The 137,205-nt window shown below is 51.6% G+C and overlaps 9 protein-coding genes and 3 non-coding genes across 18 annotated transcripts; 8 read left to right on the forward strand and 4 right to left on the reverse strand.

Moving 5' to 3' along the window:
• Positions 1-3,411: 3,411 nt before the first annotated feature.
• On the reverse strand, positions 3,412-7,056 carry Ush1g (USH1 protein network component sans). Its single transcript, XM_055592638.1, has 2 exons — positions 6,893-7,056; positions 3,412-4,633 (listed from the first exon to the last, which is right to left on the reverse strand). The coding sequence occupies exons 1-2, from the start codon at positions 7,054-7,056 to the stop codon at positions 3,412-3,414; spliced, it is 1,386 nt and encodes a 461-aa protein (XP_055448613.1).
• A 1,528-nt stretch (positions 7,057-8,584) lies between these two features.
• Otop2 (otopetrin 2) lies at positions 8,585-16,871 on the forward strand. Its single transcript, XM_055592632.1, has 6 exons — positions 8,585-8,888; positions 9,703-9,839; positions 11,317-11,375; positions 11,762-11,895; positions 13,631-14,505; positions 16,453-16,871. The coding sequence occupies exons 1-6, from the start codon at positions 8,585-8,587 to the stop codon at positions 16,621-16,623; spliced, it is 1,680 nt and encodes a 559-aa protein (XP_055448607.1). The 3' UTR covers positions 16,624-16,871.
• Positions 16,872-19,503: 2,632 nt separating this feature from the next.
• On the forward strand, positions 19,504-30,409 carry Otop3 (otopetrin 3). Of its 4 annotated transcripts, none has more exons than XM_055592031.1 (8): positions 19,504-19,620; positions 23,036-23,116; positions 23,712-24,125; positions 24,223-24,359; positions 24,933-24,991; positions 25,146-25,264; positions 27,896-28,710; positions 29,720-30,409. In XM_055592031.1, exons 3-8 carry the CDS (start codon positions 23,732-23,734, stop codon positions 29,888-29,890), a joined length of 1,695 nt encoding a protein of 564 aa, XP_055448006.1. In that variant the 5' UTR covers positions 19,504-19,620; positions 23,036-23,116; positions 23,712-23,731; the 3' UTR covers positions 29,891-30,409. The 4 variants fall into 4 exon arrangements, with proteins under 4 accessions (XP_055448006.1, XP_055448007.1, XP_055448005.1 ...); XM_055592032.1 differs by having other exon boundaries at positions 23,039-23,116; XM_055592030.1 differs by lacking the exon at positions 23,036-23,116.
• A 797-nt stretch (positions 30,410-31,206) lies between these two features.
• On the reverse strand, positions 31,207-49,727 carry Hid1 (HID1 domain containing). 2 transcript variants are annotated; one of them, XM_055592501.1, is made up of 19 exons: positions 49,536-49,727; positions 43,797-43,946; positions 42,610-42,780; positions 41,919-42,032; positions 41,233-41,339; positions 40,903-41,019; positions 39,268-39,490; positions 39,029-39,085; positions 37,914-38,054; positions 37,652-37,742; positions 37,287-37,438; positions 37,100-37,178; positions 35,532-35,696; positions 33,988-34,215; positions 33,587-33,693; positions 33,043-33,123; positions 32,403-32,494; positions 32,125-32,283; positions 31,207-32,028 (listed from the first exon to the last, which is right to left on the reverse strand). In XM_055592501.1, exons 1-19 carry the CDS (start codon positions 49,599-49,601, stop codon positions 31,965-31,967), a joined length of 2,364 nt encoding a protein of 787 aa, XP_055448476.1. In that variant the 5' UTR covers positions 49,602-49,727; the 3' UTR covers positions 31,207-31,964. The 2 variants fall into 2 exon arrangements, with proteins under 2 accessions (XP_055448476.1, XP_055448477.1); XM_055592502.1 differs by lacking the exons at positions 31,207-32,028; positions 32,125-32,283; positions 32,403-32,494 and adding an exon at positions 32,524-32,855.
• A 14,052-nt stretch (positions 49,728-63,779) lies between these two features.
• On the forward strand, positions 63,780-77,887 carry Cdr2l (cerebellar degeneration related protein 2 like). 2 transcript variants are annotated; one of them, XM_055592695.1, is made up of 5 exons: positions 63,780-63,858; positions 71,092-71,204; positions 71,507-71,655; positions 73,428-73,592; positions 74,575-77,887. In XM_055592695.1, the coding sequence occupies exons 1-5, from the start codon at positions 63,780-63,782 to the stop codon at positions 75,467-75,469; spliced, it is 1,401 nt and encodes a 466-aa protein (XP_055448670.1). In that variant the 3' UTR covers positions 75,470-77,887. The 2 variants fall into 2 exon arrangements, with proteins under 2 accessions (XP_055448670.1, XP_055448671.1); XM_055592696.1 differs by having other exon boundaries at positions 74,578-77,887.
• Positions 77,888-84,718: 6,831 nt separating this feature from the next.
• Mrpl58 (mitochondrial ribosomal protein L58) lies at positions 84,719-91,349 on the forward strand. The gene is given in 7 exon segments (XM_055592644.1): positions 84,719-84,923; positions 87,569-87,605; positions 89,911-89,948; positions 89,950-89,971; positions 90,529-90,611; positions 90,698-90,867; positions 91,093-91,349. Coding segments are annotated over 7 exon segments (621 nt in total). The 5' UTR covers positions 84,719-84,737; the 3' UTR covers positions 91,178-91,349.
• Positions 91,350-93,567: 2,218 nt separating this feature from the next.
• Trnar-ccu (transfer RNA arginine (anticodon CCU)) lies at positions 93,568-93,640 on the forward strand. The gene has a single exon. It is a non-coding gene; the product is annotated as a tRNA-Arg (tRNA).
• A 163-nt stretch (positions 93,641-93,803) lies between these two features.
• On the reverse strand, positions 93,804-93,876 carry Trnar-ccu (transfer RNA arginine (anticodon CCU)). Its single transcript has one exon. It is a non-coding gene; the product is annotated as a tRNA-Arg (tRNA).
• A 289-nt stretch (positions 93,877-94,165) lies between these two features.
• On the forward strand, positions 94,166-94,238 carry Trnar-ucg (transfer RNA arginine (anticodon UCG)). The gene has a single exon. It is a non-coding gene; the product is annotated as a tRNA-Arg (tRNA).
• A 1,778-nt stretch (positions 94,239-96,016) lies between these two features.
• On the reverse strand, positions 96,017-101,073 carry Atp5pd (ATP synthase peripheral stalk subunit d). Of its 2 annotated transcripts, none has more exons than XM_055592171.1 (6): positions 100,988-101,073; positions 99,249-99,379; positions 98,694-98,790; positions 97,517-97,588; positions 96,333-96,395; positions 96,017-96,200 (listed from the first exon to the last, which is right to left on the reverse strand). In XM_055592171.1, exons 2-6 carry the CDS (start codon positions 99,368-99,370, stop codon positions 96,069-96,071), a joined length of 486 nt encoding a protein of 161 aa, XP_055448146.1. In that variant the 5' UTR covers positions 99,371-99,379; positions 100,988-101,073; the 3' UTR covers positions 96,017-96,068. The 2 variants fall into 2 exon arrangements, with proteins under 2 accessions (XP_055448146.1, XP_055448147.1); XM_055592172.1 differs by lacking the exon at positions 100,988-101,073 and adding an exon at positions 100,854-100,983.
• Positions 101,074-101,118: 45 nt separating this feature from the next.
• On the forward strand, positions 101,119-111,550 carry Kctd2 (potassium channel tetramerization domain containing 2). Its single transcript, XM_055592170.1, has 6 exons — positions 101,119-101,636; positions 103,154-103,262; positions 105,579-105,670; positions 108,633-108,728; positions 110,468-110,593; positions 111,284-111,550. Exons 1-6 carry the CDS (start codon positions 101,298-101,300, stop codon positions 111,311-111,313), a joined length of 792 nt encoding a protein of 263 aa, XP_055448145.1. The 5' UTR covers positions 101,119-101,297; the 3' UTR covers positions 111,314-111,550.
• Positions 111,551-120,916: 9,366 nt separating this feature from the next.
• On the forward strand, positions 120,917-130,307 carry LOC129665662 (E3 ubiquitin/ISG15 ligase TRIM25-like). Its single transcript, XM_055592463.1, is given in 8 exon segments — positions 120,917-120,969; positions 121,076-121,119; positions 121,408-122,060; positions 124,057-124,152; positions 124,350-124,583; positions 125,354-125,516; positions 125,709-125,771; positions 126,614-130,307. Coding segments are annotated over 8 exon segments (1,872 nt in total). The 3' UTR covers positions 127,180-130,307.
• Positions 130,308-137,205: the final 6,898 nt, after the last annotated feature.

Consider the following 137,205-nt stretch of genomic DNA (forward strand, 5'->3'; position numbering starts at 1 on the left):
TAGCCTAGAACCACTGGGTGGTTGCTAAGCAACCCACAGAGCAACTACATCTTAATATACCTTTCTGATTGGTGCCGGGAAAGGTACATCATTAGGAATGGAACAGATGACCCCAGACTTGGCTGAGAAAGCAGAGCCTACTGCCCACACATGGGAAGACATCCTTGAGAGAAGAGGGTACCAAATCTGGCACCCCAAAAAGACTTAACAGAGATGGTTAAGGAACTTGAGACCCCAATTGGAGAGTCTCTAGGGACGAGAGAGCTCAGGTCCTGGGTGACAGGCAGAAACCTCAGGAAAATGGCCATTTGCCCACATCCAAAAGAGCCCAGATGGGCCTGGTGGGAAGAGACAATGCCATCTTGCCCTTGCTGCTGCAGGTTTTGGGATCAGAGCATAGGAGGACAAGTTCCCAGAATTCTGGGAATGAGTCCTGCAGAGGTGGCGGGCTCACGGGCTCCTCCAACGAACAGACTACATATATGCACACCTTTCACCCCAAGCTCTCCATCACCCCATTCCCATTCCTCTCCCACCCACTGCCCAGTGCCCACAGAATAGAACACAGGCATGACAACGGTGTAGAACGTGCTATACAAAAAAAAATATATAATTAGCCTGAGGGAAGGGTTTGGGATACAATGGTGGGGGTCACAGCATCCGGCCCACCCCAGTGCAAGGAGAACCAGGCGGGGCTGAGGCAGTAAACAGTCAGAGGAGGTGAGACACAGCAGTACCTGGGGCCCTGAGAAAGACGAGTCGGCACTTGGAGGTGGCCCCAGGCCTGGGCCCAGAAAACAAGAAGGCTGGGGGTAGACTCAGGGTCCTGCTGGGAAAGAAGCCACCTCCTCCACACTCAGAACTGGGTGTGCATGGAAACGGCACCTCCAGATAGAAGACAGAGGTCTCTGGGGGGGTCTTCCCTCTGCCAAGTCAAGGGAATTCAAGGAGCTAAAGGCATTCTCCCTGCTCTCCAAGCTGAAGTCTGGGAATGGAATCACTGCTGACAGGAGGGGCATATCTGTGGAAGGGTGGATGTGAACCTTGTATGCACGTGGCTTCTAAGGGACCTAACTACACCCATGACCTTGGAAGAACTGTGGAAGAACTGTGAGGACACATTCTGGGGACCTCTGGGCTAGCTTTTGCTGCGGTTTTCACCTCTGTACCATCACAGGACTGGACACACAGTGAGTTCTCATTTCCTCATGATCCATGCACAATCAAGGGCAGCCCAGACCCCTCCAGACCCTAAGGGAATCCTCTGACCAGAGAGAGGAAGGGAGAGAGAGGAGGAGGAAGAGGAGGAAAGGAGAGGAGAGGAGAGGAGAGGAGAGGAGAGGAGAGGAGAGGAGAGGAGAAGAGAGCTCCTTGGAGCCTGGGTACAATAGGGACCTCATGTTCTTTACAGCCTCCAGGATCATCCTCACAGAACTTTTCCACACTGGGCCTGACAGGCCCCTGCCTGTCTAAGCCTGGGAGACTCTGAGGCAGTTAGCAGATGCCATTCTGCAGCCAACTGTGACTTCTAGGCCTTGAGTGGGGAATGAGGGCATCATACTGATAAATCTTGCATCTAAGCCTCCTGAACCTCTGGTGACCCCGGTGAGACCAGGCTGCATAGTGGAGTTGGGTGAAGCTAAAGGAGATAGTCTGGGCCCCTGGAATGACTTGGAAAGAGGACTAGTCACACCAGCCTGGCTTTCCAGCTGTGGCCATGGCCAGCGGGTAAAAGAGAGGGGGCTGGCCTTTCATGTGAGGGGATGCGCTGGGGAGTGAATGTTGGGGCATTTGGCTGAAGAGTCTGGCTGGGGAACCTCCTTGGGTATATGGAGAGGTATCCAAACTCTTCTAGTACAGTAAGCAGGAAGCAATGTTTCCAGCCTGAGGAAAAAAGAGCTATCACACACACTCACACAGGCACACACTCACACATATCCAAGAATGCTGGAGAGGACGGGCGGGGGAGGGGGGGGACTGCAAGGGCCCCCCCCCCCCCCCCCCCCGCTCTATTTCTAACTCAGCTGTGATGTCATCTGGTCTCCAGTTCGTGATCTCCTTCCAGGGCTGACCTTCCACCCGTCCTCTTGCAATTGGGGCTTTTCAGTGAAGGTGGCTCAGGGGCTCCAGCACGCCTCAGAAGCGATGCTCTGGGATGCTGTGCTCCGCCTGGTGCCTCTGCTTCAGGGTGTGGACAGGGTTTTGAGTGGAAAGACCCATGTGCCCCTTACCCCTGGAGAAGGGGCTGCAGGGGTGGCAACTGTGAGGACCTCTCGGCCCCACCATGGGTTGTGGCAACTTGCAATTCATTTGGTCTGAGGAGAGGAGCCCTTTCATCTGTGGAGAAAGAGACACACAGAACCTGGGCTTAGAAGACAGCCTTCAAAGACTTCATTTCCTTCCAAGACCAGCCACCCTGGTGGCTTAGCCACCCCTCTCTTCCACAGGAATGGGGGATGCTGACTCCCCTATCCCCTGAATCAGGAGCCACACTGCCTTCCCACAGCCACCCCGGCCCTAGGCATTTGGAGTAAAGGCCTTAGATACCAAATGGAAGGTCAGCGGGCTTGCGGGATGCTAAAGTGGACAGGAGACGCAGGGAAGTATTCAGGCAGCTATGGTTGCTTTTCTATGAATACAACTGTGCGCCCAAGGCTGCTGTTGGACCTGTTGGCGCAGAGACGGTGAGTGACACACATCTGCCTTGAGAATGTGGGCAAATGAGATGGATGCTGTGCCATGCGCTCCTTCCCGGGGCAGCTGTCTGCTCCCCAGGCTCTAGAGCCAACCTGATCGACCCAAGATCAGGTCATCTTGGCACAGAGCAGCGGGAAGGCCTGGGCTGCGCCACCATCTAATCCCTGACCCTCCACTTGCTCACTGGGAATGGACTCAGGATTCAACCAAAGCGCTTGCTCAAGAGTGCTGAAGAGTGGCAGAACTCAAAAACACCCCAGCCTTGAGGCTGGTGGTGTGTCTCAGTGGGTAGAGAGTGCTCCTCAGCACGCACCAAGCCCTGGGTTCAGACCCCGCCACTTGGAAGACGGGGTAAGAGGGTCAGATATTCAAGGTCAGTCTCAGCTACACAAGTTCAAGGCCACGTTGGGCTACATAAGACCCGTTTATAAGGCTTTTAAAATCCTAGGCTTGATTACTATAAATGTATCCCATCCATACTAAAATGTTCGTTTTCCCTCATTTGGGTTACCCCAGAACCGAGTGTCAACTGTGATAAGAAAGTGTCCAATTATTAAAAAATTGGCAGGTTCCTTCCTCCCCCCCCCCCAAACTGGTGATAAATACAACAACGGGGCCTCCTGTAGTTGGTTACAGCTTGATTTTTATGCAATATGATGTTAAGCCCCCTCCCATTCCTGGAAAGGTCGAGCCCGCCCTCCTCCAGACTGACACTCACAGCTCTGTGTCCTCCAGGGCCAGGGGTCGCTCCAGCGCCTGCCTGCGCCTCCTCACGGCCCCCAGGATCTTCTTCCGAGGCCCCAGGGGCACGCTGATACTGCGGAGGTCGAGGTCGGAGCACAGCATCAGCGCCTCCAGGTCAATCTTCTCCTGCCGCAGGAGGGAGGCAAAGTCCTCCATGTGCAGCGAGGCCAGGAAGGTCTCCAAGGGGCTGGTCTCAGGCTCCAGGTCCTCATCCAAGCCCAGGTCTAGTTCGTCCCAGGGCAACTCTTCCCCGCAGCTGCGCTCCTGCAAGCTGTTGGCACTGCCCAGGCTGTCGTCGTCCAGGCTAGGGGAACTCTGCAGCCGACCCCGCGGCGTGCCTGCCCCATCCAAGCCCCCGTCCTCTCGGCCCAGCCCGTGCAGCCCGCTGCTCAGGTAGTTCCTTCGAAACACCATTGTCCCCAGGCCGGGGCGGGTAAACAGGGAGTCGTGGCCTGAGTCAGTGCTGACCTCCGAGTGGGCAGGCTCGGCAGCCAGCGTGGCACGGGAGACGCTGTCCTCGTCCGAGAGGAACATGTCCCTGAGAGGGGCACGGCCCCACTCCTTGGGGTTGGCGTAGGTGCCCTGGCGCACGAACATCACGTCACTACCCAGCTGCAGGCCGGAGAGCGAGCGCACGCTTTTGCGTCCGTCCTCGGAGACCTTGAAGGTGCCCTCGCCGCCCTGCTTGCGCCTCTCCAACTTCTTCTGGATCTTGGCTTTGCCCTTGGCCGTGCCGTGCAGCGTGGCCTGCGAGTAGGGCAGCTGGTTGGCCAGCGTCAGGTGCTGCAGCCGGCGGCTCAGGGTGCTGGACGTGAGGCTGGAGAAGCTGAGCGTGTCGGAGCGCTCGGCCAGCTCGCGCCGGTAGCGCCGCTCCATGCGCTCGTGGTGCTTGCGCTGCATTTTGGCGCACTCGCGGATTCGCCGCTCCGCCTCGCGGAAGGCCTTGTCCTTCAGCTTGCCCACCAGCTTGGGGTTGAGGCTGCTCTGCTTGGCCGCGATGGAGTCCAGATAACGCACACACTCCATGTGGCCCTTCATGGCAGCCATGTCCAGAGGCGTGTGGTAGTCATTGTCCAGGCACCAGATGTTGGCCCCGAACGACACGAGGAAGGACAGGCAGTGCAGGTGACCATTGGAAGCTGCCAGATGCAAGGGCGTGTTTCCCCAGATGTCACACTTATCCGGGTCGCCCCTGGAGAGAGAGCGTGGAGAGAAAGGATGAGTCCTTTTAGCAAGCCAGACCGTGAGCTCTGATTGGAGGTGTAAGGAATCTGGGGACGGGATTGGAGGGTAGGGGTGGAGATGGGGGAGCGGGAGGGTACCCGGAAAAATGAAGGAAAGACCATAGACGCGTGAGCTCCCCGGACCTGCGACACAGCATCCCCTATAGCAGAGGTCCTCAACCCATGGGTCACAACTCACAGGGTCATAGATCAGATATCCTGTGTGCCAGATTTCACATTACGATTCATAACAGTGACAAAATTACAGTTATGTAGTAGCAACGGAACAATTTTATGGCTGGGCGTCACCACAACATGAGTGACCGTGTTGGGAAGCTAGAAAACCACTGCCCGAAGTAAAACACCATGGGGCTGAGATCTAGACTGCAGAAAACCAGCCGGCCTAAACCAACAGACCGTCAGGATTAACCCTAGGGCTTGGGGGCGCATGGCCCAACCCACGAAGGGGCGGGGCTACCTAGGAGGCGGGGCGGGGCGGGCCTTCCCCTAGAGAACGGAGGGCTGGGAATCTCAGGGGATAAATATTTGATGCGCTGAGAGAAAACAGTGAATTATTCATGGGCCCTGTGGGGAGCTGGCCCAGAGAGGCGGTGGGCCAGGCCTGAGTCTGGGTCTCTAGGCAGGTGCGGTGGTTTGTGAAGCCACATGTTATGAGGTGACTGTGTAAGAGGACTAGAGGGTGGTGGGCGCTGGGCTTAAGCCTGGAAGGGTGTGAGAGGGTGCCTGCTCGCATGCAGTGGGCACCGCCATGTCTGCAGGGAGCGGGGCCAGGCCTGGCAACGCCAGTGTTAGAGCAGGTGTCGGGTCTTGGCCTGGGCCAGGAGGGGACTGTGAGGACAGCCAGAACTGAAAAGGAAGAGAGCGCGACCTGGCTGAGCTGTTCTCCCTTGTTCAGGTTGCCCTGTGAAGCCGGGTAGCATCGCCCCTCCCACAGCCATCTCTAACCCTCCACATCTGACTCCAGCCCATAGCCCAGGTCCTGCTAGGAATCTTGCTTCTCTCTCTGGGTCTATCACGGGGTCCTGTCCCACACTAATGAGGCCACAAGGCCAGCTCAGGTCTAGGGGAAGAATCACTCCCTTGTCTCAGCACCTCCCCCTCACACCCCTGCTCAGCTTTCCCATCTGATTGCTGCGTCCTATAGGATACTGTGGGAAAGGGTAGCTCAGCAACAGACCCTCTCTCACGAGCACAAATCCTTGCCTCTGTAGACTCCTGCATGGGACTCCCATGAGTCTCTCTGATGGATAGGAAGTAGTACTGCTGTATGCCCTCCTAGAGAATCTTGGCCTCCAAATGCCTCAGCTGTCTAATCCCACGCTGTTCCCACCAGCTGCTAAACCCAAAGAGCAGTCACGGAGGGAGAGGGAAACATTTCCCCCACATCTGCAGGCACTCCAAATACCAGTGTCAGCACGGTTCCTGCCCCTGTCCTTGACCCCTAGAGCCTGAGATATTCACATGAACCCTCTTGGAGCATCCTTGTCCTGTGAGGCCATCCCAGTGCCGGGGCCAGCCAGCCATACCAAGTTGTTGATGGGTAGGTTATTGGCAGTTACGGGATTCAGCCCACCTCCCCCAACCCACTTCAGTGACCCTGGGTCCTACATGGACTCCTCCTCCAAACCCCTGGACTCTGCACCCACCCTCCGTCCCAGGATGACTCCAGAGGGAGGAGGGGAGCCACCCTTCCTACACACCATGGCTCCCCACTACTGAGTCCTGCAATGGGGGAGGGGCACGGAGGGCTAATCACAGGCTGAACCAGTGACATTTGGTAGTGTGGACGGTGACCATAAATCCTAGGAGTGGAGTGGTGGGAAGGCACGGGTCAGCGTGAGACCCAGCCGGTGGGAGCCATTGGTGCTGTAGAGACAGAGAGCCTTTTGGCTCCCAGGTTGGGGAGCAAAAGTCTCTCCATCACTCTTGCTCCCCAGCACCCCTAACTGAGAAATGTCTTTGATTTTTAATCACTCCGCAGGCCCCATCCCATAATCCTGGACACCCCCCAAATCGCAGTTCCTCTCCTCTAAGCCCTGCGTTCCATCTGCAGGTGTGAGAGCGCGGCTGTATGGCAGGCTGCACAGCCCCACCCTTAGGGGCTGTCCGTAGGGGAAGAGGGCAGCTCAGGAGAGAGGGTAAGCCATGCCATGAGGTCTGGGACCTCTTCCCTGGTCCCCTGCTGGCTGGGCAGAGGACGTACTCACCCGCGGCTCACAATGAGGCGCAGCGACTCCAGGTTGCCATGGTAGGCAGCCCAGAGGGTGGGAGTCATGCCATCCTCGTCGGGGGCATTCAGCTCCTTCCGGGTGGCCTCCTTGAGGAGCTCCAAGTAGCCATCCCTGGCGGCGCGGTGATACTGGTCATTCATGGCCATGGCGCCAAAGGGCACAGAGAAGTGTCCCCCGACGGGGAGGGCAGGCCAGGTTAAGACTGAGACATGGGGTTGAGGGAAGGGGCTGGGCAGGGGCCTGGGCCGCCAGCCCCTGCGGCCGCAGCTGGTGGATGCGGAGCGCCAGGGCCACGACTACAGCCGACTACAGACTACTGGGACATCTGAGCCGCACACCCGGGAGGGAGGGGGGAATCCATCGCTGTCCGGGGAGCCGCCCAGGAGCTTCCCCTGGGTCCTAAACGCCACGCTTTTCAGCACACAGGCGCGACTCAAGTGAAGTCCAGCTCTCTCGTGCCAAAAGCGTCCGCTCTGGCGTTGCAGCCTTCGAGGCCCAGCATGGGAACATTTACTATGTCCCCGGCAGAGCTCCGAGCCCTGGACTCCCTGGTTTCTCCACCGGTCAAAAGGAAGAGGCCAGGGGTTGGAGAACGGTGTCTGGGGGTGGGATTAAGAGGCCGTTCTGGTCCGGAGGATAGTGAGCCTAGAGGCGCCAGGGGACCCGCTGCAAGCCTGGCCTAGAGCGGAGCGCAGCGGTCTGTGCGGAGCGGGCCTACTCGCGTGGGGTCGGACGACAGCTCTCCAGCAGGGGGCGCGAGACGACTGCAGGCCTGCTTGCGGGCGACCGCGTGGGAACCAGACTTTGCGGCATCCCACAAGCATCTCCGGGCAGCAGTAGTAGAGATACTGGAAGACCGAACTTGGATGGCTCTGAGGGCAGGTGGGGAAAGGGAGGGAACTGTTGTCCCGATCTCGGGGCAGCAAGCAAGATCCAAGATAGAGGTGGCTCCCGAGCTGCGGCGGTGTCGAGGTGCAAGCAGGCACGGTGGGGTGGGGGTCAGCCCTGCGGGCTTTGATCTCTGAGCACCAGGTTGCGGTGGACGCTGGGGGCGGAGGACCCTCTGGGTACCGCTGTATGGGGCCGCGCCCGAGAACCCTGGTCCGGGTAGAGAGACAGGGTGAGGGGACTCTTAACAGGTAAATATAAATCTCACCTTATCTGGCTTCCCCAAATTCAGCTCGGAGAAAAGATGGATCATGTGAGTGGGACTGAGAGGTTTATGGAGCCGGGCTCTGGTGGCTGTAAATCACTCTGCCCTCTCCGGTATAAAGCACCGGTCCAGCCCGGCGTGGGAGAGAGGAGACGCTCGCTGCCCCTTGACCCCTAACTTGGTGTCGGCTCCCGGTGCAGCCAGGTGCGTGCCCTGCCAGGGGACTGTCAGATTTGGGGGGGTGGGACCTGTAGGGGGCCCGGGCAGTGCTTCTTCTTTCTGTACTGTATTTCCGGTCCAGGTGGGAGAGAGAGGTGCAGCCTTCAGTTTTTCTCCTGTTCCCCAGCGCTTGGCCCAGCACCCTTGGTCCCCACATGCCGGGCTCCCCAAATCCAGGGGTCATGTGGGAGGAAAGGAGAGTCCCCGGGTTGACTTGGAATCCTATCCTTCCCCCTCCCCCGCCCGCCCCGCCGACCTCGCCGTGATCCCTTCCACCTCCTCCAGTCGCCCCCACCATGTCGGAAGAACACCCCAAGGAGAGCCTGCCGGGGCCTCGGGCCAGCCCCCGCGAGGTGTGGAAAAAGGGCGGCCGCCTGCTGTCCGTGCTGTTGGCTGTCAACGTGCTGCTGCTGGCCTGCACGCTCATCAGCGGCGGCGCCTTCAACAAGGTGGCTGTGTACGACACAGACGTGTTCGCACTGCTCACCACCATGATGCTGCTGGCCGCGCTGTGGATTGTCTTCCACCTCCTCCGCACCGCGCGCCGTCAGGACGCAGTACCCTACCGGGATGCGCATGCTGGCCCCATCTGGCTCCGAGGTGCCCTGGGAGGTGGGGACAGCAGTGGGGTGGGCAGGGTGCGGAGCTGCAGTCCGGGGCTCACGGAGGGCCCGCCGCGCGCGACTTTGGGTAGACAGGTGTGAAGTCCCCTGGGAACTTCGATGTGGTGGAGAGTATGTGAGAGCTCATTGTGGTGAGATGCAGTGAGGGGGCGGAGGCAGGGAGAGGGGTCCCAGGGGATATTGGAGGTGGAGGGAGCCTCGTCGGCCACGAGATGTTCATAGAGAGATTTGACTGTGAGCAAAAAGCAGAAGACAATAGCATCTGACAAGTTCTCTCTAAAGGCCTTGCCCTTACCTGTGCCGTGGAGGGCACACGTTGGATGTCCATCCCTCTTTCTGGTCAATCACGCATTCATTTTCCACCCACCCATTCATCTTTCAGCCCTTCCGTTTGCCCATTCACCTATCCACCATCCATTTATCTGTCTCTCACCCTCTTCATTCATTCACCCATTTATCCATCCACTCAGTAATCTCTCCGTCCATCCATTTGTCCATTAATCACTCATTCATCCTCCCAACCTCTCCACTCATCCATCCACCCGCTCACTTATGCACCCAACCTCCGATCCACCCATTCGTCCATCTTTCAGACACACAGTTGCCCATCCATGTATTCATCCGTCCATTCACTCGTCCTCCCAACCTCTCCACCCAATCCATTCCTCTATCCACTTACCCACCCGCTCCCTAGTCTCACCCTCCCAGCCCCTCACCTTCAGATCCTACCCTCCCTGCAAGCCCTGCCTCCTGCCTATCTGAGACACTGCCCCGCTGGCCCCAATTCCCAGGCGGGCTTGTGCTGTTCGGAGTCTGCACCGTTGTCATGGATGTCTTCAAGACTGGCCACTACTCCAGCTTCTTAGGGTGCCAGTCGGCCATCAAGATCCTGCACCCCATCATCCAAGCTGTGTTTGTCATCGTCCAGGTGGGTAGAAGGAATGTCCCCAAGTGGAGGAAAGCCTGATGCTTAGCAAGCAGTTGGGAGAGCTGAGCTCCACACACACCGCCCCCCCCCCCCCAGCAGTTCAGTAAATGGAATTGGACTGTGGCAGAGATCATATGAGCCCATAAACAAGGAAACACTGACTCGTGACTCGGCGGCTAAATACGAGCTTCTACTTAGGGGGGCCACAATTTTATTTCAGCCTAAGTGGTGCCAGTAATTAACACCGGAGAGGTGCTAGTTGTGACAGCCAGCCCTGTCTGATAGAACCTTGAGTGTCCATGGAGGGCATCAGCCTCTGCCTACCATCAGGCTGTGGCCATGACCATGGCTGTGGCTTGTTTGAGCTCAGCCACAGCTCCGTGTTTGATATTTGCTTAGGAGGCAGGGCATCCTGTAACTTACAGTTTTTCAGACAAGTTCAAATCAATTTCTTTTCTTTTCTTTTCTTTTCTTTTCTTTTGTCCTTTTGTGACTCACTTCATGCAGGCCAGACTGGCCTTGAACTCCTGCTTTCACCTCCCAAGTATGGGAGATTTCAGGAGCGAGCCACACACCTGGCTCTCAGGTTTTTTGTTTTCATGTGTTGTATGAAGACCATTTTGAAAGAGCTGACTAAGCCGAGGCAGGACTGCTCTGCATGGGACCAGAAGAGAAGCTCACTCTCTAGCGTAAGCAAGATGGCCACAGGGATGATGCTGTGCCTTGAAGCACTCCCCCGCCGCCACCGAGATGTCCACAGTGCCACACACGTGTGGCTGTGGCACTTAATGTAACTTTAGTCTTTTACATTTCATAAGTTTGAAGAGTGCTCAGGGAAAATGAAAACACCTCCACAGCATTAAGTCCCATGGCAGGAAGTCAGATGGGGGAGACGCCTTTCCGATCCACGAAGGAAGAAGATAGCAGAGATGTGGAAAAAGCATGCAGAGGTGTGGACAGGACAATCTGGATTTCAAAGTTCCAGGCCAGCTTAGTCTACACATGAAGTCCCAGGTCCCCCAGGGCTGCCCAGAAAAACCCTGTCTCAGCAACAACAAAATCCTCAAAGACTTTTTTTTTTTTTAATACCTTGAGAGCTTGAGCAGGACCTAATCGGAGGCTGACCTTGCTTCCAAAAATACATCACTTGGTAGCCAAGACTCAACTTGCCCCCTCTGTCACTCCAGGCCCCCCAAAATCTCATCAAGATGAAAATGTCTTACAGGTGACATTTTCCCAACCTTTAAGGAACAGAGAGAGAGAGCCACTGTTTTTTGTTGTTGTTGTTGTTGTTGTTTTAACAAGTTGCAATCAAAAGAAAAATTATTCATTCTCCTTTGTAAAGCTAACACAACGCTGATCCATTAGTACAAAGGTTCTTGGGGTAGAGAAAATGTCATACGGGGTGTAGGTGGGCACTGGGCTCTAGAGATTGGCCCACACACACCAAACTGAGACTGCCCCTCTCTCCATGCAGACTTACTTCCTCTGGGTCTCGGCTAAAGACTGTATCCATGCCCATCTGGACCTGACCCGGTGAGAACACAGCTCAGCATCTCTGGGCCAAGGGCTCACCTGGCAGGAAAGAGAAGGCTTGTCATCCTGGGTGTGGCTCTTCTTTTTAAGTCCCGGGTGGGGTTTCATTCACCCCTTCCTCTTTGTCATCTTATCTTCCACTGATTGGATTGTGCCCTTTCCCCTCCTGGGGTCTGAGCCTCAGGACACCCACCGGCCCTCTCTTAGCTGACATCCCATCAGCTTCCAAGTTCAACTCCCCTGTTCATATGGACCCATCTGCCTTCCCACTCCACAAACCCCCCTCTCTCAGGAGGGATCCCAACCCTGCCTTGCTTTGCCAGGGACCCATAATGAGTCTGAAACTCATGAGCCTTTTATTCTCCTCGTCCATCACTCTGAAACAGGTGTGGGCTCATGTTCACCCTCGTCACCAACCTAGCCATCTGGATGGCAGCAGTAGTGGATGAGTCCGTGCACCAGGCCCACTCCTACAGTGGTTCCCATGGCAACACCAGCCACACCCGCCTCGCCCCTGACTGTAAGTTCCCTGTTAGCACTGGCCCTGTGGCTGCCAGGCACTGGACAGTTGCTTTGCATATTCATAGTTAGTCAACCGTGCCTTTGCCAGGGCATGGTGGTAAAGGCAGAAGCCGGGGGCCTCCTCCCACTCCAGGCACTCCCTCAGAAGTGTGGGTAGAGGCAATAAGGAACAAGAGCGTATAGTGTTTCCTCATCCTCGGGGGTACAGTCTTGGCCATGCTGTCCAGGTCTCCATCCAACCATGAAGAAGCCTAGGCTTCCAGAGGAATGGGCAAGTGTAATGAAGCTGAGGAAAGGGAGGAGAGGCAGAGTGGTTTAGCCTTTCCAGCTGGGAAGGAGAGGCAAGAAATCACCACAGTGTGATGACATCACTTGGACATCTGACTGCCCTCACAGTGCCTCAAATGTTCTATTTAACAACTTCCCTTTGAAGATGAATACCATCTCCATCTCATAAAAGCAGAGAGGTTAAGTAGTTGCCCACGGTCAAGGAGCCTGAAATTGAAGTGTTCAAATGCGACTTTGCTCTCAGCCAGTGAAATACCCTAAGAAAGAATATCCTTCACAGTCCACTTCTCCTCTCTCCAGGACCAAACTAGATAATTAAGACACCCGCATATACACGGAACCCCTACTGTCACAAAGAAGGATTCAGAAATTGGAAGCACGGCCCTGGCCTGCAAGGAGACCCCAGCACAGAAAAGCTGATAAGGGGCTATGTGGTGTGTACAGGGCGTCCTGATGGGGGAGAGCACAGCCCTAGGCAGAGCATCACCTTAACAGATGAAACTAGAGTAGGAGAGGCTCACCCATTACAGCTCTCAGACCTCACTGGGCCTCAGCTTCTTCATCCATAGCCCCAGCCGGGATAGATCATGAGCCAAAGGAGCCAAAGGAGCCATTTGTGGAGGCCCAGGTGTCCAAGACAGCAAGTTCTGAATCCCCCTGGGTGTGGCACAAACTGAAGTGATGGGAATCGTGGTGGAGGCCTGGACCACGGCAGCCGGAGCTCTGGGCTGTCAAGTGTGGGAGAGCCGGAGAAAGCTAACCTTGACCTAGGGAGAGTGTGTCCTTCTGTGCGGGCCAGAGCCTGCCTATCTCAGGAAACAAAGGGTCATCGTGGGTAGAGGAATGGAGGTGGGCAGATTTGCAGTTCTTGTAGTGAACTTTGTGGTGAGTATGTGTGTGTTCCTGGTGTGTGTGTATGTGTGTGTGTGTGTGTGTGTGTGTGTGTGTGTGTCTGTCTGTCTGTGTACAGAGGTCAGAAGACAAAGTTCAGGCGTCGGTCACTCAGGCCACCAGCCTTGGTGACAAACACCTTTACCTGCTGAGCCACCAGGCTTCACCTTACTTTTTGAGACAAGTTATCTCACTAAACCTGGACCTCACAGCCTCAGCTAGACTGGCCGGCAAGCCCTAGGGACCCCCTGCCTCTGCTTCCCCAGCACCGGAACCATGTCACCCCCAAGCTTCTTCCGCGGTGCTATGGAGTCAGACCTAAGTTCTCGTGCCTGCAGGAGACAAGCACTTCCCGAACCACCGCTCCTCCCAGCCACAGATGTTTATTCTTTTATTCTTTTATTTTTAGCGCCGATTTGTCTTGAAGTGTGTAACACAGTCAGTAGTTATGGAATGGCGGGAGATGCCAGACACCAGGAAGGCCCCCGGCCTCACTTGGCACAGACTAGAAGGGGAGGCTAGAGCCCAGCCCTGTGTCCCTCTCTCCACAGCAGCGCCTTCGGGTGGCACCACCGGAGGAGACCCGTGCCCCTGCAGCACGGCCGTCTGCCAGATCTTCCAGCAAGGCTACTTCTACCTGTACCCCTTCAACATCGAATACAGCCTCTTTGCGTCTACCATGCTCTACGTCATGTGGAAGAATGTGGGCAGGCTGCTTGCCTCCACCCACGGCCACGGCCACGCCCCGTCCAGGGTCAGCCTCTTCCGGGAGACCTTCTTCGCCGGCCCAGTCCTGGGCCTGCTGCTCTTCGTCATAGGCCTGGCCGTCTTCATCCTCTATGAGGTCCAGGTGAGCGGAGAGAGAGGCCACACGCGGCAGGCCCTAGTCACCTACTACAGCTTCAACATCGTCTGTCTAGGGCTCATGACTTTGGTCAGCCTGAGTGGCTCGGTCATCTATCGTTTTGACCGTCGGGCCATGGACCACCATAAGAACCCAACACGGACCCTGGATGTCGCCCTGCTGATGGGCGCTGCCCTGGGCCAGTATGCCATCTCCTACTACTCTATCGTGGCTGTGGTGGTCGGCTCACCCCGGGACCTGCTGGGGGCACTCAACCTGTCCCATGCTCTGCTCATGATCGCCCAGCACACCTTCCAGAACGTGTTCATTATTGAGAGCCTCCATCGGGGACCCCCGGGGGCCGAGCCTCATGAAATGCCTCCCAAGGAGCCCTGCCAAGGTATCACCTTCGCCAACCTGGATGCCGTCCACACCCTGCCCTCCTGCCCACCCACCCCCAGGCTGGTCAGCCCCAACCCAGAAAGTCCTCAGGAAGCAGTGGCTATCATCTCAGGGCCCACGTGCCACTGGAGACGCCGGTGCCTGAAAGACATCTCTCTGTTCCTCCTCCTCTGCAATGTCATCGTGAGTAGCAGAGGCGTGTGGGGGTAAGCGGGGTGGGGTTGCCCCTAGGCCGGGGGAGAACTGATGATCCCTTAACCTTCTCTGTGTTGCCCCAGGCTCATTCTAGACTCTTACACAGGAGCAGGTTCAGAGAGGGACAACTGCAGATGTTAGGCAAACAGCATTTCAGGGCCCTCTGGCATGTAGGCAGCTGATGGAGGGGTCCCAGGGAAGGCTGGCATGGGGGCTGGGTGGAAACGAGAGGGAGCTGAGAGCTGATGTGGGGGGGGTGACGGCCCTCACCCCCGGGTGGGAGGTGTGACTGCTCCCAGGAGCTTGTGACCTGCTTGCTTCTCAGAATAAGTGGGGCGGCCTCAGGAAGTCGCAGAGATCGGCGTAAGTGTGAGCAGTCTGTTGGCAGGATGCAGCGGAGGGCAGGCTTACAACAGCTGCCCTCCTCCCAGGTGACCTGGCAAAGACAACTACAGAGAGTGAGAGACTTCATCCTTCTCTGGAAGGAAACACCCCAGTACAGAAGCCCTCGTAATAAGAGGACACCCCCAAAGGGAAACAGTCCTAGCATAGCCAGACATAGCCATGACCCAGTGTAGACATGACCCCCAACACAGAAGTATCTGAGACAGAAATGTGCGCCCGTGGGGACCGCAAGCCCCATGTCCCAGGATTTGCCCAACCCTCAGATGGAAAATATTAGAAAAAAAAATCCAATCATATTGAATGCACAAGTTTCTTGTCATTATTCCCTAAACAAAACAAAGTACCAACTATCCCCATTACGTTTGCATATTGTGAACACGGCAATGTGAAGTATACAGGAAGTTGTGTGTAAGTTATTTTATGTTAGGGACTTGTGTGCTGGTTCCCTAAAATATCATTTCCAGGGTGAATTCTTTAACCCCCACCTACACCAAATGATAACTGTGCATCTTAAGCAGAAACAAAACAAAACAAACAAAAAAAAACTGTAATGAAATCTGACTCCATACAGAAACAGCCGTTTGACTATATCATACAATAGAATATCCCTAATACAGAAACACCCTTAATGCAGGCATATTCCAAGGCTGAGAGTATGACATCCTCTACCCCCATGCAGACTTCCAACAGTCAATTTGACTTTAAAGGAAAAAAAAAATCAGTCATCAAGCCCTGCCCTCACCAGTAGAAGCAGTAAGGCTCAGAACTTCATTGTGTCTGGGGCCCGCTTTGGTACACTGGGCCCTCTGCCCCTGGCCCCCACTTTCAGCCTGGCCTTTCTATTGGGAGCTACCAAAAGGCTGCTCTTGCTCCAAGTATCTGAGTCTGAATCACTCATGCCAGCGTTCTCCCCATCTCTCATTTTCTAAAATAGAAACAGAGTCAGGAAAGGATATGCTATCCTCCAAGAATGGAGTTAGTTGACATAGGGGTTAGGCTAGCCTTGAATGTATGGTCCTCTGTCCCATATCCCATACCCCTAAGGTCTGAGTTCCTCTCTGGAGGTGAAGCGGGAGACTAGCCTTAGACTTCTCCCATGCATGGAAGGGATGGGGAAACACAGGAGTAGAGCTCAGGGGAAGGTTGGGGAGGGAGGCCCTAGGCTTGACTGCTTCTCTTCCACCGTCAGCAACCATGCTCACATCTCCCCACTTCCTTCTTCAGCTGTTAGCATCAGTTCCTTATGTCACCCATTGAGACTTCCATCTGCTAGGAGGGCAGGATAAGAGGGTGGGAGGAGTGGCTTCAGGTGGACACCTAGCCCAGAAGTCTGTCCAGTTAGACACACTTCTCCAGCTCCTCAGCCAGGCCCTGTCCATGATGCTGGAGGCCAGCCCTGGTGACAGTCCCTGATGGCCATCCCAGCCAATTAGAAGGCTGGGATCCCTTTCTTTCATGCTCAGCAAAGCCCACAGAAGTTACAAGCAGGCTCCTGATGCACACCTCTCCTCTCTCCCCCACCCCCCACAGCTATGGATCATGCCTGCCTTCGGCGCCCGCCCGCACTTCAGCAATACCGTGGAGGTGGACTTTTACGGCTACTCTCTCTGGGCAGCCATCGTCAACATCTGCCTGCCTTTCGGCATCTTCTACAGAATGCATGCTGTGTCCAGTCTGCTGGAGGTCTATGTATTGTCCTGAAGCTCTACACAGAGACAGGGCCCAGGAACACCAGCACCTGGCAGTGAATCTGGCTGGCACTCACTCCCTGCCTGCCCCAGACTAGAATTTCCACCAAAGTATATTTTTCCAGGATGAGTTTTTAAATCAAAATCAAAACATGCCTATTTGTTCCTGCATGATCCTGGAGCCTGGGGAAGCTGAGGCAAGGAAGACTACTCCCTGCAGCATTCCCTAGGACCACGCGGGGTCTGGAAATACAGTCTCTGGCCCTATCTCTAATCCCAGCCACGTGGCCCGTCCACTGTCTGGACCGAAGAACCAATAAACCTACAAGCATCCCTTTGTCCCCTCTTCTTGTCTTAGCTACCTCATCTTCGATGAGGACAGGAAGTCAGTCAGACATCCACCTTTTCAGTGGGTGAGCTGAGTCCACACTGCAGACTTCCTAAACAGTGGATGACAGGGTGACGGGGAGGGAACCAGCGGAATGCCCATGAGTGGGAGCATCTTTCTTACCGTGCAGGAAATTTAGGGAGGACTGATTTCATCTAATGCCCATGCTTTGTAAAGAAGGAACTGAGGCTCATAGATATAAAGAACCAGAGCCTTTCTGCCAACAACAATAATTTGTCAGCTGTCTGTACGCGCCCACACAGGCGTACATATGTGCAGGTCAACCTTAAGAGCTCTCCACGTTGCCCCCCCCTTCAGTGTGTGTGTGTGTGTGTGTGTGTGTGTGTGTGTGTGTGTGTGTGTGCGTGCGTGCGTGTGCACGCATGAGGACATACAGAGGCCTGAGGTGATGTCAGGAATCACTCCTGGTTCCACTTTCATCTTATTCCTTGAGGAAGGGTCCCTCAATCAAATTCAGAGCTCATTTCATATGGTTAATCTTGGTGGCCTGCTAACTCTGGGGATTCCTCATCTGCCTTCTCAGGCTAGAATAACAGAGAATGGGCTACAGCCATGGGGTTTACCATTTCCATGAGTTCTGTAGATCCGCACAAATGCTTTAGCCTGTGAGCCAGCACTGGCTTTGCCCGCACATACGTCATCAGATCCTGTGAGATAGGAGCTACAAACAGTTGTGAGCTGTCACGTGGGACCTCTGGATGTGCTCTTGACTGCTGAGCCATCTCTCCAGGCCTGATCATTTAAGACAGGGTTTCTCACAAGGAGCTCACCCTAGCCACTGCGCTCCGGAGGTCCTCCTGTCCTCTGCCCGGCCCCTGTATTCTAAGTGTGCCCCCACACTCCAGCTCTTATGTGGTGCTGGAGAGCCCAGTCAGGTCCTCACTTTGTGACAGCGCTTTGTCACTAAGCTATCTCCCCGTTCTCTGCTGCTCCTATGCTTTGTTTTGTTTTGTTAAATTATACACAATTCTCAGAGTGGCTTTTCAGATTCGAACACTGGCATATTGGGTGCCTTGGACAGAGGTCCTGGTGTTCTGGGAACGTTCACAGTCCCCTCTGCTTGCTGGTGTGAGGTGTGGAATGGACCAGTCATTGCTATCCTCCTGTAGGACTATGGGAGGTAATCTTCCACCTGTCTGAACCGAAACCCATTCACCCAGAGCAAAAGACACGTTTCCTTCAAATCATCGCAGGAACATGAGCACAGGTGGGAACACAGTATGGATACAAGCAGATGCTCCCGACCTAAGAGGAGTTGGGGTCCTTACCCCAGGGACCTCCCTCTACTTCCTCACCTTGGGGTCCCGAGGGCCCTGTCCAAAGCCACAAGACTTCTGCTCTGCCACAGCTGTGCATAGAAACGAAGGAGGCAGGAGGGACAGCAAAAGCCAGAGGGTCAGGGCTGGTTTGGGGTTACGATGCCTTGGTTTTTTTGAGACAGGGTCTTGTGAAGTCCAGCTGGCCTCTAGCTTCCCATGTAGCCAAGGATGACCTTTAATTCCAGATGGTTGTACCCCCCACACACACACACACCTGAGTACTGGGATTGCAGGTAGCATCATTCAGCTTGTTTTGATTATTTTTAATATTTTATTATAATTTAATTTGAGTGTCTCTCTCTCTGAGTGTGTGTATGTGTGTGTGTGTGTTCACCTGCTGTGGTGTACCAGTGGAGGTCAGAGGACAATTTTCAGAATCAGTTCTTACCCTCCACCTTATGGTGAGCACTGAGCCAGCCAGCCAGGCCTTTTTTGTGATAGTCAGAGATTGGAATGCAGGCCTCACAGCCGGAAGGGAGGGAGAGTCAGACCCGGATCGGGCTGAGTACTGTGGTGGGGGTAATGACATTTAGGGGTGAGGACAGTGACACTTAGCTCAGGAGACATCAGAGGAGAGAGTGCCTGGCCTCTGTCATCAGCGTGGGGTCCATAGGTCTTTGGGACTGCAAAGGTTGGGCCTGGTAGGGATGTGAGGCAGAAAGGGAAGGGGACGAAAAGGGACAGACCACAGAAGATCCAAAGGACTACTGCCTCCTCTGCTTCCTAATTCCATCTCCCACCTTGGGGTCTCTTCTATGAAAACTTCAGTTGTTGATCCTGAAAGGTCGCTTTGGTGTTAGGTCAGCTAAGTAGGGTGTGGAAAGTGGGTGAGCTGAACCTGGAGAGGAGAGGGTCCCATTTGCAGCTCAGCATACACAGGCAAGCATGGCCTGAAGCCAGCAAGTTCTCAGTGCGGGCCTGAGGACAAGCCACCCCACTCCACCCTAGGGGCTGCCCGGACCCAGACCCTGCATCCGGCATCCGCCCCGCCTCCCGCCACGCCCTCCCGCCCAGCCGCTCTGCCATTGGCTGCCCGCCCTGTGCCGGAGTCCCCCGGCGGAGTAATTAACGAGGGATTAATGAGATTCCCAAAGTCAACAGGAAAATCGATGGGCCTTGGAGCCCGAGCGGGCGGCTGCGCAGTCTCGAGGGGGGGGGTGGGAAGGGGAGGAAAGGGCATCGAGACATCTGTCCCAGGGAGCTCGGGGCCTCACCTGGACGGCAGATCGGCGCTGCAACCCAAGCGCTGGAGAGCCCGCTATGATGGCTTCGCGGACTTCAGGTAGGGCTCCCCAGCTCGACCTGGGACCCCGGGGACAGCTCACTGAACCTTTCCTGGAAACCCATCCTCACGCTCACTGCTCCAAAGTGGGGTGCCTGAGCCGGGGGCTGCAAGGATTGGAGAGGTCAGATTGAGTGGGCTGGCCGGAGACTGTCTCCTCTGTATGCGCGCCTAAACCGTGGCTCTGCGTCTCATCCTTCTCCCCACCTTACCCCCTCCCCGGATGAAGGGTCCTCACAGCCCAAATAGGGCGCCCAGGTCTAAAAGAAGCCAGAAACCTGGGTGTATGATTGGCTAAAAGAATCTAGTGTTGGGGCTGCCTAGACCTCTCTCCTGGGCTCTGAACGAAATCCCCAAGCTTCCCTGCCGTCGCTCCGCAGCCTCCCTTGGAGCTGGCCCTGCCAGCCCTGTGGCCTCGACGGCTGTCTTCTTTCGTCGCCCGCCTCTGAATGCAACCCATAAACCAGTTTGGTGTCTAGGACTTCCCTGGGACTGGCGTCATGCAGAGAGGCGTGCCAAGGGTGGTGGAGTTCTAGTTGGTTCCAAGCACGTTGGTTCTAGCTCTTTTCCTGGACCCCTCCATGCCCACCCTAACATCTCGCCTGGCATTGAACCGTATCTTGAATCTGACATTGAACCCCTTGATAGCCGCTGGTGGGGCACTGAACCACAGGCGTGGGAACTGCAGGAAAACAGCCGAGTATGAACCCTTTGAAGGGAGAGGACCTGGAACCTTGTTCACAAACATCGACCAGGCATGACTCTTCTGGTATTTTCATGTATCAAATCACTAAACTCTGACAAGACTCCCGAGGAAGGTAATCGTGTATCCATCCCTCGGGTTATTTCATTCAGCAGCTTGTGAGGCGGAGATGTGGCTCAGTGGTACTGCCTCAGTCCGGCTTGTGCAAGCTCACACCGAGTGTGAGCTAGTGAGGCTTACTGAGCTCCGGGCATACTCTTCCACAGTTGCTCTTTCATATCAAAGAGGGATGAGGACACTGACTGCAGAAACTGAGGAGCTTGGCCAAGATCACAGAGATGCTAAATGCCATCCGGGCTCTTAATCAGTCAGGGATGGGGAAGAGAGGGCAGACTGTGGGGAAGGTGAGGTGGAGCCACCAGGGCTGGCAGAAAAGGAGCAGGGAGGTGTCCTGGGAGTCTGACATTGCTCAACCTGGGTGAGGGTTGCGGAAGATCACCATCTGGAGCGCCTCTTTCGCTGCACCAGGATGGAAAGGGTTAAAGGGTATTGGGCAGGGTCTCCACTAAGGCGCTGAAATCCCCCCCCCCAAAAAAACAGCCAGAGTCTAGGGCGTATACTGAGTGGGCTTTAGGACTGTGCTAGACTTGGAGAGATGAATGGAACAGGGCCTCATCTCTGCCCCAGATCTTGAGGGACCAGCCTGTGATGGTGCTCTCTCATGCTCAGCAGAGCAGTGGCCAGCCTAGCAGCCACTTGTCTGCCTGGGCGGAAGGAGGGCTTCCCCATGAAGAGACTGAGTGAGGGGCGTTCACAACAGAAAAGAGAGAAAGAGCAGCAAAAGAGACATGGGAAAAGTGGGACACAGGGAACATGGGAGTTTTCTACCTGGGCTTGAATGGATATGAGCAGCCTGGGGTGTGGTCAGGAGTTGGATAGGGAAGAGGTAGAACTGGCCCATGGGTGACAACATGGACCGGCAGAGGAGAGAGAGTTGTTTATAAAATCTTGAAAATGGTCCAAGTTTAATTCTTCACTGTCCCACAGAGAACAGCAGGGGCTATCAGTTCTCAGTATCTTTCAGGGTGCGTGTGAGGAAATAGGGCCCCAGGGAGGCTGTGATTAGAGCTGGTTTGGTAAGAGTCCTGAGCAGTGATTCCTAACACCCCTTTGGAGTTCGAAAGACCCTTTCACAGGAGTATCCTAAGACCATCATCAGAAAACACAGATATTTACATTATGATTCATAACAGCAGCAAAATTCCAGTTATGAAGGACCAATGAAAATAATGTTATGGTTTAACGTGAGGATCTGTATTAAGAGGTCACAGTGTTAGGCATATTGAGAACCACTGGTCTTAAGGGACAGACAGAACAGAGCTCCATTAATGAAGATAAAGCATGCTGGGCAATGCAATGAGCAAGGAATGCTGGGAATGGTAAGAAGGGACCGTCACCCAGCCTGGGTAAGTCCTAAAGGACCAACTAGAGTCACCAAAGAGCAAGGGGTGGGGCATGGATCATGGATGGGGGCATGTGCAAAGACAGGGAGGCAGGTAGAGTAGGGGCCATGGGAACTATAGCAAGATGCTGCAGCCCATGAGAAGGGCAGTTAGGGTCTGAGGCTGTGCTGGGGAGGGAGTGAAGGCAGGAGCAGGAAACAGGAGCAGGAAGCAGCAGCAGCCACTGCTCCTTGAACACTGTGTGCACCGGGCCTCTATTAGCACACACTGTCTCATTTTACTTAGAAAGGTCCCATAAGTCTTGGACTTTAGACTGAGGGCAACTGGCTGTCTTTGTAGGACTCTCAGTAGGGGGCGGGCACCATGAGCAAGAAGGCCAGTTCAGGAGAGAGCAGATAGGCTCCAGACTAAAGTAGTAGTTAATCTAAGAAGCCAGGGAGGCATAGAGGAGCAGGTATAATCCCTGCACATGGGAAGCAGCAGAGGCAGGACAACTGAGAGTTCAAGGCCAGCTTGGGCTACAGAGCCAGTCTATAAAGAAAGCTAACAAGAGAGAAACCAAAAGGGAGAGAAAGAGAGACATGAAGGGAGGAAGGCAAGCAGGCAGTGTAGGAACTGGGATGAACAGGTCTGGGTTCTGAGGGGATGCATAGTCTGGACAGAAGCAAAGATGAAGCTGAGCTCACTGCTAGGAGATGTGAACCCAGAACCCCTCTGGGATCATGAGCCTTAGAAAGCAGGAGGTGGGGTCAGTATAAACTGAGAGCTCTGAGGCCAAAATGCCTGGTGGCAGGGGCTCTCGGGGAGCCACTGGGGCAGCAGATCTGGGAAGCATGCAGGAGCGGCAGAACCATGTTACTCTGCTTCGACCCAGTCCCCCTGGGGAAGAGCAGTGCCCAGGGTGTCCCAAAGGGACATCACTGCAGCTATTGGGTGGCCCAAGATTACGCCCCAGCAAGTGGCTAGCCTGAGAGAAAGCTTCCGATGAGCAAGGAAATGGCAAGAGGCATTCAGGAAAAGAGGAGGACAAGACACTGTCCTGTTGCATTATACGACAGCTGGGAGTAGAGTTGGGGCAAACAGAGGTCAGGGCAGAGCAAGTCAAGCACATGGCATTCATGCTGATCCTACCCATCCTGTACACAGGGCAGACATTGCAAATCAATCACAGAGCTTTTCTCCCAAACCTTTAATGAGTTTTAAGATAAATTTTGGTTATACTGCTAATTGTTTTTAATTGTCATTTAAGAAGAACACTGGAGCTAGAGGGAACTCTCCGCTCTTCCAGTCCCTTCATCCCTCCCCCAGAAGAAACTCCATCGTGAACCCAGTGAGTGTCATCTAGACCTTGCCAGCATCTGTAGATACTCCAGTGTACCCGTAATAGAGTATTATTCCAGCGTTCTTTCCCACCAAGCTCAGGCTCAACCTCAGGATCCTACTCAACACAGCACTGTGGACTATCAGGGAGACCGCCCCTTACCCTCCCTCCTGACTCCATGAGTGGCATTCCTCCGTAAGTTAGCAGGTTCACACTGACTTTTGCTGATGAGAAGTCTCAGCTCTGAAAAAAGCCCAGTGACCGAAAGTACTCAAGTGACCCTCGCTGCCTGGACAAAACCGTTGTCCCACTTCAGGACAAGGCGTTGAGTTGAGAAGTGAGGTGGCCTAGTCATGGTCAGGGAGGGAAAATGGCCCTGGGTGTATTCAGAACAATCCTTTGTGCATATGTGCAGCAAGAAGGGCTTCTGTAAGTCTCTTGGTCTGTCTCAACCTTGGGTCCCATAAGGTATATGGGGCTGCGCCAGTGTCCCCCCTAGAGAGGTTCCATAGTGTGTTCTCATCATACAGACGTTAGGAGCTGGGATGGACGCCAGCCCAGGGCCCCTTGCCAGCTGACCTATTTAATCTCTCTCCCCCTCCAGCCCCTGCTGAGGCTGCACCCATGCCTTCTTCAGAGTCAGAGACCGCGGAAGCAGCATCTACCTACGACCAAGTAGACACAGAGACCAAGCACACAGGGCCCCCGTGCCCCCCAGAGCAGAAGTCCTGGCTGCTGCGGCATTTCTCGCTGCTGTTGCGGAGAGACCGGCAGGCCCAGAAGGCCGGGCAGCTCTTCTCGGGGCTCCTGGCCCTCAATGTGGTGTTCCTGGGTGGGGCCTTCATCTGCAGCACGATCTTCAACAATGTGTCGGTCACCCTGGGGGACGTGTGGATCCTGCTGGCTGCGCTGAAGGTCCTCTCGCTGCTGTGGCTCCTCTACTACGTGGCGGGCACCACACGGAAGCCCCAGGCAGTGCTCTACCGGGACCCCCATGCGGGACCCGTTTGGGTGAGGGGTGAGTGCTCTGTGCTAGGTGGGTGGAGAGGGCCGGGGAAGGAGAACCTGTCCAGAAGCAGGCGTCCATCCCCACCTGCCCATCCTCTCCTGACCAGGCTCCCTGGTGCTCTTCGGCAGCTGTACCGTCTGCCTGAACGTATTCCGAATGGGCTATGACGTGAGCCACATTCACTGCAAGTCAGAAGTGGAACTCATCTTCCCAGTCATTGAGATCGTCTTCATGACTGTCCAGGTGAGGGGGCTCTCACACCCCCATACCTGCAGGGACGCACATACCTCCCAGCCTATACTATAACCAGCCACATGGTAATGTCTCCTGGCCCCAGGGCGTAGACACGTCCATCACAGCCCACCTCCGTGTATCCACACCTCCACACACACACACACACACACGCTCCTCTGCACACATGCACCTCCACACACGCCTGCCTCCCGGATGTAGACATCTATAAGCACATTTGCCTACACATACCTGCATACACTTAAACTCAGCTCCCAGGTGTCCCTGCTTCTCCAGCTGTTGACTCTCTGCTATGCTATGTTTACATCACCCTTAGCCCTCTCACCAAGCAGGTCTCTCCCTCTCCTCAAGCAGTAGCTGAGGGAGCTACAGCACCGAGATGCTCACCACTGACCTAATACCAGCCAGTAAAAGGAAATGGCAGAGCCAGGATTCCAACCCACACTTCCTTACGGGGTCTTCCACTGCAAACACACACACACACACACACACACACAGCTGAAGTGCTTCTCCGATGCCCCGACACACCACCAGCCCCTGGGCTCACGGCCCTGTCTCTTTCAGACTTGGGTGCTCTGGAGACACTGTAAGGACTGTGTTCAGGTGCAGACCAACTTCACCAGGTAAGATGTCTCCCTGGCAGGAGTTTCCCCAGACAGGAGCCTGCAGCTGTGGGTTAGGGTGGGACGCATCCCGAGGGACACCTCAGGGCAGATGGTGAGGAGGGGCCCTCGGAGCTACTCAGGTTGTGTGAGCAGAGTGTGGTCCTTCCCTCAGGTGTGGCCTCATGCTGACCCTGGCCACAAACCTGCTGCTGTGGGTTTTGGCTGTGACCAATGACTCCATACACCGTGAGATCGAGGCTGAGCTCGACGCCCTCATGGAAAAGTTCTCAGGTACAAAAGGGACTAGAACTTTCCCCATCACATTTATGTGCACACAAACACACACACACACACACACACACACACACATATGGGAAGCACACAGAGTTGGGAGTACACTCAAGGCCAGGTAATTGTTAAACAGAAAAGTATGGGCTATCGAGATGGTTCTCTATAAAGTGCTTGTCACACAAGCAGAGACCTGAGTTTGGTCCTTAGAAGCCTACATTTTAAAACACACACACACACACAAAAAAAAAAAAAAAAAAAAAAAAACAGCTAGGCATAGCCAGACACCGTAGCTTGAATCTTTAGTCCCAGCACTTGGGAGGCAGAGATAGGAGGATGTCTGTGAGTTCAAAGCCAGCCATGTCTACATAGTGAGTTCCAAGCCAGCTAGGACTACACAGTGAGATCTTATCTTAAGAAAGAAAGGAAGGAAGGAAGGAAGGAAGGAAGGAAGGAAGGAAGGAAGAAAGAAAGAAAGAAAGAAAGAAAGAAAGAAAGAAAGAAAGAAAGAAAGAAAGAAAGAACCAGGAATGGCCTGACAGATCAATTTTTGGGACTCACTGGCCAGCCTAATTGATGAACTCTAGGTTAATGAGAGACTGTCTCAAAAGAAAAAAAAAAAAAAAAAGCAGATAGGATACTTCCTAAGGGATGATACTGTCTTGGGTATCTTCTGGTGTCTGTTTGCCTGTGCACACATGTATACACACACAGTTCATGTGTCAATGGTCTCCTTCATGCTCCACCAGGGCCTGGCACCTGTCCAAACCCTGCAGCCATGTCGCTGTCAACAAGCCAGCCATTAATCCTGGTTGAGTTGGTCACTGATCAATCTCTCAGGCGTGCACCCAACCCATGATATTTGTATTTTACTTGTAAGAGACTAAAAAGCCTTTGGGGCTGAAAGGAATGTTGTCCTAATGCAATCTTAGTATCTAAACATGTCAGCAGGGAGAGGAGATTTGTGGGTAGAAAACTCCCTACATTATCCCATCTGGCCAGTCCTGAACCTGTATGGTCTGCCCTTTGAAGCAACATCCCATAAATCCACAGGAGGAGCTGGCAGTCTGTAGGACTCTGCCCCACCCATGTGGCTGCCCCACCCACAGGTGGCATCCATGGCCTGTGTGCACCAGCTCTCCTGCATTCACACACCCAGCGCATGAATCATGCCACCATGCCTGTCTGCTGCGGCCATCTCTCACTTTCTGTTTGTACTTTGCACAAAAAGTGCAAAGAGGGAGCTTCGGCCAAAGTGACATCATCGATGCGTGTGCGGATGTCTGTGGCTAGGGGTTGGGACAGAGACTCATTCATGCCAGGCAAGCACCCTACCACTGAGCCACACCCACAAGGCATTACTATTGTGCGGTTCCAAGGGCCCAGGGCCAGTCAGTTTAGCTGACACCTCGAACTCCAGGCTCAATGAAAGACCCTGTCAAAACATTAGGTGGAAAAGCAACCGAGGAAGACAAATCAACATCAAATCTATATGCATACACATGCATGGGTGAGTTTTACAGCACACACACACACACACACACACACCAAATATGCAATGTAGTTGATTACATTTTTTTTTTGAGGCAGGGTCTTACATAGCCAAGGCTGACCCCAATTTTCTGATCTTCTGCCTCAGCTTCCCAAGGGTTAGCGATACGGTTGTGAGATACTAGTTCAGGTTTGTTGGTTGTTTTTGCAGTGTAGGGGTTCAAACAGGGCCGTATGTTAGGCGAGTACTCTACCTCAGAGCCACATTCCTTTCTGAGGCAGAGTTTAACTGTGCAGCCAAGGCTGGCCTTGAACTTGAGATCCTTCTGCCTTGGTCTCCCAACCCCTGGGACTGTAAGTGTGTGTCACCACGCATAGCACTTTGGTTAAGATTCTATTTTAGTAATTAATTTTATTCTTTATAAGTTTTTGTGTGTGGCTATGCGCGTGAGAATGGTCTGTGCACACGAGTGTGGGTGTCTGCAGAGGCAGGAGGGCGTCAGATCCCTTGGAACTGGAGTTGGGCGTGTGATGTGGGTGCTGGGAACCGAACCTGGGTCCTCTGCAGTGGCAGTCCGCTAACCCGTTTCTCCAGCCTCCTTTTAAGGTTCATTTTTCTTAACGACCTTGACGTTTTCTATTTGTTTCCCAGTGATGGCTTTTAGCTCCGCCCTTCCCCCTGAGGTATGGCCCAGAGTTTGACTTGGATTCAGTTCAGTCAATCTGGCACCCACGTGACACTGTGCACTCATCCAGAGGGGCTGACTTCTAATTCCCCCAGTATGTGCTGCTGAGGCGGCTCACTGTGTTCAGGTGCGCCAGCCCAATTTCTTATTGCAAATGCCCGGTCTGCTCCGCCAACCAAGCAACACGTGGAGGTGATGATCGGAGTCAGCCACAGCGCATCTGAAATGCTTTACTGAGGCTCGGCTTTACCTAGAGTCTCGAATCCCTTTGCGATCACTTTGTGATTTCCGATCTCTATGCTCCAGCCTCAGATGTGTCTGTAAAATGAACATCTGGCTGGGTCCTGTCCAGATCCAGCGTGCTCCAGGAGGTGGGTGAGAGGGATTGGCGCCACTGGCTTCCTCGGCGCAGGGGCCTGCCTGAGAAGCCGCCTTCTCCCTCCCCGCCCCCTCTCAGGTAACGAGACCAACACGTGCAAGTGCCTCAACGCCACCGTGTGTGAGGTCTTCCAGAAGGGCTACCTGATGCTGTACCCCTTCAGCACCGAGTACTGCCTCATCTGCTGCGCCGTGCTCTTCGTCATGTGGAAGAATGTGGGCCGCCGCCCGGCAGCCCACCCGGCTGCCCACCCCAACAGGCCGCCCTTCCGCCTGCACGGGGCCATCTTTGGGCCGCTGCTGGGCCTCTTGGCACTGGTGGCTGGCGTGTGTGTCTTCGTGCTCTTCCAGATAGAGGCGAGCGGCCCTGACATCGCCCGCCAGTACTTCACCCTCTACTACGCGTTCTACGTGGCCGTGCTGCCCGCCATGAGCCTGGCGTGCCTGGCAGGCACAGCCATCCATGGGCTGGAGGAACGCGAACTGGACACCCTCAAGAACCCCACGCGCAGCCTGGATGTGGTGCTGCTGATGGGCGCCGCTCTGGGCCAGATGGGCATTGCCTACTTCTCCATCGTGGCTATCGTGGCCACGAAGCCCCACGAGCTGCTCAACCAGCTCATCCTGGCCTATTCGCTGCTGCTCATCGTGCAGCACATCACGCAGAACCTCTTCATCATCGAGGGCCTGCACCGCCGCCCCCTCTGGGAGCCTGTGCTCCCCGGAGTGATGGAGAAGCAGGGTGCTGAGCTGCCTCGCAGGGGCTCCCTGCGGGAGCTGGGCCAGGACCTGCGGAGAGCCTCCAGGGCCTACATCCACTCCTACAGTCACCTCAACTGGAAACGAAGGGTGCTCAAGGAGATCTCCCTCTTCCTCATCCTCTGCAATATCACGGTGAGTGTCTGGGCAGAGCCTCTCGGGGAGAGGGTGTGCTGTGGGGTGTGGACCCGGAGCCCCTCACTCAGGAAGTCACTCGTCTCTTTCCAACTAGCTTGATGCTGCTTGAGAGCCGGGAGTTTCTCCAGCAGCTCCCTGCAAGCTGCCTGGCTTGCACCTAATGGGCTCAGCACCTAGCAAAGATTCTGACCCCCGAAAGCTTGCAATCTAGATGGGGGAGATGCCACGTGGCTGACCAGAAAATGAACCCTGAACTCATCATCCATTGAATTTGGCCAAATGAACAGCCTAGAACTACTTATTTTCTATTAACCCCTAGTGGAAGAGGTTAGTGCTGATCTCAGCCTCTGGTGGCTGCTAAAATTGAGGCTTCTGTTGTCTGATTGATCCAGCTCTCAGAGCCTGGAAGTGGCAGATATGGGACAGCTGTGGGTTGTTTAGCTCCAAACCTCTCAAAGCACGGAAAACATGCCTCAGATGTGAAACAGCTGGTCCATGCAGAGAAGAAATGATAAATTGGCTTTAAACTGTGTCAGGAGTTCAGAGACGGAAGTATGGGTCCTAAGAGCCAAGGCAGGTTTCTGGGAGGTTGATAAGGTCGGCCTGGGCTTTGGAGAGTGGGTAGCATTCTCATGAGAGGGCAGGAGGGGATGCAGGTGGCTCTAACTAGCAGAAACAGTAAAGCCTGAGCTCGGGGCTTAGGGCACAAACAGTTCAGCTTGGCTGCCTAGATTTCTAGCTGGGTGGTCCTGCCAAGTGCCATGTATAGAAGCAGCCCTCTAGGGCTCAGCCTGGACTCGGGGAAGCCGAGGTAGCCAGGGCTTTCTGTGTCAGGGGGTGAGAGAGATGCTAGCGCTGGATGGACACCTTGCTTGGAAAGCCCCAAGATGTTGTGGGAACAGCGAGTTGCAGACACGGCTAGTTCCAGGTCAGCCTCCCCTGAGCTGAGCGCTTTAAGATTTAGGAGAGGCCCTTCTTCGCCCAGCAGCCTCCTCTCTCTCCCCAGCTGTGGATGATGCCGGCGTTTGGCATACACCCTGAGTTTGAGAATGGGCTGGAAAAGGATTTCTATGGCTACAGGACCTGGTTCACCATTGTCAACTTCGGCCTGCCTCTGGGGGTCTTCTACCGCATGCACTCTGTTGGGGGACTGGTGGAGGTCTACCTGGGGGCCTGAGTGCCAAAGGAACCCAGTCACAGCAGAACCCAAAAGTGCCAAGACAGAAAAAAAAAAAAAAAAAAAGTTGGAGAATCTGGGCAGACACATCACATCAGGAAGTACAGAAACCTGCCAGGGGTTCCCAAAGTGACTTTCCTCAACCTGACTGAGAGGAGAAGGGTGTGCCGGGAGCTCAAAGGGCAGAGCTTGGAGACGGAGCCTGAGCACCACCTGGCCAGAGCCTCTTCACAACAGTCCATGTAGTCAAGGATGTCCCCCAGGGGACAGGCAAAGGCTACTGTCTGTGATGGTCAGTATGAAATCATGGAAGAGGCTGATTCCTTCTGTGGAAGAGACTCATGGACATCCTGGAGGCTCAGAACTCCTCCTGGGAGCTCAGAACCCAGCACTCCAAACTTGGCAGGCAGCCCTGCCCCTCTCCCTGCACACCCCATCACCTAATGAGTTCATTAATTAGCTGCCAGGCAGAGCCCAACAGCTCTTTCCTGCTTTCATAAACCCTGTTTGTTCAATCAATTCCATTTGACCTTTGTGGCATTTGTTCCTGGGGACAGAACTGCTGCTCTAAGTGCAGGGGGAAGGATGGTCCTCTCAAGCAAGACAGTCCCGTTCCTCAGCCAGGAGCGGTCTACACCTGACCCTCTCTGTCTGATCCATGGACAAGCATGAAGAGATGGGCCTGGGCTTGCATAGCCCTGATCCTCCACCCTTCCACAGTCTCTTAGAGCCTCGGGGACATTTTTGCAACTGGCTCACTATGGGTGGTCACTGTGGCCTCTGCCTGCCCAGTGCCCAGGCCTGCCTGGTCCTCTGAGCCACTGGGTGGGGCAGGAAGGTGAGCAAGCAGACGACAGCGCTCCATCCATCTCTCTGAGCCCAGAACAAATATGTCCAGGGCGAGGCCCCGAGAGTGCTATGCTGGCCCTGCAGCCAAGTCTCTGCCCTTCCTGAACTCCCCCTGCTCCCATGAAGGCCTCACACTGTCAAGCCCCGGGATGATGACCCAGGCCTCCTCAACACTGGTTCTGGCTACCTGAGGCCATACAGAGAACTTAGAGTCAGGCCTTTGGCTTCTCCTGTGTGGGCTTTTCTCTGGGTAGCCACAGTCAAACCCTGGGTGACAAGAGCCCAGGTAGTTTCACACACACACACACACACACACACACACACACACACACACACCAAATGACAGATGATGTTTCAGTCACCGGGTAAGAGTCCTCAGGGGATGGACTCTGGGGTACAGAGTCCCCAACTGCCCTGCAGATGGGTGCCCTAGCCAGATACCTCCCCCAACTCCAGGCACAGAGGCATAGCACAGAGAGGGAAATTTTATTGTGTGAAGTATCTGATTGTACAGAGTGAACATTGTACTGACACAGGTGGGCCAAGAGCGACCCAGAGGCCAAAGCCGGGACTGGTAGAATGTGGCCCCACCACCACCCAGGCAGCAGGCAAGGCAGGGACACTGGCATCCTTCAGGCCCCACCAGCCAGGCAACCTCCTAAGGTCAGCAGCAGGAGGCCCTCAAAACCCCACTCCAAGCCCCTAGGGGCACACTCTCCAGTCTTGCCTTATAAGCTGTCAGCCTCCTCAGCCAGCAGCTCAGCCACTCTCCCCAAAGAGCCCCGGCAGGGAGAGGGCCTAGAACAGACGTCTCAGGCTGGGTGGCCAGGACTCCCAGTCACCATGACCAGGTGCCCCATGGGACAGCACTTGGCTCCTTTTGGGGGAAACCTACTGGGGCACAGTGACCTGGCATCTTCTGGGGGGCAGGCAGCACAAGCGCAGGTCTTGAAGGAGGAGCCAGCGTGGGCAGGGACTGTGGTGGGGCTTGAATCTCTGGAGACAAGAGGCTCCTGGGAGAACAGCCTAGAGGGCAGAGGGGCACTTTTCTTTTCTCAACTCCCTCTTGTCTCCAGCCGCAATGGGCATCTGCCATCCAGGACCAACCACTCTACCTGCCGCACACCCTGATTGATAATGGGCCTTTAAAGCTCAGAACACTGGGTTGGGGGAGCCCTGGGGACTAGGACCGGCCCTCCTGGTCCTGTCCCCTCGGTCTCCATCTTCACACCCGCTGGATCTCAAACAGCTTCACGTCAGTGTCGTACCAGATGGGCGGGTCCACGTTCCTACAGAGGGAGAGGGCTGTCACCTTCTACAAGGCTGTACCTTGTGGAGCACTCCCCTCCGCCGGATGTGACTTCCGTACCCCTTGCCGGGCCCACCTCAGGTAGATGACGCCCCACATGTAGGTGCGGAACCACATGGCGGTGCCTGAGTTCGCCTGGTACTTGCGGATGAGGATGGGGTGGGGTACAGGCAGAAGCCCCACTAGGGTGCCATGCTGCAGGAACCTCAGGATCTCAGACTCATCCGTCAGACCCCTAGAAAAAGAGATGGGGCCTCCAGCCCGTTCACGCATGCTCCCTATCACACCCACGCCAAGCCTGGGCTGACCCCTCTCTAAGCCCCGCCCCCGGCCCTACCCAGCTTCGGGACTCACTTGTCAATGCAGATCTTCTCCACCTGGGGAACTAGCACCTGCAGCAGGCGCATGATGGTCTGCAGCGGCAGCTTTGACTTCCAGGACAGGATCTGTGAGAGCCACACCCAGAGCTATGGGGCAGGCTTGACCTTGACCCAGAGCCACGGGCTCCCCAGGCGTGACACTGCCTGCGTACAGCATGGCCCACACTGTGAGGGGCTGCATGATGCAGAGCTGCTGCTAATGGGGAGAGCCCAGGCCACGCGGAGCAGTGCCACGGGCCAGCTGCTGTGCCTTCCGGGAGGCTGTCCCCTCTAATCCTCACAACGGCTGGGCGGCACGACCATAAGGGCATTTATTATGGTCATCCAGGGCAATCAGCGGGGCTCCCAGGAAACACACAGGGAGTGGAAGCGATTCGGGGAGGGACTCAGCAGGGGTGATTGACAGAGGCCTCAGTCATATGGAAAACTGCTGAGAGGTCAGACACGAGGCAAGGTCAGTGGCTGGAAGGACCGTCCCTCAGCCTGGCCGCTAGGCCCAAGGTCTTTGGTCCCTCCTAGCCTCATCCTTCCCTGAGCTGGAGCTCTGAGAGCCCCTGCCCAGTGCTGCTGCCCAAACCCCAGCTCCCAGCTCCTCCTCCAGCTGTGCCCCTCACCCAGTCTGACGTTGGGCTCCACTGGCCACTGGACGATGCATTGGACAATCGCCGCTGCTCTCTCCATGTTTGGCTGGACTCCTGGTTCCCAGAAAGGAATGAAAGTGACCAGGGAAGGAATGGGTACAGGGTTCAGCCATAGAGAAACAATAAGTCTCCTCTGGCCCCACTACAGGGCTGTGAGGGAGGTTTGCTGAGGGTGAGTTCAGACCTGTACCCTTTGCCCTGGACCCAAGGTGCAGCCCAACCCAGCCCAGTGACAGGTTTAGGGCTGGGGGCTGACAGAGAAGGCAGGGTAAAGGCCAGACTCAGATAAGGCTAGTGGATGAGGAACCCGGAGTTCACAGGGCTTTACTGTGACGGGTAAACAAGGGAGAGAGGTCCGTAAATGGCCGGTCCCCCTGGCTCAGCAATGCCAGACCTGATTCCCCTGTGCTAAGACAGTGACCTCAGAGTGTTCCGGCCTTGCCCTCCTACATTCAAGGGTTCAGAGAGAAAGGCAATGAAGTTACAACACCAGCCCCCAAGTATCTCCAGTACCTACCCCTTCAGACGGGCTGCCTTCTGCTGAGCTTTGCTGGGATTCGGGCTCTAGAGACCGCAAGGTGCCATCCTCTGACACCTGGGATTTCTCTGTCAGCTTGTCGATGCCTGAGGGAGACGGGAGGGGGGGGATGTCATAGTGACCCCTGGCCCAAGAGGCTGTGTGCTCCCCAATCACAGCAGAAACAGTGTGTCTCTCTTTTTCCCTCCCAGAGCCACTTTCAGCTCTGAGCCTGGTCCTTGTCCCTCCTCCCCAAAACCCAAAATAAATACTTCCACCCCACATGCTGTTAAATTCCTTCTCAGGAACGACAGGAAAGACACCCCAGAGATCACACACACACCCCAACAATGCTGCCCCCAACCAGGCCCCACACGCTCCCAGCCTGATGCCATCCAGACCTGGAGTGGCCACCAGGCTGGTCTTTAGGGTGCCTGGTTCCGCGGGGGCGGCAGGGCGGGAGCCCTCCATGGAAGCACCCTCCTGGGAGCCAGCACGGGACAGAGGCTCCGGCGTCTTCCGCCGCCGCTGAAGTGCCTTGTGGATGGAGGGTGGGTCAGTGGGCAGGTTGGCCAGCTGGTGGAAGACCCCACGCTTACGGATGATGGCGTAGACCAGGTTGGAATTGCCTGCGGGAGGAACGAATCTGTCCTCAGCCATTTTGCTTCCCAACCCATATCTGGGCTGGCTTCCGGGACTAGAGAGCAGTTTGTTAAACCAGAAGGCATCTTCCCCAGGGACAAGAACTGTACAGGGTACCCAGAGAGGGAGTGGGGCAGGACCAGCCATAGTGGCTGGTCAGGCTATGGGAGATACCAAAAAGTTAGATTTCAGGGATGCCTGGTTAGGCTGTGGGTCATGCCAAGAAGTTACGCTATGGGAATGCCTAGACATTAGGCTATGGGGATGCCCAGGTGTTGGGTTATGGGGAAACAGCTCTGAGCTGAGCTCCTCAGTACCCTTCTTATGGTGTCTTGAGAACCCCTTGCAGCTGAGCACTACTGGGGTGTCATCTGGCATGGTAGGGTGGCCTGAGCCCTACCATACCAACCCAACACTAAATATGTACCCCTCTCAGTGAGCCACAGAGAAGTCCAGGAGAACACTGCTGTATGCCCTGTCCTCCATCATCTACCTCCGAGTTCCCGCAGCTGTCAGGGGAAGAGGCACGGCTTTCGGGAGCCCCCTGAGGCCCACCTACCTCCCATCCTGTGTCACAGCACACTACCTTTGGCTTGACATCCACCCCAAGGCCTTTGCACACGTCCCTTGCAATGCTTTTCTGCCTGCCTTACTCTCATTCATCACATAGATAGATAGATGATAGATAGATAGATAGATAGATAGATAGATATGAATTTTACTTATTTTGGAAATAGTAACAATAATTGCTAATGTTTGAGTTGCTGTGCATTTTATGTGAGTTAGTAAGCTTCCCAATATCCTCTAAGAGAGTTTGTTTGCTTGTTTGTTGTTTGAGACAAGATTTCTCTTTGTATCCCTGGCTGTCCTGGACTTTACACTCTAGACCACGCTGGTCTCCAACTCAGAAATCCATCATTATGAGCACCTCACAGATGAGGAACCAAGGCTCAGAGGCTGACTTTCTCATGGCCACAGAGCACATGGGTGGCCAGGTCTGGATTTGCGCCTGTGACATTGGTATGGTGCCCCTTGTGACAGCCGGCAGGCTCTTTCTACTCTGAGCTTTCTAGCCGCCCAACTTTCAATGAACTCTTTCGTCTAGCAGGTCAAGCTGCCGGTCTAAAGTCTTCCTCTGTGACTCCATGTCTAGCTGTGAGCTGCAGGAGGGACGAAGCAGACCTTCTTTAATACCCCCACTGCTTCTCCCTATACCCCGGTATGCTGCAGGTGCTCAATAAGTGCACAGGCAAGATTCCTGGGCCTCGGCTTCCTTAGGTAGGGGCTCAGACCAGTGCCTCACCGTCAAACTGGTACTGGATAATGTTGTTGAAGACCTCCAGGAGGAAGAAGACCAGGTGGTGGTTCTGGGAAGCTGAGAAGAGGAACCAGGTGGTAGAGAAGGCCTCCAGCAGGTGCAGGAGCTTGTTGGCAGTCACCATGGACAGGCTCTTGAGGTAGGGTGACACTACAAGGGAGGAATCGGCTTGTTCTGGGCCATCCCTGCAAATTCCAGGCCAGTGCAGAACAGCTTACCTCAACCAATTCCCTCTGTCCCCCGCAGAGCCCCACCCCCCACCTATGAGGCTCGTGTCCCCACCACCCCCACAACCTCAAAGGCACATTCAGCTCATCTCTCCCAGGCACCTCCCCAACCCAGAGGGAGAAGGACAGAGACAAGGATGTAGATAAAGAAATCGGGGTTTAGAGGGTGTTATAAACTGAGCCCAAGTTCCCCATCAATAAAATGGCAGGGCAGGGCTGCTGACCTGGGATGTGACATCTTCCAAGAGTGACAGGCTGTGTCATTAGATATGCACTCCTTGGCACAGCTCTGTAAGTGGGAATCTCACTTTTGTGTGGGGGCAGGTCTATGGGGGGTTATCTTGATTGTTTAGTCGAGGTGGGAAGAGCCACGGTGACTGTGGGAGGTACCGTTTCCCAAGCTGGGCCCCCAACAGTTAAGAATAAAGAAAGCTAGCTGAGCGTACGCAGCCAGCAAGCCAGGATCTGTTAGTTCCTCTGTTCCTGGCCATGAATGCCACGTGACTAGCTGCTTCCGTCCCTGCCTTGACTTCCTCTTTCTGCTCAGGGATAGGCTATAGCCTGAAATTATAAGCCAAATAAACTTAAGGGTATTTGTTACAGCAGCAGGAATATAAACTAGACCTGTCAATGACCCAAATGGCCAAAAGACATCCCCAAAGTCGTTCTGCTCCAGCCTGCTGCTGCCTACCTCGTCTCCAACCCCAGACAACCTGAGCCCTCCTGCCTCCATTCCTAGAGAGCAGCCCGAAGGCCTTGATGATTCTGTTGATAGCCCCACACCATGACTCCAACAGCCCAAACCTTTACTGCTCAATAAATAGCCAGCAGGCCACATGTGGCTTTTAAATGCTTACAATACAGCCAACCTCAACTGAGATGTCCTGCGTGGACCAAACAGACACAAGACTTTGAAGACTGGGTATGAAACAGAAAGTAAGCCACCGCGATGATTTTTACAGTTTGGAGGCAGTATTTTGAACCTGGTGGATTGGGTAAAGCGTATTCCGACGCGATTTAGAAGTTGTAGTTATTGTGTGCACGGCATGTATGTGTGTGTATGTGTCTGAGGGTCACAGGACGATTTGGTGGAGTCTGCTCTGCTTCCACTTCCACACCAGCCTTGCACGGCAAGAGCTTTTACCTGCCGAGCCATTTCAACGGCACTCTGAAGCTTTTATCACCTGCCCTCGAGCCCCTTACACTGCACTAGAAAACTTAGCGGTAACGCGGCCAGCCATGAAGCCAGGGGACTGGTAGCTGGTTGGCCTGCGGCCTGGCGCCACCTGCTGGTGATCACGGGGAAGTCAGTCTCTGGGCCCCTACCGTTGACCACAATGGTGAGCAGGCAGTCAAAGAGGGGTTGCAGCCGCTGGTGACCACTGGTGATGATTTTGTGGAATACCTGCGCGGGAGAGGGAGAGGGACGGTGTGAGTTAGCCACCACTTCCTGACTCAGCCGAGAAGGCAACGTCACCCCAAGCCCCCAGGCTGGCCATGCACACCCCCGTACCACAATGAGCAAATCTGCGTGTGTGCCTGTGAAGACGGGAATGTCCATGGGCACGCGCACTGAGTAGGGCTTGTTCAGCCGTACCCCAAAGTTCCTCTCCCCACTCAGAAGCAGCAGGATGAAGACCCCGATGTGCATCAGGCCCACTCGAGCTGGGGGGGGGAGACACAGGAGGCACCACACTGGGGGCGGGGGCAGGGGAAAACTCAGAGCGAGGACGCATCTTCAGGGGCTCACAGGAAACCCCGTGTGGGAGGTTAGGGCACTAGGCTTAAGCTTCTGGGAGGCACGACAGTCTGGCTGGACCCCACCCGAAATCAAGACCCCATATCTACCCCAGCGTCACAGGCCCGCCACTGTCATACATTGATCTGCCCGGGCGTCGTTGAGAAAATAGAGGATCGGGACCAGGATATCCAGCACGTCACTGCTCTTCAGCACAAAGAAGAGGAATTTCTGGGAATGAGAGAGGGGAGAGGTGGGCTGGGTCAGTGGGAGGGCTAGCCCTGCCCCACCTTCTCCCCGGATGCTATCCTAGTCCTTGGATTCTGTGGACCCCACCAGCTATGCCCCCCCCCCCGCGCCCCGTGTCTGCTGCCCTCGGGCGGGCCCCTGGAGCCCACTCACCTTGTTAAAGTCACAGAGTTTCCAGAAGAGAACGAGCAGCTCCTGGTGGAACTGGATTTTCTTTGTAGAGTTCGGAAGGTAGGTCTGGAGCAGGGGGTTGGACAGCAGCCGAGCTATCCCCTTGAGGATGAACTGGAAATCCTGGGAAGGCAGAGCAGGAACCCTTCCAATCCAGCTCCCTCTGGCTCCAGAAACCCCCTTTAAATGCCTCCTCGTTCTCCTATCGCCTTGTCAAGCTCCAGAACCCGGGTGTGGAGGCCCAGATTTGGACATCACTGCTAGCACCCTGAAAAGTTCAGCCCCTGCCCCACCTCCAGCGGGTCAAAGGATTCCCTAGGGCAAGGATGCAGCTCCCTGAAACCCCAGGATGGACCCCTGCATGAACCCTGCAGGCTCTCTGACCATCTAGATTCCGTGTAGATTGGTGCTGTCCTTCTGCCCCACCCCCAGCCCCCTCCCCATCATGCAGGGGAAGTAGTCCCCAGTTCTCATAGAATGGTCGCTTACTGAGCACACACCACAAGCCAGGCTGTGCTCGACTTCCTTCATGGGGCGGAAGCACGCTCAGTTACAGTCCCTCGCTATGCCTCTGCCGAACACTTCCCCTCCACTCCAGTCTGCCTGGATATTAGGGCCACAGTTCCCTGCCATCCTCCCACCTCCGAACCCCAACATCACAGCAACACCCCCGCCTTTGGGAATCCTTCTTGGTTACCCTGGCCCAGCTGAGGCTATGAACCCTTTGTTTTCTTTCCTTCTTTCTCGTATTTATTTGCTTTTAAAGACAGGGTCTCCCGTAGTCCAGGCTAGCCCAGAACAACTCTAAGCTTCTGAACCTCCTGCCTCCACTTCCCAGATGCTGGCTTTACAGTCATGCCCCTCGACGTCCTCGGTGTGTTGTGCTCGAGATTGATGAGGGCTTTGTGCACGTTAGGCAGGTGCTCTACCAACTGAGCCACACCCGCCAACTCCATCCTAGTGAAATCTCCCAGACGCTGCCGTCAATATCTTACTTAGAAAAGCCATGCTCCTTCATGCAGGGGGCCAGGCCTCCTCCAGCCCCCACAGAGCCACAGCCATTGTGGAAGCTGGGCCGTTAGAATGGCAGGACTCACCTCCTCACGGTGAATGCGAGACAGGTAGTTCACAAACAGGTTCTCCGGCCCTGGAGGCTGCCAAGGGGAGGAGCTACGGTGAGATCTCTCACTGTCTGCCTGGGTAGCAGCAGTGAGCCTTCCAAAGTTGTGTAACCCCCAGGCACACCACAGGAGACACCCCGGCCCAGGGCCTCTGCTGAAGGAAATCCCATCAGCACCCAGCCTCCTCCCCCTCCTCCCCCTCCTCCGGTCCTCACATCAGCATCATCCATGGCAGTGCCCGTGGTGGTCCCATCCACGGTGGGGCTGGTGCTGGTGGCACTGTCATGGTCCAAGGTGACGATGAGCACCTGAGCAGCCTCCTCCACCAGGGGCTCCCGGTAGTCCGAGAAGAGCAGGTGGTTGTACGGGATCCCGTAGCCCACAGGGTCATAGGCACACACGGTGTTGAGGAGCGAGGTGAAGAGAGGCAGTGCATGTCTGCAGGGGAGAGCAGAGCAAGGCTGCGGGCACGCTCCCCCGGGCCGACCTCTCCACACACAGGGGCGAGTTGCCGAGCCAGGCTGTAGGCTAGGACCCAAGAGGCAGAAAAACCGAGCGTCTCTTCCTGAATAGAAAAGGCCCTCCCAGTCCCTGCATGCAGCTGCCCCTGACCGGGGCCAAGCAGAGCCAAGAACAGAGGATTCTGTTACAGGAGTGAGGGGCTCCTGGCAGAGAACGTGCTGACACCCTTTTCAGTTCTTGGGGGGCATGCACCCTCCACTGGAGCCACAGGCTGACTGGAATCAGGTCCAGAAGATGTCAGGGGCCTCCAAATGCCTCCTCTTGCACGTGAGGAGATCCCAGAGGTTAGGTGAGTGTGAGCGGCAAAGGGTGGCAGTTTGCCTGCTGCAGCTATGAAAGGAAACTCTGGCCGGGCTCAGATTGTGGCCGGTGTTGAAGGGTCACCTGGGAGCCCTTCTCTTCTGGGGATAAAAAGAAGTCCAGCAGGGCGCTAGCAAAACCCAGAGGAGGGAGCCAGGCCGTGCAGGGGTTTAGATTCCAGAACCAGGAGGGTTAAAAGTTTAGGATGCTAACGCCTGTGTCAGCCGCACAGCGGCTGTGCAGAGCTGGGGTGTACGCTTCAAACACTGTCCCACTGATGCCCACATGTACCCATAAGTGTCCCCGTATTCCTCAAGTGCCCTCCCCAGAGCCCGTGTGTAGCTTGTGCTTCCAGCTTGCTTCAACTGGACTAACCACTTAACAGTACTCAGTAGCCGGCCACATGTGGCTGTGGTTGCCCTTTGGGACAGTGTGTGGAGAAGAGGGTCTGAGGACCTCCCTGATAGATGGAGGAGTCGGGACCACGGGGAGGGCAGCATGACAGAGGGAAATGCGAATGATCTTGATAGTTCTATATACTCATTATAAATTTAATACTCACCTTTAAAAAAAACATACTGAGTTAAATAAGAGATATAAATGTTCTTTCTTCTTGCTTTTGAGACGGGGTCTTATGTACCCCAGGCTTGCCTAGAACTCACCCGTAGCCAAGGATGACCCTAAACTTCTTGATTCTTCTGCCTCCATCTCCAGAATGCCGCTGGGATTACAGCCCTGTGCCACCACACCCAGTTCGCCCCGGGTTCCATGCATACTAGGCAAGAACTCTATACACAAATCTACATGCCTCGCACATCACATTTCTGCTAAAGAATGTGACTCTAGATGGAAGACCTGGACTTGGCCACCCAGGGTCCCCAAGAAGGTTTGAGGCCCTATGGTTTAAAGGTGTGGCTAAATTATAGTTTCATACCACCAGGGGGCAGCACGTCTCCTCAAATAAAACCAACAGGGCCGGCACTCAGTGCCTGCAAAAAGACCAGCTAGGCCAGCAGCCTCTCTCTCACCTGTTCTCTGTGGAGCAAAAGAACTGAACCCAGGGGTTGGTACTGCCACTTTCTGGCGATGGCGGCAGGTACATGGCCTCTGAGAAGCAAGTCAACAGAAGCTTCAACAGCTCCATCCTGCAGGAAGGACAGGAAAGGCTACATTCGGACCCCAGTCTCCCTCTAGGAGGTGCTGCCAATCCAGCCCACCACCCTGGCCAAGGTCCACGGGGAAAAAAAATGACCCCTGCTCCTCCCTGTAAGGCTGAGGTTGCATGGTTAGTGGGCTGTGTCTTCTTAAAGACCCTGTGGGTCTCTGAGCTATGCAAAGGCCAGCCCGGTCCAGCTCACCGGTTCATGTCATGGATATAGTTGGGCTGTGGGGAGTGAGCAAAGCCCACGCCAGCCTCCCAGATGTATTCACAGCTGTCCAGGGAATGGACATCTTCTGCTGACTCCTAGGAGCAGGGAGTGATTATGGAATATGGGATGGGAATTTCACAGCAGTGAGAGGGGGTCCCTGACTACCCAAGCTTCCCACTGTCCTCAACATATCCCAACATTCTCCTAAGTCACCCCCACTCATGCCCTAGGCCCTAATATACAAGGAGGGAAACAAGCGCTGTCGGATTTCTTTTTAAGCTCATTTTTCTTCAGTCTTAACTGATTATTTTACTGGCTGATTCCAGTCTGAGGCAGGGAGAGGAGGGAAGGAAGGTTGGGGGGATGGGGTGTGACAGGCTGAGGGGAGAAAGTATTCCTTGTGGAGTCCCAAAGTAAAAAGGCAGGCTTCCTGGTTCCAGCCCGGCCTGTGCCCCTCCCACCTCAGGCAGAGAAGACAATAGATGCTTGTGCATGGCTGCCTGGGAGACAGGGGCAGGCTGGACACCAGCTGGCTCCTCTCCAACAGAACAGCCCCTACCCCACCTAACTGACCTGCTCTCCCTACTCCTGCACCCTGCATTTAGGGGTTCGGTAACTGTCCTAGCCCCAACAGGCCCAGAGCCCAGCCTGGGGGTGGGGCGGGTTTGTCTCACCACATTGCTCCTCCGATGGTTCTGAACAGTGAAGTCTGGGCAGAAGAGCAAGTCAGCGATGGCCAGGAGCAAGGACTCAGCCAAGGGCCGAGCATTCTCGTCCTCTTCCTCACCCTGCGAAGGAGGCAGGCTGCTCAGTGGAGGCTCGCCCAGGACGGGTGGCCCCAGGGCTTGTGAGTGTACGACAGGGAATGGCTCTCAGCTGGCACGCATAGACAGAGGGAGAGAGATGTGTACACAGAGGAGGTGTAAGAGAAGAGAAGATGGATTCCTGCTAACCCCAAACCACCCTTAGCCAGAAGAGGGCAGGGCAGAGATGAAAACTGAGAAGCGTGAGGGAACACCCCCCTCAGGAGGGGTGCTGGGTACCAAGCTCAAGGGTCTCAGCTCTCTTGGAAATCATGAAGTCTCTACCCTTGGTGCTTGCCTGGAGATAAGCCCAGAGCAGATGGGGTCTGGGAGAAGGCAGCATGGTCCCATGGTAACTCTAAAGACAGAGTTACCAGGCCCTATCCTTGCACCCCTGCTCCAGGCTATAGGAGAGAGGGGCAAAGGCCCCTTGGGAGGGAAACTGAGGGTCTGAAAAGTTGGTAATAGTTCCTATCCCCTCAGTGGCACCCCACCCCCACACTTCCTAACCAGCAGGTGGCCTTGCCAGGGTCCTCCCACCCCCCTGGCCAGGCCCACAGACCCCTCCACGCCCTGCCCCGGGCACTGTGGACCAGAAGAAGCCCCTCCAGTCTGGGTCCTCGAAGATGTAAGGGAGCACTCGGGTGAGTAGCCGGCTGCAGTTCAGGACGACCTGTTTCTCCTTCTCTGAGTGGCAGCCACTCTCTGCTCCTTGCACCAGCTTCTCCACAGCCTGTGGGGACAGACAGCAAGGGAGGAGCCTGTAAAGTGGCCCTTTGGGTTCAGGCCACCCAGGCTTCAGAGGTCAGCTAGCTCAGGGGGATTACAACGTGGGGGGAAAAAACAGCTGAGAGCATCAGAGCAGAGTCCGCTCCACTGCGTAGCCAAGACCTCTTCTGTGGTACCCTGCCCTTAAGGAATGTGTACCCACATTTTACTCTCTTCTGAGAGCCTCTTTCTCTCCTCATCCGTGTCTAACCATATACAAAAATACCCTTTTTAAAAGTTAAGACAAAACACAAAGGCTGGGGCTGGAGACACATCTCTGCAGTTAGGAATAAGTGCTGTTTGACGGGACAAAGTCAGCCCTTAATTCCAGCACTCAGGAGGCAGAGGCAGGTGGATCCCTCTGATTCAAGGTCAGCCTGCGCTATATAGCAAGTTCTAGGGCAGCCAGGGCTATGGAGAGAGAACCTCAACAAAACAAAACAAACAACAATAACAACAACAAAACCAACATATTGTCCTTGCAGAGGGCCCAGGATTCAGGTCCCAGCACCTACTTGTTGGCTCACAACCATTCATTACTCCAGTTCCCGGGGATCCAATGCCTTTCTTTCATCTCCACAGGCATCAGGCATGCATGTGGAACATATACATACATGCAGGCAAAACACTCATACAAATAAAATAAATAAATATATATATATACACATATATATATATATATATATATTTTTAGAAGAGCTCATCTGTAATAGGGAAATTAACAACAGCACCTCACAGGGAAAGCAAAGTGAGCTAGTGTGTGGAAAGTGGTGAACAAGACAGCATAAAGCTCTCATAACTGGTGGCTGCCATGATTACTTTCCCCTCATCCTCACCAGGGAGAACTCGAGGCAAAGGGATAGGTCCTCTAGGACCTGGGGAGGGGGTGTTACAAATGAGTGTCCTGTCCTACTGCAGATGGGGCCATCTGGCTACCCTGGAGAGGAAGGGAACAGCAGGGAGGGGCCAGACAGCCCTTACCTTGTAGCACAGGGTGGCCAGGTTAGAGGGTGACTCCTCCCGCACAGCTCGGATCTCTGCCGCCGGCACCAAAGCAAAGACATCTTGCACCGCGGTGGCTGTGTCTGCCCAGAACTGGTCCCAAAAGGCATCGTCAGTGGCTTCCACGGGCTACGGTAGAACCCAGTGTCCAAGTTACACAACCTTTACCAATAGAGTCACAGACGCACCCTGGCAGGAAGGCCATAGCCACTGTCCTCCATTCCAGGCAGCCTCCCAGTCTGGATGAGGGGCCTTGTTCAGCTGCCACAAGATGGGGTATGCACGGTCAACGTCGGCTAGGTACTAAAGCCCAGGGTCAATCCTGGGCCCTCTGCAAGAACCAATAAGTTGGGTTGCGTTGTTACTGTGGTTTGGTTTGGTTTGGTTTGGTTTGGTTTGGTTTGGTTTGGTTTGGTTTGGTTTGGTTTGGTTTGGTTTGGTTTGTTGAGGGTCTGTCTACATATCCCTTGCTGTCCTAGAACTCACTATATAGACCAGGCTGACCTTGAACTCATAGAGATCAGCCTGCCTCTGCCTCTTGAGTGAAAGGTGTGAGTGCCCGAGAGTTTGTGCAGCCCTGGCTAAGTCCTCACCCTCCTCTGAGAGAGAAGCTGACATCCTCCCTAGGCCACATCCCAAGGCCACACCAGGAGGTCAAGCATCTAGGACCTAGACCAAGGCTCTTCCCCAAAGGACATATGCATGCCCGCTGTCTTCCTCCTGGAAGCCGTTTCTCAGCACATCCGCTAAGTGCCAAGGCCACTGACCCTTCTCCACATGCTCCTCTCAGCACTCACTGCTGGTCCAGTCACTTTCTGGGAGCTCCAGCCTCATACACACCCCCATGCGCCAAAGCAAATGGCCAAAGTTACAGCACCTTCACATAAAGGCCTCTGGGGCTCCCCTCTGCCTGCTGGATCAAGTCTAAACATCGGCTCAACATTCAGTCAAGATCTTAAGCACAACGCCATTGCCAGTGCACAAAAGCCGTGGAGAGGATCTCCAGCACCTCATACATCAGGATTGGTGGTGAGGGCCTGTAATCCCAACACTTGGGAAGATCAGAAGTGCAAGGTCATCCCCAACTACATAGTGAGTTCAAGGACAGCCTAAGATTCAATGGACGACATCTCAAAACAAAACACACACACACACACACACACACACACACCCCTGTATTTACTACCCCTAGACATGACCCCAGTAAATTTCTTCTGTTTTGATCAGGCTGTCCCCATTTCCCAGCATACTCTTCTCATCCAACAGTACTTACAAAGTCCTACCGGTTTGGGGCTTGAGACATGGCTCAGTGTTAAAGGGGCTTGCCACCAATCCTGATGCCCTGAGCATTGAACTCAGGCTCATCTACTTATCGGAGGGGCGAACCAACTCCCATAAGTTGTCCTCTGACCTCCACACATGTGGCTTCCACCCAATGAAAACCTTCCTCATATACACACAAGCACATGCACACAAAGGTGGGTCCTTTGTTTTTGTTTTTGTTTTTTTGTTAAATTTTAACAGCTGGGTTTAAACCCAGCACCTGGAAGGCAGACACAGGCTGATCTCTGCGAGTTTGAGGCCAGCCTGGTCTACATAGTGAGTCCCAGGATAGCCAGGGCTACACAGAGAAACCCTTTTTCAAAAGAAAGAAAGAGAAAAGAAAGGAAAATGCCTCCCTAAAATCAGGTTGTAGGCAAGCCTGCAAGGCGTATTTTTAAGCGGTGACTGATGGGGCGGGCCCAGCCATTGTGGGTGGTGCCTTCCCTGAGCTGATGGTCCTATAAGAAGAGTTCTAAAGAAAGCAGGCTGAGCAAGCCAGGAAACGGCACCCCTCCATGGCCTCCGTATTAGCTCCTGCCTCCAGGTCCCTTCCCTGCATGAGTTCCTGCCTCGGCTTCCCTAAGTGGTGCAGTTAGTGGTGCACTGGAATCGAAAGCAGAATAAACCCTTTCTTCCCCAAGTTGCGTTGGTCGTGGTGTCTTACTGCTATGGACAGGCACACTCCCACCTGGAAGCTCCAGCCCCAACCTCTGTGCATCACATTCTTCACTCAGGTCTAACGTCTCACAGCCCAGCAGCCCAGCATGGCTCCTGCTCTTGCAGGTAAAGCAGATGACAGGTGCTGAAGGGCTCATGAGCCCTGACAAGGCTGAGTGCCAGGGGGTGATAGCTGAGTGCTATCAGGTCTGCCCACTATAGCTTCACCAAACTGGCCTCCTCATTCCACTCTGGGGAGCCCCAGTGTAACTTGTGGCTGCACCCTCAGTCCCAGAACTGGTAGAGCAAGTTAGCTGGAGGTAAACAAAGGCCAAAGGAGAGGCCCTGGAGCTGGGGTTTGCTGAACCTCAGCCTCACAGGCCATCTGAAAAACACTGAAGTGGAGGGGAGGGGGGTATCACAGCAGCAGGAGACCCCACTCCTAGTGGCCTGGAGCCAGAGCGGGGTGAGAAAGGACATCTCACAGGAAAGGCCTGTGGAGCAGTCCCTATTGATAGCACCTCTGGAAATCTGCCACCTCTAATACTCAACCAATCTTTCAGGTAATCACCACCCCTTAAAGGGGCAGAAGGCCTCCTTCCCTCTGCACACACACACACACACACACACACACACACACTTAGCACACACTTAGCACAAATGGACCTGACTCAGACCTATTTCGCTAAGCAAGCATCACCTAGGGACTGAAACCCAAATCAAAAACAAGCACTTATCTTTCTGCCCACCCCTACCTTTTTCATGTAGCCAGAGCTAGCCTGGAATTCTCTGTATAGACCAGGCTGGCCTAACAACCATAACCCTACAGCCTCCATCTCCCAAGACCTGGGATTGCACCATACCAGGCTATGGAAATCAAACATTCACATCTTCACACCCCCCAGCCTCCCTCATGATGGAGACTGAAGCTACAACCGACCTCATGACTGTTCATCTCAACATGCACCTCCTCCTGTGACCCCACTATGCCTTAGACATTTGCCCTGGCTGAGGGACCAACTGTAGCTTGAAAACATTTCTTAATTTTTATTTACATGTATGTGTGTTTCTCTCTGCGTGTGCACAGGTATGAGGTGTGCCCTCGGAGGCCAGAAGAAGGTGTTGGATCTCCCAGAGCTGGAGTCATAGGTGGTTGCGAGCCACTCAATGTGGGTGCTGCAAACCAAACTCTGTTCTCCGAGACTCTGAGAGAATAGGGAGCCCTCAACCACTGAGCCATCCCTCCAGCCCCCAGCTGTGGCTTTAACAGTCTTCTTCTGAGGTGGGAGTGGCAAGGGTCCAAATCAGCAGTGATCTAGTCTGATATGATGATATACCCAGACAGGTGAACAAAGCATTCTAGGCCTACACGTGTGTGTGCATATGAACACACCCTGTCTGTCAGCTCTTACCCTGGTCTGCAGCAGAACATCCTCCAATAGGCAAGATCTGGAGGAGAGTCTCTGACCCAGTAATTCCCCACTCTGGGGCCCCAGCCAAGTAACAAAAGAGTCAAGAAACACTGGCCAGTGTCGCTGGCCTCAGAGTTAGGGTTAAGCCCTGCCCAGGGCTGGCCAACAGGCCAGGAAGAAAACAGGATGCAGGGCAGGAAGGCAGGGAAGGCTGACCCGCGAAAGCTCAGGCCCAGGCTACAGGAAAGGGTCCAGCTTGTCTACTGCCAAAGCACGACCTCTAAGGGCCTAGATGTGAGGTCATCCTGTGGTCAACACACCTGCAACACCTTGAGGACACTGAGTGCTGAGATCCAGGAGAACCATCTTAGACCAGGTTCTTGAACCCCAGCTGCCCAAAGCTCATCACTACAGAGAGTTCAAGGCTTTGTTCCCCTCCCACCCGTGAGAGTCCCGGGCTTACAGGAAGGCCCATGGACTGGCGAAATGGCTCAGCAGTAAAGCACTTGGTAAAAACGCCTGGTAAATGCACTTTATGCTTGCTGCCAAGCCTGATAACCTAAGTTCCATCCCTAGGATCCACATGGTAGAGGAAGAGAACTGACTCCCACAAGTCCTCTGACCTCCACAAATATACCATGTGTACACACACATACATATATATGTACATATATAATATAACTTGAAAAGAAGGAGACAGATGGGAGAGGAGGAGGAAAAGGAGAAGAGGAGGGAAAGAAGAAGAGGGAAGAGGAAGAGGGGGAGAAGGAGAGGGAGAATAGCCCAAACTGGGTTTCCAGTTCGAGGCCCTGATCCAAGCAACTGACTATCTTCAGCTAAGGATAACAGACCATATCAGCCAGGGACAGACAGACTGATGCAGTATTCTTGGGAGTGTGCCTAAGGTCCCCTTCCGCCTTTTTGGATCTCGTTGGGCTCATCTTGCTCCCAAGGGACCTGCTGAGTCCACCACACCATCTTCCAGCAAGGCAGCTCATCCCCAGGCAGGTAAGCATGGGGGACTCCCTCCTCCCTCCCTGTCTCCCTGTACTATGCCAGATGCCACATGCCACCCTTTTCTGCTACCCACAGACCTAGTGTCTCATCTGTGAGGTTCTGGAACAAGCTATGGGGAGCAAACAGAAGCAGCTCTGGTTTTCATCACGTGCCTCTCAGATGGAAATCTAGAGGCCGTGGCATTTCTGTTTTCAGCCTCTGACTTTTCCAAGGTTCGTAGCAGAGTGTAGGAGGAGAGGTCTGCCCTCTGGGACTGGGACTGGCTGCTTGTGGAACTCCTCATCCCACTCAAACTAGCCAAGAACAATACAGAGCTCTGAGAAGGGCAGGATGGGGGTGGGGTTCCAGATGGCAGTAGGTCCAGAGCCCTCTGACAGTCGGGGACCTGGAGAGGCATGGCTGAGCATCTCCATGACCACAGTAGCCTTATTCCAGCAATAAGAACTGAGGAGAGGAGAAGGAAGGAACCTTGCTGGGTCAAGGGGTGTGTGCTGGGTACAGGAGTCTCCTGTGACACTTGTGGACTCTTGTGGAAGATCTGGGAGCATTGATTGGGCTGGACTTACTCATGTCTCCTTCACCAAAAAAACAAAGATAACCTCCTCATCCCTGAATGAGGATACCGGGTACCAGAAAGCACAGCCAATCAGCTCCACCGGGCCTGGAGAATCCCCTGGAGCACCCCTAGCTGGAAAGCCGGGTTCTTTAGGCCCGAGGACAGCTACCCGGCTGCCACTGCCGGCCACTCTGCGAGCTCCCAGGAAGACCTGAGCCTTCCTTGCCCCCAGGCATCAACCAGGGCCCAGAGAGGCCGCCGCTGCCACCGCGCACCAGCTGTTTTCCCCGACCCGGGCAGGCGCCGACCAGGCTTTGTTTGCGTTGAGTCAGCCGGGGCTGTGCATCCGGGACTGTGGGCACCGAGGGGCAAGGGAGGAAAGCGGGGCGATGGATGGGTAGGTGGGAGCTGGAAGAGGCTGGCTATGCAAGGCTGTGGGCACTGGGGGGCGGGACAGGGGGCGGATAGCGTTGTCGCCGCCGGCTCCGGGAGTAGGCACACGTCAGCCTAAGGTGGCAGCAGCAGTGCCCGGGAGAGTGTTCCCAGGGGAGAGTAGGCTTAGGGTGGGCTCCCAGAGGTAGGGATGGAGCCCTAAGGTACACAGGAAAGGTCCCGTTCCGGTGCTGGTCCCAGCATTCCCCTCTGGACTAGCCGGTCACCCCATCCTCTGTAGAGCCAAGTTCACCCAGCCCCCGGCCCTGCCCTGCCCCCCAGCCGGGCAGGTGGATGGAGAGGCTGGGTCCCTGGGCGCACCTGCGTCTTGGTGGTCAGCTGGATCACCGCCTTCCGGAAGTTCAGCTTGGAGTCTGCAGACCCCATGTCGACGGAGCCCGCTCCGGCCCGGCCCCGGGTTCCGACTCTGCGGCGGGCTCCGGCTCTAGCTCCAGCTCCAGCCCGGCCGCCCGGGGTTGCTCTTGGAGAAGCGGAGCTGCGAACCCCGCCCGCCGCCGGCGTCAGCCCCGCCCCTTGTGGTCCCGCCCTTAGGCCCGCCCCTACCAGGTCCCGCCTCTGCACCTGCTGTTCAGGCCTCCAGAGCAGAGGTCCAGAGTTCCCCATGGAACCCAACTCCTAGTCCTTCCTTTTGCAACCGAGGGCTGTCCTCGCTCTGTCTTGCCCTCCTGTCACTTGGTCCCCAAGACTAACACTCTCCTGGCACCTCAATCCCTACCTCCCCCTTCATTCTTCATTCCTGCTCCATCCCCACAGTTTCTCCTCCAGCCATCTCTGCCTGACTTCCATGCTCCTCTATTGTTGTTGCTGTTATCTGGCTTTTGTTTGTTTGTTTGCTTGTTTGTTTGTTTGTTTCTCTTTCTGACCTGTCAAACCCATGTGTCCAGCCCTGCAGTTATTCTAACCTCAGCGGCAGGCTTAGCTCTTGCTTGTGTGGAAGGAGGGGCTGACTCAGTGTCCCTATTCTAGGAAGGCAGCTCAGCACCTGGCTGACGGTAAAAGAGCACTCCGCTCTTGACCCCTCTCTGGTCCCCAGGCTTCCTCCATAGCTAAGTGCAGAGGATCTGGCAAACACATCATGGAGCCTGCTTTTAGAAGAAAAAAGGCGTAAACCACGGTATAACCCAGTACACTTTGTTTTTCGAAGTTTGTCTTAGGCTGGCTTCGAACTCGCTGTTACTGTTTATGAACTTTTAATCTCCCAGGTGCCAGGGTCACACTTGTGCACAGCCATCTTTGGTATTATGAGTGCTGCAGATCAAACCCAGGGCTTCTTGCATGCTAGGCAAGCACTCTAATTATTAAATTAGGAATAATAATAAGCCAGGCACGGTGGCAAACGCCTGTAATCCCAGCACTCGGGGAGGAAGAGGCAGGTGAGTTCCAGGCCAGACTGATCTACAAAGCAAGTCCAGGACAGCCAAGTCTACTCAGAGGAGTAATAGCTGGCTACATAATAAAAATAGCTGGCACACATCTGGAATCTCAAAACTCAGGACACGGAGGCAGGAGGAACAGAAGCCCCTGCCATCCGTGGGAAATAGTGAGGTAGAGAGGCCACAGTGTCACCCCTTCCCAGAACAGACCACAGCCTTGGATAGCTCTAGCTTTTCTCCAAAGGTGTGTTGTCCCTTCCCTAGGCAAAATCCTGGGCGTGCTTCGGGCTTTTCTTATCACTCTGAGATAATGAACGGTTTCTTTATTAGGTTAAAAGAAAGCCCAAACCACCTACCCAGGTATAGTGGCATAGGCCTTTAATCCCAGCACACAAGAGGGAGAGGCAGGTGGATCTCTTTGGGTTTAAAATCCAGCCTAGCCTATTCTACATCGCTGTTTTAGGCCATTCAGAGCTGCATAGGGAGAATCTGCTACAGACAAACCAAAAATACCTGGGAATCTTGGACAAGATATTCTGAGGACCAGAGCAAGCGGCACCAATGCCTCCGGCCTGTGGGCTTCCCAAGAGGCTTCCAATCAAGCTGTCAAATTCCGATTTTCCAGCTTGCCCTGAGATAATAGGAAATTATTCTGCCTCTTCGGCTTCATTAATTATTGGGATCAGCTCTTAACTGATTACCTGAAATTAAGTTATTTTGTTTCTTTGTTTGCTTATTTGGAGAGAGGGTCTCATGTAGCTCAGGCTGGCCTGGAATTCCTTACGTACCTGAGACTGGCCTTGAAGTTCTGATCTTCCTGCTTCCACCTCTTGAGTGTTGGGATTACAACTTGTGCTGCCCTTCCTGGCTATAATAAACTCTGTCACTCATAGACATTCTGGAAACAGTGGAGCCATGGGAGCAGAAAACAAGCCAGCAGTGGCCGTGAACTAGATGGGTGAACTAAGAAAGATAACGAGGGAAATTTGTGAGGCAATGAAAACCTTTTGTTTGACTGTTCTCATAACTACATGCCTCGAGGGAGTGAATTTTACTGTATGTAAATTGCACCTCAATAAACTGGACTTTAAAAAATAAGGACATGGAACATGGGAGGTAGCGTAGTTGGTAGACTGTTTGCTTTGCAAGCAGAAGATCCTGGGTTCCTTCCCCAGCCCTGCAAAAATAAAGGAAAATAAAAGCTGTTGCAGCAAGGAAACTCAACACACTAGGTCTCTCCACCACTGTATGCACGTAAAAAGAAAAAATCGTATAGTAAATGTTTTAAGGAAACAGTCTGTGTGTATAAATATACCGTCAATAAATAAAATAGCACCTTGAACACTTACAGGAATTACTCTTTTCTTACCAATGTGACAGTCTTCTATAAGGTTCTTGGCTATGAGAAATCAATGTTGTATCCTTGTTTTGTGGCCAGAATAAAAGACTCGCTGGTCTGTGGTTCCTGTAGCCCTCCCTGGAGTCCTTTATCAACCATCATTCATCCAACAGACATTGACTTAGAGCCTGCAAAAGCCAGGTACCGTTGGAGGGGCTAGGGCCTAAGCCATTCGTGTTTCTACTGCCAAGAAAACAAGACACTGAGAGCCATGGCACTGAAAGTAAATGTCTGCTCGTGGCCCTTGTAAAAACACGCAAGGGGAAAGGTGACAGAGCAGGGGAGTCTAGGCTGAAGCTTGGAGGGTGATTGAGAATGTTAGCAAGGGCCCCAACTGGAAACAGATAGAGGACAGAGGACTCTAAGAGTCCCCAAGAGGCTATTTACAGGGAAGCATTATGGGGTCAGAATGGGTTACTGAGACCCTTAAGGAGCAAGGGAAGGTAGTTGCCAGCACCCAGGGAAAGGGAGCCCACCGTAGGAGAATTCCCCCAGAAACTGTAGTCTCTCCAAAGAAAAGGAGAGAGGTAATGGGCACTCCACTTCACTCTTCTTTTGCTTCCAATTTGCTGCCAATCAGGTGAACCCACAAAAAGCCAAGGATGAGAAAACCCGCTGATAGGGCCCAGGAAAGCTCAGCCATCCGGATATGGGACAGAGTGAAACAGACAGAAGGAAATTTACACAGACGAGTGGAAATTTTTCAGCTTCCAGCTGTTAGGGAGAGCGAGCAGAAGGAAGGCCTGGAGCATAGAAAGCCTCATACCCAGAGACATGCTTGGAGGGAAAACAGAGACTGTGAAGAGAGATAACGTTTGAGAACTCCCCGGAGCTACATACAACCTGAAAAGCTTTAATTTTAGTGCACGGCCAATAAAAAGCCTCTGAAGTGGAGAAATGATGTCATCAGATGACATTAGGTCTTAGCGAATTGTCTTGGCTGAAGCAGTATAGAGACAAAGTGACCTGAATGCAGAGAGTAAGTGGGGAGGTGAGCTGATAAGGGCTGAATCAAGTCAGCAGCAGGAGGGATATCGGGAAAGAAAACATTTGGAATCCCAGAATTTGGTCCTCAGATGGGTGTTTTAGGGAGTATTTCCACGAAACAACTTCCCACCGAATGACACAAAACAGTAGCCATTTTCCTGTCTCCTAGATCCCCTGGGTGGGTGATGATTTTGGGATTGGGCTGAGATGGCTGGTCTCCACTCCGAGTGATGGCTGGGTCTCAGCTGGAAAGGCTGGAGTGGCTAGGCAGGGTTTTCTCTGAACAGCTGAGGATGCAACCACCTGGGAACTTCTTCTTTCACACATCCGGGCCCTGGGCCGGGAGAAGCCCAGAGACTGGACACAGCTAGGTCTGAAGATAAAATTAGGGACACATGGGGCTGAGGAGATGGCTCAGTGGCTGAGACTGCTTGCTGTTCTTCCAGAAGACCTGAGTTCAGTTCTAAGCACCAATGGTTGGCAGCACACACACACACAACCTGTAACTCCAGCTCCAGGAGATCCAACAGCCTCTTCCCACCTACAGCATACACTCAAACACAGACACATAAATAAAATATTTTTTAAAAAATATGCTGACATGTGGCCTTGCTGTGTGGTTGGACCCCTGCTGCAAGGACACTGAGCTTAGAAAGGACACTCCAAAGATGGCCAGAGGATGTTCCCAAAGAACTAGGAGAAGCTACAAGGCCCATTAGGACTAAGCCTGGAAAATAACATACAAAATTGCTGTACTATGCTGTATAGACTAATAGTCACAGCCAATGTACTCAAAAGTCAGGCCGGTCATCTCTCCTCCAAGAAGGGAGGGAAAAAAAAAAAGGCCAAGTTGGGGGTGACCTTAAACTCATAACCCTGCCTCCATCTCCCAAGTGCTACCATTACAGGCATGTGCCACGATGTCCCAACTCTTGGCTCCACATTTAAGAGTACCACACTGTATGCCAGGCACATACAAAAATATTTCTAAAGCAGGTTGATAATCGCAGCTTTTGGGAGGTACAGACAGGAAGATAAAGAATTTAAGATCAGCTGGGAGTGGTGGCACACGCCTGTCATCCAGCGTTTGGGGAGGCAGAGACAGTCGGAGAGTTTGAGGCCAGGCTGGTCTACAGAGCCAGTCCAGGCCAGTGAAGGCTACACATAGAAACCCTGGCGGGGGGGGGGGGTGTCACATTGTTGGCAGTGTGGCTAAGTGTGATCCCAGCACACAGTGGGCAGAGGTAGCTGGATCTCTGTGAGTTCAGAGCCAGCCTGTCTACATGGCACATTTCAGGCCAACCAGGGCTACATAGTGAGACCCTGTCTTACACACACACACACAGCTTTTTCTTCATGGCAGCCTTGTCAGGCCCCTACCACAATCTCCACAGCCTGAACAAACAGTCCGAGCCCTCCTTCTGCCCTCTCAGCTGCTGGTTCCCCAAGCCCACACCCCTGTTCTTGCACAGGCCTCTGTGCAAGCTACTCCTAATGTGCCATACACCCCTCCTTCCTCTGTTCCTGTAGATGCCCTCTTCCTCAGCCTTTCACATCTCATCTTAAAAATCTTCCCCCAACAAGAGATGGCCCATCCCTCACATGTTATTTCAGCCCCTAGCATTTTTTCCCTAAAACTTCAGCCACTATTTTTATTTTGTCCTATTTTTTAAAAAATTACGTATATGAGTATTCTGTCTTTATGCATATCTGTACGCTAGTGCCTGTGGGAGCCAGAAGAGGGCGTCAGACACTGTGGCCACTGAGCATCGAAGCTGGGTCTTCTGGAAGAGTAGTCAGCACTCTTAACCACCGAGGCAGCTCTCAGCCCTTGTTCCTTATTTTTATTTATTGTTTTTGAAACAATAAATAGAGTCCTCTGTAATCCAGGCTGACCTCAGACTCACTATGTAACCAAGGATGGATTTGAACTCCTGGTTCTTCTGCCTCAGCTTCCCTGTTACTGAGGTATGCACTCTGACACCTGGATATAGATTAGAAATATATGTTTTGGGTGATGCTTTGTTTTGGCTAAGATTTATTTATTTATGTTTTTGTTTCTGTTTTTTTTTTTTTTTTTTTTTTCAACTCGGGGTTTCTCCATGTAGCCGTGGCTGTCCTGTCTAAGCTCTCTGCAGACCAGGCTGGCCCCGAACTCACAGAGATCCACCTGCCTCTGTCTCCAGAGGGTGGAATTAAAAGCATGGACTACATACACATTTGTTTCCATTTTAGTTATGTGTATATGTGTGTGCCTGTGTGGCCCTGTGTGAATAAATGAGTGTAATACCCACAGAGTACAGAAGAGGGTTCAGGATTCCTAGGCCCTGGAGATACAGGCCGCTGTGAGCTGGCCAACAAGAGCTCTGGAAACTGAATTCGGGTCCTTTGGAAGAGCAGGATGCATTCAGTCTGAGCCACACAGGCATATATCCGCACAATATGTATATTGCATTTTTGTTTTTTGTCTGTCTCTGCTTTTCTACTTCCATCTTTAATTTAAATTTTGCACCAGCAGAAACTGCATCCATCTTGTTCCCTGCATCCCCTGCTCTCCAGCACACAGAGAGTGTTTATCAGGTATCGGAAGGTGATGCCTGCTTTTATGAAGGGTTTTGGGTAATTTGCATTCCACTTAAGGCAATGGGAAAGATGCATTTTAACCAGCTGTTTCAAAGTCATCTTTCATTCTCTTAGGAGTTTTTCAGGTGCCCTGGGGTGAAGCACTTAGGGGCACTATAAAATGTAGAATTAGAGTGTCACAGGGAGAAGGGTGAAGGGGGCCAAGGAATTCGGTTCTGCCACAATCTTTAGAATGCTTGTTTGGACTGGGTACCTGCCATGGGCCACCAGAGGCCCTGACCTTGGGGGGTTTTCTGTGTCTCAGACAATGGTACAAGATGCTGTGGTGTGACTGGGTATGAGGTAGTGGGTGTCAGGGCAGCCAGAGTGAGCCACTGTGCTCTGGGGCTTCTCCACATGTCTCTCCTTTAGGAGCCCACGGCCTGACACTTCATTCCACACATCCCCACACAGGAGGCAAGGTTTCTGGGCCGGCGTCCCCAGCCAGCTGCCTCAGGAGTCCTACCAGAGTGGGGAGTGAGGGATCACGAACAGCTTTAAAAATACATCAATTAGCTGTGCACAGCGGCTCAAACCTGTCATTCTAGCCCTTGGGAGGAAGGAGGATTAGGGAATTTAAGGTTGTTCTCAACTACACGGTGAATTGGCAGATAACCTCAGCTGCAGAAACACACACACACACACACACACACACACACACACACGGCTGTGGTATAGCTCAGTTGGTACAGTGCTGCATTCACAAAGCCTCGGGGTTCAGTCCCCAGCATACAGCAGGAATAATGGCAAATGCCTGTAACCTCAGCACTTGGAAAATAGAGACTCAAGGATGAAGAAGTTTAGGGTCAACCTTGACTACAGTTTGAGGCAAGCCTGGGCTGCGCAAGAACCTGTCTCCGAAGAAGATAAGTAGAACGAGGCAAGGTGGCCCACATCTTTACTCCTGGCAAAGTGTCAAGCCAGCCAGAGCTTCATATGAGACCTTCACTCAGAACCAAACAAAATATAGGTGGATGATTGACGCAGGTGATGTACATAATTCTAATATCAAACACATAGCTCCAGTTGTCCCAGGACCTGTCCTGGTTGTTGGCTTCATAGTAGGTCTTTGAATTCTCCATTAGTTGCCTCTCAGTAAGGATGGATACTGTCTGCATTGGCACCCTACAAGTCAAGCCTGGAGGGTTTGCACTGTAAGGAACTGAGGCAGGCACATGGACGCTCTTCCCGCCCAGCAGGACTGTGAAAATCTGAACTTCTTTCAGGATAGACAGTTGTCTAGGACAAACTCGGATGGGGCGGGGAGAAGACAACCAGATGACCTCACCCATTCAGATGTACTGAGTGCTTTACTCTGCCAGGCGCTGACCTCATGCCGGGGAAAGAACACATAGAGATCATTGGGTGACATTTCCCCTTATGTTAGAATGATGGGGAATGGGAACACTAAGAGAGCACCGCCTGCAGGAGGGGTGGGGACGCAAAAGAAAGATCCCTAGCGCCGCCTCTTTCACTTCAATCCAAGATTCAGCGTGGCTGCTGGCACAAGGAGGGCACCGACAGGCGACTGACACGCCCTCATCCTTTTCCAGGGAGGCTGCCGTGACTACAAGCAGCCGGACCGTCAACGTCAGCGCTGCCAGCGTGCGCGTCGTCATTTCCGGCCAGCTGTGCTGTGCTGGATGCGGAGGTGGAGGGCAGAGGCTAAGGGCTGAGCAGTGGCGCGTGTGTGATTCCAAGCTGTCAGATGGGCTTCCAAAGCCTCAACCCCAGACATAGCTGGGCTGGCAGCTAGGGAGTTCCATTCTAGGGAGGCTCTGAGGTCAGTGGCGGTTGGTGTTGGTGGCCCATTCCGCAGTTAGGATCTGGACTCGCATCCCCAGGACCTGGGTTTGCATCTTCGGGATCTGAGTTTGCATCCTCAGGTTTCTGGGCGTCCAAAGTACGTCTTGCTATTAGGAATCAGCACAGACCTCTAAGAAATTCTATTGCATAAGATTTGGGAAGGCATTGAAGCCTACCCAAAGGCTCTGGCTGTAAGTGCTGCACTCTGATGGCCCCAGGCATTGGTTTTCTGATGCAAATATAAGATAAAAGGCTCAGAAGGTTATCCAGGTCAGGAAATGTATTTTTGAGTCCATCCCCCGTCCAATGCCATCAGGTCCCCATCCTATGTCGCGTCGTGCCCCTCCCCCTTCTCCCATCACTGGTATCCACCTGGTTTTGACTACATGGCAGGGGCAGGTCTGAAGCTGATCCCTGAGCCTAATGGGTGGTAGCTAATCAAGACAGAGGAACTTTCTTCCTGGGAGGTAGATCTATCTCCTCACACACTAGTTTAGAGTTGGAAGTGTCACCACTCCCAGCTCTGAGCCACACTAGGTAATGGACATATCACAGGCTTGGCACATATCCTGTATTTTCATTTCTGGAGCCAGCTCACATCTCAGAGTTTCCTGTTCTCATACCCTCTGTGGCAGAGGGGCCCAAGAGGCACCCTGGCCAGCTCAGTGGTCCAGCTTCCAGCCTCATTCATCTTCGTGCCAGCCCCCTGGGATGTATGCTGAGAATCCAACTTTCTTTTACCATCCTCAGACCTGGTCCCCAGTCCTTGCTTGCCTCTGGCACTTCCAGAGCTCCATGGGGCAGCTCTGGCTCCTGGGTACCTTCCCACAGAGCTACAGGTTGACGACATGATGGGTCGGGGCAGACTGAATCTGTGAACACTCAGTGAGTTTGGGCACCTGACCAGATCCCTTTAGAACTCAATCTCAGTCCCTCAGACTCACCTCTGAATGGCATCACCACGGCCCAGTTACTAGAGCAAGTCTGTGTGGGCATCGCTCTGACGCTCCACTCAGCTCATGTGCCCGTCCAGTCAGTTAGGCATCACCTCCACCATCACCATCTCTCTCCACTTCCCTTCCCACAGCTTCATCCGTCGCACAGTTACCGCCATCCTAGGCTGTTGCAGAAGTCCCTGTGCTTGCCCTGCTTCTCCGCAATCCCATGTTGCCAAATTATCAAGCTGATATTTCACAGATGAAAATAAAAGGCCTTTTATTGGCTCATGCAGGGGTTGGCTTCTACAATTCTGACTCTAACCTCACCTCTCTGCTCACTCCACTCCAGCCGAACTGCACTTCCCACAGATCCTACTGTAAGCCAAACTCTTTTGTTCTAGGAGCTTTCGCTTTTGCTGTCTCCTGCACCTGGAACATTCTCCTGAAGAGTGTGGCAAGGCTGCCACTTTATCCTTTAAATATCAGCTCAGACATCGCCTTCGGAGGCTGTATTTACCAAACTCCTCCTTCTTCACATACCGTAGTTGGTAGCTACACAGGAGCAGAAAATGCCTATCTTTCAGTCATTTTTCTCCCTCCTCCTCTTCTTTGTCCTCAATTGCTCAAAATGACGCCAAGGTTTGCTTTCGGGGCCTTGCCATGTCACCCAGGCTGGCCTTCAACTGACTTCTACTCACGTAGACCATGCTGGCCTCAGACTTCTGGCCGTCCACCTGTCTCAGCCTCACGAGCACGGAGCTTTCAGACTTGGCTCACCATACCCCATTCTTTCTGATTTTGTGTGCATGGGCGTTTCGCCTGCACATATGCCAGGGCTCCTTGTACATGTAACGGCTGCAGAGGCCAGAATGTGTGGGATTCCCTGGGACTGCGGCGACGGAAAGTTGTGAGCCACCCTGTGGGCGCTGAGGGTCAAACCTGGGTCCCCTCGAGGACCTCCTCTCCAGCCTAAGTTTTAAATTTTGGATAACTAGACTAATGCAGTATTGTGACAGGCAAAACCATGACCCACAAAACCATGACTGTGCAAGCCCCAGATTCTTCGGGTGTTTTGCCTTGCACAGCAGAAGGGACTTTGCTGATGCAATTAAGTGAAAAAACCTCAAGACAGGAAGGTTATTGGATTGCTTAGGTGAGCCAAATGTCATTACAAAGGAGGACCATAGAGGTGGCTCAGTCTGTCAAGGAGGCTGCGTCACCAATCTGGAGGCCCGAGTTTAGTTTCTGGAAGTCGCATAAAGATGGAAGGAAGGTGAGAACCAATTCCACAAAGTTGTCCTCTGAACTCCACACACGCCATCACCATTGCACACATACACACACACACATCCTGCACACACAAAAATAGTATTAACAACATTGTAAAAGCAAAGGTCGAAATTAGATGGTGATGGCAGAAGAGGTTGAAGCAATGGAGTGCGATGAAGACACAGACCTCTTGTTCCCGTCTTTGAGGAGGGACAGCCAGCTAAGGAGCGTGGGTTGTCTGTAGGAACTAGAAAAAGGAAGGAAGCAAATCAAGGGACGCAGCTCTGCCAACACCTTGAGGCATCACAACCCACATCACACTTAGAAACCACAACTTTATGTGTTCAGCTGAGTGTGGTGGCACACACCTTTAATCCCAGCACTCCAGGCAGAGGTAGTTCCTAAGATCGAGGCCAGCCTGCTCTACAGAGTGAGTTCCAGGACAGCCAGGGTTACACAGAGAAACCCCATCTTGGAAAACAAAACAAAAATGTATGTGTTCAAGACATACATTGTCGTGAATGTTATTTATTTGAGACACTCTATTACAGAGGAATGAATACAAATATTTGTTCTTTTTGTCTGGCATTTTTTACTCATTTGTACTACATTATATATATATACTTAATTACATAAATATACCATATTGTACTTTTTATTAATATTTAATCTTAATTATGTAATTGTGATGAGGGTGCAGCTGAGTGGAGATGCCCATAGGCCAGAAGAGGGCATCAGATCCTCTGGAGCTAAGTGTTATTGGCTGTTATGAGCTGCACCATTGTGCTGGGAACTGAACTCATGTCCTCTGCAAGAGCATTGTGCGCTTAACTGCTTACCTGCTGAGCCAGATCTCCAGCCTCTAATTACTTATTTTTGTACTTGCCTATGTGTGCACATATTTTTGTATGTGCATGTGGGTGTCATAGCACGTGTGTGAAGGTCAGAGGACAACTTGTGATAGCTTGTTCTCCCAGGAAACAAATTCCCAGGGAACAAATTCAGATCATCGGCTGGATGTGGTAACACTCGCCTTTAACCCCAGCACCGGGGAGACAGAAACAAGCGGATCTCTGAAAGTTTGAAGCCAGCCTGGTCTACTAAAGCAAGTTCCAGCACAGACAGGACTACACAGAGAGATCCTATCTCAAACAACAAACCAAACCAACAAAGAAAAAACACCAGCTGTTAGGGCAGGTCATAGGCTTGGCAGCGCACCTTCCTCTACTGAGCCATCTTGCCGACCTCATCAAACGGTCTTCTAAGGTGGATTGCCCCAATGTCATTTCCTCCAGGAGGAGGGCACATTCCAGATATTCTTAGCAACGCTACTTACTTTCCATCTTTTAAATCCAAAACAAAATGTGGCAGCCATCCTGCCGAGCAGTGCGTGTTAGCTGGCTTTCTGTCACTAAGCACACACCCCAGTGAAAACCCTTGTGACACCATGCCATGGTGCTAGTGGGATCTGATAGCACATTTAGATCTTAATGGCCCAGGTTGGGTCTTGGCAGACATGCCTTTGAAGGGAGATACTAGGACTCATTCCTGTCTCTCTCTTTGTATCCTGACTGCCTGAGGTGAGCTGTGTTCTCTGCTATGTATTCTCACTACAACAGGCTGCCTTGCCAAGAGGAGCTAAGCAATGACGAACTGAAACCTTGAGCCAAACATACCCAACGTAAGTTGGTTTATCTTCGGCATTTTGTCATAGCGGTGGAACACTAACACACAGTTTATAAAAAGTGTATTTTGGCCCACCGTGTTGAAGGATTTCAGTCCAGGATCAGTTTTGGGGGCTATGGCAAGCCAGCCCATCATAACTGGATGCCATGAAACCATTCATGTCATCACCAGACCGCTGAGAAAAGGAGAAGAGGCCAGACCTCCATAGTAAGGCTACATATTCAGTGACACAAAGACCCAACACACACACACACAGCAGGCTCCATCTCTCAGATGTCACCATACTCCCAACGCCACTGCTCTGGGAGTCAGGCCCTAACACACAGGCCTGGGGAGGCAGTTCAGGCCCTAAGTATGGTAATAGGGGTATCTCATTGTGGGTTTAATTTGCATTTCAGACTAAAGAAAGGGAGGCCTGTGGTCACATGTGGACTGGGCCATTTGGATATTTTTTTCTCCTGCAAAGTGTCCGGTCAGGTCTTTAGTGCATTTTCCCCCTGGCTGTTTGCCTTTCTCCTTTGGGCTTTCGGGTCTGCTGTATTCTGGATAGGGGTCCTTTCCTGGGTATGTTGCAACATCTCTGTAGAGTGCCCCAACGATGCCCACACACGATGGGTCTCAACAAAAACTCCTACAAGGGGAGAACACTGGATGGATTAAACCGTTGCTGTCATGGGTGTAACTGGATCTAAGATTTGAGTCTCAAGCAATAAGAACTGTAAGGAGAAAAGCCAGAATACAAGTAACATCCTCAAATTCCATTGCTTCCAGCCCATTTCTAGACATGCAGGTTTTTAAACATTTAGGCTATTTTTAAAAATGTGTTATATTTCTATATTCATTTATTCTATATTTATGTGTGTGAGTGTCTGCTTGTATGTATGTATGTATGTATGTATCTACACCATGTGCGTGCCTGGAGCCCTAGGAGGGCAGAAGAGGAAACTGAATCTCCTGGAACTGGAGTTACAGATGTAACTGAAGCACATATGGGCCCTGGGAATGGATCTCCAGGTCCTCTGCAAAAAAACGAGTGCTCTAAACTGTTGAGCCATCGCCAGTCCAAGACTCAGGTCTTTAAAAGTGTGTGTGTGTGTGTGTGTGTGTGTGTGTGTGTGTGTGTGTGTTCATGTGTGTGCAGAGGGCAAAGGAAAGCCTCCCACTGTTGTTTCTCAGGGGCTGTCCACATTGTTTTTTGAAACAGGATCTTTGACTGGCCTGAAGCTCACCAAGTAGGCTAGGTTGACTGGCCAATGAGCCATCATAGATCCATCTATCTCCGCTCCCGAGCCGCCAGAGCTGGGATTACAAGAACAAGCTTTAAAACAAAACAAAACTAGTAAGCACTTTTAACGTGCCTCAGCCACGTCTTCAGACACCTTAAGGTAATGTTTAGTTTTGCTTAGTTTAGTTTACAGAAAGGCTTCCACACTGTAGCTTAGTCTGGCCTGAAACTCAAGACAATCCTCCTGCTTCCGTCTCTCAAGTCGTGTTATTAGAGGAGGGAGCCGCTGTATCTGCCTCTTTCTAATCAAATCCTGTGTATCTGTGTTGTGTGTGGGAGAGAGTTTATGAGATTGCAGATACAGAGACCAGAGGGGTCAGATTGTCCCTGGAGCTGGGTTACAGGCTTTTGGGAACTGCTTGACATGGGTGCGGAGAACAGAACTCAAATCCTCAGCAAGAGCCAAACCTGCATTCCAGGCTCTTAGAGGTATTTGTAAATTAATACCATTTAAAAGAACATTCATGGAATACCCCAATGGATTAACACGTTCTGCGAAGTGAGAACCACTGTGAACAGCGGACAGACCCTTGCTCTCAGGAAAGCCAGAAGGACAGATAACAAACAAACAAAATAATTCCAGATGGACGGAAACAAAAGTCGTACGTGGAGGAAAAGCAGGGCAGAGGCTTGGTCCAAGCAATTCCCGGACCAGGACAGCAGGAAGGTCCGCGCCCTCGGTCCCGCCCCCTATTTGCATACGTCTTACGATTGGCCTCCGGCGGCAGGCCCCACCCCTCAGAGCTGGCGGCCTGGGAAGCTGCAAGCGGGCCCGGGCGGAGATGCAGCGGCGGCTCCGGGTGTCGCGGTGCGGGCCGGGCGGTGTGCGGGCCGGAGGCGGGCAGGGGGTGCCCGCCGCAGCACCCGCACTCTCCTGACGCCCCAACCCTGCAGGCGGCCCCGGGTCGCCCCAGCCATCGTCCCGCTCTGCAGTCCCCACCCCTCCGCCCTTTGTGCCGCCGCCACCCGGCGTCCCCCGCTCGTCGGGACCCGGGGCGCGCGGGAGCGAGAGGCCCCGCTGGGCGCACGGTCGGTAGCGGATGGCGGGCGGCAGGCGCAGGGGCGCTGCAGCTCGAGCCCGCGACGTTGGAAGCCCCGGCCGCCTTCGCCGCATTGTCCCGGGCTGCGAGCCCAGGCCCTGAGCTGCCGCAGCGCCCGCCCACCGCCACCCGCGGGGCCATGCGGAGAGCCGCCGGGATGGAGGACTACTCCGCAGAGGAGGAGGAGTCCTGGTACGACCATCAGGACCTGGAGCAGGGTGAGCGCGGCGGGGAGGGAAGCGGCGTACGCTCCGAGACCCCTGGCCACTACCCCATTGTTGGGCGGTATCACCTAGAAAAGGGCTGGGCTGGACCTGGTGCGCCCAGCAGAGCACGATGCGTCTTGAAAATGGGGACGTGGACCGAGAGGGGCGCTGCCCTGGAAGATGTGGACGCAGTAGAGGGAGACCTGCAAAAGTGTCCAGATGGCAGGGCAAACATCGCGCTTCTCATCTTAGTAGCAGCAACTACTTGGGTGTCCCTAGTGGGATATTCTTAGGGGGCCTGGGTACTAGGTGGAATGGGAGTCTTGGGGCCCCCGCAGGAGATTCCTGGGTACTTTGCTAAGAGTGCACTGTATGTTGAGATAAGTCATCTCTCCAGATCAGCAGCACCTGTCCTGGCCGGAATTTCTGAGCTCTAAGACTTCGAGAAAGTTTCCCCAACATCCTTCCCTCTGCCCACAGAGGGGGTGGTGCAGGGAAGCCAGAAGTCTCCAGTCTGCCTTCCTGAGAGAGGTGTCCCCTGGTCCTTCCCTTCACTAGGCTTCCACCCGAGTGGCTCAGGATTTGGATGGGGTCCTTTAGAAATTTTAGACTTCCTGCAAATGGGAGCGTTCTGTGGCTGTCATCGGAGGTCCCAGAGAATGATTGAAAGGGTTTAGAAACTGGTGATGAGGTGGCTAAAGTGACATCACTGAGAGGAGAGGTGGAGCATCTTGACAAGAAGAAGGCCTGAGAGGGACAAGGAGTGGGGCCTTCCGGAGTAGAGTTGGTCCCACCCTCTTCTCTGCCTAGGCGCCTGTTTTGCTGATACCCTGAGGGTGAGGAAACATATAAGGAGAAGGGACCTTCCCACAGTCACCCAAAAGCCCTGAGGTATTAAAACACAAGCCTGGCACAGTGTGTGCTGTGGAGGCCCAGAGTCCTGGTTTTGCCAGGCTGGGAAGCATTCACTTGGATCCTGGAGCCTTTGTCTCCTGACCCACTTCCCCACACAGCCAAGCTTCACCTGCAGATGAAGGGGCTGTCTCTGTGCTTGTCAGTGAGGCAGAACCTTGGGAAACCTGTGTAGGATGGAGGGTGGAGGGCTTGACATTGCTGTGCAGTGAGCTGCCCCATGCCCTTGTGCCACCTCTTCCCTGTCCTGGCCACAACCCCATGACCCCTAAAACTTTTCCGCTCCGTAAACACCTCCATCGTCCTGGGACCAGGGCACAGTCACAGCCCCGACCCTCTAGGTGTGCAAGCGGAGGGGGCTCTTATATGTTGTAAGTGATTATGGGATGGCTTCCTGGGAGAGGCTAGCTCAGAAGGAAAGATAAAAAGCTGAGTTCTGGGGAAGGTAGCCTCTAGGGGAGGCAGATGCTAATACCATGGCAGTCTCATTTAGTTCCCACACCCCTAATGAAGGCTTGGCACTATGCCCAGCCCAGATGTGGGAGGAAGAAGCCCAGGAGTAGGGGTGGGAGATGTGTGGCTTCTGGTGAGGGACATGAATTGCCATTTCAGGGGCACTAAAGTGCCCCACACTTCCCCCCCCCCCCCCACTTCTTGGGTCCTACTGGTCTGGCCTGCAGCTCCAGGTGTAGACAGAGCCCAGGAACCAGGGGACACCCAGTAATGAAACACTTTGTGAAGAAGTGGAACTTCTTGCCAGCAGCTGTGTCTAGGGATGGAATCTCTGCCCTCCTGATCCTGAATTTCAGCAGAGGAGGAGGAAGTGGCAAGTGAGAGTGACAGCCCCTTCAGCAAAGAGCTTTGAGCTGGAGGGCAGAGGAAGGAAGAGGAAGGCATGTATGCAGGCGGAAGGGATGTTTGTACCGAGGAATGGGACCAAATGAAGGACAGGGGAAGTCGGGGACAAAGGAAGTCCTAGCCACTCAGCTCTGCATGCCAGGCCAGGAGGGCTGGGTGACAGGGTGAAGCGCCTGCCAAAAGGCAGTCCTGTCAGAGGTCCCATGTTTGTGTTCCTCTTCCCTGTACTTGGTCTCCAGATTCTTCCCATGGGCTCTGTGGACGCCTCTGGATGACCCACACGTGGGGTATCCTTCCTGCCTAATTTCCCTTACCCTAGACTAAGCCCCAACTTCATTTCCCAAAGAGATTGTCCCTAAAGATCGTGTGGCTCTGTCCCAGAGACAGGAGGTGGCCAGGACGGGTGGGGGCTTCGATTGGCTAATGTTCCCTCTACCCACTGCCATGAGCACCTGTAAAAATAGAAAAAGTCATGAATTAATTATTAAGCACTGGCTCTTCCTTTGCGTTTCCCCTCCTCCATCTGTGACCACCTCTGTCCAGGCTGAGGGATGGCTGCTGAGTCACAGATTTTGAGACCTGACCTCCCTTCCTGCCTAGCCTGACCTTGAGTCTCGAGTCCTGCCCCCATCCCCCAGGAAATGTTCTGACTACTAAGGAAAGGGATGACCCTCCTCCACCCTGGTCACCCCCAAAGGCCTTTCTGAGTTCCTGACTCTTGTGTCCTGTGGGGCAGGACCCCCAGATCTACCAGCTGGTGTTTTCCACCTCAATCATCCTTTTTTACCTTTGTCCATCTTGGCCTATCCCTTGTCCCTTTCTGGCCCCTCTGTCAATGTCTGTCCTGTGATGGGATTCCAGGGTTTCTTTTATTTTCTCTGAAGCATTGTCTTATATACAACCAGTTAGAGCCCCCAGTGGAAGCCCCAGAGAGTCCCTAGGGACAGGCAGGGGAGGTGGCAGCCCAGGCTCAGTACCTTCCCTGGTTTGGTCAGAGCCTGTTAACCCAACCATGACAGGCTGTTTGTTTCTCTGGGCTTGCATAGTGTTCAGCTAGCCTCTATGCTCCCCAGCACCCAGGTCAACCTTTCCTGAGCCCAGAACTGCCACTATCCTTCAGCAAGCTGCCTTCCCTAGGACTTGGTTCCTCTCAGTCCCCTGCTATCCAGCTCTGGACTCCTCCCATCACCCTCAAGGCAGCTCTGACCAGCTCTTGCCTTGTGATCCAGTTTCCCTGAGATTCTCCAGAGCTCCACCCAGGCAGCTTCCTCTCTCTCTCTCTCTCTCCCTCCCTCCCTCCCTTCCTTTCTTCATCATCCCTGGATTACTTGGTGGCCAAGTCAGATTTGCAAGGCAATCTTTGATCGTCTCTCTCTTCATGGTGTGGCATACTCCCCCACCCCACCCTCACTGGGACACCAGCCTATGAATTCACGAAGCCCAGCTTCTGGAAGGAGGAGCATGATATTGAAATTGCCCTGGGCCTTCTCTTGTTCCTGTGGCTTTGAATTCTGCTCAAGCTGCAAGGTCTTGTCACTGGCTACCCAGGTATATGGTATGGCAGTGGTCACTTCCTAGACCCCCTAACAGTCCCAAGGCCTGAACACTTAGGAAGGTGAACAAAGCCATCCTGTTACAGACTGGGAAGACCATGAGGGTCCCTCAAAGCCAACCACCCCATGCCACCCCTGCTATTCCCCAGCACATGATAGATCACAAGGCTGTCATTCAGTAATCGGAGCACTGGGCTTCAAACTTTGTAGCCATCTCCAGACTTTGGCCCAACATATATAAATCCATACAGAAAGTGTCCTCAACTGCCTTACTGGGTGTACATTAGGTGACCTGGCCTTTTGGCATCTTCATTGTGCAGGTTACTTGCCCCGAGCTATGGAGTTTGCATCTGATTTAGTTTTGTTTCCTTCAGGAGAACTGTCTTTGTCCCAGGCTGTGTCATTACAGTCTAGCTAGAGGGGAGCTGGTGTGGTCTGCTTCCTGGTGACATCAGGACACAGAGCTCTCCTCTCCGATTAATTTAGCTCTAGAGGCCCCATTCTGGCTATTTGGAAACCTCATCCCTGTTCTGAGCTTGTTTGTATCCTACAACTTGGGAGACACAGGTGATGTGATCAGGGGTTTAAAGTCATCCTTGGCTATGTATCAAGGAAAACCTGGACTACATGAGACCCTACCTCAGACAACAACAAAAGTTGCTGGGGATGTAGCTCAGTTGGCAGAATGCCTGCCTAGTGTGCAGGAAGCCCTGGGTTTGATTCCCCGACGCCACATAAAAACAGGTGCTGCAGCACATCCCTGCAGTGCCAGCACTTAGGAGGTGCAGGCAGAAGGATGAGAGTTCAAGGTCACCCTCAGCCTTTTTGAGTTTGAGGCCAGCCTGAGCTACAAGATGCTCTGTCCTTAAGGAAAAAAGAAGAGAATTTTACCCTCATTGTGAGAGCACCTTTAGGCCTGTTCCTGATAAGGCTTGGCCTTTTGTCTAGGTCCAGTAGCTAATGGGGCTTCTCTGGCTTTCACAAGGAACACCAGTCCTGTTCTTGACTTAACTGAAAGAACACAGGACGCTCTGCCCTCTAACCCATCCAGTGTCCCCACTCCATAAGGCTCCAAGAGGAAGGCCTTACCTGGGCCTGTCTGCTGCACAGTAGAAGGTGTAGCCGAAACAACCACATATCTAAACCTTGCTTGGGGGTGGGGGCAGAAAGCTCTTCTGTCTTGGAGGGAAGGCAGAGCTATCATTATATGTAAAAATAGCAGCACGTCTTATTGGCCCCAGAAGAGTTGCTTTTACAAATCTTGGTCCAGATTTACACCATAAGCCTAGAAAGGAGGCTGCTGTAACAAACAGCCTCATAACATTAAATAATAATACTAAATCAGAGCTTTCCTGCTTTGGGCAGAATGGATTGCATAGGCCTACTGTTTGCCCCACTAATTCTGTTTCTAGGAAAGTGTTCTCACGAAACATGATTTAGCCTGGTGTGATGGCCATAAATCCCAGCACTTGAGAGACAGAGGCAGGCGGATAGCTGTTCAAGGCCAGCCTGGTCAACAAAGCAAGTCCAGGACAGCCATCGCTACACACAGAAACTCTGTCGCAAACAAACAAGCAGTGATTTGCACTAAGGGTTTTGGTTTTTGTTGTTTTGGTTTTTCAAGATGGGGGGGTTTTCTGTGTAGTGTTGGCTGTCCTAGAACTCAGTCTGTAGACCAGGCTAGCCTCCAACTCACAGATCCACCTGCCTCCGCCTCCCAAGGGCTGGGATTAAAAGTGTGCACCACCACTGCCCGAGTGCAATATGGTTTTAATGCAATGAAGTTAACCCTAGTTTGACTTTTATTTTTCAGTACTAGGCATGAGTTCGGATCCTCACACACCCCAGGCAATCGTGTTACTGTGTCCATCGTTGAACTACATCCCCTGCCTTTTTTTTACTGTTTGCTGTTAGTGATTTTTTTTTAACAAGCATTATAAAATTCTGTGTATGAGTATTTGGCCCACATGTATGTATGTGTACCATTTGAGTGCCTAGTGCCCAGAGAAGCAAGAAGAGGGCATTGGATCCCCTGGGACTAGGGTTACCAACAGGTGTGAGCTGCCATGAGGGTTCTGGGAACAGAACTCCGGTCCTCTGTAAGGACAGTGCTCTTGACCACTGAGTCATCTCCAGCACATTGGTGTGAAGTGTTTAAGACAGGGTCTCCCCCTGTAGTCCTGACTAGCATGGAAGCTGAGGCCAATCCTCCTGTCTCAGCCTCAAAAGTGCTAGGATTACAGGCATGAGCTACCACGCCCAAACTCTACCTACTTTTAACTTTTTATTTTAAGGCAGTGCCTCTGAGTTGCCTGAGCTGGCCTTGAACTTGTGGTCCTCTTGCCTCAGCCTCCTGAGTAGCTGGGGTCTTGGCCGGTGGCATAGTTACACAATTTAGGTGTTTTGTTTTGTTTGTTTTTGTTTTTAGCCTCATGTAACTCAGGCTTGCCTTGAATAAACCCTGTATCAAAGGATGACCTTGAACTCCTGGTCCTTCCACCTCAACTCCTCAGTGCTGGATTGCAGGTGTGCACTTCCTCACACAGTTCAGGCAGCACCGGACACTGAATCCAGGGCTTTGTGCCTGCTACGCCAGCACTCTGCCCCCTGAGCTTCCTCCCCACACCCAGTTTTGGTTTGGGGGTTTTGTCTTGTTTTGTTTGAGGCAGAATCTCATGTGGCCTAGGTTGGCCTCAAACTCCTGAGCCTCCTGCCTCAATTTTCAAGTTCTAGGGTTATAGTCCTGTACACCACACTTGGCCCATAGTTTCACTTTTAATAAGGAAAATACTCAAAGACACTCTAAGCAGCCAACAATAAGGATTATCAAGACAAAAGTGTTTAGAGCCTGTACACAAGAGGCAATAGCATTTTCTGCATTCACTAATAGTGCACTTACAGCTCTACCCACGAAGCTACCGCGATGCACTTTTATAGAAGAGCTGGGACAGACTAGACATGGCTCTGTTTACACAAAGCATATTTGTATTACATTGTGTGTGTGTTGTGTACATATATGTATATGTACGGGAAAGTATGTGGAGGTCAGAGGACAACCTGTAGGAGTTGGTTCTGTTCTGCCATGAGGGTCCTGGGGATTGAACTCAGGTAGATTCAGCAGCCGTGTTCTTTATCCCCCTGAGCCATCTCACTGGTCTAGTTTTGTTTCTTTTTTAGATTGTGTGGTGTGCGTGTGTGTGTCTGATGTTGGTGCCCCATGAATGGGAGAGGAGGATGTTTGAGTGCCTGAAACTGCAGTACAGACAGTTGTGATTGCCTGCTGGGAACAAAACTCTGGTTCTCTGCAAGAGCAGCAACAAGCTCTTGACTGCTGACCTACCTCTCTAGATGATGAGGATGATGATGATGATTTGAGACACGGTTTCACTGTGTAGCCCTGGCTTGACCTCAGTCTCACAGACACCCACCTGCCTTTGCCACCAAGTGCTAGGATCAAAGGCGTGCGCCAAAGCACCCAGCTCAATTAATTTTCTATTGTTGGCTTTTCACCTTTTCTGCCTATGTGGTTTTTTTGTTTTGTTTTATATCAAGCATAAAGAGATACCAAGCTGGTTGGTACCACATGTCTACAATCCTAACTTAGAGGAAGCTGAGGCAGAGATCCAGGATAGCCTGGGCTCCGCAGTAAGATCCTGTCCAAACAAAACCAAACCAGAGACCTTAAGGAGGAGAAGGGAATAAGCCTCAAGCTTATAGGAAAAGACATTTCAGATGGAAGTGATGACGATGGCACAGAGGCTCAGCCCTGGCTTCCATCTCTAGCCAGGCTGGGGCTTCTGAGAGTAACCTAAGTCAGGGTGACTAAAGTCACCAAGAGCCCAGCCATAGGTGAATGCCAGGGCCTTACTGAGGGCTCTCTGACTTCCTCGCTCTGTTCTTTGCCCTGGCCCCCTCTCTCCAGACCTGCACCTGGCCGCTGAGCTCGGGAAGACCCTGCTGGAGAGGAACAAGGAGCTGGAGGAGTCCCTGCAGCAGATGTACTCCACCAATGAGGAGCAGGTGCAGGAGATTGAGGTGAGGGAGGGGCCTCCGGCCCTGCACTGCTTCAAGGCCTCTGGCCCTGGCCTGTGTGTGCCTTTGTACAGCTTGCAAAATGCATCCCAGCCTTGCCCTCATGGTTCAACCCCTGCCCACCAATTGCAAGGCAGCCCACTACACCATGGTCTTCACCACACCGCCCCTACCCCCCAACCCCTGGCTCAGTTGAACACAAACCTCTCAAAGCCCATCGGCCTAGGAGTGGTAAGAGGGCCAGCCAGCGACTTCTGCCCCTGCCTCATTGTAAAGGTTTGTTCCACCCTCACCTCCTCCCCTAGTACTTGACCAAGCAGCTGGACACACTGCGTCTCGTGAATGAGCAGCATGCCAAAGTGTACGAGCAGCTGGACCTGACGGCCAGAGACCTGGAGCTGACCAACCAAAGGCTGGTGTTGGAGAGTAAGGCTGCCCAGCAGAAGATCCACGGGTGAGGGCTGGGATGGTGAGGGGAGGCCCACGGGTGTGCGGACTGGTCGGGAGACTCTTCTAGAAGGCAATGATAAAGGGCCTGGGACTGTAGTGAGGCCATCCATCCATGTCAGCTCTGCGTGCTTAAACATCTATTCTACAACAACCAGCATTCCACTCCCGTCCACCTCCCTTTCTTTTATTTGGTTTTTCCAGACAAGGTTTCTCTTCGTAGCCCTGGCTGTCCTGAAACTCACTCTGTAGACCAGGCTGGCCTCAAACCCACACAGATCTGCCTGCCTCAGCCTCCCCAAGCACTAGGAATAAAGACATGCACCACCACCGCTGCCACCACCACCATCACCAACTGACCCTTCCTTTCCAAGATTTATTTTTACTCTGCCTATGTGAGTGTTTTGCCAGCATGTATGTCTGTGTACCACATGTGTGCCGTGTCCTCTGAGGCCAGGAGAGGGTGTGGGATCTTCTGCAGCTAGAGTTACAGACGGTTGTGAGCCACTGTGTGGGTGGTGGGAACCAAACCCAGGTCCTCTGCAAGGGCAACAAGTGCTCTTAAGCACCGAGCTATCTCTCTAGCCCCAAACAACTGATGGGTCAAAAGTCACCCATGCACCAGGCTCAGTTTGAGGTACTAGAGATCCTGCGACCGTGACCTGCCCTCTGGGACCCACAGATGAGAAGGAGGGCAGACATGTAAATGTGTCACTGCAGTGCACAGTGGTCGTGACAGAGGGGTGTGCAAGAACCTGGGGTGGGGTTGGGGAAATGGCCTGGTTACTAAAGGGCTTGCTGCACAGGCTTGAGGACATGAGTTTAGGGGCTGAAGAGATGGCTCAGTGGTTAAGAGCACTGTCTGCTCTTCCAGAGGACCTGAGTTCAATTCCCAGCACCCACATGGTGGCTCACAGCCATCTATACTGGGATCTGATGCCCTCTTCTGGCGTGCAGGTGTGCATGCAGTCAGAGTACTCACATGTATAAAATAACTAAATCTTGAGAGAAAGTGAAAGAACCTGAGTTCAAGCCACCATGTAAAATATAGGTTGCAATAACATGCATTTGTAGTTCTAAACCAAGGAGGGGGTGATGGGTGGATCCTGCCTTAGCTGAATAAACAGCCCCTGGGTTCTTGTGGAAGCCTGTCTCCAAAACAGAAGGTGGATAACTGGTTGAGGTATGATACCCAAGGTCATGCTCTGGCCTCTGCATGTACTCCCCTCCATGAACATACACACAGATACAAAAGGGTCAGAGGTGGCTGAGGAGCAATGACTGGTGGGATGCGTAGGCAAAGGGCAGGACCTTGGATATGGCAGAGCGTTCTCTGACCTTAACACCAGACAGCATGCTCAAAATGGTCTGTTTGTCCTTAACTCCATGTCCTCCATCTACAAAGACCCCGGGCTGCTGAGAGGAGGCTGTCCCTGTCTCCTGAAGGCTTCCCCCAGGTGGGGCTTGAGAGATGGCTAAGAAGTTAAGAGTGCTTATTGCTCTGGGACCAGAGTTTGGTTCCCAGCACCCACCGTTTTGGTTCCAGGGGATCCAACTTCATCTTTTGGGTTGCTCAGGCACCTGCATACACACACACACACACACACACACACACACACACACACCCCTAAAAATCAATCTTAACATTTTGGTTGTGAGCCCAGCTTTTAATGGCTGAGGCATCTCTTCAGCCCTAACAATCTTTACCAAAAAAAATGCAAAAATAAAATAAATAAAAATAAAACTATGTCCCCCATACCTGTCCTCATCCTCTTCCAGGCTGACAGAGACCATTGAGCGTCTCCAGTCCCAGGTTGAGGAGCTGCAGGCCCAAGTAGAGCAGCTGCGAGGCCTGGAACAGCTTCGGGCTCGCCGGGAAAAGCGGGAGCGCAGGAGGACCATCCACACCTTCCCCTGCCTGAAGGAGCTGTGCACAAGTCCTCGGTAGGCAAGGGTCCTGGTATGTCTTAGAATCCCAAGAGCACTGGCTGCGGGATGAAGGAGAAGGGGCACAGTGGCTGGGAAGGAGGCCTGTGTCTGGTCCAAGCCCCGGGATGCTTGCTAAGGACAGCCGTGGGTGTTACTTTGCTAACACAGGTCATCACCTCCATGTCAGATGAGAAAAACCTAAGCCTGGCAGCTACACGGCTCATCCAAGGCCGTGTGTTCAGCACAGCCAGGCAGCACTATACCTCTCGATTCCCATCAAACCTTAATTCAGCAACCACTTACTGTAAGAATACAGGCCTGGGGATGTAGCTCAGCTTTACAGGCACTTGCCTACAAGTGTGTTACCCCGAGTTCCACCCCCAGCCTAAGACAGGAGAAAGACAGATTGATGGAGAAGATCAGGGTGAGGCTGGAGCCAGAGTTCGGTTGGAAGGCTCCTTGTCTAACCTGCAGGGGGCCTTGAGTTTGATCCCCAAAACCTTATAAACGGTCTGGTGAGCACACTTGTGATCCCAGCACTCACAAGGTGGAGGCAGGAGAATCAAGAGGTCAAAGTCATCCTCAAGGCCAATTTGGCTGTATAAGACCCTTTAAAAAAAAAAAGAAAAGTTAAAAAAATAAGGAGTGTGAGTGGAAACTAGGTCCAGGGCTGCACTAGAACAGGCCTCGGGGTCTAGAGGAAGGGAGATTGCTAGAACCTAGACAGTACGGAGAGGTCTGTCTGGCCAGCACCGAACAGGGAGAGACACACCTGGAGATCCTCCCTTGTTCCAGCCTTGGCCCTTCCCCATGCCTCCCAGGGTTGAAGAACCCTGGGTAAGTCTTATGAGTCATCAGTCGTCCTCAGACACACACAGCCAGGAGAGAAAGGGGAGTAGGGGGTGGAGGATGATTCAGAGGGTCAGAAGGAAGAGTTAGAGCAGTGTCTGATACTTTGGTCCAGGGCCTTGGCCAACTTCCGCTGCCTGGTCCCCAGCAGGTGTGAGGATGCCTTCCGCCTACACAGTTCCTCGATGGAGCTGGGCCCTCGGCCCCTGGAGCAGGAAAACGAACGACTTCAGACCTTGGTGGGGGTGCTACGGTCCCAGGTGAGCCAGGAGCGACAGCGCAAGGAGCGGGCAGAGCGCGAGTACACAGTGGTGCTCCAGGAGTACACGGAGCTGGAGCGACAGCTGTGTGAGATGGAGGGCTGCCGCCTGCGTGTGCAGGAGCTGGAGGCGGAGCTGCTGGAGCTGCAGCAAATGAAGCAGGCCAAGACCTACCTGCTGGCCCGGGAGGAGCACCTGGCCGAGGCGTTGCTGGCGCCCCTCACTCAGGCTCCTGAGGCTGATGACCCCCAGCCGGGCAGTGGAGATGACAGCAATGCCCAGGATGGTGTCTCCTCACCTGCAGCCTCCCCCAGCCACGCAGTGCGCAAGAGCTGCAGTGACACAGCACTCAATGCCATAGTGGCCAAAGACCCAGCCAGCCGTCATGCTGGCAACCTCACGTTGCATGCCAACAGTGTGCGCAGGCGCGGTATGTCTATCCTGAGGGAGGTGGATGAGCAGTACCACGCGCTGCTGGAGAAATATGAGGAGCTGCTGAGCAAGTGCCGGCAGCATGGTGCTGGGGTGCGGCACGCGGGCGTGCAGACCTCGCGGCCCATCTCTCGGGACAGCTCATGGAGGGACCTACTAGGGGGTGAGGAGGGCCAGGGAGAGGGCAAGGCGGGTGAGAAGAGCCTAAGCCAGCACGTGGAGGCTGTGGATAAGCGGCTAGAGCAGAGCCAGCCCGAGTACAAGGCGCTCTTCAAAGAGATCTTCGCCAGGATCCAGAAGACCAAGGCCGACATCAATGCCACCAAAGTCAAGACGCACAGCAGCAAGTGACCCCACTGTAGGTCTGCAGCCTCCCTCTGCCTCCTCGCCGGAGGGAGGGCTCCCTCATGCCTGGATTCCCTCTGCCTCCTCGCCGGAGGGCTCCCTCATGCCTGGATGGCAGCCTCTTGGCAAGTGAGAGGGCCCCTTACTCAGCAATATATCACAGCAGGTGGCTGGAGCGGAAGAAGGGGCCCTCTCTGATTTGGGGACACAGCCTGTTTCCTGCTGGTGGCTCTGCTCACCTGTCCTGCCTCTCTTGGCCACTTTGCTTCAGCTTGAAGGCACAGCTTAGTTTAAAAGCCAAACACTCCACCCCACCTGGCCACTGTCCCTGAGGGCTTTTCAGCTTCCTCAACCCTCTGTTTCTGAACCCCAAGCCTCACTCTCAGATTGTCCCCAGTCTTCTGCAAGCCTTTTTGGCTTAACTGATTTCTTTTTTTTTACCCTTCCAAAGTTGCTTTTCTGAGAGATTTGCAATGCAAGGTCTCCTTAAGCCTTGCCACAACTGGAAACACTTGAAAGGGAATCTCAGAGCCAGCCATTGCTGGTGTCTGGGGTCTCCTAGACCATCCACTGCTTCTTGCCAGCCACAACTGTCATTCCCTTAGCACCAGCTGTACCTCTCCCAGAGTTCTGAGCAGGGCGCAGATGGCTCCCACCTTGCTGAGCAGAAAGTTTTAGCTAGGCCCGAGTGTACCCACTCCGGCCCTGGCAAAGACCCTCAGCTCACCACACATCTGTAGCCAGTCTGAACAGCGGAAGAGGGAGCCCTCAACAGCCATACATGGGTAGTGTCCCTTCCTCTCAGAGCCAACCTCCTCAAGTTCCATTCCTGGAAATACTATGGGCATGAAGCTTTCCAGGGGCTCGGAGGGTAGGAAGTGCCCCAAGCCTGCACACCACCTCTGCTTTCCTTCCTTTCCCTGCGCCTGCCCCATCTCAGGGACCATGATGTCTCATCCACTCCTCACTTCCTCAGGCCAGCCCTGGTACAGTTCACATCTGCAGCCTTCTGAATGTCCTGTGCAAGTGTCACCAACCCAGGTCCTAGTGTCCAACTCTATCCTTCACCAGGGACTGTAGGATCCTTATTCCATGTTGAGTTTTTTGTTTTCTTTTTGTTTGGTTAGTTGAGTTATTTTGTTTTGTTTTTTTAGTTTAGTTTAGTTTTGTTTTGTTTTGTTTTGTTTCGAGACAGGGTTTCTCTGTAGCCTTGGCTGTCCGGGAACTCACTCTAGACCAGGCTGGCCTTGAACTCAGAGATCTGCCTGCCTCTGCCTTTCAAGTACTGGGATCAAAGGTGTGCAATGCCACCACTGCCCATCCCTTACATTGAGTATTCTTTTCTTTTTGGTTTTTCGAGATGGGGTTTCTCTGTGAAGCCCTGGCTGTCCTGGACTGGCTTTGTAGACCAGGCTAGCCTCTGAGATCTGCCTGCCTCTGCCACCCCGAGTGCTGGGACTACAAGCATCTGCCACTGTGCCCAGCTATCTTGATTATTCTTAAGTTGAAGAAGTTTCTTCTTTCCCACCTTCCTACAGAATGCCTGCTCTCTACCTCCCGCCTTTATGGGAGTGGTTTTTGAGGTCTCACCTGGGTCAAGGGTTCAGTATTTTAGTCTAGGACTTCAGAAAGTCAGGGTCCATCTAAGAGATGCCTAGGTCCCCAGCCTGCCCTCTGGTTCCTTCTGCCACCCTTCCCAAGACCCTGTAAATCAAAGGAGCCATACAATCCAGTGGGAGGCATTGACTTTGGCCTCGGCGCTGGGAGCCCAGTGGGAACCGTCACGCCTTACCTTTTTCTAATGGGTAAAGGGGCTTTCTTATCAAGCATGTCTGACATCCCCGGAGAGGCTACATCGCTCCAGGTGGCACTGTGATGCCAGCTGGCAGCTGGATCCTTCTGTTCATGTAACTTGGAACCGTTTGTCCTTTGGGGCTGGGCACCCCCAAGCCCTCTATATGTCTCTGTCATCTGGGGATAGAGGAGGAACTCAGGCCCACTCACTTCCCCGGTTCTGTAGCCGCTGACCAGTGTCACCTTCGAAGTATACATGAGAGAAATATATTTACAAATGCTTTATTCTCTTCTTTAATAAAAAGAAAAAATGCACCAGTATTCTAAAGGCAGGGGTGACCCTGGGGCCATCGTCTCGTCTCTGCGCCTCACAGGCTTGCCTCCTGTCATTCACCACTGCAGGTGAGGGTGTATCTGAGCTCTGCACCCCTGAGCTCCGCGTTTCTTTGAGGTCACTGTGGCCCCTGAACTCTCAGCTTTTTCTTGATTGCTTGTCCATCATTAGACAGCTCTTGGAGAGGTCTGTGCGTGTCTGTGCAGAACCAGCTTTGCCAAGCACGCTGATGAACAAAACACAAAGGGTCTGTGTTGCCCTGGAGTGTACATTCTGGCTTGGGGAGATTCCCCCAAAGCAACTACAAATAAAATCAAGGTGATCTAACCGTAGCCAGGAAGGTGGTGCTAGCTCAGACACGGCATTCAAGATCATCAAGTTGTGTGGGGACTGCTGACGCCTTCAGCTTTTTCTTCTCAAGCGCTGGGATTATAGGCATTTGCGGCCACACCCAGTTTATTTGGTGCTGGAGACGACCCAGGGCTACGTGCTTGTCAGACAAACACTGTCACTGGGCCCCGTCCCCAGCCTCTCTGATTCTTACCTTTTTTTTTTTTTTCTTTTCCCTTGAGGCTGAAGTCAGCAGTTAAGAGTACTTTTTGTTCTTACAGAATACCTGGACTTGGTTCCCAGCACCCACAAAAAGGATTGCAATGATCTGTAACTCCAGTTTCAGGGGATCCAATGCCCTCTTCTGGCTCCTGCAGGCACCAGGCATGTACATGGCACACATGTATGCATAAAGGCAAAACACCCATACACAACAACAGTTAACAAAATGTAACTAAAAAGAAAAATAAAATTAAAAAAAAAAAACAGAAAATGGACAGGGTAGCACTATGTTGACCAGGCTGGCTGGAACTCAGATTCACCTGCCTTTCTCTCCCAAGTGTTGGGATAAAAGAGGTTCACCACTATGCTCTGCCCCACTTTTTTTTTTTAATCTTAATATGTATAGACTATAGATAGAATATATGAGAAGATAAGTTTTAAAAAGTAGGGGGCTGGAGAGATAGCTCAGTGGTTAAGAGCATTGGCTGATCTCCTGGGACTCACATCAATTCCCAGCACCCACATGGCAGCTCACAGCTGTCTGTAACTCCAGTTCCTCACACAGGCAAAACACCGGTGCACATAAAAATAAATTTTTATTTTAAAGAGTCATAGAGGGGCCCACGAGGTGACTTGGCATGTAAAAACGACTCCCTTGGATTGTCCTCTGACTTCCACACTAGCACCTTGTAAAATAAATGTAAGAAAATGACTGAAAACATTTTTTAAAGTCATGGGGGCCTGCAGGCTCCTGTAAATGGCTCCGTGGGTAGGGGTTCTTGCCGTAGTCCTAACAACATAAACTAGATCCCCAGAGTCTATGTAAGTTGGAAGGAGAGAACCCTCTCTGTGAAGTTGTCCTCTGACCTCCACATGTGCAAGGGATACAGGCAGGTGCCACCACACCAGGCCTTCCCTTCTTATTGCCTTAGGGTAGCTAAGCCTTTCTGAGGTTCTCAGTGGCCTAGAACTCTTGATCTCCACCATCAGGCCTGGTTCTGACACTCCTAAGGTCTCCTTACTCTTTCCAGTCTTGGATCTCAGCATCACCAAACTGGACAGGAGGTGTGTATGGCCACTCTAGGTCCTTATTGTTCCTTCGTGGTTATGTGACTTTATTATGTGACTAAGTGCACTGTTAGCCCAGGCTAGCCTTGAAGTTGGAATTCCTGAGCCTCCAGAGTGTTAAGATCATAAGTGTGCAATACCACACTTGGCTCTCCTTTCTTTTTGCATTATCATTTTTTCAGCTTCAAACAAACCTATGTTTTGTTTGATATTTTCACCTATATATTTTTTTGGGTTTTGTGGGTTTTTGTTTTGTTTTGTTTGTTTTTGAGACAGGGCTTCTCTGTGTAGCCTTGGCTGGCCAAGACTCTCTTTGAAGGCCAGGCTGGCCTCGAACTCAGAGATCTGCCTGCCTCTGCTTCCTAAGTGCTGGGATTAAAAGCATGCTCCACCATCCCCTTCTACTTATGATTTTTTTTAATGGTGAAAAAATATATATTTAGGACTAGCCAGCAGGACTCAGTTTGGATCAACCCAGTTTTGTTGGTAACATCCAAAGCACGGAGATCTGGAGCCAGTTGAACACGTGACCTCTCTCCATCCAGCCAGAGGGTGTTGACCTTGTCCACATCAACTACACACAACTTCTTTGAGGTTCTGTTCGACCTGGTGCTTAGCCCTGACTTCCATAAGAGCCATCAATGTGCCACTTCTGCCTTCTTCATGGCTGACGCCATAGCCAGGGAAGCTGGTGATGGTCAGTGATCAAGCTGGGTTTCACCAGAGAACACTCTTCCCAGGATGACTGGGCTGCTGGAAGATGGATGATGGACAGGTCAGCATGTGGCTGCGGTGGCCATTCAGCATGAACTTAGAGTTCAAAGCCTTTGCTCTGGCTTTAGCTCAGGATGCTGGGCCAGGGGCCAGGGGGAGTTTTTCCTTGTTTTGGTTTTATTGTGGAAAAGAGGCCCTGGTGCCTTAAAAAAGAAAAAAGAAAAAAAAACCTTTATGGGTTCTTTCCCTCTGCCTGTGTCTGTGTACCATGTGGATGTTTGATGGCTGAGAAGGCCAGAAGACATCAGATCCATTGGGGACTGGAGTTATGGACAGTTTTAAGTCCCCTAGTAGATGCTGAGCCCAGCTCTTCTGGAAGAGCAGCCAGTGCTCTTAACCGCTAAGCCATCTCTCCAGCCCCACCTGTCATTTTTCACTCTTATTTGTTATTGGTGTGTGAGGGGTTCCCCACACCACAGCTTGAATGTGGAGGCCGTAGAATAAGCATCGGGAGTTGGTTTTATCCTTCCACCATGTGGGTTCCAAGGATCAAGCTGAGGTCCTCAGGCTTGGCAGTAAGTGCCTTTACTTGCTGAGCTTGATTTCTAACCATGGGTTTTTTTGTTTTTTTTTTTTTTAAGGCTTTCCTAGGTTATGGCACTAAGATTGAGTGGGTGATAGGCAGAGAAAAAGAGACTGATGTCTTAGCCTGGTGTGGTGGTGCACACCTTTAATCCCAGCACTCAGGGAGGCAGAGGCGGTCGAATCACTGTGAGTTCCAGACCAGCCTGGTTTACAAAGCAAGTTCAGGACTGCCAGGAGAAACCCTGTCTTGAAAAAAAAAAAAAAAAGAGAGAGAGAGAGAAAGAAAGAAAGAAGGAAAGAGAAAAAAGAAAGATGTAAAAAAGAAAGGAGGGAGCTGATCCCTTGAGAGCCACAAAGGAAGAATCAGACCAGCCCTAGGAAGTTGCCCATTAAGACCATAAGACAGTTCTAGGAAAAGCAAGACGGCCATTTATCCCCTGGTGTTTTCTTAACTTACAGTTCCATGTGCATAATGCTCACAACTCCCATCCATTCCCAGGAACCTCCCTCCAACAGTGTGGGGATGCAGTACACACCACTGTGGACTTGTCGCTTGTCATCACCAAGACTCACTCAATTTAGCCTCCATGGAACTCTGGGAGGGAAGAAGGTGCAGTATGGAGAGCACAGAGCTGAGCCCCAAATTGCCGATTACATCAACTAACAGCCTGGGTGGTTTCAGGTCAGGCGTGCCTGAGGAGGTGAGAGGGCAACACAGACACGCAAACATGCAAACGTACACACACAGTCACTCACGTGGAATGGGGCTGTTCCCAGGGGACCCAGCAGGAAACAAGCCACAGAGCGTATACTGTGCTGTTCATCTTTCCAGAGAGGGAAAAGGAGTCTAGCAAGCTTGTCAGAATGGATTTCCTACCCTAGCGCTGCAGAGAAAAGCTATCTGATTTTCTTAAGAGGCCTGTGCGCACAGCACCTCTGAGGAGTTGCTGGCTTTTGTGAGTGTTCCCTTGCTGGCTCTGTGGCGAGTAGTTACAGTCTGTTCAATACCCCCAGGAACTCCAGGAGACAAATACAAAAGCTCTCGTTTACTGAAGAGCATTGTGAAGCTTAGAGGTTAAAGTGAGTCATTCAAGGTCACCCAGAAATATTCCATCTGAGGCTGGAGGTTGTAGCTGATGCCAGAGTGTTTCTCTAGCATGTGCAAGCCCCATGGGCCATCCACAGCAATACACACACACACACACACACACACACACACACACACACACACACAGTGTATTAGTATTTCAACTGAGGCCCAATGCCACCATACCTCACTGAACACCCCTTATGCCCACAACATGGAGAGCTTTTAAGGAATTGTCTGACTTAGGGCACTCAGGAGAAGGCAAATCCCATGGATCCCTTTTTATCCAATCATATTGCCAGCTCACAAGCTGTAGAGCAGGGCTATGTCTACAAATTCCTCAATTTCCAGGACTGGCTTGTGGATTCTTTTTGTTTGCTTGCTTTTGTTTTTTGAGACAGGGTTTCTCTGTGTAGCCTTGGCTGTCCTGGACTCATTTTGTAGACCAGGCTAGCCTCAAACTCACAGAGACCCGCCTGCCTCTGCCTCCCTGAGTGCTGAGCTTACAGATGTCCACCACCAAACCCAGCTCAGGATCATTGATTCTTAATCCTTTCTTCCCTTTTCTTGATTTTGAGTGAATGGTCCCTTCCTGAAACACCATCTCAACCCAGGCAACCTTTGGAGGACCAACGAGGGAAAGGAGGACAGTGCCATCAGCCTCCAAATTGCCAGCCTTTTTATTGTTATTGTTTAACACAAGGTCTTCTTATGTGACCTAGGCTAGCATGAAACTCACTATGTAATGCAGGCTGGCCTTGAACTCACAGTAGTCCTCCTGTCTCAGCTCCCCTTACAGGCCTACGACACCGACACCCCACTTAGTGCCCACCCATCCAGGGGAACAGGTGTCACCTCTCCAGCCTGTTTCTCCTCCCAGCACCCTCTATCCCCTTACCGAATGGTTCCTGGCAGCAGCCAGTGAGAAGAGCCTGCCAGCGGCTCTTCTCCCCACCCCAGGGCAACTTGTCTCATTCTCATCTCTCCTCCCATCTCTTCCAGAATCCAGGCCACCAGATGGCCTGACAGGCTGTGTTTATTTGGAGCCACGGAAATGTGCAGCTTCCTGTTCCTGCGTCTGTGGGTCAGGCACAGGTTGGAGCCGCACCTCAGAGCAAAGATGCCCTGGAACTGCTCTGGTTTTATTATTCATAATCCGCAACCCGAGTGGCTGAGGTTGCTCCCCTGAGCAGCTTCTTCTAGTCACTATGGAAACGTCTCTGCTCCCTCTGAAATTCTGGGACTAAATCAGCCAGGGAAGGACCCAAGAGACTCCTTTCAACCCAGAGCCCCAAAAGAATATGTCAGTTGCCAGTCCTTCAGTTTACAGACTGTCGAGGGGCTGGCTTATCTCCCTAGTAACGCCGAGACCATAAAGGCTGGCTTCAGTGACAGCCCCCTGTCTCAATCAGCCAGTGTCCCCGGGGAATACTTAAATTATCCCAGGAGCATATTTTTCTAGATAATGACCCTTTCTCCTAAAAAAAAAAAAAAAAAAATCAAATTCTTCATTACAAGTTAACCACAAGAACTATTATCAATTACTAACGTTTACTGACTTCTATTTTCATACACATATACCTCAGCTAAGTAACTAAGCCAAGGATTAGTCACCTTCAGACATCGCCCTTGGAGACTTAGCATTAGAACCATCAATTCTGGATTTCTCGCCATAACAACGATATGATCTGGTCCTGCTTAGCCCGCTGTCTTCTGAATTCTGTACCTACTATTCCAGCTGGTCTTTAGTGGCTAGAAGAACCCACAATGCTGTTCCTTAAAGCCTTAGGGTGGGAAGAGGCTGGTGTTTAGAACCATTTTCCTCCAATGATCTGCCTCCCAACCCTGGCTGGGTACATAAGCAAAGCCATCCATCACCACTCACACATGGATGGAGGTGGCTTATAAACTGTTTTGTGTGTGTGTGTGCGGGGGGTGGGGGGAACAAAAACAAAAACAAAAACAAAACCTGAAATTCAACTTCCTTCTTTGTTCTTTTCCTTTTTTGGGGGTGGGGTTTTGTTTTTCTAGACAGGGTTTCTCTGTGTAGCCTTAGCTTTCCTGGACTCATTTTGTAGACCAGGCTGGCCTTGAACTCATGGTGATCTTCCTGCTCTGTCTCCCAGAGTGCTGGGATTACAGGCATGTGCCACCATACCCAACTCAAAAACTTAACTTTCAAAAATGAATTGCTGCTGAACAACCAAGGCTATACAGAGAAACCCTGTCTTGAGAAAACAATAAATTAAAAATAAAGTGAATTGCCATGAAATTTACTTGATCCACATTGTGATATATCTGTGATGTGCCATGTTCTGCATGTTTGGGATACAGCAGAGAGATTACATTCTAGCTAGGAGACAGGCAATTACGTTAGAACATACGACTAGGACGCTGCATGGTCATAATCTGATTAGTAATTAGATTAGTAATTAGAGCATTTGAGAAGCGGAGGCAGGAGGATCAGGTGTTCAAAGCCAGCTTATTAATATAGGAAACCTTCTCAAAACACAAACAAAAGCCAAACCTGGTTGGGTAAATCAATGACCCTGCCTAAATAAACACCACAAAACCAATCATTACACTCAAACCACACACACAAGGATTGTTTGATTGTCTATTTGTTTGTCTGTCTATCTACATATATCTAAAGCAGGCTAGGAATCTGGGATAGGAGAGAGCAAGGATCTTACAAGCCAAGCAGGTAAGACCTTGCTGTGTTTGGTTAGGTTGCTGAGGAGTCCACGTGAGGAGAACGGACTCAGAAAGAGAAAAGAGTGTTTCCGAGGACGTGGGATCCAGTGTTTGCTTGTTCGTTTACGTATTTATTATTTTTACGGCAGGGGCTCACTATGTAACTAGGTTAGGCTTAGCTTTAGCCTTGAGTTCAGTGCTGGGTCTGCAGGTGGGCACCACCCAGCCTGAAAGATACAAGAGTCTTTTAAAGAAGAATCTCCCGTAGATGGTCTTCGCCTGCCAGTCAACCTCTGCCGGATGCCAGCTGGGTACCCACCACCACCATCATGACCGAGGTGGTCAGCCTGGAGCATGAGAAACCAGGCGGAACTCAAGTCGCGAGCGCAGCGTCGCTTGCGGACCGCGGAGAGAATGCACACCGGAAGCGGCCCTGAGAAGTGAATATGGCGGCTGCCTGTGGCCTCCGCTGGGGCCTGAGCCGAGCTGGAACCTTGTTGCTTCCGCCGTCCGCACGCTGTGCTCGCCGGACTCTGCACAGACAGGTAGATGGCACCGAGTTCCAGAGCATCTACAGCCTGGACAAGCTCTACCCTGAGTCCAAAGGCGTGGATACCGCCTGGAAGGTCCCGGTGAGCCGAGGAAGGAGGGAACGGAAGGGGCGGTTCCTCTCGCTGCTAGGTGACGCGAGGAAGCCGGGCTGCGTGGAATGTTTGGTTGCCCCGGGAGGAACTTGTCCTAGCAGCTGGGGGGCTGGGAATGTAAGGTGTGGTAGCCCTCGTGGCTCGAATAGTGCAGGTCTGGGAGAGAGCCCGCCACATACGCGTCTTTCAAGATCACCAGTTTTTCTACATTTGTTTCTCGGTCTTTCAGGCCTACAGTCTATAGAAAAATGTGCACTGTGTACCTTCAAAGTGAACAATAAAAGCAGGGGCCCGCAATTTGGACCTTACCGGGTCTTTTGCCCTTATTAACGTCAGGAACCTGAGACAAGGCTTGTTGGTTCCTTCAGGATCCGTATTTACCCTCCTGCATGTAGACAACACTGCATCAGGCCAGAGCAGGAGAAAGGGAACCTATTGAGCTGCACCTAGAGAATTGAAAGAGCATCAAGTATATTCATTCATTCATTCATTCATTCATTCATTCATTCACTCACTCACTCACTCACTCACACCACATTCAGCAGATTTCTCCTGAGAGCATGCTGTGTCACAGTGCTAATTTGGGGCAGAGAGTAGTAAAACAAATCTTACATCTGTGGAGCTTATCATATACTGGAGGGTGACAGACAAAAATAAATTAATAAACCCAAGTAACACTGATTATGATGCTTTAGAGAAAATAGACCCAGAAGAAGTGAAGCTAGAGACACAGTTGCAGGTTTATTGTTTTGACAAAGGAATTCATGTAACCTAGGCTAGCCTCAAACTTGCTACATAGCTAAGGGTGGCCGTGAGCTCCTGATCCTTCCACCTTCATCTCCTGTGTGTAAAGATTACTGGCATGTGTCACTGTACTGGCCTATATGTGTGTTGTAAGAAAGGCTCTTTAAAAGCCCTGGCTGATCTCCAATTTGCAGTGTTCCTCCTGGGTCTCTCTGCCCCTGAAATGCTGAGATCACAGGCATACACTACCAAACCCTGATTAGAGTTGCAGTTTTAAGTAGAGTGAGCTGGTAAAGCCTGGAAGAAGTGGGGCACAGTAGATCTTGCAGCAGAGGCAGGAAAATCAGAAGTTCAGGACCAGCCTGGATTATACGAGACCTCGTCACAGCAAAGACCTGGAAGAAGAAAACATGAGAATCCCAGGGAACTGAGGGGTCTGAAGCAGAGTGAACAGCAGGCATAACCACCTCAGGGCACTACTGTGCTGGACAGGTGTGCCTGAGCAGGGCAGTCTGATGAAGCGAAGCTGAAGAGGAGAGAGTGAATGGAGGCCTGGAATGGAATGATACAATGTAGCTTTACAAGCCTGAGAGTTACAGACAGTAGCCTGGAGAATGGTGAGTTAGGCTTCAATAATATAGACAAGAAAGAATAAGCAGGGTGGAAGCAATAGGAGTTTTGCAGATGGAAGATTCTAGGCATATTTTGAAGAAAGTCAATAGGACTCGCTACTAGATTTGATAGAATGAGAACAAGCTGAGTATATGAAAGTGTGGTTGAACAAAGAGGTTTACTTTGAGCCTGGAAGTTTGGAGTCACCAATATAGATGGCATTTTCATCAGCTTAGATGGATGAAATGTTTTAGGGAGAGAGAAGAAAGATTTCAGTGGCACATCAGAGTTTTAGCCATCACAGAGAGCTAGTAAGGGGATGTTAGAGAGAGGCATACAGAGGCAAGAGAAAAACCTGAGGGTGTCTTAGCAAAGAGGTGTGTAGTCTTCAGAAAGAGAGAAGTCAGCAGGATGAGGATTCCACCACCCCAATTCTGAAGATAAGAGGGATGAAGGAGGCATCGAAGGGGGTGCAGGTGAGGACACTTTGGTTTGGAGGCCAGAGCAACCTCTGGGGACAGTGTTTGCTGGATGATGAGGTTCCTGGGGATTTAGAGTTGGAGGGTATTGCTGCTGAATGAACAGCTTGCCCGAGGAGGAGGCCTGGTATGAGTAGCTCAGTCTGTCACGAGCCCTCCGGGCAGGTGAGCAAGGGTCTGTTCAAGGCAGACTGCCTCTGGTGGCAGCTTCCTGTGGCACCGGAAGGAGCAGGGTGGCCCACTAGGATTGTTGCACCAGGTTGCTGGAAGGTAGTGTTTAGTGTCCTTCCTGTGTGTTCTTTGTCTTGTCTCATCCACCCCGTCCCCGGGGACAGCGGAAAGCATGAGCTAGATCTTCTTAGAGGAGTGCTTCTGAGGTAGTGCCTGAGTGTGTGTGTGTGTGGGGGGGGCGGGGGGGTGGCGAGGTTGACAGCATTATTTTGCTGGAGGCCTGAAAAGAATAATCCATAACTTCTTTAAAACGTGTATTGCATTTATTTGTGTGTGGGGGGGGGGGGTCTGGGTGCACATCAGTGGACAACTCACAGGAGTTGGTTCTCCCCTTCTACCATGTGAGTCCCAGGGAACCTACAGGTGAACTCAGGTTGTTGGGCTCGACTTTTTGGAAGTGCTTTTGCCCACTGAGCCATCTCTTCAGCCCAAAATATAACATTTGACTTGTAACTTTATGTTACTATAATTATCATCATCATCATCATCATTGCTGTCTTGGGACAGTTAGGTGTAACCCGGCAGATGACTTCTCTCTCTGACAGTATGTATATTATCGTGTTACAGGAGCATGCAAAACAAACAGGCAGTGACATCCCTCTAGGTAAGTAATTTTATTGAAAAATCAGACATTTTAGGTTATGGGTCTGACTTAGTTGTTGGCATACTTTTTTAAAACCCTTATTTACATTTCTTTTATTTTTTCTCCCTACTCCACCCCAATTCCTTCCAACACCCCAACACCAGGTAGGAGAGAGAAAGGGTTAGTGGGAGAGGGGGCACAGTTCTCTTAGCTGCTTCCTGCTGGTTAGGGTCATTGGGTTCCTGGAAGCCAGTCCAGGCCTTGTTTCAGGAGATGTTCAACTTCTTGTATCATTGCAACAGGAGCTGAAGGGGGGCAAGAAGCAGCAGCCTTTCTTTTTCGAAGCCCTCACTCTCTGGGCTCTGGCATTTATTCTCTCTCCAGAGTCCTCAGATTTAAACCATCTGCAGCTGGCAAAGGGGCATGAGGCAAATAGTCTGCTGCTGTGGATGGTCTGAATCAGTCTCACATCCTACACCTGAGTCCAAAACAAGACCATGTTTATATCCACATTTCCCCCCTGTTTAGAAAAATGGCTTTTCTTTTAATATAAACAAAACTTGCTATTGCTTTCTTGAAAGGAGATAATCAAGGAACCAAACCCTTTTGGATCAGTAATTTCTTTTATAACCTGATGACTTTCAGCTTCTCTTGTCAGGAGTTCAAGGCCAGCCTTGGCTCCATAGCAAGTTCAAGACAGCTTGAGCTATGTGAGACCCTATCTCAGGACAAACAACCAACCAATCCTGTACCTGCCAGACATAGACAGGGCCTCATAGCTGTGGCCTAGAAAGAAGTATTGAGCTCCCCCAACACGCTGTTTTGGTTTTAGCTTGGCTTTTTTTGGTTGATTGATTGGTTTTTTGTTTGTTTTTTTTTTTAAGACATGTTCTCACTATGTAACCCAGGCTAGTTTGGAATTCATTATATAGCCCAGGCTATCTCAGAATTATAATAGTTCTCCTACCATCTTGCCCAGTATTGCTCTCTTTAAAATCAAAGGGTATATGGCTCTTACAGACTGTTAAAGGGAGGATAACCAAACATGTTGGCACTCCTTTGTTAGGGTGACACCAAAACAAAGACTACAATACAGTCATAGGACGCCCAGTAACCACAGAGCCAAGGTGGTACTGCATGGAGGCAGACCTGCAGCCTGCAGCTGGCTAAGGGGTGCCTGTGGAGACCAAGGGAGACCTCATCTCAGTGACTGGGGAAACAGGCATTCCGCTCAGTGAGCAGCAGTTGCCTTTCCTGGCTTCCTGCATTCTCTGAGGGATCATACAGCATTGTGTTTCAACAGACTCAGCTCAGCCAGCATGACCCACATGTGCTACATGCAAGGTTGTGAGGCTCTGTAGTGCAGCCATTCCCGTGCAGTACCAGGTACCTTGGTTATCTAGTTAGAACAAGGTTTAACTGGCTTTTGTAAAGGAGGGAGACCTGGGAGGTGGTCTCAAGACCGAGCACCACTTCCTGCCACCATGCTGCCACAGAACTTCAACACCCATGCAGCTGGTCTTATTGCGTTTCCAGCTCCTGTGTCTCCCCTACCCAAATGCTATTTAAGCCTTTGCACAATACAGAAATGTGAGGAAGGAGCCAGGCATTGGTGACGCACTCTGCAGGCAGATCTCTGAGTTGGAGTCCAGCCCGGTCTACAGAGTGAGTTCCAGGATAGCCAGGGCTACACAGAGAAACCCTGACTCTAAAACACAAACAAGCAATAAGGCTTTGACAAGAAGCCATGGGGCTTTGCCAGGATCATATATAGTTAGTGGCCACACTGCCTTTCTGGGTGAGAGCCCCCCACTAAAGGTTAAGTTCTCATCCATCTGGCAGATAATTTCAACCCAGACCATGAGCTTGGCCCTGAGAACACACAGCCAGAAACAACACTGTCTTGTGCCTGTCTGACTCACTGTGTACTTTGTGCTGGAGGTGTCAAGCTCCACATCCTCCTCCCTCAGCCACTGGTGCTAGCACCTCAAGGAGCTTGCCATCCCACTCATCTGGTCTTCTCCCCTTCAGCCTCTGGCCCAGCAGGATTTCAGGTCCACCATGCTTTGAATTGTGTGAGGCTGAGTCTGTCCCTTAGCCTAAGCCTCTGAAAGAGTCTTCACTTTAACACAAACCCAGAGCAGAAGGGTGTGGTAGAAGGTGCTAAACTTGGGAGTCCTTGGGACATCTGTGAATGCTGTCCAGGTGATCTGATCTGATCTGTATGGTGTGGGGAGGGGAGAGGTGTGGAATAGTCATGTTGACTAAATTAGCACTCTACAGACTTGGCTTGGGGGAATCCTCGTGTGTGTTCTTCACTTCACAGATCGGTTGAACATATCTTACTGTCGGAGCAGCGGCCCTGGGGGGGCAGAACGTTAACAAAGGTACAGGCCCCGGGTTGTTCCCTTTGCTTGAAGCCTCGGCTGGGAGATGGAAGAGGCGACTCTGCAGCTCTGCGTTCACATTCCTGTGGAATAAAGGGGTTTTTCTGCTCAGCTCACACACCTTCAGCTTATAATAATCCTTTCTATTCTTCTGAATGTGGCCGATTGTCTGCTTCTCAGCTGTGGGTTGCTAAGACTAGGATTGGCTTTTGAGGATAAACAAAGAGAACTCACAGCATGAGCCGGCAGCCTGCTTGTTTCCACAGAGAACAGGTTTCCTTTGCTCTCATGAGACCCAACCTCCCCCCAACCCCTTGCTGTTTTCAGAGTCCAGTAAAACAGTCATGAGAGTTATGAGAGGCCCTGGAAATTTGGATATCAGGAGTCCAGTTTTATACCAAAGAGCCTTGCAGGCTTGTTCCATGGCCAGATTCAACATAGGCTAAAATGTTCCTGGTTGGGTGGTTGGTTGCTCTTGGCTTCAGGACAGTTCCTGACCGCCTGGGCACGGTGGCTTCCTAAGAGTCTCAGGATCACTTCTTCCTTCCCATGCACAGTGAACTCTAAGGCTGAGGTGAGGTTTCACTTGGCCAGCGCAGACTGGATCGCCGAGCCTGTCCGCCAGAAGATTGCGCTCATGGTACCACCCCTTTCAGTCCCTGTGGATCCCTGGGGTGGGGATAGGCTTGTGGGCCTTGTGGTGTTCCTCATTTTCCTCCTTGGCAGCATAAAAATAAGATCAACAAGGCAGGGGAGCTGATTCTTACCTCTGAGATCAGCCGCTATCAGTTCCGGAATCTGGCAGAATGCCTGCAGAAAATTCGAGACATGATTGCCGAAGCCAGCCAGGAGCCCAAGGAGCCGTCCAAAGAGGACGCTCAGCTTCAGAGACTCAGGTACAAAAACACTCTGGCAGCAAGCGGGTTTATGGGGACCAGGGCAGGGAGGCCAGGAGCTTCCCTCAGGGGCGATAGGGAAGCTGCTGAGAGGAGCAAGGTGCTGACCCAGGCCAGGTGCACATCTGGCTCCTGCTGACTGGGCTGCTTCGCTCACGCCTCAGCTTCCAGCTTTGAAAAGCACTGATTGCACATCTGGGCCTCATTGCTGTCCTTTGTTTTCAGAATAGAAAAAATGAATCGGGAAAGACTACGACAGAAAAGAATAAACTCCTCCATAAAGACGAGCAGGAGGGTGGCCATGGACTGAAGTCACCCACACTGCTGGCAAAGACCGGGGTCCACGAAGCTCTGCAGAGAAGACCTTTCTTGATTAAGTGGAGCCTTGCCAGAACGTCCTTTGCAGAGAAGGCTTTGGGTCATCCAGGGCTACCCCTCCGTTGTGTGCCTCATGTACTACTAATAAACCTCTAAGAACAGGAGCCTGGCTCTTCAGTTGGAGCTTTGCAATAGAGCTCCCACCTTTCAGCCTAAACCCACCCCACAGTTGCACACATAGAGCAGCAGAGGATTGTGGGTCAGGCCACAAGGAGCACACAGCTAGGAGGGCTGAGACAGGTGAGCAGGCATTTGAGCTGGACCTTCAGAAAGACAAACTGAGCACAACTGGGCAGGAAGGAAGCTGAGTGGGAGGCCAGGGATGTGAAATGACAGATTGTGCAGGAAGCTTTTGAGGAGCTCCTGGGAGGAAGACATGTTAGAGCCTCAAAATCTCCTGAGCCTACACCTGCAGGCCAGAGGCTTAGGGGTTACTTGTGTAGTGGGTGAGCATTTGTGTGCCATATGCACGTGCAGAGGTTAGACAGCAAGTTGCAGTCACCTCTCTTCCACCATGAGGATGGGATGCAAGTCTCAGGCTTACGGGCAAATATCTTTCCTTGCCAAACGTTTCCCTAGCCCTCGTTTTATTTATTGTTATGGGGGGGGGGGGTCGTGCGTGAAGCATAGTACATGTCTGGTATCCAGAGGCAACTTGTGGGAGTCAGTTCTCTTCCACCATGTAGGTCCTAGGGTCCGGTCCGGTCAGGCCAGCCACAAGCACATAGCTGCTGAACCATCTCTCCCCTGCAGGTGGTTTTTATCTTGTCCTCTCATTTCTGGTTGGTTGGTTTGTGTTTTGTTTTGTTTTGCTTGAGACAGGGTCTTTCTGTGTAGCCCTGGCTGTCCTGGAACTAGCTCTGTAGACCAGGCTGGCCTTGAACTCAAAGAGATCCTCCTGCCTCTGCTTCCCTAGTGCTGGAGCTAAAGGTGTGCACCACCACTGCTGGGTTCCTCCCCCTTCACTTTTAAAAACAAAAATGAAAGCCAGAGAGGTGACTCGGTGGGTAGAAGACCTGGCTGCCAGGACTTCACGAGTTTGATCCCTGGTTCCCACACGGTGAAAGGAGAGGACTGACCGGTAAGAGCTGGCTTCTGACCTTCACAAGATCTGCGGAGCCTTCACATGTACACACAAATATAACTTCATATTTTTTAATAAAATAAGCTTTGCCCTGGTCAAATCCCCGTGACAAGCCAGAATTTGGATTCCATATTAGTTTGAAATTTGAGCACCATTAGTGTCAGGCAGAAGGCAATCATCTACAGGAAATAAAACCTGCTAGGCTGCAAGGTAATTCTTTATGGTTTGTACTTCTGCCATCATTTTATTCTGCTCCTGGGTTCTGGCATGCAAGAGAATCCATGCCTAAAATTTAATACCTCCAAGTTGATAATAGCTCTCACTTGCTTGGGTGGGGGTCATAACAATTCCATGATTAATCTTGTTACCAGTTCCCCGGGTCTGGACCCAGTGGCTCCTCTATCACTGTTTCCTACAATGGCCATGACTTCTGTTTCTTCCCAGTCTCCACATAGATCCAAATGCTTTCAAATTCCAGTATCATTTAGCTCCAAGCCTGTTGGGGTTTGTTCCCCTCTGCAGCACTTAGTGTAGTCAGCACTGAGAAACAGACCAGGGAACTGTGCAGACTAACCTTGGGAGTAATTATTCCACACGGATAAGTCATTCATTTAAAAAAAAAAAATGCTCCCTGTACTCAATTACATTATTAAAAACCGTGCATACCTATCCTTTCAAGCCCCCGCCTTTTCTCAGAACCTCAACGCCTACTGTGAAGCCATTGCTCAATCATCTTTCCCATACTGCTATGCGCCTTCATTCCCTAGGTTCTTTAAGTGCCTTTTAACATTTATTGCAGTATTAAGATCTCCCTCCGTGTCTATCTCCCTCCTTTTTCTCTCTTCCCGCCCCTTCTTTGACACCCTCCCTTTCTGGGCATTACGTATTTGCAAAGGACGAACAGAGTGTATAAATGTTTCTGTCGTGACTAGAACGATCGGGAAGAGTTTCAGTGCTTATGTTTCGACATTGTGAGTGAAAATTATTTCTCGTCCTTTCTGGAGTCACTGTCGGTTCTTTAGAGGTGTGCCCTGGGGGAGGGTGGAAAATTGGCGCCCCGGAAACTTCCGCTCGTTCCCCGACCCGGTGTGCAGCTGGAGCTCGGCGTTGGCTCAGCTCGGACATCTTGGTTGTCGTCCCCATTTCTCCCTAGGGCAACAACCGAGAGGTGCCCGTTAATGCGCGCATTCAGAGGCATAGTCCATCAGAACGGAAAAGGCGGCAGCCCCGCGCCGTGGGCCCCAGTGGCCTAATGGATAAGGCACTGGCCTCCTAAGCCAGGGATTGTGGGTTCGAGTCCCACCTGGGGTGGCCTGCTCTTACTTTTGGAGGCGAGAGTCGTGCGTTTACTTACCGCTGGGCCCTCAACAGCCCTTCAATGCCCTTCCCGTCCGCAGCATGTGCGTCCCCTAATCCTCAAGGATTTTGAAGCCCCGTTCATAGCGCTAAAAACAAAAACAGACCGCACCAACTCTACCCCAGGTGGGACTCGAACCCACAATCCCTGGCTTAGGAGGCCAGTGCCTTATCCATTAGGCCACTGGGGCGCGATAAGCTGCGTGGGGCACGTGGTCCGTGATAGCGCGGCGCGCTGACGTGGCCGGCCCTGCCCCGGAACGGTGACCTAGCGCCGCGGCTCCGGCCCGGACCCCGGACACGGAGGGCTCCCCGGCCCGGAGAGAAGCCGGGCGCACCGCCAGGCGTCGGGGAGCGCGGCGAGGCGGGCCGCGGCGGCGCCCGAGCGCAGACGCCACAGACCCACCCACCGCTCGGCTGCGGGCGCAGCTCCTGTCCTTCATCAAACAAGACGTTCTAGCGCAGCCCCGGCCCCAGTGAGACCGCGTGGCCTAATGGATAAGGCGTCTGACTTCGGATCAGAAGATTGAGGGTTCGAGTCCCTTCGTGGTCGAAACGTTTTCATCCCGATGGTTATCCTTTCAGTTGAATGTAAGAATCGACCCCCTCATTTTAAAAGGAAAAAGACGTTTCCATACACCCAGAACTGGTGATAAGCCCTTGGATTCGGCATTGGAAAACTTCCTGTTGTGACCTCTGTTTACCTTTTAGGAGTCGAATTATAGAGCACTGCGGCCAGAAAGTTCTAGAGTACTAACGTGTAAGGAAGGTACTTTTAAGCAAGGGTTTTGGTGTTCCGAGTCCCATCTGAAATTGGTTTCCTGTTGTTTGTTCTAGATTTACTTCTGTGATATCCATGGCCTTGCTAACTTCAGACTTGCTGTCCATTCACCTTAGCCTCCAGTGCTAGAATTGTAGGCATGTACCACCATGTCGCTTGCAGCCTAAAACGTGTGTATATGTGTTTGTATGTCTACATGTATCTATTTAACTCCTGAATGAGACAGTCCGCCAGGGAAGATGCGCAGCTGCACTCCATCCTCTCCTGCTGTTCCTGTGAGAGATAGCCTTCGGATGCCGCGCAGAGGCTGAGCACCCCGAGTAGCTCTCAGCCCTGGCACAGCGCACGGCTTGTGCTTCCACGGGAGCCCTCACCACCCTGAGTGAGGGAGGGGTGTGGGGTGGAGGCAAGGTTAGTGGAGCAGGCCGCAGGAACCCTGCTGCGACACAGGTGGGAGCGCCACCAGGCCTGGGGTCTGTTTTTAACTGAACAGTTGTTTCCTTCGTAGAGATACTAACATCAACGTCTGCACTTTTTTCTGCATGTTTCATTAGCAGATGATGTATTGGTTTATAGAGGGGGCTGGCCTTGAATTCACAGAAACCGAGTGTTCTCTGCCCCCGGCCGAAATTCCGGGTTAGAGTGCACCCTCACACCTGGCTGTTTTGTTGTGTCTGTTCTTGAAGTGCAGTAAGAATAGTTCCTAGACTCGTCTGAAGCAAGAACATTTAAGAATATGATAAAAAACCGGGGAAGGTGGTGCGAAACTGTAATCCCAGCGCTCAGGAGGCAGAGGCAGGCAAATCTCCATGAGTTCCAGAACAGCCTGGTCTAAGAACGAGTCCAGGACAGCCAAGGCTACACAGAGAAACCCCATCTCAAAAAAAAAAAAAAAAAAAATCTGACAAAGCAATCAATGTCTCCTAGGGTGGATCATCCCCAAACGCAGACAGAAGGTAGTAAATAGGTCCATCCGCTGGAGCTCATAGACTCTCACATGTAGTTATACCTTTAATGTCCAGACAACACAATACCAGAGTTGTCCCTAGGTCATGGGACTGGCACCCCACTGATGAGCTCTGGGTTCTTCACGCAGGCCCAACCCTACAGACTGGGGACACCAGACTGACCCTTGGTCATGCTCTCCCTCCAGGATTTAAGCTCCAGCAGGTGAGATGGGGTACTCACGGCAACTTGGCAGGCTACCTCACTAGTTCTCACGGCAATCCTGACACTTGTGAGGGCAGTAGAATCCCAAGACAGCTAATTCAACAACTGCGCCCTGGTCACAGGTCCTGACTTCAGGGCTGTCCCCTCTGACCACCGACTTTTCATCTTTCCATTTTGTATGTGTGATATAGGGGTCAGGACACACATCCAGAGGTCAGAAGACACCCTACAGAGAACGTCCCCTCCACAGTGTGGCCACTGGCTCTGCTGTTTCAGCAGCCCGCAGGCCACAGTGACTGGTATGTTACAGTTTGCCCTTAAGACAGCTGCTTCTGGTGGGACCATGTCACAAGTGTTACCTACTTAGAGACAACAGTGAGCACTGTGTAAATGTTTTATTTCAGTGTGGGACGGGCTCCCCCCTGGCCCACTTCACAAGTTCTCGATGGGCTGGTGGGGCCAGTAGGGGTACTTCTGCTTGTCTAGCTTGGTTTCTGGGAAGGCTTCATTCAGGTCATCAATGGTCATCTGGTCAAAGGGAATCATGTTCTTCATTTTCTCCAGCTACAAAGAGCAGAAATGTGTTAGCTGTAGGAAAGAGGCAAGGCCACCAAGATCCAAGACAAGAATCCAAGGACGATCACTGCCATGTGGGCAGAGATCATGTCACAGAAAGAGGCCGTGGCTTGTCCTCACCTGCTTCTCGTATTCCTGGATCCTGACCTGGGATTCAGACACGAACTCAGCACAGCTCTTCACCTTTAAGAGAAAGGGAAAGTCTTGATTAATGGAATGCAAATCTGCAACATATCTTGTACAACACTTTTCTAAATTATTTTTTAAGAATGTGACATATTGTTTTGTTTGTGAGAAGCTGAATTTTTCTGTTGCCTTCATTTTCATCTTATGGTTTGTCTTTTTTGATAATGGCCTTATGTTAAAAACCATAAACAAATATGAAAGAGAGAGAAAGGAGAAACTGTCCTGAAACCAGACTGTACCCTGCCCTGAGCATGAGGTGCACAGGCCTGCTCCTTTCCCACTGCCATCTACAGATGAGCTTGGCTGGCCTAGTCTTGAATGCTTTTGTAGGGGACAAACTACAGCTCACCCAACACCCACAAGCAGGAAAGTAGTTTAGCACTGATCCTGACTAGTCAAGATAAATCAGGTGGTTCCTAGGCCAGGTTCCAGTGTTGGCCTGAGGTATTTTCAAGCTAATTAGGTATCTGAGTGCTGAAGAGCTGTCTTTTCAAACTGATGTCCTGTTTTTAACAGATGTGTTGGGTGTAAAACAACACTGAAATACACATACAGGCTTCCGCTGTCTCCGCTGGCCACACTGTCAACATACTCAGGAACAGTGACGTATTCACCAGCTCACCCCCACCCTTCCCCAAGCAGCCTCTCAGGCAGTTTAGTCTGTCACTCAAGATTAACTGCAGTTCCTAGAGATTTATAAAGACAGTGCCTCGCTGTGCAGCTTTGGCCGGCCTCCAACTCAGAGATCTGCCTACCTCTGCCTACAAGTGCGAGACAGTAAGGGCTACACCGCCAGGCCTGCGCTGCTGTCTTCTTTTACTCAGTATTATCTTTACGTTCATTCATGCTGCTGCATTCATTAGCAACCCGTTCCTCATGATTCTTACAACACTTTAATCATCAACTGAATTGACTATCTACCCTTGCTACTAAGAAATATGATCGTCACTAAGAAAACTCCAGGATCTGACCAGAGTGATCTATTCCTAAAATGCAAACACAGGAGGATCACCATGAGTTTGAGAGAGAGAGGGAGAGTTACACAGTGAGACCTTACAAAAGAACAAACAAAAATCCAGAAGATTTTAGAGATTAAAAAAGAAGCACCCACTACTTACATCCTCCTTTTCCTCGTTGTTCACCAGGGCTGTGTATTTATCTTCGGGCACAGGAATAGTTAGGGCTTTATACTATAAACAAGGACAGAGATGTCACCTTTGTACCCAAGAGCCTAAAGGCCTGAAAGCCCCTACTCCTTACAGACCACATGGAAACCCTCTATCCCTTCAGTGTTTTCTGGTGTTGTGGTGGAAGAGCTGGAAGGCCTCCTCAGCCCATCACTAATCACCCAAAGGACCTTCCATATTTCTTTATCACAACAAGCATTAGTTTCCTCCTCTGAAAAGGGTTAGTACACTTGATAATAGCTACTTAGCATCTTGCAGTCTAAGAAATTCTTTTTCACACAAAACCTTCAAGGGCTGACTGACAAGAATCATATTTGCATTATAAAGGTAGAAATGGTTGTTTAGAAGATTATTTAGGGTTACAGCTGTGGCAATGTATGCTAAGTCACGCAGAGCAGGCTTTCTAGAAGAATCTTCAAATAAATAAGCAAATGAACTCTGGGTATTGAGACATATTATTGCACTTAATATGCAGGTATGGAAAGAAGACAGATCACTGATGGGGCTGATGAGATGGCTCAGCGCACTGACCGCTCTTCCAGAGGACCCAGGTTTAATTCCCAGCACCCATATGGCAGCTCAAAAGTCTACAACTCTAATTCCAGGGCATCTGATATCCTCAGCAAGCTTCTTTTGGCACCAGCTATGCAATGGTACACAGAAATATACGCAGGCAAAACACCACACACGTGAAATTAATTTTTTTAAATAAAGAAGGAGGAGACAGAAGGGCCGGGGGTTGAAAGAAGGAAAACATGTTAGTTTATAAAAAGGAGACAGGTAGGAGAGCTAGCTCTGGCAGCCTTTTAGCTCCTGAGAGCAAGGCTGCCCTGCACTCCTAAGTGCCTGGACCCTGATACTCTATAGGTGCTTAATAAACCTTTGGCCGGGGCTGGAGAGATGTCTCAGAGGTTATAGAGCACTGGCTACTCTTCCAGAGGTACTGAGTTCAATTCCCAGCAGATACATGGTCGTTCACAACCACCTATAATGAGATCTGATACCCTCAAATAAATAAAACTTAAATAAGTAAATAAATAAACCTCTGGCCATACCCCCTCCCTCTTCCCCAGCCCCTTATAAGAGTTTTAGCAGTATGAAGGCTCACCTTCTTTTCAAAATCATCCACCAAGCCAGCCTTGGCCACATTGGCCCTGTAATAAGCCCAGTCAATCGCTGGTGGTTTCTCAGGCAGATTAGCCAACCTGCTCAAATGGAAAAATAAAACTCAGGACTGAATCAACCAAGACACTGCTCACACAGCAATCTCCCTATGACTTATCACACTGGAATATCAGCACACTTTCCCCTGAAGGGCTACCACAAAAATCCCCAAAATGCTTTCATTTGCCAAACACAATTTCTTTACTCTGCCAGACTATTAGAAATCCCTCTGTAGGGCTGGAAAGATGGCTAAGTGGGGACAGTAACTTGCAGCTAAACCGAGGACCTGTGTTCTATACCTGGTAACTCCCGTGGTAAGAGGAAGAGAGCCAACTCCCACAAGTTCTCCATGTGTGCTCCAGGGCACACACAGTGGCAGATATGCGCTCATATGCACACTAAATAAATGCAACAAATGCCAAAACATTGTTTCTAGGTGCAGTGACAAGTATGGAGGTGGGGGTGCAGGACCAGGGGCTCCTTCTCACAACATGCTGACCTGGTGTGGAGGGTCTCATTCCAAGACTTTAGGGCATATCCAATCGTCTTTTGGTTTCCGGGTACAATCTCCCCAAAAGCTACCCAATCAATGGTTTTTAGAGCAAGTTTACGCCCAGCCATCTTGGGATCCTAGAAAACAAAACAGGTCAAGATTAAACAGTGCCTTTGGAGAGAACCCCTGAAGGAGAGCATCTCAGGGAAATCCAAGTCTTTAAGCAACAGGTCAGCATCATTTAAGCATTTGGTGGTATATGCAACAGATAAAGGAATTAGGACTTAGCCAGATAATGGGCCTAGGAATGTAGCTCAGTCGTTAGACTGCTTGCCAACCACGGACAAAGCCATGGGTTCCCTCTCCAGCACCACATAAGCTGAGGGGTAGGCAGGAGAATCAAAACAGAGTCATCCTTGGTTCCACAGTGAGTTCAAGACTACCCTAGAATACATGAGTGCCTGCCTCAATAAAGCTGTATAACACAAAGTATAAATATATCTTCTCCTCCTAGGCTGCCCTCCCTCTATTCCAACCCTTTATCTTTAGAAGCCCATGTCTACTTTTTGCTCCATATGTGTCTTTGCAAACACTGCTAAATGATGTCATAAACATCACAAAAGCTAAGTAAATAGCAACTGTGTTTTAGCCACTGGCTCTCTACCATACAGAAATCTGAGACAGAAAACATGACAAGGCTTCAAAATGAGCAAGTGTTCTCATCTGCAAATTGGGAAAAAGAGCTGTTAAAAAAAATACCAAGTGAAACTGTGAGCATCAATTTGCCCTACTGTAATACAGGCTTCAGGGGTCCTTAAGCCCTGTCATACACTCAAACCTTCATATTCATGTCATGTTGTCCACAACACACATGCCTTGCACTTTCAGAGGCATTTTTACACAAGTGAAAAGATAGTGAGATAAGAAAGTGACTGAAGTTGTCTTGAGACCAAAACACCACAAAATACAGAAAATAACTGCGACCAGAGTACCCTAACTGGAAACCGTCTGCACAAGCTCTGAGTGGATTGCAGGCATCGTGGACGATACCTTCCTAAGATCAAAGCTATCAAATGCCAGTCTCCTTCCTTCCTTCCTTCCTCCCCTCAGATCACCTTACGTCTCTAGGAGGAGAGAGGCTAAGGCGAACTAAAGATGCCAGAGAACGAGGTACACTTTGTTAAACACGAGGAGGAAGGCAGATGTCACAGACTTCTTGTTTTCTGGTTAATCTCTAGCGCTGGTGGTTTCTCAGCTTAACCAACCTGCTCACAGGGAAACAGGTCACGACCATAAGACCTGACCATAAGAATGACCAACAGTTACTTGATCAGCCTGTAGACCTCAGTGTTACCCACTAGGAATCCCAGAACCCTCCATAGGCAGGGGAGGACGTAGCCTTGCTGCCTGCTGGGTGTCCTATACCCTCTGAAAGGCTATCAACATGGCTATGTGATGTTTCCCCAACCCCTAAACTGCACTTCTGAGGTCGCCACACAGTGTGAGACATGGTTTGAGGCAACAGCTACGGTGACTGGCCAAGTCACGACCAAGTCATTGCCAGGCCCCAGCCTCGCACGGCGGGAAGGGTGAGCAGGGCAAAGCAATGACCTCGGGCGCTGGGCCAGCGGGGCAGCTCGAAGGCCGACGTCCTCCGCGGAGGTGGAACAGGCGACGGAGGGAGGTCTGGGATCTAATGCAGAAGAACCCGTGGGGATCGGACCCATACCTCGAAGCGCACTCACCTTCACCGACCCCGACGGACCGCTGTCACCGGCGGCAAGGAGCGGAAGTGTACTGACGGAAGTTCTCCCTTCGGCCAGTCCGAAAGCGCAATGGTTGGGACTTATTTTACACATCAGCCAATGATCGTGGCGCCGCGTTCAGGAAGTCCCGCCCTCGAAGGCGGACGCGACGCCTGCGCCGTCGGGGTCTCTGCTGGTTGGGGGCCCTCCCGTCCCTTTCCCCCTGCCCCACCCCCGCCGATGGGCCGGCCCGGCTCTCCCTGCCGAGGAATGGGCCGGCCCGGCGGCGCGCGGGCAGCAGCGGCCCAAGATGGCGGAGCTGCAGCTGGACCCGGCGGTTGCGGGGCTGGGAGGGGGTGGCGGGAGTGCGGTGGGCGACGGAGGAGGCTCGGGCCGCGGACCCCCCAGCCCTCGTCCAGCCGGCCCCACGCCCCGCGGACACGGCCGCCAGCCCGCCGCCGGCGCGCAGCCGCTGGAGCCGGGGCCCGGACCTCCGGAGCGGGCGGGGGGCGGCGGGGCGGCCCGCTGGGTCCGGCTGAACGTGGGCGGCACCTACTTCGTGACCACCAGACAGACCCTAGGCCGGGAGCCCAAGTCCTTCCTCTGCCGCCTGTGCTGCCAGGAGGACCCGGAGCTGGACTCGGACAAGGTGCGCCCCGCCCTCGGGCGCGCCCCCGGGCTTTGGGACCCCCTTCTTGGCTGATGTTCCCATCTCAGGGACGCGCTTCCCTCCAGCAAGTCCTCAACCCCGGGCTTCAGTCCACTCTCGACCCCCTTCCCCCCGGGTTAGCACCGCCACCTCAGAATGCTCTCCCCTCCCCATTCTCCCCCATCTTCATGCACACTCCCTTCTCACCCCGCCCTTTTCTCAGCTGCTCCTTCCAGGCGCCGTTCACGGGAGCCCCCTTCGTACTCCTCTCACATTCTCTGTCCCTCCTGAGAACCCCGCCTTGTCAGGTCTGCTTGAGTTTTTCCCTGGCTCCCGTACAGCCCCTCGCTGGTGGTGTCAGATGCATTTAGAACTGGGTCAGGGTGAATGACCACATCTCACTTTCTCAGGGTTCCATTCCATTCCTGTGCAAAGTGGTAGTAAACTTGGGGTTTAACGACAGCGTCCACCGCTGAAGGCTACAGGAAATGCTTGCGGTAGTGTTACATCCTGTGGCGGTGTTAAAATCCTGGTCGCAGACCTTGTACCGTTTCGGTACATTTTTGGAAGTAAATGCATTCTTGGGAAAGATGATTGCATTTGCCCATGAAAATCCCAGCTGACCCGTTAGGATCCAGGGAATAATGTAGACTGAGGAATGATGTTAACTAAGGTGGACCTCCACTAACCAAAGCGTTACAGGGTGGCAAGACGTCATTCCTTTCCAGTTTGAACTGTAACTTGTGCAGATTCACCTGATCCCCAAATGCATTGGCTGTAGCTTACACCACTCCATGCCACAAAGCAATACCATGATTAACAGTTAGACTTGCATGAGCACCGGTTTCATCTGTTCTGTGATACCAAATTGCTGGGAACCTAACCCATCCTAACTAAAGAGATTCTAGAACTCCTCTTCAGAGGGAATTATTTTTATACACCCTAAATGTTCCTTATGGACACACAAGCCAGTTTCTTGTTTCTTTACTGTAAAGATGAGTAGGATTAAAGCTGCTCTGAGCCAAGTCCTGGCAGTACCATGCTTCCTCTGGGCACAGAGCTAGGGTGTGTGAGATTACAGCTGGCAGTGCTGACTCCCACTGATGCTGGCCTTGGGCTCAGGAGAGTTGCCAATAGAACAGAGGTTTTCTTAGAATTAGGAATGTAGTCCAGGGGCAATGAAGAAATCAAAACGTACAGCGCACAGCTATGGTGTAGCCTTCATCCCCTGTAGCTGGAATCCTACAGAAGAATGGTAAAAGATGGTAGGTCTACCCAGTAAATAAGGGCCTTGCAATGGGGATGACTGTGCACCTATGACATCTGACCTGAAGTGATCTTAAAGCCAGCCTCTCGCCAATAGTTTAAAATAAGCAAACTGTAGCCAAAATAAATAAACAAATGCTTTTTTAGCTGACAGAATGAATCTTGCCTGAGCGCACTGACGGATTAGGGGGAAATGCAATTTAGAGGCTATTCCTGAAAGGCTCACAGTACTTGGTTTGCTTGGTTGACAGGACGAGACCGGAGCATATTTGATCGACAGAGATCCCACCTACTTTGGTCCTATCCTAAACTACCTCCGACATGGAAAACTCATCATTACCAAGGAGTTGGCAGAAGAAGGTAAGGACACCTCACTGGGTGATTTCGAACTTGCAGTTGGTTGAAGCTGCTTTGCAGAGTTCAGTGTTGTTTGGGATTCCCCCCTGGGCTTGTGCAGGTGTTAGTTAGAGAAAGTGGGTCAGCCTCCAGCTCCTGAGCTTGTCTAAGAACCCCCAAGGAAGCTGCACGGGTTCTGTTCAGCCGCCGTAGTGGGCTGCTGTGCTTTGCAGATAATGCATTAGGCCTTTACACCTGCAGAACTGTCAGAGTCCTTTCTTACATGCATTTCATTCTCTGGCAGTGAATGCCTATGACCTAAAGCACCATATCTGTGGTATTCAGTTATTTTTATTCTTTCATTTTTCTTTGGACTTGCAAAAATAATATTAGTAAAGGCCTGACCTCATTTCTTTAAGACTTTGGTCTCAGCGTTTCCTGTGAGGTTGTTCAGCTGACCTGATTCACTCTCCAGCTCATTGTCAGCTGTGTTGCTGGCTGCCTTGTCAGTTTTGCTTTGTAGGGCATTTGGGTTGTAAGTGGGTCTGGTCCTCTGTGTAAAAGGCATGCCTGGTCTCTCTGGAGCCATTCAGTGGAAAATTGGGGTCCTTCCCTAAATCCAGAGCCCCTGATCTAGAACCATTACCTCTGAATAGGAAAGCTTGTAATGGCTATCCTCATTAATGAAGTGGCTTAAAACAACTCCATGACATCTGAGGATTCTTGCTCATTCTCTTGCTCATTCTCTTGCTCATACTCTTTTTTTTTTTTTCATTTACTCTTTCTCCTTGAAGGGAGTCTGTCTATAAATGACCTTAGAAAATAAATCATGGCAGGCAGTGGTGGTCACGTCTTTACTCCCAGCACTCGGGAGACAGAGGCAGATGGATCTCAGAGTTTGAGGCCAGCCTGGTCTACACAGTGAGTTCTAGCACAGCCAGGCTTACATACAAGAGAAACCCTGTCTGGGGAAAAAATCATTACAGATCCATACATAAGTAATAGGAAAAGTGTAATAAATTGCACATGCTCAGTATCCTAAGAGGTAGCTTCTTATAGTCTTTCATAAAAATACTTTCAGTTTTTCATAAAAAATACTTAATCTTGAGCCAGTGAGGTGGCTCAGCAGGTAACAATCTTGTTGCCAAGCCTGACAGCCTGAGTCCAATCCCTGGCACCCACAAGGTGGAAGAAAAGGGTCCGATTACAGCAAACTGTCCTCTGACCTCCATGCCCTGCCCACCCTCACACACAAACAGATAAATATGGTTTTGTTTGTTTTTCTGAGATAGAGTCTCAGTGTGTGGTCCTGGCTGACCTCAGAATCAGAGATCCATCTGCCTCTGCTGGGATCAAAGGCATGCACCACCACACCTGAGAAAAATAAAGAAATGATACAAATAATTTTAAAAACACTTTATTTTGAAATAATTTTGGACTTTAAAAAAAAAGGCATGAATAATACAAAGTTTCCTTTACCAAGATTCACCAGTTTTGGACATTTTTTGGTTATGTTTTCTTTTACCACTGAACTTTGTACCCTCCTTCCAGTCATCTCTACCACCCGCCTCTCCCTCATTCCCTGAGAGTTTTTATTTCTGAAGTGTTTGAGGATAGATTGCAAATTTCATCCCTTAATAATTCTGTGTTACTCTAAAAACAGGAACCTTGCATAATCCTTTTAACAGCTCAGGAAACTTCATATTGATTATTTATCTGCATCATCTTCCTAGGTTGTCAGTTGTTCAATAATGTTCATTAGAGCATTTTTCCTGGTACAGGAGCATACATTCCATAATCACTCTAAGACCTTTGATTTTTTTGCCATGAGAGGAGTCAGTGATTACTCTCCCACACATACATACCTTCTCTGTCAGCTGGGGATCAAACCTTGCTAGGCAAACATTCTGCCCCTGCCCAGCCCTCACTGCCTTTTATTTTTGTTCAGATAATAAATATCCTATTAAATTCTTAAGTTTGTATACATGTCCTACCCACCAGCCCTTTTCAGGGAAAACAGGTAAATACTGCAGGAACAGGAGTTATCCTGTGTGGCAGGATCCAGGAACTAGGTGACATATGGATAGCTAATGAGCAGGTGCCAGGAGGAAGCAGGAGGGATCATATGGGGGGGGGGGAGAAAACCCCTGTGTTTGATTTACTTTAGTGTAAGAAAGGTTATGGGCATGCCCTATATAGCAGAGCAAATTTTCTTAAATTTCCTAGGCTGAAGGCGAGGTGAGATTTGTGTTTGAAAAGTGCAGTTCTTGGAAGGCAAGGCTTGCCTTGCTGTTTTCCTGGTGGCTCACACTTCTGACTACAGGCTGGTCCTTCTTCTAGGTGTGCTGGAAGAAGCAGAGTTTTACAATATCGCATCTCTCGTACGGCTGGTTAAGGAAAGGATACGTGACAATGAGAACAGAACTTCACAAGTAAGGTGTCTGGTACTGCTAAGGACAAAACCTCTCCAGGGGCCTCTGTCTGTGATGTGAAAAGGATGCCTTTCTCCTCAGGGAGAGAGGAACAAAATGGTTCAGAGTGAGCAACTGAAGAGTAGCAGAAAAAACAGAATAGTCCCATCCCTCTAAGATAATGTTTCTTTCCACGGTGGGAAGAGCCCAGGCCACTTTAGGGCCAACACTTGTTCTCCAAGTTGTAGCCCAGCCTGGTCTTACACTCCCCTGCCTCAGTTTCCCTAGTGCTATGATTGCCAGGCCCAAAAAGCTCTTTCCTACTGATAAAGCATCTGTCTCCCTCCATGTGAAGCCCACAGTATCCCTTGCACCTGCCCTTTGCCGGGCCTGTTTTTAAGCTATGGTCATCTCCTATCCAGCTTTTACCAGCCACTTAAAACCATTTGTGAATCATGCTGCTGAGAAAATGATGTGCACCCTTTTTTTTTTTTATCACAACATCTGCATTTTTATATTAACTCAGTAGATGTGGTAACAAAAATGCCATCTTTAAGAGGAGGGCAGACCATAAGGCACCTGTCCTGCTTCACATGTCTTTCATCGTGGTGAGCAGCTACGGTGGGGTGTTAAGACCTTGTTCCCAAGAACTGTGGAATCTAGCAGAAGAGAACAGGTTCTCCCTTGCCTGTGTAAGAAAGGCCGCTCCAGATTCGCAGCACTCGCCTGTTGTGTTCCTCCGTGGCCACCCGGCTGCTGGCACCGGAGTGGCTCTTTCTCTAGTCTGTCCCAGCCGTGGCCATTACCACTGAAGAGGAGGCAGTCAGATTTGCTTAGCTGCCTCCCTCAGGGTTTGCAGAGATGGGGACTTAGTTCTGGCCATGTAAGAAGGCTTCTTGTTGATGTCCACAGGCAGACATGAAACGGGACCTGTGTTGTCCAGTCCCTGCCATCTACACTCCCGTGGCGCCCTTCACTCTGTAGATAGGTAATAGACAGATGCTTAAGAAGGCTAGCTTTCTCCCCTTCCCCACAACCGAAAATAAACTTGCTTGCTTAGTAGAGGTTCTGAAGGTACCCTGAATTGTGTAGTCTGAAGCCATCCCAATCATGGGTCCCGAGTGCTCTGCATTCTTGGCCATTAGTTGATCCCTTGAGTGCATCCTAGGATTTCTATTTGATGGCAGCAATTAACTTAATTAGTCCTCTAGACTCCGAAGGCTTGAAGAGTGATACCTGGTTGGAAGCTTTTTTGTTCCAGGAAAACCAAGACCTTTTTGATGTTGATTGATCTTTCCTCTGTCCTTTTCGTGTAGTGAACTCTGAGAAATGGGTTAATAGTCAAAGGCACCCTCTTCCCTGGTCCACATGCTGCCAAGATACGGTTGACTGTAGATTTCCAGATCCTACCTCTTTGAACTTGTGCACTGTCCGTGTACACACCAGGCATTCAGGCAGAGCCTAAGGTGCGGGGGCTCCAAACCCCTGTTGCCATGGCCTCTTACCTCTTTTAGTAGCTGACACCTTTCTAAGTACTTTTCTGTTTGTTTGTTTTTTAATTAGTCTTGGTTCTTTTTGGAGCATGGGTGGGTTGACTCTGGAAGAAAAAAAGAAGTTAATGGCAGCTTAGATCCTAGAAACTTTGCTTACTCTGGCCAATATCACATATCTTTTGGGGTTCCCTGAACTTTAACATAAACCTGATTGTTTCCAAAATGTAAGGATGGACCCAAAGGGAAATGTCAGGGGATTTGTCTGTGTTTAGAGAGAAGAGCATGTTCCATCTCAGAACTGTATTAGTAGCAATTGCTCTTCAGTTTGCCGTTTTATCTTTTAAGGTACCTGGGGAGGAGGAGAACTCACAAATACTAGACAGTGACTGCTGAGCCACACACCCAGCCCCAAAAGACACTTTTTGTTTCTTAGTGTTTTGACATGTGGCCTAGTTGTGCAGCCCCAGCTAGCCTGGACTCTCGGGCCTCCTGCTTTAGCCTTACAAATGTGCTCCGCGCCACCACAACTACTCAGGAAGTTCTAGGGGGTTGGGAAGCTCAGCAGGAATGCCCACAAAGATAAATGTTTATTTCCCATCATCCACACCTCTTAGCAAAAGTGCGCTGTTAGATACGGACAGCTTTCTTGTAGCATCAGCAAAGGGGAAGCTAGTGAGTATTTGTACAGGATGTGTTTTCTTCTTGATATGATAATGTATTAATGTGCAGTTCCAATTGGCAGGTGGCATGCCATAATCCCAGCACACAGGAAACTGAAATAGGGCAGAGTCGGGAGTTGGAGACCACCTTGGGATACAGGGTGAATTCCAGGACATTTTAGACAAACTTGGCAGGTGTGATAGTACATTTGGGAGGCAGAGGAGGATGGGGCTTGAGTTTAAGACTCATCTGTTACACATGAATTTCAGGTTGGCTAGGACTGCAGAGTGAGACCCTTTCTCAAAAAGAAAGAAGTATGAGGCCAAACAGATGGCTCAGGGCTTACAAATGCTTGCCGGTCCGACGAAAGACTGGAGTTCTCCTCCCAGCACCTACGTTGAGTGGCTCACAAGCACCTGTAACTTTAGCTTCAGGGGCTCCCACATCTTCCTGTGGCCTCTATGCACACCCACAAACACATGCCATACACATATAAGATCATTTCCGTAATTATTTATATCTAGTCTGGAGCACCAAAATATAGTGTACATTTTAGCATTTAGCAAATCATGTGTAGTGTACAGAGTGACTTTCCTGCTCAGAGTGATTTGTGAGTGGCAACCGAGCTGTCCCTCAGGAGTCCAGGGTTTCTGTATGCGTTGATTCGTGTCCTTGGGGCTTGCTTTCTATTCTTGTAGCTGATGAGTTCTCGTGGAACAGTGCTGTTAGGAGAGGGAGGCAGCGGTGGTCCGAGAGCCCCGACGTGGCTGTGGGCAGTAGGGTCCTGGTGGGGTCCCCATGCTGCTGCCCTAGTCTGCCTGTTGTTGCAGGGCCCCGTGAAGCACGTGTACAGGGTGCTGCAGTGTCAAGAGGAGGAGCTCACTCAGATGGTCTCCACCATGTCGGACGGCTGGAAATTCGAACAGGTACATGTCTCAGAGAGGAGCAGCCCCTAGGGAGCCATGACTAGCCAGTAGGTAGCCCTGGGAGTGGGCGTGTGTGAGGCGGTGTGACCCCATTTCAAAACTGGGAAGGAACTCCTCTGTGCGCATTCCTTGCTCGGCGGCCTGTGATGACTGTGAAGGGTTGGGAGGGGGACCACATCTTTTGGCTTCACATCCAGAGTTTGAAGTTGACAATGCACAGGGGGTCGTGGAGCTTATAGACTCTGAAGCACCTCACTTTGCTTTTCTTTGCCCTAAAATTCCTTTTAAAGGGGCTCTGCTGACATCATTCTGTGAGCCCTAAAGAAGGCTGGCTTCAACAAGAGCTTTATAATTCTGGATATATGGATCTCAGGTGTACTAGGAAGGGATCAGACACAGAAGTGTGCTACCGTCATTTCCCAGCATTCTCTTCCCTTCATGTCTTAGCTCTGTGCATAGAATTGAGGTTATGAAAACAAAGCCCCTGAGAATCTGGATTTTACCATTCTTTTCCATTAGATGGCAGCCTAGTTCATCTCTGTTGCCTCAGCTCAAGCTGAGCTTGAAAGGAAGAGATGTGATTTTGTGTGGAGGGGACTGTGTTCACATGGGGTTGCAGAGCCAGCTGAACTGTCACTCACAGAACCAAAGCCACAGCTTGTTTAGATGGTGTTAGGCTATAGCTAGAGGAGTAGATCCCTCTCTCTGCATTGTAGAATCAGTCCGGTCACGTGGGTCCCCAGTGCCCAGTGAGCACGGGTGGCCAAATGCTGCACAGGGTTTATTATCACAACTATTTTCCCTGGTGCGTAATCTTAAGCAGAGGTTATCTTTAAAAGTAGATATGTGGCTATTCTTCGTGAAGATAATGGATAATTTTAAATGTTACTTACTATGTTATCATAGACCTGGGCCTTGAACCTGTGGCCTCACACAGTCTAAGCAAGTGCCCTGCCAGTGAGCTGTACCTCTAGCCCTCATCTGGGATCTTGCTAGTGTCCTGAGGGAGAAGGAGGAAGTTGGTCGTGGGGTGCCCAGTCTTGCAGCTGAAGGGCTTGTGAGGCGCACTTGCTCTCTGCCAGGCTTCTCTACATGCAGGCTTCCAGGTTAGTCAAGTACTGAATTTGTTTCTCCAAGAGGGTTAAAGATACAAGCACCGTGGCATGTGGCTTTTGGTGGCTGCAGAGTGGTTTGCTCAGTACTTCCCAGGTCTCTGTGTTCCAGTCTCTGCTCTGGAGAAAGTGCCAGTGAGAGCATGCGGGGCTGACAGAGAGCTCATTTCTCATCTTACCTCGCCTTACGTCCTGTTGATCCGGGTAGTCGCCACATTAAATGTTCCTTCTGCCTTTGGGATGGTGTCAGGTGCTCGGGTGAGGGGACAAGGAGGAACTCAGCCTCTTTGTTCTCTATGGTGATTCCTGGATTAGGATCCACATTTTCCCCTGGACCTTGATTGCCCCAGAGAATTTTATCCTTTGGAGCATAAAACTACAAAGTCCAGTTAGGGAGGGTGTGACTTGTGTGGCACCAGGGTGCTTTTTCGTTTGGTTTGGTTGGTTTTTTGAGACAGGGTCTCACTAAATAGCCCTGGCTTTCTTGGAACCATGTAGATCAGGCTGGCCTGGAACTCAGAGAGAGCCACTTAAATCTGCATCCCCCTGATTGAAGGTGCGGGCCACCTCGCCTGGTTTGGCACTTGAGTGTTTCAAGGTTCATATTCTGTCTTCCTGTTTTGCCAGCTAATCAGCATTGGCTCCTCCTATAACTATGGGAATGAAGACCAGGCAGAATTCCTCTGTGTTGTCTCCAGAGAACTAAATAATTCTACCAACGGCATCGTCATAGAGCCGAGCGAAAAGGCCAAGGTAGGCCAGCTTCCCCAGGCTGGTTCTTCCTCCTGTGGGCCCAGCCTCTCTCCAGCTTCGCCCAGCTGCTGCTGGGTTCCTTCTACTCCTTCTGCAAGATGAGAGTCCTCTCATCATCTCTTGGATGCTGGATTTAAGTCAGAATTTGTAGGGCCTGGGGAGATGGCACGCTCCAGCTTCCATGAGAGAGAACATAAAATGAGGTGGAGAGTGACAGAGGAAGATGCCTGATTTCCACTGTGGCCACCACAGCAGCATGCACACCCCCACACGTACACATTCAGACCTCGCACACATGCCAGCAGTCAGCTCATCGGGATTCATAAAGCAGTGATGGGAACTGAGCCTGGACAAGGGTGGTTTTGCATCCTGTCAGGATAGTGAAGAGGCTAGGGTTCTGCACCCATGACACTTCTCCGTGTTGCTAGACACAGTCAGGCGGTGTCTGCCTTGCTCCTTGACAGCCCATTATTCACTCTCTTCCCATACCGTGCCCCACAAAAACACACCACACACTGCCGTCGGTTGTACCCAGTGAGTTGAGTCCCAGCACCCAGTGCTGGTCCTGGGGACCCAGCCTTGCCCAGGTTGAATACATGCTTTACCCCTGGCTCCCGCCAACCCTGTGGGCCTTTTATTCCCTCTGCACTTGCTCAGCTCACGCTGTCTTCGCCCATCCTTCACTTTCAGATTCTTCAGGAGAGAGGCTCTCGGATGTAGGCAGAATCTGAAGTTCAGAAACCCTGAAGGCAAGAGAGCGCTGGGCCAAGCAGCTGCGAGGAGACCCTGCACTGTACAGTAACTGAGCTACTGAGAAGCAGAGCTGCGTCTGGTCCCGGAGAAGTGTCGCCAAAACCAGAGGAGCCCCGCCCGCCTGGGAAGACAGTGCGCCTCTTGACACTCGGCCCCTTTTCAGAAACCTGCTTTTGTTTTCTAGCCAGTGTTATGGCAGACCTTCACGACAGCATCTGGGATGGGTACCTGGCTGGAGCCTTGTGGGGAGCTGGGGGGAGGAGGAAGGTCCAGCTCCTCAAACAGTCTAGATGCGAAAAGCTGGAGCAGAGGAAGAAGGATAGTTCTAGCTGTGCCTTGGCTCAGCCTGAGCTGTGTGCCATGCCCAACGCTGACAGCTGCTTCAGCCATTCTTCCCTGACCTAGTCATTCTTTGAGGTTGGAGGGGATTCCATGTTGGTGTGTTGAACTGAGGTTTTAAGTACAGAATGAAGTTCAGAGGACCCGCAATCCTATGAACAGAGCCCCAGAGGCAAGAGGATGAGGGGTCCTGTGCTGTGCTTGGAGGGTGGTGGTTGCTGTTGCTGTCCCCACAAGTGGCTTCGCCCGGTTTGTCTCCCACAGCTGGGGCCCCCGAGGCCCTCCCTCACCCAGCAGTTTTGAGGCTCTGGCGCCTAGGCCATGCTGCACGGACAGTGGGACGAAGCAGCTGGTGTAACTGCTTCTGCAGCCTTTTCTGACCTGGTTGACCCGTCTGCCTCCCCCAGCTTCTTGAACTGGACCAAAGAGAAAGGACTTTGTGGACCCTCTGTAATGGCTTGGGGTGAGGAAAGCTGTTTCTGTGGACGCTGACAAATGTGTTATGTTGTTTTAGCTAAAAGTAGTGGTGTTTTTGTGATTGTCTCTTGAACACGCACTGACTGATAGGTGATACTTGTGTCTCTTCTTGATTTTTGTGGCAAACGAGCCCTGCGGCATCATCCCCAGCCGTGTGTGTGTGTGTGTGTGTGTGTGTGTGTGTGTGTGTGTGTGTGTACACGTGTACATTCGTACATGCATGTATGTGTTCACCCACAGGGTGGCAGTCTGTGTACTCTCTGCATCTCCTGGGCATGAGCTCTTGGTAGACAAGGATCTGGTGGTAATTGTGTGAAGGGTGCCACAAAGAAGCCTCTGAGGCCATCATCCCAGAACTATACCTGCATGTCTTTCTAAGCTTCAGAGTCTCCATGTTTATGGAAGACAGAAGGACCAGGGTCCCCTTTTTTTTTTTCCCCAGACATCTTTAAACTGTGATGTGGTACAGAACAGGGAAGGCTGCCTCAGGATGGACCCAAGCCAAGCACCTGTGGGTGCCTTCAACACCAAGATTTCTCTGCATTCAATGGGTGTTATGGCTCTTGCCTTTCATCTGAGCACCTGGAAAGCAGAGGCAGGTGAATCTCTGTGAGTTCAAGGACAGCCTAGTGGTCTACCTAGTGATTCTTAGGACAGCCAAGGATACATAGTGAGACCCTGTATCAAAAGGAAAGGAAGGAACTGAAAAAGAAAGAAAAGGAAGAAAAAAGGAATCTGTACTCTGTAGAACAGCTGTTTTTCAGAAGCTGGAGTGATGACTACTAGAATGTGGGCCAGCTGTTGCACCATGTGGCTGACTATGCCCAGCTGGCCTGACTGTTCTCCAGGAGGCCCCCTTCTCCATATCTGCAGCATAGCACAGAAGTGCACCTGTCCAGGGCCCCTGTGTCATTTAGTGCTGGCTGCACCAATGTTGGACAGCTATTCCTTAGTATGGCCTGTGCAGGAAACATGGCCCCTTCCACAGTGTCCCAGACATCCCTTCTGTCATCTCTTTCAGAAAAAAGAAAAGATGAATATTCGAGGAAAACTAGAGATGGAACAAGCTGCTCTGCCCAGATAGCTAGAACTTAGAAAAGGGACCTTTGACCAAATCAATAAGTGATGCTAACTTAGGAGAAGCAGCACTTCCTCAGGAGGCCTCCTGTTCACCCACCATATGAAGCCCCCTTGTCCCTCTGTTTCTGGGGCACACCAGGTGGTCCAGACAGAGCCAGTGCCTCTAGCCCCATGTTCAGCAAGGAGTGAGAATACAGGGGAGGGGGGGGGAGACAGGCATTAGTCAAGTACCTGGTAAGTGTTATCCTCACTGAACATTCCAGAAAGCCCCAGCTAGTCCTGTACAAACAATACTATTGAGCCTCTAGTCTAGACAGGTGCGAGACAGGCATTAATGATCTCGTCTAGAGGGCATGTGTTGGCTCCCTAGCCATCACCCAGTGTTATCTTAACAGTTCTGTGCTCCAGGCATCAGAGGGGACTTACTGCTTTCCTTGAGCCACTCTTCTTTAAACAAAACAACAAAAAACCTTGCTGGAGTCTGGCTGGTCACTGCAGATAGAGAGGTCTCTGTCATTAGGGGATGTCCCATGACCTACACGCCCTACTGTTCCCCAGAACCGTCAAATGGGAGTGTCCTTCTGAATTTTAATTTGTCCCGGGTCTTTTCCTCTGGTCTTTCCCTTGGTGGTGATGGGCCCGGCCTCTTCTCAGGGGACTCCATCTTCCAACGTGGAATCTTGGCTGTCAGCAAGGTGTGAGGAGGGACTGATAAGAGATGCTAAGGAAGTAGGGCCAAAGGGGCACCCACGCCTTCCAGCATGGCCTTTGTTCTTTGTCTCTGGGACCATGCCAGTCACTCTCCAGTGCCCTTTGTGACTGTTCACGTGCCTGAACAAAGTCTGAAATGTAACTTTTTTGTCAATAAAGATACAGAACAAGCACTGGGTCTTTGAGTGCACGCTCCTGGCTCCCACAGTCATTTCACCATCTGGCTGGTTTCAGCAAGAAACGTCTGCTCTTCAGTGCTCCTTAGCACACACCTCATCCCACCCTGCTAAAACTGCCAGAGGCATGCTGCTCCTTTCCCTCCTCCCTGTTTGTTTGTTTGTTTGTTTGTTTGTTTGTTTTTCAAGACAGGGTTTCTCTGTGTAGCCTTGGCTGTCCTAGACTCATTTTGTAGACCAGGCTGGCCTCAAACTCAGAGATTCGCCTGCCTCTGCCTTCTGAGTGCTGGGGCCACAGGCCAGTGCCACCACAGTTGGCTTCCTCCACCCTTTTATGTTACTGGAAGTGAAAGGCCCCAAGAATGCTGAGGACAGGGGAGGACAGAGAGCTGAAGGAACAAGGAGGAGTTCTAAAGAGAAGTGACCAGGTGCCCATTTTCTGCCAGACAGAGGCAAGGTGAGGAGCATGTGGTAAGAATGAGGAAACAGGTGATAGGTGTTGATCACAGGTCGGGGGTAAGGGGAACCTTTAAAGGCCTTATGGGGGCTGCAGCTGGGAAGGGGAGAGCCACACGGATGAGGGAACCTGCAGGCAGGTCACAGGGTCATTGCAGAGGCAACTGGTTAGTGCAGCCACCCGGGAGTGAGGGGGAGGACCTGAACACCACAGCCACAGGGATGGGTCAGCGGCCCTGCCCTGGGTGGGAGCAGAGGGATCGGCAACACGTTAGACTGTCAAGAGGAGCACTCAGCACTGTCGCCCCAAGCTGGTAAGGCTGGAAAGGCCACAGTGAAGCAGCTACTTCAGAACCAGCTGTTGGCATCAGGCTGGCTGTTAGTGATGGGAAGCAAACAACTCACTTCCCAGCATGCAGGTCAGGAGGCTCTCAACAACACCCACTTCCGACCTCTGTGGACACCAGCACACGCACACACACATACCACATACACATAAAAATAAAAAATCTTTTTTAAAAGTCGAGCAAGTACTTAACGCCGTCTACTGCGACTCAACCATTGCTAGCCTCTGTCTCCGCTTTATACATACATTATTTGGACATATTTTGCTAAAAGTAGTTGTAGACATTGTCTCACTTTGACCTTAAGTACTTCAACCAGCATTTCCCACAAACAGTAGCAATATCACAACTATAAAAATTAAAATTCCACAGTAGCTAGGCCCCAGGATGTGGCTGGGTCAGCAGGCTGTTTGCCTAGCATGCGAAAGCTCTGGGGTTGTCTTCCGGCAACACGGAACTGGGCACAGTAGCACAAGTCTGTTGTCCAGGCACTTGTGAAATGGAGGCAGGAGGACTGATGGTTCAAGCTCATTCTCAATCGCAGTGAGTTTGAGTCAGCCAGCCTGGGCTACATCAAATCCCGCCTCAAGAAACAAATCCATAATATCACCGAAATATCTAGTTCTTGTTCAAGTTTCCCTGATTGTCTAAACATTTAGATGCTTTTACAAGTGTTTTGTTTTTCTGTGCATGGGTGTTTTGACTGTGTCCCCCTGAGGTGGTCCGCTCAGAAGAAGGCATCAGGTTCCCTGGGACTAGGGTTACAGACAGTTGTGAGCTAACATAAGGGAGCTAGAAATTGAACCCGGGTCCTCCGGAAGAGCAGCCAGCGCTCTTAACCACTGAGCCACCTCTCCAGCCCCGTAGGTGCTTCTTTTCTTTAAGCCAAAATCCGATCAATGTCCTCACATCAAATTCCAGTTTTGCTGGGCAATAGTGGCGAATGTTTTTAATCCCATAAGGCAGAGGCAGGCAGCTCTCTGTGAATTTGAGTCCAGCCTGGTCTACAGAGCAAGTTCCAGGACAACCAGCTCTACACAGAGAAACCTTATCTCAAACAAAACAATCCAGTTTTAAATCTTTTTTTTTTTTTTCTTGACATTTGATGTATTTTGTGGGTGTACTATGGCAAACATGAGCAGCTTCTCAGCTAACATCTGAGGGATCCAGTGATGAGCTCAGGTCACCAGGCCTTTACCCACTGTCACATCTCACAGGTCCTCGTGTTAACTCTAGTGACATGCCTGTAACCCCTACCCTTAGGAAAGAGAGGCAGGAGGATTAGGAGGTCAAGGCCAGTCTCCCCTACATAGCAGGTATGAGGCCAACCTGGGCTACATGAGCCCATGTCACTAAAAATCCAAGCAAATAAACTTCTACCTTTGGGCATTTTAAAAAAATCTTAACTTTGGAGACTATCTGATTAATATTTATTTGAAAGTTGTTTATGGGGGAAGCACCCATGTGAGGTCACAGGAACTGTACCAGTCGGCTCTCTCCTTCCACCATGAAGGTTCCGGGGATCAGCCTCAGGTCATGAGGCTTGGCAGCAAGGCCTGCCCAAGCTTCCCGCCTTCTCATCAGCCCCCAAACAGAGCTTTCTTAACCGTTTGGGTTGTTATTCAGCTGAGATACAAGTTCTACCTTCATAAAAGCCAGAGGTGGCGACCTCAATGTGGTGGTTTATTTCTCTCTTAGCATTCACGGTAGCCATACCAACGACATACAGTGGCTCCACCAAAAAGGTGAATCCTCTTCTTGCTGCTGTTACCCTCAAAGAGCATCAGTATGCGGTGCGTCCAGGTACTTCCTACTGGGCATGCAACAGGGAGTAGGGAGGAGATAGAGTGGGCACTCAGGAAACAGTCCCCAAATTCCTTAGTCACAGCCAAACCTTCAGTGCAGGCTGGCTCAGTGGCGGCGATTCACATTTCTCTCTGCTCGGTGATTTGGGGCACGTCAAGGTGCTCTGGGTCTGGCTGCAGTTTTCATTCTCAGCTCCCCAAGCAGGGCCAGTTTGAAATCCTCAACCCCACACTGGCCAGATCACACACAGATTGGCACCATCTGGAGAGATGTGTGTAGGTCCCTAGAGTGAACTCCAAGAGGACAGAAAACCCCCAAAAGGCAAGAAAAGGAGGAGGCAGCAACAGGAGCCTGAGAAGTGGTCGGGAATGGAAAACAAACAGTAAACTTAGTGCTGACAGGCAGATCCAAAGTGATGTGATACTCTGCTGGGAACACGTCCGGCTCCCAGCAGGAAGGGCAAACCATTTGGTGCATAGAGCCAAGGCTTGCTTCCACATGGCTTCCGTAAGGCGCTCAGTGTGGGGATTTAAACAGGTAGTGCTGGGACAGAGGGATCTTGACCAGCATTCCTTCTGAAGATAGAGGGACGTTGGGGTGGCCTCAGTCCAGGAGAAGGAAACTGAGAAACACACCCTGTGCTTCCTGCAGATTCTGATAGACAGGGCCCACAAAGCTTTCCTTAGGGATGTAGAGAGGGACGCTGGAGGCCGAGGTGTGCCGAGACAGTGGTAAGAGCCCGCTGCTGTGGGTTGAGATCCTCAGGGAGCATAGCTAAGGCAGAGAGGGATGAGGCCTCTGCCAGAACTGGAGGAGGGGCTGGTCTTCTACTGATCTCTAATTGGATGAAGGTACCTCGGGACCAGTTCCTCTGGCCGCTGGCCAGACTCTTAGTTTTGTATGAGTGTTTGCTTGTGTGCTTGGGGTCACCTGAGACTGGAGTTACAGGTGGTTGTGAGCAGCCTAATGTGGGTGCTAGGAATTTAATCCAGGTCCTCAGGTTCAAATGGGCCTCTCCATTTCCCCTCTACTGTGCTCAATACTTGATGACCCTGACCCAGAAAGAACCGGCCAGCCAGCCTCAGTGGGCCAACTGCAGCCTAGCCACAGGGACAACACAGCACAACAGAGAGATGCTTGCTGAAAGTCTGAACCTGAATTTTTTTTCCCCTTGCTCTTTTTCTGTGGTGATGGGAAACCTAGGCCCTCATATACACACACTAAGTACTTGAACGTACATTCCCACCCCCTTGAATCTTTTTAATTATTTTGAGACAGGGTCTATGTAGCCCAGGCTGTCCTGGAACTTCCAATGTAGACCATACTGGCCTCAAGCTCAGAGATCTGCCCCTGTCTGCCTCCTGAATGCCAAATTAAAAGGTTCCATGGCTCCATGCTCTGTTAAAGTGTGTGTGTGTGTGTGTGTGTGTACTTGTGGATTTCTGTGTATGAGGAGGTCAGAGGGTCGAAGCTAGAGTTAACAGGTGTTGTGAGCTGCCTAGTATGGGGGCCAGGAACCAAACTCGGTGTGTTTGTAAGAGCAGTAAGCTCTCTAAATCTCTGAGCCAATCTTGCCAACCTCAGAACTTTTTTAGAAACTGATATATACATAATTTTATGTGCATGGGAGTTTTGCCTGCCTGTACATCTGTGCATTCTGCACATGCCTGGTGCCCAGGGGAAACAGGAGGATTCAAATCCTCTGGAACTGGAGTTTTAGCCAGCTGTGAGGGTGCAGAGGGCCAATCAGGTCCTCTGGAAGAGCAACCAATCCTGTTAGCTGATGAGCCTCACAACCACCTGTAACTCCAGTTACAGGGAGTCTGACACCCTCTTCTGGCCTCCACAGCCATGTGGTGCACAGACCTGCATGCAGGGGAAACACTACTACACATTTAAAAAAGGGATTAAAAAATCTGCAGTGGTTGTTGACTTTTCCCCTTTGGCAGGATTTCACTTGTGGCCAAAGCCGTCTTGGAACCTGTGATCCTCCTGTCTTCAGCCCCTATTACAGAGTTTTAGAAAGCAAAAGTGACAAAACCCTAAAGCTGGGACTAGAGAGATGATTGAGCAGTTAAGAGCACTGGCTGCTCTTCCAGAGGTCTGGGGTTCAGGTCCCAGCACCCACATGGCAGCCCACAACATCTGTAACTCCAGTTCCAGGGGATCTGACATCTCCTGCCCTCTCTAGGCACCACACACACAGGCAAAACATTTGTACACACAAAAATAAATGCACCTCTTTATTTTTGTTAATCCCTTTGGAAAATAAAAACCCTAAGGCAGCCGAGTCTTCCCATGCTGGAGGGCCAGACACTGGAAAACTAAAGCAAAAGGATCCCACCAGGTAGCAGAATAAGACATACTCTGGGGTAGGGGTGAGAGAGCTGGGCCCAAGAATATCCTAGTCTCATCTACTTGGGAGGCTAAGGCAGAAGGATCCTGGTTTAAGGTCCTCTTTAGATAAGCAATGAGTTCAAGGCCAGTCTGGGCAACTTAAGTAACCAGCTGAGGATACACCTCAGCCAATCAGGGTTTGCCCAGCACACACAGGATCAAGGTTTTAAACCCCAACACCACGCTCTAGTGGAATCCTAATTTGATATATGCTGAGGAGTGCAGTAGTAAGATTTTGTATTTCGGTAATTAAAGCCTTATGTTTCCATAAGAGCAGAACAACGTCATATGTACAGTCAAAACACAGCAGTTCACAACATCCAACAGTCTCCGGTGGGGCAGACGTGTGTGAGGCAGTGTTTGTGGTTCTGCGGCGTGACGCCATGCAGCAAGCAAACTGCACGTGGTGTGTGTGCAGACTGCAGAGAGGCTGCTAATGTAAACACCCTGAATACTTTCTGCATTTGATTTTTGGATTAATTTTTGGTCAGTGGGTGTCCAGAAACTTTTCAAGACCCAGAGCATGAGAAGTTGGGGTCCAGTATATAACCAAGCTCTGGGTTTGACGCCCAGGACTCCAAAGAAAAGGAACTCCATTACTCTCACACAAAATTCCCATAAAGAACTTTTTTTTTTCAATAATAAATTCTTTTTATTTTTTAATTTATTTTTATTTTTTATATTAATCACAGGTTATTTGCTTTGTATCCCAGCCATAGCCCCCTCCCTCATTCCCTCCCAGTCCCACCCCCCATAAAGAACTTTTAGCAGGCACTGTAATTAGAAGATGCCAAAATGCTTCCTCTGAAGCCCCACGACAAGGAAGCCGTCTGTCCCCCACTTCTGCACATCAAAAGGCATCAGGATAGTGTTTTGAAGCAGACGGATGGTCTGAAACTTTGTAGAGGCTTTTTCCCATGGGGTTCAGAAGGACAGGAAATAAGACTCAAGGAAAGCCACTAACTCGGGATGGTTCCACACCCGAGTTCTCCTTCTGAGGAAACACAGTGAAAGCAACAGACAGAATCTCCCACAAGATCATGCTTAGGGATGCCCTGGGGATGTAATTCAGGGGCACAGCGTTTGCCTCGGATATGTAAGGCCCTGGGTTTGATCACCAGCATGGAGAAGGAGGGTGGGGGCGGAGGAGAGGGGAGTGCTGGAGAGACGATTCAGTGATTGAGAGCATTTGCTGCTCTTGCAAAGGACCTGGGTTCCATTCCCAGCACTCACAATCTGTTAACTCAAGTTCCAGGGGATCTGACTCCCTCTTCTGGCCCCATCAGCTGCTGCGTGCAAATGGTGCACATACACCCTTGCAGACAAAACACTCATACATAAAATAAAAATAAATAAATCTTTGAAGACGAGGAGAGGAGGAATACCAGAGTGATGCTTAGATTATGTTAGCCCAAGAAGAGGCCTTGTCCTTTTGACTCACAAGAATCACACTCCAGAGAAAAGCAACAAGCCTCCAGGACCCTCTTGCTGACCATTAGCCATTTTCCTTCTTTGGTCAGAAATATGAGCGGATATTACATCAACTGCAAACGGCCGTAAGTGCAAAGCAGCTACTCTACCCCGAGGGATGGAGATGCCGGAGCTTCGGATTCATGCATGGAGGAGCAGAATCTGTCAGCACTGCACAGCACTGCAGCATGCCCCATGGCACACCTGTGCCCTGATGATATCACAGGCAGGGTGCAGGAGCTGGCTGCACCTGAATTATGACATCAGTAAAACTTGGCTCATCCTCAAGGAAAGGGCATGTGGGTGCAGAGACTATGAAATAGCAGCCACAGGAAAAGGTGAGAAGGCAGCAATCATTATCACCCAGGTAGGACACAAGGGGGCAGATGGGGGACACTCCCAGAATCTAGTGAATGAGGCTGGGGTAGGTCCTGGTTGCTGAGTGTCCATGGATCTCTTCCTTCTTGGCTCAGGGCAGCAAAACATCTGGCTCTTGTTAACATGAAGAAGATTTCACGTGAGTTCAGGCTTCTGACTTGCCCTCCTAAGAGGCAAGGAAGTGGCCCTTCCCCATATTGTCCTGTCCTCCTTTCTGCCGTTCTTACCCTGGCTGAGACCAGGAAATACGATGCTCGGTGTCCACCCCAATGGGGGTTGGCTGAAGACACAGCCCTGGTACCCCACGGTTAGACAGCTGCTTCCAAGATGTAAAAAGGAGCATGCCCATGGTACAAAGGTTGTGCCCCTGGTATAAAGGGCCATGCCCAGGGCCCCAGCCATGTCTGGGTTTTCTCTGTCTTCTCAGGATCATCCCAGGACCAACTCCCCCCACCACTCTCTTCCCAGTCCTCCAGAACCCAAATGCAGAGCAGCAGCAGCAGCCAGTTGGAAGACCAAGTCCTCTGTCCCATTTGCCTGGAGGTGTTCCACAACCCAGTTACCACAGCCTGTGGCCATAACTTCTGCATGACTTGCCTTCAGAGTTTCTGGGACCACCAGGTTGCCGTTGGGGAGACTTACCACTGTCCCCAGTGCAAAAAGGACTTCCCCAGCAGGCCCCACCTCTTCAAGAATGTCATCCTTGGAGAGATGGTGGCTTGCTTCATCCAGGCCAAGGGCCAGGCCTCAGGGCCCTTATGGAACAACAGGGCTGGCCCCACAGATGTGCCCTGTGACTTCTGCTCCCCACAGAAGCTGAAGGCAATCAAGTCCTGCCTGCAGTGCATGGCTTCCTTATGCGAGAAGCACCTGCGCAGCCACTTTGAGGACAAGCTGTTCCAGGACCACCAGCTGTTGGACCCGGTGTGGGATCTCAAGAACCGCCTGTGCCGCAAGCATCGCAAGCTGCGGCATCTGTACTGCCGCACGGAGGGCAGCTGTGTGTGCACGGCCTGCCTGCTCGAGGAGCACAAGAATCACGACACCACCCCTCTGGAGGATGAACGGTCACGCAAGGAGGTGAGGAGGGGTGGGGAGGGGTGGGGAGGGGTGCTCCAGGCTCTCCGAGTCTGTCGAGTTTCCTTGGGAGAAAGTGATAGGAACCATTTCGGTGGTGAAATGAGCCAATTCAAGGCACTTTGATGCAGGTTTATTGGGAGCAGCTCTCTGCTGTTTTACCGGTCCCAAGGAACAGGACAGGGGAAGCTACCATGCATGGGGGGAGACAGAAAAGCTGGAGAAGAGAATGTGTGTGCAGAAAGACAGACAGACAGACAGACACACACACACACACACACACACAGAGAGATGAAGAAAGAGAGAGAAGGGAACCAAAATGTCTAGATTATACAGTGAAGCCCAGACCCTGGGCTGGAAAGTTCAGGGTAGAAGGCAGGTTTATGCCAGCCACGACCTGCAGCAGGTAGGGACCCAGGGATGCTGAGAGAATATGTAGGTCAGGTCTGCCTTGGTTCAAAAGCCACTTCAGCTGCTTCTCTGAAGCCCAACAGAAAGTAACATAGCTCCAGCCAGGCTTTAAAGCACCAAATACTTGAAAGCAGGAGTTTGAGAGCCCAGGCAACATAATGGACAGAAGGAGAACCCGACTCGAGACGGTTAGGCAGGGCCTGTAAGATGGATCAGAAGGTAAAAGGCACTTGCTACCCTGGTCATCTGAGTTCTGGCCTCAGGACCTCCATTTAAGTGGAAGGAGAGTGGGGCAGGCAGAGCACGCCTTTAATCCCAGCATTTGGGAAGCTGAAACAGGTGGATCTCTGTGTGTTCAAGGCCAGCTGGGTCTACATAGTTTCAGGATAGCCAGAGCTACACAGTCTCACAGAGTTGTTTACTTGAAGTTAGCTGCTAACATGATGGCTTATGCTGAGTACAGGAAGGCACTGGTAAGGTAAACTGATAAAGAAGCATATAGGACTGCATGCCAGAAGTCTCTATCAGCACGAATCGTGAGGTGGGCAGGAATGATTGTTTACAAGTCTCCCTTAGAGATGCATCCAGGAAACGCCTGTGCAGGACACACCTGTGACGTACTTCTCCCAAGAAGCTCTAGCAGGGAGGAGCAGGGATGGCTCAGTGTTAAGAGCCATCTGGATGTTCTTCTGGATGGACCTGAGTTTGATGCCTAGCACCCACGTGCTCGCTCGTCACTACAGTTCCAGTTCCAGGGAAGCAGGAAAAACATCCATACACATAGGATACGAGATATAATTAAAAAAAATTAACTCAGAAACATGATCAGTTGCTTCCTGACTCTTTATACTGTCTTTCCTTAGTTGTATTTAAAGCTGTCTTCCCCCCTCTGTCACCCTTTCGCCACGGGAAAAGAGGTCCCTGTGACCATCTCATTAAGCAACGCTGCCAGGACCCTACATGCCTGAGTTTGTTGTCCTCAGAGAAAGGAGGTGGTGGTGCTCTAACAACTAGCTTCTGAGAAATCAGCCTCAACAGGTTGTGTAGGAACAGGTTATTGTGAAAACAAACAAACAAAAAAGCATTAAAAAAAAAAAAAAGTCTTAACAATGCACACCGCCCTGTAATCTATTTCCAATATTTGGAGGCCAAAGTAGGAAGATGGCCTTGGGTTCAAGGCTAGCCTTGTCTTCACAGCTAGTTTCAAGCCGACCAGAGCTACATACTGGGACCTCATTTCTGAAAAAGAATGAGGAACCAGACTCTGGTGGTGAAAGAACAAAAGCTAGCCGGGCAGTAGCAACGTACCCCTTTAATCCCAGCACTTAGAAGCCAAAGACAGGGAACAGCCGGGCTACAGAGAGAAACCCCATCTTGACACTCCACTCCCCACCCCAAAAGAACAAACACCAGAGGCATAAATGATAGGACATCTGCCCTTCCGCCCTGGTGTTAGGTTCCCTAAAGCGTATGAACACAGAGGGTACATCTCTTCCAGAACTGGCAGTCAGGTTTCTCCAAGGCCTACTCTCTGAATCAGGGCCCTCACTTGCTTCTGGCCCCACCCCCAACCCCACACACCTTCCAGGCAGAAGTTCGGAAGATTCAGGCCAATGTGGAGAACCAGATGCTGATCATTGCCTCAGACAACCAGAAGCACCAGGGACGAATGAGCTTTCTCTCGGTAAGGCAGCCTACCACCACCCCAGGCCCAGATCTCCCACCATCTTCCCCGGGGCTCAGGGGATCTCCCAGAAGCTACAGGGGGTTGGGGGAGAGGGAGAATAGTGGACAAAGACAGGATGCTTGAGGCGCCTTTGGAATAGGATAATGGGGTACAAGAATGGGGTTCAGGGATGCCTCCCTACACATCCACCCCAGAAACTGATTCAGACAATTCGAGATGAGGTGAACACCTGCTTCTCAGACATCCTCCATGAGATTAAACAGCTGCAGATAAAGGTCTTGGATTTTGTGGAGAAAGAGGAGGAGGCTGCCCTGCAAAAGCTGGGCAACTCTATCCAGCAAAGCCACAACCGGCTCCTGAAGTTGGAGGGGGACAGCATCTGGCTTCACAGTCTGCTCACCAACCGGAGTGATGAGCAGTTCCTACAGGTAAGAACCCCCGCCCCCCACTAGACCAGGCCCTGTTCCTCTACTTCACACACACACAGATGTGCCAGGCCTGGGACAAAGTGATCAGGGTGTAGCCCTGCCTACTCTGTGATTGGGAGAGCCTCCTGAACTCTCATCGAACACCCTCTGCTTTTGCTGTACTGCCTGCATAGGTCAGCTATCCCTTCATTTTCCTGCTTTTGAGTCTCAGGACAAGATGGGGAAGTGCCCTGGGAATCTGAGTATGGAATATAATCTCCCGACCACCACCACCTCAAACCACAGGCAGAAGTGAAGTCAAGCCAGTCTATGTATTGAAATCCATATTCCCCCTCAGCCTCGGTCCTGATGTTACTGCAAGATGGGGTGGGGTGTGAAGGTACGGATGAGGAGTCCCTATAGGCAGAGTGGCTGACCCGAAAGTGGCAGTGACTTTTTCTGTGCACAGGGACCAACCATGTTTGGGACCTCCTAATACTGACCTCCTTCCTTAAACTGCCCTCATACCCCTAGACAGATTTCAAAGATCATTGCTTACCTTTGTCCCTCTCTGGACGATGATCTTTATAACAGCTCAGCTGAGACCCTTCGGGTGTTTTCTACAGAAGCCAGCCCACCACTGAAACCCTAACCTAAGCTCTCCAAACAACTAGGAGAGAGGTGCTCACATCTGAAAATGGGACTTCTCTCGCACCTGCCCATGGAGGCACCCACTGGCAGGCGCCTGAGCCCTGGCTAATGGCGTACTAGCTGCCCCCTCTGCATAGCAGGAGTTTCCCCGACTGAAGCACTTCCCTGACTGCGTGGAACCCTTGATGGGCACCAACTGTGAGGAGGCGCAGAGCTTCCTTCAGCTGCCAGAGACCCTGGCCCAGCTCCGCACCAGGCTAATGGACATAGGCCTCAGCTTCATCAACCAGCTGCTCTTGAAGGGTGAGTCTCTGAGGGGTCTGAGGTCTTGTAGCTTGGGAGTGCCACCTCGCCACCTCTGGTGGTTGTGGAGCCCTGCCTGCCTGTGTGCACCCTGCCCAGGTCACACGGTGCTCCCCTATGGCCAAGCCTCTCTCTCTGGAAGGATGCTGGGCCAGAAGAAGGTCCCCAGCAAAGCTTGTCCATCTCCCACAGGCATCAAGATGAACTCCTATGAGGTGCTGCCTCCAGTTGTGGACAGGAAGATGCTACTGCAGTGTGAGTTCTCAGACTGAGGGGGGGCAGCCTGGGGGAGGGGAGGAGGACTCCTACGTGTCTTGACTTCCTGCTTCACCTGCATTTGAGCATATCCTGTCGGCTTTCCTGACCTCTCATGCAGACTGGGGACCTCAGAGAAACTTAGCCTTGGGCCCCGGGCACTGTTAGGAAGAGAGGAGGCCTCCTACCTCAAAGGTGGTTCTCTGGGCCTATGTGTCATGGTTTCTGTCCTCATCTGGATGGATGCCAACTTCCTGGGTTTAGCTAAGTCAAATGGAGCAGGTTTTATTTCTTCTTCGCAATCCAGGTATTTATTTACTCGATGTCCCTATACGACCTCTCCAAGGCAGGCTTCTGAGATATTGAGGGTCAGATATGGAACATCTTTGACCTCTGGATCACCTCAGCCAGGAACCCCTCATCCTCCCAGTCTCATTCAAACTTGCCCTGAACAAATAAGACAGGTGATTATGTTGGCATCTGATGGAAAGGGAAGGGGACCCCTGTTCCCCAGCCCTTCCAGAAAAGTCCAGCGTTGCACAGGGACTGCAGCTGAACCAGGCTGTTTGGTTCAGCCGGGTGTGTCAGCTCACGCCTGTAATCTAGCACCTGGGAGGCTGAGGCGGTACAGCTGCCACAAGTTCAAGGGTTTTCCCCGAGCTAACCCAGGCTCATCAGAAGTAAAAATAAATGCAAATAAAGCAGTAGGCAGAGAGGGTGTCGCCTCTAGGCACTCGGAGTGGAAGCAGCCTGTGAGAGCTTTGCAAACATCAGCTCTTAGCCAGCACCGCACTCTGAAAACAATGACCCTGGCTCCTCTGCGCCTCGGTTCCCAACCCCAGATTACTGCAACCTGAACTTCGACTCCGACACGGCCAGCGAAGATCTGTTCTTGTTCAAGGAAACACACTCAGTGTTGAACTTGGGCATTCTTCTGGAGCCGTCGACCACAGCCAGCAACACCCCTTTACCGGGCTTCAAGCAGTGGCCTCAGGTGCTGTGCTACCCAGGCCTGTCGGAAGGCTGTCACTACTGGGAGACGGAGGTGTCCAACTCGTGGATGTGCCTGGGAGTCACGTACCGTCGCAGCCCCCCGCTGACCGGCAGCCGCCCGCGTCGCAACATCGTCTACCTGCTGGGCCGCAACTCCTACTCGTGGTGTCTGGAGTGGGACTCGATCAAGTTCTCCGTGTGGCACAACAACACGCAGACGGTGCTGCACGGCTCCTATCAACACACGCTCGGCGTGGCGCTGGACTTCGGCGCCGGCTGCCTGTCCTTCTACGGCGTGGCGGGCGGCATGAGCCTCCTGTACCGCTTCCTCACTTCCTTCCTGGAACCTCTCTACCCCGCGGTCATGGTTAGCAGCGGAGCCTCGCTCACACTCAAGCAGTACCCCGAGGCATAGGCAGCGCCCGCCGGCCCAGGCTGGCTGCCAATAAAGTTAGATCTACGTACCGGCCCGGCACGAGCGCAGAGAGGGTGGTTTCCGGCGTGGTCCCCTGCGCCCAGGATGGAAGCGGGTGGCCCACCTGCTTCCCAGCGCTATGTCTGAATCCATCTGCGGGACCTGCCTGAAAATTCTCGATACTGACCTTCTCTGTGACACCGGAAGGGCTCTGAAGCAGACAGGAGGTGTCCTCATGTCCTTCAGAGGCCAAAATCTTGCTTTAAATACCCACCACCCCTTCCCCACCTCATCGGCAACCCTTGGCCTAGCTTCTCAGGCCCACCCTTGCCGTCGCTTCCCACTGTCTTCAAAGGCTGTGAGGCTTCAGACTGCAAGGCTTCTCTCCAGGTGGCCATACTGTGAATTAGCACCGGATGGAGATGGGAGGGTTGGAAGAGTTCTAGCGTACCTGGGGACTGGATTCGTGCTCAGGAGCTCAGCCCTATCTCCGACCCAAGACCGGTGAGCTGAGGACCGAGGTCCAGGTTAGAGGTGGTGGGCAGAACAGCTTACATCACCCACTAGAGCAAAGTGTCTCTGTCAGCGTTTGGCAGCACGGAAGGCTGTGGATACGGGGTGGAAAATGTTCACCTCCCATCCTCTTCTCTCTGGTTTGGGTGAGTGGTTCCCTGTCTTCAGTGATGAGCTCACTCCGCTCACGGAAGCTGTGGGCACCCAGGCCTTTGTAATCTAATTTTGCCCAGTGTGGGGCTTCTAAGTCTCTGTAACGGCTTCATCCACCTCCAGGCCCAGGACCTGCTAAGGAACCCTGACTATTGGATTGAAGCCATGCCCACCCCCATGCCAACGGTTCCTGTCCAGTGGGAAAGTACTCTGAATTTCCAGACTCAGCCGGCCACAGTTCCTGTGGGTTTAAAGCGAGGCCTTGGCCGAGTTAATGATCCATGAGCTGATAAAGGTCATAAGAGAGAAAGCCCCTAGGGCAAGGCAATTTGCAGCCAGACTAGGCAGTCCCCCACCATGAGGGCACTTGAGAATTCAACCCCTGCCCTGCCTGTACCTGGAGAAATTAGTAACCCTGTTTTCTCCTTGAGGCTCTCCTTTTGGGGTGGGGAGAGCAATGTTATGCTTTGAAAGTCTCCTGGGGTGCCCTGGCTGTGACCTTTCACCCTGGAGTCGTATTTCCCACAGGTTGCTGTTCCTGTAGGGGACAAGGCTGTGAACCGCTTCCCCCATATTGAGGGAAGAGCCTGTCCTTATTCCTAATGCCTAGTTCATGCCTCCCCCCTAACTCGTTCTTCCTGGGTCGGCAGGGGAGCCAGCTGGGCCTGGTAAAGCATCCCTGCAATTCAATCACTCAGGAGGCTGAGGTAGAATTGCTGCAAATTCTAGGCAAGTCAGGGCTACATAATAAGACCCTTCACCCCTTACTGCCCCCCCCCCAAAATGGGAAGGATCCAGGCCTGCTATCATGTACCTGTAATCCCAGCACTCTCAAAGAAAAACTTTGAGGTCGTTCTCAATGGCTCAGCAAGTTCAAGGAACAAAAAGAAATGAAACCAGTGTGGAGGAGGAATTAGAGGGGGGTTGAGTGTCCCTCACATCTGTGCCGAGGGCAGGGACAACTAAGGAGGTGAATGTGCAGCAGACAGTGGGGTCCCTCTAGGAAGCTGACCAATCTGGTTTGCCCGCCCCCCTGGTTTCCTAGGACACATAGCTACAGGATGGTCGGTGACAGGCCACAGTGTCCTGGGACACACATCCAAAGGTGTTCCTTCAACTGATGCTCTTTATTTGGGGGTTCCTTATTAGAGGATTCCTGAAGGAGTCCGCATGGTATCACTGGAGGGAGTGACCCCAAACCAGTAAAGCAAAATTTTGAGGTCTCTTTGGCCATGGCTTAGCCCACTCTTCACAGGAGAAAGTGTCAAAGAGGTTGGAAATTGGACTTGTAATTTCTTCCATTTGACCCGTGTACATCACACATGTCAGGCTGGGGTGTTATGCAGTGGTAGAGTGCTTTCCCAGCATGCTCAAAGCCCTGGGTTCAACCTCCAGCACAGGAAAGAAAAATCACTTTTGCATGAATTATCCTTTATCTAGTAGATAAGTGCAAGTGTGTTAATGTCGATTAAGCCACGTCTCGGAAGAAGGGATGTACAGTGACAAGGTCGGCAAGTGTTCTAGAATGACCGTGTCCTCCTTCCACCCCATTCCCGCTCCAGGTCAAGGAGCCAAGGTGGGGGCTCGCTCTGGAATGGCTGCCCCGCCCCCAGATTTCCTTCCAGGAAAAGTGCAGTGGGGCTTTTATACTGGCGGGAAGTACTCACCATGCCAGGAAGGACCTCTGCCAGGGCATCCGGGACAACCAGCCCCTTCCTTTGGTGGAGAAAGGGGTGAATGGGTCTATTCCAGGCTCTGGCCTTCTAGTCCCAATTCTCTCTCCTTGTCTACCTGTGGAAATGGGATGATGAGATGCCACTAGCCTCTTTTGGCCCTCCTTGAACTCTTGACTCTTGAAATAACACCACAAAAGCAAAGCCTAGCTGGGGGGATGGTGATGAGCGCCTTTAATCCTAGCACTCAGGAGGCAGAGGTGGGTGGGTCTTTGAGTCTGAGGCCAGCCTGGTCTACTGAGTGAGGGCTACACAGAGAAACCCTGTCTCAGGAAACCAAAAACCAAAACAATAAAATCAAGCATGGGGCAGAGAGATGGCTTAACTGGTAAGGGCGCTAGCCATTCAAGCCTGACAACCCTTCGCTCCACTGTCTCCATCTCTACCTTCCCTGAGCCTGAAGATCCTTCGGACTGTGGCTGATCACCGGGTGATGTGGGAGACACCTTTCTCAGCTCTTCTCCCCAGCTTCAAATTGGCATGTGCCGGGATAGCATATGCATCTTCAGTGCTCCCGGGTCAGGAAGTGGGGGACAGGCGCGGTGACTATGGTGAGCGCTAAGCCTGAGACAGGGGCCATTTACTCAGTAAGCAAGATGCAGAAATTGTAACATTCCCCCAACAAGGATGCAAAACCCTCCGATGGTCAGACTATCAAAATGGTGAGAGACAGATTCCAAGGTGGTGTTTTCATCCCTTGACTCCTCTTACTGTAATCTCAGCCCTGAGGCCAAGACAGTTTCATTCACAAAACTAGTACTGGTCGTATTTTCTAAAGAAATATTAAACTTTTACCTGAATGGTTGAGCTTTTTGCCTCCTCTTACCATTTTTGTTTTGTTGTTTTGTTTTGAGATAGGGTCTCACTGTGTAGCCCTGGCTAGCCTGAATCTGGCAATGGTAACCAGGCTGGACTTGAACTCACAGAGATTTTTCCTGCTTCTCCCTCCAAAAATACGTGAGTTAAAGATCTGTGCCACCCTGCTCAGCTGACTTGAGTTTTGAGCCCCAGGCAAGTGATTTAGTCACCTCATCCTCTTTGGAGGTGTCATAGGTCTGGAGGTTGCACAGGGACACGGAGGGTCTGCCATGCTTGGGAATCAGGCTCGGACGATAAGAGCATGCCTGTTGCAAGTGCACCAGCACTCCAAAGGAGGTGTTAAAGGACACCTGGTTAGCGGCTCAGCCTTGCCAAAGTAAATAATAACCAGAGGTACAAGGCCATCTACAAGGCTTTTGGCTTCCTGCCAGGTGTTTCTAGAAGCCACATCCTCATTTGTGGCTAGAGAGCTCTTCCTGCCAGGAGGACAAGGCCCATGGTGCTTTTCTCTCCCATAGCAAGCCACACAGCTAGAAGTGATGAAAATGTTAAAGTCCTGCTTAGTTTGTTTCAGGAATCCACGTATATCCCCTAGGTAGATGAGCCCACGACCCTTAGGTGGCCCACGGCACAGCACAATAGACTCATTTTCTGTCCTGGTACAAGTTGAATGAGCTTCTATTTCACTTAGTTGCAGCACGATTCCTTGATGCCCTGAATCAAAACATGACCTGTCGTCAGCAATGTGGTTGTAACGTCTGTTTCTGGCATGCAGCCAGCGGCTTTGGTAGCAGTGTAGTTTGTGGGGTCTCAAGCACTTTCCTGACCAACAACTTGTAATGAGGCAACTCGGGTTCGGTTTATAAAAATGGGTAGAAGAATATTTTAAGAAAGTAACACTTAGCCAGGCGTGGTGGTGCATGTCTTTAATCCCAGCACCCAGAGAGGCAGGGATATCTCTGTGAGTTTGAGGCCAGCCTGGTCCTCAAAGCAAGTTCAGCAAGACTACACAGAGAAACACTGTCACAAACAAAACAAAACAAAGAAAGTAGCATTTTCCAGGCAATGGTGGCATCCACCTTTAATCCCAACAGTTGGGAGGCAGTGGCAGGCAGATCTCTGTGAGTTTGAGGCCAGCCTGGTCTACAGAATGAATTCCAAGACAGGCAGAGCTATGGAATGAGACCTTGTTTAGAAAAAGGAAGAGGAGGATGGAAGAAAGGAAAAAGAAATGTTGGCAACAAACAATATAGCCTGAAAAGCTCTCATTATTTGTATCAATTGTTTCATCAAAACAGCAAAGTTGGGTACTCAGTGGTTAAGAGCACTGACTGCTTTTCCAGAGGACCTGGGTTCAGTTCCCAGCATCCACATGGCAGCTCACAACTGTCTGTAACTCCAAGCTCTGATATGTCTCACACAGGCATACATGCAGGCAAAACACCAATGCAAATCAATTAAAAATAAATAAAACAGCAACATTGGATATAGTTGCATGAGCAGGAGACCAACCCATCTAGTCCTCCGTAAGCCATCCAGCCATCCCCAAACACCACCTCTGGGCACCAGTGTTTGCACAGTGCCACTGTGCACCTCCTGTCCCCAGTATGCTAGGTGGAACAGGCTTGTCCTTGCCTGAGTGGCAGGAATGGAACAAGCTTGAGTGCTCTTGCTTACTGTTCCTGCTGCTCATACTGGCTTCCCAGGTATGACAGGCCCTGTGTGGGGGATGTGACCCTTGCCTCTCCACCTGACTGTGGCAGGCCCTGGGCTGGATGACCATTCTCTGGACCCCTAAGAACTTTCTTTTTCGGGAGAAACGTAAACAGCATACTCTGAAGGGCATGCTTAGTCCTTTTCACCTGCACCGAGGTGTCATTCACTCCTTTCACACCATTGGTGTGCAGTTGCTCAGGCTTCGACATCTTCCAAAGACACAAGCAGATGAGGGACGGAGGATGGGATTCGGAGGGAATGAGGGAGGAGGCTACAGCTGGAATACAAAGTAAGTAAACTGTAATTAATATAATTACATAGTATATAATTAATTAAAAAATAATTTTTTAATTAAAAAAAAAAAGACTCACAAGCACACAGGTGGCTGTCAGTTTTATCCCTGGGAATTCTGTCTCAGTCCTGCCACATTTGCTTTTAAGTAACTGAGACGGACCCATCATCTGCTCTGGCGTCTTTCAACCTAATAGACATACTAGCCTGTGCTCAGATCTTCCAGTACCTCTCTCACCTCGTGAAGATAATGTCTCACTAGAGAGCTCGGCAAAGCCCCCATCCCAACCCAGAGGTCCCTTGTCTACAGAACGAATCTCACTCAAATATATATAAAAAGGGATTTGTTAGGATGACTTGCAGGCTACACTCTAGCTAATACAACTGTGCTGCTAGTCTTACGTCAACTTGACAAACTACAGGCATCTGAAAGAAGGGAATCTTAATTGAGAAAATGCCTCCATAAGATCTGGCTAGAAGGCATTTTCTTAATTAGTTACTGATGGAAGAGAACCCAGCCCATTGTGGGTGGTGCCATCCCTGGGCTGGTGGTCCTGAGTTCTATAAGAAAGGCTGAGTAAGCCACAGAAAGCGAGCCTATGAGTAGCACTCCTCCATGGCCTCTTCACCAGCTCCTGCCTCCAAGTTCCTGCCCTGTTTTGAGCTCCTGTCTTGACTTCTTTTGATGATGAAGAGCGATATGAAAACTTAAGCCAAATAAACTCTTTCCTCCCCAACTTGCTTTTTAGTTATGGTGTTTTGTCATAGCAATGGTAACCCTAACTAAGAAGCACACGGGCTGGCTGTGAACAGGAAGTCCATGAATCTGGTAGTTACTCAGCCCACAAGGCCGGAAGTCTCGGCTGGTCTTTAGTTTACCCTGGAATCCTAAAGAAGCAAGCTAGACTGCAGGAGTTCTCAACCTTCCTGGCACTGTGGGGACCACAGCCGTAAAATCATTTCATTGCTACTTCATAACTGTAATTTTGCTACTGCTATGAATTGTAATGACTCTCTGATATTCAGGATATCTGATATATGACCCCCAGATTGGTTGAGACCCCAGGTTGAGAACCACTGCTCAAATGTCAGTGAAGGAATGGACTTGCTAGCAAAGCAAGGGCAAGCGGGCAAAGAGCAAAAGCTTCCTTCTTCCTTATACAGGCTTCCAGCAGAGGGTTTAGCCTGGGGTTAAAGATGTGTTTCTTCTCAAAAGATCCGGATGAAAGGTGTGTCTTCCTACCCCAAAGATACAGAGTAGAAGTGGACCTTCCTACTTCAAATTAAGCAAAAGAATTCCTCACAGGTGTGCCCTTCGTTTTTGGACGTTAATTCCGGATGTAGTCAAGTAGACAACCAAAAATAGCCATCACTCCGCTCAACTAATTTTAAAAATGTTTTTAGATTTAATGTGTACGAGTGTTTTGCCTGCCTGTGTGTATGTGTGCCACATGTGTGTAGGAACTGTGAAGGCCAGAAGAGGTCACTGGATCATCTGGAACTGGAGTAGCAGACAGTTGTGAACAGCATGGGAGCTGGTAACTTGAACCCAAGTCCTTCAAAAGATCAGCCAGTGCTCTTAAACACTGAGCCATCTCTGCAGGCCCTGAATTACCTGAATTAACTTGGATTTGTTTTTGTTTTCTTGAGACAGAGAGACAGAGTTTCTCTGTGTAGCCCTGGCTGGCCGGGGCTCACTTTGTAGACCAGGCTGGCATCAAACTCACAGAGATCGGCCTGCCTGGCCTCCCCTGTGTTGGGATTAAAGGTGTGTGCCTTTTTTCTTAATCTTCATGTGAGCACAGTCCTATCTGACCCAGGTAACTGAGTATTGCACACTGCCTATTCTGCTAGTATCTTCCAGTCCTTGACACACATGGGGACCTCAGCCTTCAATAAACTACCTCAGTGAATTTGTTTTCTTCATATATATTGCCTGAGTTTTTACAACCTTTGTCTCAAGAAGGGGATGGGTGGTTCTATTACCCAATTGCTTTGTTCCTGCTCACTCAGGCTGAGTCTACCAACCCCCTATTCCACAATCTCACATATCTGTCTGTGAAAAGATCTTTCCTGTTTAAGTGGCTTCCCCAAGCCCAGCCGCTCAGCTGCCGAGTCTTCCTACCATTAGTCAAGGCCTCCATCCACGTGGTGAACCATGGATTTTTAACCTTCCCTATTAAAGTTGGGGGTATCTTCTACTACCTTTATTTTGCTTCCTCTCTTCTAATTGTCTGACTTCCCATGGGTTCCATGTGTGTGTGTGTGTGTGTGTGTGTGTGTGTGTGTGTGTGTGTGTGTGCACCATGTAAGTTCAGTGCCTGTGGAGGCCAGACAAGGGTGTCTGATCCCCAGGAGCTAGAGTTACAGGTGGTTGTGGGCTACCAATGAGGGTGCTAGGAACCAAACTCAAGTCCTCTGTAAGAGCAGCAAACACTCTTAACCTCTAAGTTATCTCTCTGTCCCCAGTAAATGTAATTTTTACAAGTTAAAGTGGCTGCCATGCAAACAGAAGTTTGATAGGAGGGGCCCCATTAACTCTGTGGGAAAAAAACAAGGGAATTGTTCCCTGAGACAGGTGCGGAAGGGAGGAGCATACAGATAAGGAGACACTCCAGCAGCCAGTTGTAGAGGGCTCGTCAGATGCACCAGGAACATCACAGAGTCACAGTCAGAGCTGGGGCAACCAGCAAAGAGACAAGGAGCCCACCTGCAGTTTTCAAGTAACTGAAACATTTTCAAAGGATGTCAGGTCCTAGTTTTAGAGTGTTAAAACCCAAGAATCAATCCATCAGCAACCTGAGGAGACAGAACGCCATTCCCTCCTCCACCCATGAGCCAGAATGTCCCTAGCCTTAGTTCCTGGTCCTTAGTAGTTTTTATTACCCTGAGCCCCAGGACTTGCTAAGTGCTTGGGAAACTGCCAACTCTCGCAGAGTTTAATGGGAGGCAGCCAGCAGATGGCAGGTAGATGCCTCAGTTTAGAGGAAGAGGCTTCGAAGCTGACACCTGCAGGCTAGCTAGGTAAAGGGGAAGATCATGGAGCAAATTATCCCATAGATAGGAAGAAACCATGTGTACACAGAGGTCCAGTTTTCTGGGCAACCAACCATCAGATACAACGATGTCATTTTGGCGTTATGGTAAGTGTGCTATCAATTACTATTGCTATTATTACTAGTCACTGTCTTTTTTCTGCCACGGACCAGCCGGGTGATGGTGGAGCGAGCGTGCCTTTGATACTAGCACCCCAGAGGCAGAGAAAAAGGAGAGAAAGAGAAGGGCCTGCTGTATAGGCCCCAAACTAAAAATTCTCCTGCCTCAGCATCCCAAGTCCTGGGACTACAGGCCTACGCTTAATAAATGTCCTAGTTACTTCAGTTTCTGGAGAGTCCTCATCCTCACTCTGAACAAGCTAGGTGAGTGACAGGGGCTCTGGGCCCACAGTCACCAGCTCTCACATACAACTGCCACCGATGTTATCAACCTGACTCTGTGAGTAGGCTGTGTGCTCAGTCCTGTTCTCTCAGGAGACGAGGTGACAGGAGGTCTGGGCAAGACTGAGAATCCTGGCTCTGGAGCCGCAGCCACACTGATCATGCCCTAGCCCTCTGGGACCCTCAACCCCATCTTAGTTCAGGATAGGAAGGAGGATGTCCAGAGATCTATCCGATTCATCTTGATTAAGAGGAGGTCAAAGTTTAGGGTGGGGCTTCCCAGAGGATAGAGAGAGCCTGAGGAAGCTGTTTGACGTTTACAGTAAGTACTGCCTACACTATCTCTTCTACGGGACTAAAGGATCCTTGGGAAAAATCTCTCTGGGTCCCATCTCTTCCTCCTAACCATGTTCCTGAAGGACCCCAGAGCAAACCAAATCTCCTCATTTGAGAGTGCTCACAATTAAAGATGGGGTACTAACACTAGCTTAGGGAGTGTTAGGGAAAAAAAGAAGAAGAAGCATGAGCCTTAACCTCTAAATAAGAGATCCTTGCAATCTGCATAAGGACAGTGACTCCCACTCGGAGGGGGGCTACCTGCTGGTGTGAAGAGCTAGAGTGTGCCACCACATCTGTATTTTTGGTGGATTTACTTGTTTTTCTACTATCGAGTTGAGAAAGTTCTTGTGAGTTTTGTTTGATTAATTAATTGAGTAATTTGTGTATATGCTCACGTTTGTGTGTGTTTATGTGTATGTGAGTGCGATGTACATATGTACCCAAACATGTGGAGACCAGAGGTCAACTTTGGGTGCATTTGTCTGTGCCTGAGGAAGCCAGAAGGGGATGCCAGATGTTTTGGAGCTGGAGTTATAGGTGGTTGTGAGCTGCCCAGTGTGGCTGCTGGGAACCAAATTTGAGTGTTCTGGCAGAGCAGCTTGGGTAGGTTAGAGCACAACTTTGGGGAACTGATTCTCTCTTCCCATCACATCAGACTTAAGAATTGAATTCAGAGCATCAGTCTTAACAGCACCTTTTACCTGAGAAGCCATCTTACCAGCCCAGAGGAGCAGTCCCTTTAGGGCTTTCCCACTCCAATTCCTTGGGCCCTGAAGCTGGAAGAGAGATCTATGGAAGCCAGAAAGTGTGTCTCTGGAGTATGCCACTTATAGTGATGTGCAAATTACCTGAATCCTGACTTTGCACAATCAAAGTTACCAAGGTCGCTGGCAAGTTGCTCCCAAAATCCCTATGAGACCAAATCTCCTTCAGAAATCCCACCTGAACTTTCTGGAGAGGTTGGAAGATGGCTTCCATTCATTACAACTCACAGCCCATCCCCCCACCCCGCCATGATTCTCCAC

This window comes from Psammomys obesus, unplaced genomic scaffold, assembly GCF_907164565.1.
Source record: "Psammomys obesus unplaced genomic scaffold, mPsaObe1.curated_primary_1811, whole genome shotgun sequence".
In the NCBI taxonomy this organism is placed as follows: domain Eukaryota; kingdom Metazoa; phylum Chordata; class Mammalia; order Rodentia; family Muridae; genus Psammomys; species Psammomys obesus.

What these genes read in the sequence shown, in the direction of transcription:
- Ush1g (XM_055592638.1), bottom strand. Translation starts at nt 7,056, where the DNA reads ATGAATGACCAGTATCACCGCGCCGCCAGGGATGGCTACTTGGAGCTC. An exon ending in CGCCTCATTGTGAGCCGCGG is followed by an intron (nt 4,634 to 6,892) that starts GTGAGTACGTCC and finishes CTCTCTCTCCAG; the next exon opens with GGGCGACCCGGATAAGTGTG.
- Otop2 (XM_055592632.1), top strand. Translation starts at nt 8,585, where the DNA reads ATGTCGGAAGAACACCCCAAGGAGAGCCTGCCGGGGCCTCGGGCCAGC. An exon ending in CACCCGCCTCGCCCCTGACT is followed by an intron (nt 11,896 to 13,630) that starts GTAAGTTCCCTG and finishes TCTCCACAGCAG; the next exon opens with CGCCTTCGGGTGGCACCACC. An exon ending in TCCTCCTCTGCAATGTCATC is followed by an intron (nt 14,506 to 16,452) that starts GTGAGTAGCAGA and finishes CACCCCCCACAG; the next exon opens with CTATGGATCATGCCTGCCTT.
- Otop3 (XM_055592030.1), top strand. Translation starts at nt 19,599, where the DNA reads ATGATGGCTTCGCGGACTTCAG. An exon ending in GTGCAGACCAACTTCACCAG is followed by an intron (nt 24,992 to 25,145) that starts GTAAGATGTCTC and finishes TCCTTCCCTCAG; the next exon opens with GTGTGGCCTCATGCTGACCC. An exon ending in CCTCATGGAAAAGTTCTCAG is followed by an intron (nt 25,265 to 27,895) that starts GTACAAAAGGGA and finishes GCCCCCTCTCAG; the next exon opens with GTAACGAGACCAACACGTGC.
- Hid1 (XM_055592501.1), bottom strand. Translation starts at nt 49,601, where the DNA reads ATGGGGTCTGCAGACTCCAAGCTGAACTTCCGGAAGGCGGTGATCCAG. An exon ending in AGCTGACCACCAAGACGCAG is followed by an intron (nt 43,947 to 49,535) that starts GTGCGCCCAGGG and finishes GTTCTACCGTAG; the next exon opens with CCCGTGGAAGCCACTGACGA. An exon ending in TGGCCACCCTGTGCTACAAG is followed by an intron (nt 42,781 to 43,796) that starts GTAAGGGCTGTC and finishes CTGTCCCCACAG; the next exon opens with GCTGTGGAGAAGCTGGTGCA.
- Cdr2l (XM_055592695.1), top strand. Translation starts at nt 63,780, where the DNA reads ATGCGGAGAGCCGCCGGGATGGAGGACTACTCCGCAGAGGAGGAGGAG. An exon ending in CCATCAGGACCTGGAGCAGG is followed by an intron (nt 63,859 to 71,091) that starts GTGAGCGCGGCG and finishes CCCTCTCTCCAG; the next exon opens with ACCTGCACCTGGCCGCTGAG. An exon ending in GAGCTGTGCACAAGTCCTCG is followed by an intron (nt 73,593 to 74,574) that starts GTAGGCAAGGGT and finishes CCTGGTCCCCAG; the next exon opens with CAGGTGTGAGGATGCCTTCC.
- Atp5pd (XM_055592171.1), bottom strand. Translation starts at nt 99,370, where the DNA reads ATGGCTGGGCGTAAACTTGCTCTAAAAACCATTGATTGGGTAGCTTTT. An exon ending in TGGATGATTTTGAAAAGAAG is followed by an intron (nt 97,589 to 98,693) that starts GTGAGCCTTCAT and finishes CCTTGTTTATAG; the next exon opens with TATAAAGCCCTAACTATTCC. An exon ending in TCCAGGAATACGAGAAGCAG is followed by an intron (nt 96,201 to 96,332) that starts GTGAGGACAAGC and finishes TGCTCTTTGTAG; the next exon opens with CTGGAGAAAATGAAGAACAT.
- Kctd2 (XM_055592170.1), top strand. Translation starts at nt 101,298, where the DNA reads ATGGCGGAGCTGCAGCTGGACCCGGCGGTTGCGGGGCTGGGAGGGGGT. An exon ending in CGGAGCTGGACTCGGACAAG is followed by an intron (nt 101,637 to 103,153) that starts GTGCGCCCCGCC and finishes CTTGGTTGACAG; the next exon opens with GACGAGACCGGAGCATATTT. An exon ending in ATGAGAACAGAACTTCACAA is followed by an intron (nt 105,671 to 108,632) that starts GTAAGGTGTCTG and finishes CTGTTGTTGCAG; the next exon opens with GGCCCCGTGAAGCACGTGTA.